Consider the following 141765-nt stretch of genomic DNA (forward strand, 5'->3'; position numbering starts at 1 on the left):
ATTCCAACATGTCTCCAAGAAAACAGAAAAAAAGAGAAAACGTAAAGCCCAGCGCTCCTCTTTGCAATCGAGAAGACGATACTCAACTGCAGAAGATGTGCTTGGAAGAAATGCATGAGGAAAATCTCATGAACAATCACAATACGCGACACCCGCCCCAGCCAGAGTACACCAATTACATCTGGGAAAGTTTTTTTAAACAACGAACGGAGATTATCTTACTGAGAGAGCACTGTGAGAGAAGGACCGATGAAGTAGATAGACTGTTCAGACAGCTTCTTGATAAGGAAGACATTCAAAAGGAGAAAGAAATGGAACTCCTAGACATGCGGGGAAGGATCTTTGAGCTCCAAGCAGAGCTTAATAAAGTACAAGAAAAGCCAACAGAAGAAATCCTCCAACAGAAGAAAAACGAGAAAGAGAGGGAAAAAAAAGATTCAGGAGCTGCAAGTAAAGCTGGATCAAGCTCTGCAAAAAAATCAAGAACTCCTCCAAGAGAAGAAACAACTGGTCATAAAACTCCAAGGCGCTGAGATAAATCAAAAAGTGCTGAAAGGAAGTGTTGAGTTTCTTCGAAAGAAAGCGCAACAGACCATGAAAAAGGAAGATACGGATTGCAAGCTTCAGGACAGCGAGAAACACAAGGAAGCCTTGCAAATAAAGCTTGATGAAGCTCTGCAAAAAAATCAAGAACTCCTCCAAGAAAAAGAACAAATGGACATAAAGCAGCGCAAACTGCAAGGCATGGAGGAAAAGTACAAAGGGCTTCAGGCAAAGCTTGATAAAACACTGAACAAAAATAAAGAGTTGCTTCAAGAAAAAAAGCAACTAGAAATTAAACAGAAAGAAATGGACTCCAAGCTTGAAGGCGTGGAGGAAAAGTACACCGCGCTGAAAATAAAGCTTGATAAAACAGTGCAAAGAAATAAGGATTTCCTACAAGACAAAGAACAGCATGACACGAAACAGAAAGATCTGGATTGTGAGCTTCAGAACATCAAGAAACACAACCAAGGTTTGCAAGTAATGCTTGATGAAGCTCTACAAAAAAATAAAGAAATCCTTGAAGAGAAAGAAAAACTGGACATAAACCAGAGAGGCATGCAGGAAAAATACAGAGCGCAGCAGGTAAAGCTTGATGAAACGCTGCACAAATATCAAGAGCTGCTTCAAGACAAAGAACAACGGAAAATAAAGCAGAAAGAAGAAAAACAAATTCTCCAGGACTTTGAGAGGAAAAACCAACAGCTGCAAGACCGTTATAACAAACTGAACTCCAAAACAACTGAGCTGGAGGGGGAAAAGAAAAAAGTGCAAAGACAATGCTCAGAGATGCAGAGTAAGCTCAGTGACATGCTGAGAAAAAACACAGAACTGGAGAAACTTTCCAACAACTTGAAGTGCAAAAACACTGAGGTGCAGATGTTAAAGCAGCAACTAGAGAAAACTAACACAGACCTGCAGTGTACACTTCAAGAACTCGAGAGAAGTCAGCAGCTACAAGACACACACAACAAATTACAACAGAGTTATACAGAGATGCACGAGGCAAAGCTTATGCAGGAGGCCAAATGTAAAGAACTGAAAGAAAGGCTGGAAGAAAAACAAGCCAAATTAGAAGAAGTGGAGACAACATGCAGGAAACTTGAGAAGGAAAATACACAAACAATTGATGAGTTAAGAACCCTCGTCCTAGAGAAGAAAGTGCTGGTGGAAAAGATCATGGAAAAGAAGAAAAAACGCTTCCGCTTCTTCTGGAGGAAGAGCACTCCTGCTTTTTCTACTTTTTCCACTTTTTCTTCTACTGATGTCACCCCGTCTTCCTCCTCCACCGTTGCATCGTAATTTTCACCTCTCCTGACACCTCTCCCTCCCCTATTTCCCTGTAACTCCCCCCCCCTCTCTTTCACCCTCACCCCCCAACCAGTCCCGACAGTTGACTGCCCCCTCTAGAGCCTGGTTCTGTCATAGGTTTCTTCCTTTAAAGGGAGTTTTTCCTATCCACTGTCGCATCCAGTGCTTGCTCAGAGGGCATTGTTGGGGTTCTCTCACCTCTATCTCTTTCCTCCTTTCTATCCCTTTCCTTTACCCTCTTCTTTACCCCCCACCCCTCCCCTCCTTTTCTATTCCCCCACCTTTTCTATTTCCTTAATAATTGAATAATAAACACAATTGGCTACATTTTAAATGTGTCTGATCCACGTCTTCATTCAAGAATGAATTGTCTTTCTCACGGAGTCATGTGTATTTTGTGTTTTCCTCGGGCTGGTGATCCTCGCGGTCGTTCAGCCCCGGAGTCCAGAGTTTTAGTGTTTTAATCACATTTAGTGTTACGTTTTAGATCACCACAATAGGATATCCATAATTTAGGGTTCAGGCATTTGTTTTAGTTCAATATCGTATCATTCTATGATTGAGTAGTTTACAGAACCTTCAGTCAGCAGCAATAACTTCAATTCATTGACATTTGCAAGCATTCCTTTATACACAGCATTTCAGTCAGGTTGAGGTCTGGACTTCCATGCTGTAGATTTGCTGCTGTGCTTGGGGTCATTATCCTGTTGCATGGCCTAATTTAGGAGAAGCTTTAGCTGTCGGTCAGGTGGCTTCACATTTGACTCTAGAAAACTCTGGCATACAGAGGATTTCATCAACTGCAAGGTGCCTATCTCTTGTAGCTGCAGAACAAGCTTAAATCAAAAAATTATTCACTGCTACGAATCCTGGGATAGGGTGGGCCATGAAGGACACACCCGAACCATCCTTCAAATCCAGGTAAAAGGAGGAGGCATTTGTGGGTCACATTTGGAGCAGCCTTTGTCGCCTGGCTGTGATGTAATCGGCCATTAAAGGCAGCCTCTGAATCACAAAACAACCACAATGGACCAAAGTGCTGTACAGTACTGAAAATTTAAAAAAAATAAAAATATATCTACAAAAACATGATACTGAAATTAAAAAAAAAAAAAAAATCTACAATGTGCTGTACAGAAGATTAAATACATAAAAACAAATAGAAAGAAAAGCCACAGAAAAGGAAAAAAAAAAACTTTGTACAAATAAATAAACAATAAAATCAAATCAGCTGTCACCAGGGTGTACCCTGGACTGGCGCAGGGCTAACACACAGACAACCAGTTGCACAATTTAGAGTTTCCACGCAATCACAGGAGAACATGCAAACTCCACACAGAAAGACCCACAATTTCATACCATAAGGTCACCATTTGCCCAACAACTTCACAAAAGCTGGAGAATTTATTGCTGGACCATGTACTCTCATGTGCCAGTTAGGAGTAGAGAATTGGTTTTAGTTACAATGAAACCATTTCTCTTTTAACACATAAACAGTGTGGATGCTGAAGAGCTTCATCTGTCATGGAGGTGACCAATAACCCAATGGTCACTCTGACAAAGCTCCAGCATTGCTGTGTGGAGTATGGAGAACCTTTAAGAAGGACAATGACTAATGCAGCTCTCTGCCAATTAGGCCTGTATGGTAGTGTGGTGGCGCGAATGAGGGATAACCGGGGACGGCAACTAAGATGTTGACAACGTCACCTGGGGGAGGAAGTTACACCCCAGGAAAGATTCCTCTATCCAATGTAAGTGTTACACTGGCTACCAAAGCCCACAGACTCGTTATTAACAGTAGAGAGGAGACAGATGAATTTTACAAATCAAAATTTATTAAGAAGAACTACTAAAAGCATAGAATTGTAAAATCAGAAAGGTACCTAAGGTAGCAGGGTTGAGACGGCAGGATAGTTAATTAAAAACACTTTATTAACAACTGATGATTAAAATGACCAGACTCCCTCCCACGATGCTCTAAAACAATCACAGATTGAATAAAAAACAAACAAACAAAACAATACTAAACAAAATAGTGGAGACCGGCCACTTGAGGAGGCAACCTACAGGGAGGAGTGCCCAAGGATGCTACCAGTTACTCACCCGTGTAACTCCACTGCAGACCTCACTGTCACTCACACTGAAGTCTAAATGGTGCAATCTACCTATGCCCACCTCACGTGCCTAGCCCCTCAACAAGCGGCCGCACCTCCACTAAAGCAATAAAACAAAGCATAAAACGTTAAACAAATTAGTAAAAGAGTACGGTGGCCCCTAGAGACAAAGCACGTACAAACTCCAAAACACATGCAAATTCCAAAACACATGCAAACTCCAAAACACTTGCAAACTAAAGAACACACGCAAACTCCAAAACACGTACAAACTCCAAAACACTTGCAAAATCCAAAACACTTGCAAAACCCAAAACACGTACAAACTCCAAAACACTTGCAAAACCCAAAACACTTGCAAACTAAAAAACACATGCAAATTCCAAAACACGTACAAATTCCAAAACACTTGCAAAATCCAAAACACGTACAAATTCCAAAACACGTACAAATTCCAAAACACTTGCAAACTCAAAACACGTACAAACTCCAAAACACTTGCAAAATCCAAAACACGTACAAATTCCAAAACACGTACAAATTCCAAAACACGTACAAATTCCAAAACACTTGCAAAATCCAAAACACGTACAAATTCCAAAACACGTACAAATTCCAAAACACGTACAAACTCCAAAACACTTGCAAAACCCAAAACACGTACAAACTCCAAAACACTTGCAAAACCCAAAACACTTGCAAACTAAAAAACACATGCAAATTCCAAAACACGTACAAATTCCAAAACACTTGCAAAATCCAAAACACGTACAAATTCCAAAACACGTACAAATTCCAAAACACGTACAAATTCCAAAACACTTGCAAAATCCAAAACACGTACAAATTCCAAAACACGTACAAATTCCAAAACACGTACAAATTCCAAAACACTTGCAAACTCAAAACACGTACAAACTCCAAAACACTTGCAAAATCCAAAACACGTACAAATTCCAAAACACGTACAAATTCCAAAACACGTACAAATTCCAAAACACTTGCAAACTCAAAAACACATGCAAATTCCAAAACACGTACAAATTCCAAAACACTTGCAAACTCAAAACACGTACAAACTCCAAAACACTTGCAAAATCCAAAACACGTACAAATTCCAAAACACGTACAAACTCCAAAACACGTACAAATTCCAAAACACGTACAAATTCCAAAACACTTGAAAAATCCAAAACACGTACAAATTCCAAAACACGTACAAATTCCAAAACACTTGCAAACTCAAAAACACATGCAAATTCCAAAACACGTACAAATTCCAAAACACTTGCAAACTCAAAACACGTACAAACTCCAAAACACTTGCAAAATCCAAAACACGTACAAATTCCAAAACACGTACAAACTCCAAAACACGTACAAATTCCAAAACACGTACAAATTCCAAAACACTTGCAAAATCCAAAACACGTACAAATTCCAAAACACGTACAAATTCCAAAACACGTACAAACTCCAAAACACTTGCAAAACCCAAAACACGTACAAACTCCAAAACACTTGCAAAACCCAAAACACTTGCAAACTAAAAAACACATGCAAATTCCAAAACACGTACAAATTCCAAAACACTTGCAAAATCCAAAACACGTACAAATTCCAAAACACGTACAAATTCCAAAACACGTACAAATTCCAAAACACTTGCAAAATCCAAAACACGTACAAATTCCAAAACACGTACAAATTCCAAAACACGTACAAATTACAAAACACTTGCAAACTCAAAACACGTACAAACTCCAAAACACTTGCAAAATCCAAAACACGTACAAATTCCAAAACACGTACAAATTACAAAACACTTGCAAACTCAAAACACGTACAAACTCCAAAACACTTGCAAAATCCAAAACACGTACAAACTCCAAAACACTTGCAAAATCCAAAACACGTACAAATTCCAAAACACGTACAAATTCCAAAACACTTGCAAACTCAAAAACACATGCAAATTCCAAAACACAACGGAAGTGCTCCAGGACGCTAGGGGCAGTGTTGAGCTCGATTTGCAAAATAAACGGCAAGTTTGTCTGTATGGGACGGTCTAGTCTCCGTCGCGCTTCCCAGGTTGCCTAGCAACCGTGATACTAACCGCTGGAAACGTGTCATACAACTTGGTTTGACAGAAATGAGGGAGAACATATTTTGTTCATTTATTTGTTTGTTTGTTTCTACATGAGCTTTGTGTGATTTGATAAGTATCTGAGGCTGAGACCACAGGACAGTAAAACATGATTTTTGGGCTTCATTTCTGTACTGAACAGTCATTTCAAGATTAATTAGTAAATAAGAATTAGCTGATGTTGTTCATGAGACTAAAGTCATATCACTTTGGTAATGTAAATATAATATGGCCAATATTCTAGTTATTATATTAATCATTATTAGCTATTACAGCAGTGAACATGAACTCTGTGTCAAATACTGAGCTTCAGTACACACTCAGAAATTAAAGTACAGAAATGTACCTATAGGGGTACAATGGCTTGTCACTGGGGTGGTACCCTCTAAGGTACCGTTCTGTACCCTAAACTGTGGGTACTGATTTGTACCCTTGTAATTTGTACCTTTTACACGTCAAACCTGTACTTTAAAGGGCAAAGTTGTACCCTTAGTATAAAGTACAAAAAAGAACCCTTAAAAGGAGTACAAAAATGTCTTTCTAAAGGTTCAGTATCTACACACAGATTTCCTATATTTTTCCTCTCAGGATTTGAAAAATTGAAGATACAAAGTCAAAAATACTTGTCACATTTATTACCTTCTTAAATACATTGCTTAACTGTTACATACAAACTGTTATCAACAGAGTATGTGTCATAAGCTGCAACATCAATTTCCTGTCCAGGTTTTAGCAACGTCCATTCACTATCAACTCTAACACTGTATGAATGAAAATGGTTGTCATATAACAGAGGAATGAGAATTTTTCCACAAAAGACCCACATTGTGTCAATATTAAATATGTACTTAATTTGCCAGAACAGAGGAATCTTCTCTGAAAGCAGTACATCAATGACAAACACATCTCTTACACAGTATTTGACACTGTTCACAATTACTTCTGACACACGCTGGAAAGCTTTCTTAGCACTATCAACTTCAGAAAAGCCACAATGGACTGTCAGTGCTTGTTGCAGTTCCAGTGGTAATGACAAAAATGGTGTAGTCACACTTTTTCCAAAAACATTTTCAAATTCACCAAGTAAACTTTTGTTAGAAAACTCCCAGCACTGTCTGAACTGATGTCTGTTGCTCAAAGTTGTAGCAATGTTCATAAAATTTCTACAATTGCGGGACAACGTTTTGAAATACTGGTGCTTACTTTCAAATCTCATACACCATAACAAACGTAGAGGGCCGAACATTTCAATCAGTCTTGCATAGTGGATTAAATAATGACACTTTGGTGTAATTACATCCCCAAATACACTTTTCAGTTTTGTGAGAAACTCATGGACAAGCAACTTCAACAATAAAATATTCTCTTTTCGCACTTTTTTAGCCATTACAATCTCTGTTATTTCACGACATAGAAGAAAAACATGCCAATATTTACAATTAGGTGGCACACGGTCTGCCATCAGAAATGGCAGCAATCTGAACAGGCACCACTTTTGAGATGCTGATCCAACAATACCAACACTCTGAAGTCTCTCTGATAACTGTACTGGTTTGTTTGTTTTGTCATTCTGACCGATGGGCATTTTTTGCAATTCTTCATTGATCTCTCTAATTGTAATATGCTTCTCAGTGTGGGCTTTACAAATCACTAGTTTCATAACTAGAGGAACTACACCTTCCAACAGATCATGCATTACATCAGGTGGTAAAGCTTGCGTAACACTGAAATAACTCAGTCTGTCAAAAGGACATGAACTATTTACACCATATATTGTTTTATCATCCGGAAATTCTTGGATTCGTGCAAGATGATACTGGTGAACCTCTGATGTTCTTAAAACAAAGCTTTCTTCCTCAAAGGATTGTTTCATATCTTCATAAGAAGCCATGCAATACCGACAAATTCTACCAGTGTTAAATGACATAGAAAAACCACCAATCATGTGAGCTGATAAATTATCACAAGATAAAGTTGCAAGAGCAGCATGAATAGTGTGTTCAGTTTTATCAATGGTAAAAGTAAAGCCATCAGTGGAAAGTTTTTCCAAATCATCAAGCAAAGGTTTAAGGATAACATGCCAACCACACCGCTTAACGAAAGAATAGCGTACCAATAACGCTAGATGAATGTGCCTCTGCTGAGAAGTGTACCTTTTGTCCAAATTGCCTACAGTGTAATAAAATGCACTAAGTTTGTGTTTGGATCGTTTAGATCCTAGAGGATTAAGTACTTCAAATTCATCCTCATAAAAATGGAGTCGCAGTGCATTTGGGTTATCCTTGAAGAATTGATGATGTCTGAAGATTTCTCCATCAGAGTAATCTGTTAGAAATTCATCAGTTTCCAAATTGCCACTTGAAAAAATGTGATCTTGTATGTCTTCATGAGAAAGATAATTTTTTAGCACCTTATCAACAGGCACATATGAATACGAGCCAACTGTATGACCCACAGAGTCTCTTAATTTGCAATGAACAGGCTCTGTCATGTTGAGCTTTGATTTGCAATGTTCTTTGACCAAATAAGGAGATCGAATAGCTGTTGAAGCCTTCTCAAAAAATTCATTTGAATGCAGGACATTTTTAAGCTCTGGACACAAAGACACATCAAGACCCATTTTCTCTAAATGATATGCTATAAAAGCATCGTAGTTCTCCTTGAAAAAACACATCAGAAAATTTACATCTTCCACAATTTCTTCCTGAACAGAGACTGGTAAAGAATTTTTCTCTCTGCACTTAAGAATGAACTTGAAAAGATTGTCTCTGAAATTTATCAAAAATTCATCCCAGGATGGAGGGGTTTCAATATTTTCAGTCATGTCATTTGCAAATTCATTTGGGTGTGGACTGACTACCTCCTGCTCATTTTCATCTAAGTCTTTATGGGGACACAACACCTGTTCTCTGTGTTTCCTATACACATGTCGTCTGAAAGATTCATATTTTTTGAAGGAAGAACAGCAGTCACTGAGTCCACAGGTTATATCAAAATTGGCATCATGGGAATGAATAAGTCCTATGTGCTGAATAAGCTTTGTCAAACTAAAGGTTCTTCTGCCACATTTGGAGCACTGATATGGCTGAGGCATGGTGGTCAATACAGAAGATTTATTTGTCTGGTGACTGTGATTGGCAGAGGCCGGTCCTCACCCTCATCTATTTTCACAATGTACTTTTGGAGAAAAATCAGGGTGTTCTTCAGATGTTTTGGATAAGCAAGGTTGAAGACAAAATACAAGCAGAAAGAAGAGATGATTCCTTCAAAAATACACGAGCTTCTGCACACTTCACTGCCATCCAACTTCACAATGTTTGGAGCGCTTCTGGAGAACACTGGTTTCCAGTCTTCATGAAGTAGCTGCACAGTTGGATAGGGGGTTTTCGGATGAACCTTTGAAGTCAAAAGAGAAGGTAGAGGAAAGCAATATCTTAGTCTCTTAACAAAAGATACATTTGTTTTCCTTTTATATAGACTAAATATTTTAATACACACACCTCTCCAAGTATGACAAAGAGATCCAGTTTCTCCTTGAAGACGTATGGCAGGAATAAAAGTGCAGCCCTTGTGTCAAGATCTGCCAAAAAAAACCAAAAACAACACAAGATCACCCATGCATTTTATCTGGCATTTCCAGTTACCTATAAAAATTATATAAAATGGAAGCCTTGAAAGCAAATACCTGGTAGGTCATCAGTGAGAGCCTCCTCTCTTGCATCAAGGTAGAGCTGGTAGAGTGGGGTTTTCCCTCGTGTAACGTCAATCACCTTTGCTGCAACACATGAGAGCCCTTCACGAAATCGCTGGCTTACATTACCCGTTGTTGGTTGGATCCACCCGAGTTCGTTGCACAGCTACAAGTAAAAAATTAATTTTCAGTACAAAATAACAGTGTATGAAAATGAAATAATCTAAAGTTGATATTAATTATGTATGGTGCTGCATAATTATTTTTTTATAGAATTTAACAACAATACTGTAAGAAGTTACATGAACATACAAAAAAAGGAAAGAGGGACAGATGAAGAAAGCAAGGTCAAGGGCAAATAAAATTTACTACTATAAACATGTTAAATGTGACAGCTATTTCCAAGTTCAGTTCAGCTTTCTGACTTACACCAGTAGGCATCCCTAAGAAGGGGTACTTCTTCAACACATCCTCCACAGGCATACCATCTGCAATTTCTTTTTGCCGCCAAGCAAACGTTTGCTGCATACGGTTATGAACCACCATGGTATCTGGTTGCATCTTCTGATATTGGCACTGTAAGACCTTTAAGTGGGCGTCGATGGATAATAAATCCTCTCCTTGGACGCATGGTCCCTTGAAAGAAAGCAAGAGTGAGAAGAGAAAGTCAAAACAGATTAGAAACCCAACATAAGACTAAATATACAATTAGAGCTGACACGATCTGTGCATCACAAAGAACTCGTATCGTTTAAAGTTAACCGATACCATGAACCAATATTTAAAATATGGAAACTCTGAAATAATTTCACATAAAATCTTAATTGTTAACTTGAAATTTTAGTTTTGGAGTCATATTTAAAATGTTGGTTTTTTTAAAATCTAGTTCACCCTCTTTTAGCGCCTTCTAATTAATAATATTTTGTGAGGTAGAAGTATTAGCACTGGTACTTTGTATTAGCAAGTGCTCTAATCCAAGTATTGGTATAGTTTTGGTTTGAAAAAAGGGGTACAGTTGCATCCCTAATCCTTAGTTTTAGATGTAATAACAGAGGCAAGAACATTTTATAGCTCAAGATGTCCCTCACACCAACCTGACAAACATTTCTCTGACTTGTTCGTTGACATTTATTAGGCTGCCCTCTCCTCGTAGAACCAAACTTCTCCTTACAACGCCTCACTGCCTCACTGTCGACTAGTGGTGCCCGCTCTGATTTGAATTTACGTCTCAAAGACATATGCCATGTGTGCTTGTTGAACAGAAACATAAGTTACTGTAAAAACAATCTACACAAAATACACCCAACAAAGAATCAGTAAACATACTTCATACAAACCTACTGAGAGGCTACAGATTGTCTTACTAACAAAACAAGATTGAAAAAAGCTTCACTTTTACTTTGTAATCTTGAAGGAACCTTATGCAAATTTTAAATTTAACTTACATAACCATTTCCCTCACGATCCTTGAGGAAAGGATACTTCATTACCAGCGTCTTCACAGCTTGCACATATTCAGAATTTGTAGGATACCTGTAATATCAGAAGAAACATAAGTGTTAGAGCAACTGCTGACAAACAAACTTTATCAAGTGTCAGTTATTGTTTCTTAGTAATGTAGCGTTTATTTTCAATATGACAGATTCAGCTTTTTCTAAAGCAACAAGCTAACATTACCCTGATTAACTTACATAGTATACTGTGCCACAGCTTCATATAGAACTCTGATTATTGTGTGTCTGTCCCTTGGATTTTTATGGCACGGTTCTTTGTTGTCCAGTTTTAGTTGCAGATTTTTGGGAAATCTTGGAATTTCAAAAGAGGCTGGCAGTCTCAAAGTATTTTCATTGCTGTGAAAACAGTTAAATGTTTGTTTTTATTGCATGAATTGAAGTATAAAACACTACAGTAACAATACATATGGTAGGAAAAATGATCATATTAACTAAATCCTAAAAGTGCATAATGGCCAACATGTATGTTTCAGACATACTAACTTCATTATAAATAAGAAAATACCTTATTGAAGTTGACGAAGTAGATGGTTGCCAGTCTTCTGGAGAGACAGTCTGTAGAGTCAGCGTCACTGAAGATTCCTTCATCCTTGACACAAATTGGTTGAATTTAACCTGCTTTTTGAAGGATCCTTGGAAAAGGTATGCAACCATAGTCTCAGTAAGACCGCAGTCAACTGTGTCACCATCAACCTCATTGTCTGCAAGATAAATGGTAGTACAAACTCTAAATTCCATGTAAGAATATTTAACACCACATTTTTACATGGGTAAAAACCGTATATCACACACATTAAAACCTTTTGTACAACTTCTTTCAGTTCAAAGAAATATTCATTAAAAAAATCAGTAAATTAAATAAAATAAACCAAATTTTTAGAGTGAATCCTCTTGATATGCAAAGTTTTCATTTTTAAATTTAGATGTTTGTTTGGGACTACTGGACACAGGAGAGCAGAGTCTGAGCATGCTTTTGTGCCCTTTCAAGTTTGGAAGAAAAAAAAAAAAGACTAGAATGCTGTAATTTGTTAATATTCACTACTAAGGTGACTCCTTTCTCCAGATTTCCGACAGTTTCTGCCGTCTGTTCTTTCAGACCGATTACTTATAGCGATAACACCCGGAGGACCGTATTACAAGCTCAGATTACATGCTGAAAAAGTTCCCACATTGCTGAAAACGGGACTATCAAACCCCAGCTGCGACACCCTTGTTATATTTTAAACAAGTGCGGCGTCAAGATATTTCCTTTAAACGCCGCCCATGTGTGTTAATGGCCTTGGAGTGGATGTAAAAACGTGATTTTATTAAACCATTAATACACTAACGGTAAACTGCATTCAGCTACCAGGGAATCAAATTTCGCGCCGTTCCGCTGCGCAGGGGTTACCGAACCCATAGACTGTGGCCGAACCACATATATAAGTTCAAACTTATACAAATACTATGTGTACACATTTTTCATTTTTCAGAACTGTGACCTCAACTTTACACATGAAACGTTTGTAAAAACGTTTGTAAAAAGACATAATTTGAGCTAAGAGAGTGCCGAAACTAGCTAAATTGCTAATATACGTTAAGCTAGGCTAAACCAATAATTAGTAATTACGCTACATTTTTCTTTAAATAAAACTTACCTCTGAAACGCTGAGCTTCAGCTTCGGTGACATCTAAGCTCCACTCTTGTATTTTTGTTAAGAGTTCCTCGGTTGAAAGTGAACAGAGCACACCAGGACTTGCAAGTTCGTAATCCATCTCCGTCCGTTGATAAAACAAAATGGCACCTGCTGCATTTAAAGAAAGTTCTAGAATCCACCAGCTATTCGTTGAGTTTCTTCTTCTACTTTTTGTTTGATGTTGTGAGGATGGGCTCAACTCGCACTCCGAGGGTGCTTTTTTGCAATTCATCCAAATACTTATACTTAAAAAAAAAAACGCTCTCTTAAAAAAATGTTTAAATGCATTTTTACTTTTTTTTCTTTCAAATAAATTCGTTGTTCTTAAAGCAGCTTAAAAATAAGGGGGGTTCAGGGAATACAAAAACAACAACAGCAATGAAAATAATAAAAAATAAAATAAAAACACTAAAATATATGCTTAAATCAATACAGTTGCAAATAAATTACTGTCAAAACGAATTAAAAAAAAACCTCTAATCAAAAAGAGCTTAATCAACCTGTACTTTATCTTTTGAAAGAATGGGTACAAATAAGTACTTTTCACAATTAAGGAACATGTATGTACCTTTCAGACGCTAAAAAAGGTACAGATAGTTCCCCCGAGGTCCAATATTTGTCCTTAGACTGTATTAATGTCATTTTTGTACCTTGGGGCACAGTAATGTACTCCTTCCGTACCCCTATTTCTGACTGTGTACAGATTCAAGTTGCAGTTATTTATATGTCTTATCACCTTAAATCTTCACTCAAAGGCAAGTATCTTTGACAGTGCATATATAGGTGTATCATATATAAGAGACAAATGTTGTTCCTTCATGCTGGCATTACTAAATTTGGCTCATTGCTTACATATATTTATAAAAAGAAAATGTACAAGCTGTGATAACTGTTTCTGATAAAATGAAGAGTAGACTGATATATGAAATATTCCTTTATTGGGTGAGAAAATCAGACCATGTCATAACTGCTTTAAGTCATACAGAATAGATATCAGAGCCTTAAACAGGCTGGCTTCTGCTAAATGGGTCAAACTGGGCAGAAAGTAAACAAACACATAACATCCTTACAGAATATGATGTAACACTATAGATCAACTTAGCTCAGAATATATAAAGCATATAAACAATTACAGCAATATGATGCAACAAACACAGCAGTGCTACTGATCCAAAATACTCAAAGCTTCATAGAACTGAAACAAACATTTGTTTTTAGCTCCATTCTGCTGCTGATACATACTTTAGGTTTCTGAATATTACACTTGTTGCTGCCTTTCATAGTGTGTAACTTGAAGGCCCTGAGTACTTTCTCCCACACTGAAAACACTGGAATGATAAAATTATTTGAACATTACCTAATAAGACTGATTCAGGACAGACAATTAGTTATTTTAAACTTTTCTAGCAGTCCTTCACAAACAGGGAACAGTCTGTCTATTCTCTCCATCTGTCAGCTGCTGCTGGCTCTTCCTCCTCCTCTTCCTCACACACTGTTGAGTTTGTCCTGGTGGATCATCAGGGGTGCAAAGCCTCACAGATGATGTGCAGCAGTGGGTCCCTCAGTCTGTCCTCACTCTGGACACTTGCAGTCGTCACACATGGAAATCAAATGTGTGATAAGCTGCAGGATTCAAACACAAGTGTGACTTATAAACACATGTTCATATTTTTATTACACAATCAGAGAGAAAGAAACAGAGAGAGTGCAGGACAGACAGACAGGTGGCAGTCTCAGGTGTATACACTGCTACAAAACAGCACAAAAGAAGGAGGATTTAGTGTTTGTGTTATTACGAAACAAGAGGAGTTCCCAGATGGTACAGTGGACACACATGTGTGACTCCTGTGATTAAAGCATCTTTCTTTCAGCTTAACGAGTGAACCGTCAGCTCGTTCAAACACACGTTAAAGTCCGTTTGGCTCGACACCACCGAACTGAGGCAGCAATATAACACAGCTAACATTAACAGTGCAGTGAATCCTGCTTGTGCTGTGATATTCAGGACTGCAAACCGAGCAGCATCACTGACTTTCAGCTTGTTGTGTTTGTGGATATATGACTGACTTTAATTATCCACAAAATCATCACAATCTCTGTAAGATTAAGGTCGACTACATATATTTTTTTAAAGTAAAGGCTTTAAAACCAAGTTAATTCTGAAAGTACAGACATGACTAATGTCACATAACTTTCCCGACATGTGGCCAACAATAATGGTTTAATGTTCTTCATTAAAAAAATATTTGCGCATAAATAAGTGACATAATATTCAGTACTTACTTCTGAAAGTTTACACTTCCTCCGCTCCGCTTCCACCGTTTTTTTTCGGCAAAATTATCCACACCACCACCGCACTATGAAGTCTGGGATATGTTGGGCCATGAAGGCTACACCGACCCATCCTTAAAATTCAGGGAAATTATGGACGCATTTGAGGGCCGCATTTCGAGCAGCCTTTGAATTGGGAAAGCCTTCTCTTGTCGCTGTGACGTAATCGGCCTTAAAATGCGGCCTTTAAGGCTGCAAACCCCAAATCCGGTCATTGGTACTTCCTGGCTTGTGTAGTTACTAGGTAACAAAAGCTCAACACTGCCCCTAGCGTCCTGGAGCACTTCCGTTGTGTTTTGGAATTTGCATGTGTTTTTGAGTTTGCAAGTGTTTTGGAATTTGTACGTGTTTTGGATTTTCCAAGTGTTTTGGAATTTGTACGTGTTTTGGAATTTGTACATGTTTTGGATTTTGCAAGTGTTTTGGAATTTGTACGTGTTTTGGATTTTGCAAGTGTTTTGGAATTTGCATGTGTTTTGGAGTTTGTACGTGCTTTGTCTCTAGGGGCCACCGTAAAAGAGATCTACATAAAACAACTACACCCCAAGTTACTGTTCTTTATAAAAAGCATCACATAACAAACAAACAAACAGCATAAGACAAGACAGCAGCAGCATGGCGCAATCCACTCTCTAAAGGGCAATACTAGAATGAGTAGCTTTCCTGAGGAGATCTGCAGTGCTTCGCTGCCTAATGCTCTCAGCCCCCTTAGATGGTAAAAGACTACCAAATGCCTCCGTGTGGTAGTGAAGCGCAGCTGTTTCTTATAAGGCCGCTAATTATCAGCTGGGAAGGTGTGGGTGGTAGTGCTGCATTCGTGGACATCACGTAAAATCCTACCCCAGAATCTACTTCACTACAGTAGAGTGTCCAGATGGAAGCCACTCTTCATTAAAAGGCACATAACAGTTAACTTGGAGTTTCACTGTCACAGAAGGCACCTGAAAGACTTTCACACCATAAGAAACAAAATTCTCTGGCTCTTCTGTGAGCTATGGCGGAGCTTCCATAGAGAACAGGTGGGTGAGGGAAAGGGGAGGCAGGAGGAGGAGAGACCCGAGACGGCCGCCGAGTGTCAGGTGAACTGATCTTCAGGTAAGAAGTTATGACCTGCAGTCTATCTTTTCTTTTCTTTTCTTTTCTTTTCTTTTCTTTTCTTTTCTTTTCTTTTCTTTTCTTTTCTTTTCTTTTCTTTTGACAACGTGATTAAAATCATGTTCATGTTGTAATGACATTCATATTATAATAGTATAAAATAAAAATAGATACAATTAAAACTATGCATTTTCAAACAATAAAAAGTCACTCCAGAAAAGAATTAAAAGTCAACTTAAAAAGAAAAGAAAACTAAATTAAATACACACAGCGCTGTGCAAACGTTTGGAGCCTCCACTCATTTCCTTGAATGTCAATATTTGAAAAATATTGAGAGGGTGCTGAGGACTTTTGGACAGCACTACATTATTTATTTATTTACTGTACAGCACTTTGGTCCTGTGCTGGCTATTTTAAAGTGCTTTATAAATAAAGTTGGATTGAATTGGATTATAATTAATATTAAAATAAGTTTGTCTTATAACTATAATTCATAAATATAATTTACATTGTAGAAATATGCACAAAATTTATATTTTTTTCCACATCTGTCAGTAATATCTTACTGACAATATAACATTATTATTATTTACACTCTTTGCCGCTAGGTGGTGATAAGAAGCAAATTTTTGCCGTTCGTGGGAAAAGAGGAAGAAACCACCTTTCGCTGGTTTGGCTTCTTCTTCGCCTACCTCGGAAACGACAGGTAAACAAGCCACAAAACGTTTGTCCTTATTTGGTTTTATAGAAAATCAACCAGACAATATTATCTTAGAGTAAACGAGAACACAGGAGTTGTTATGTTAGACGTTTATTTTATCAGGAAGTCGCACTTCCTATTTAATTCCTTTCCAGCTCTCCGGTTCATTGAAAGTTTTTGACTGTTTTTAGTCCAATGGTGGAAAAAATTGGGAGCTACTGGTTAGTAAATAAAGAATAACTTCATTAGCAGTAACAAATCAGGAGCTTTTATGTGAGTAAATTGACGCTGAGCGGTCACGTTTTTAAATGTGTCTGTTCTCCTTTTCAACCTCGCTGACAAATCTGCATTGAACAAACTGTTGACGCCTTAAAGAAGTTGTCCTCCCGTTTTTGGTTATGCCACTGCACCCAATGCTGTCATGATCCCACGGGCCCTGTTGAAATTGTCATTATATCCCCCTGAATCAGAATACTTTATTGAATTAGAGGATGACTGCAGTATACTTACAGCTCACCTGGACCTGCATTTATGCAAACATTAGGGCTGCTTAGTTTAATTAGTTAAATCAGTTATTTTGGTCAATTATTGTGTGTCTATTTTAAAAAATCATGCATTTTAAAGGTAGTTACTGCCATGATAGTAACAAATTTCTAATATATTTAGAAATCTTTTTTTAATAATTTGATGTTGTGCTTCCATTAACCTTATCCATGGTCAGATTTATTTGCCTGCTCTAATCTCTTATATGTGGGTGCACTTGATGTGTGTCTTTGTATAACAGGAGTGGACTTATTAACCTGCACAGAGTTGATCACCTCACTTGATTTGATGCCTTCATGGGCCTTAAGGTTTAAAGCTTCAGCTGAAACAGCTCACATTTTCTTCTTCTTTTGGCTGTTCCCTTTATGGGTCACCACAGATGATTATCTCACCCTATCTCCAACACGCTCTTCTATCACACCAACCCTCTGCATGTCCTCCTTCACTCTATTACTCTTCTCCATGGTCTTTCTTTTTTCCTTACTTCAAGGCAGATCCATCTTCAGCATCCTTTGTCCAACATGTCCAAAAGATCTCAGCCTTGCCTCTCTGATTTTGTCTTCAAAGTGCTCAACCTGAACTGTCCCTCTGATAGACTCATTTCTAATCCTGCTCATTCCTATCACTTCCAGCAACCATCTTAACATCTTAAACCATCCCACTCCAAGTCTTCTCAAAGAACACAACTTGGATCAAGTAACTGATGCTTCCAGTGAAGAGCCGCAGTGGGAAATGATGGATCCTGAGGTGTCTGTGCTGCTGCACTGTGCACACTGGCATGGGCTGCTCGAGTCTCAAGTACAAGTGGAGCTTTCAGAAAGGTGCAAACATACAGTGCAGTACATCCTTTAAATACTTTTCATCACACGTCATGTAAAATCAATTCCTCCTCTCTCAGGTTTAACAGGCAGACAGATCTGGCTCTGGAGCGTCACATAGATGAGGTGTGGACGAAGCGGGTGTCCAAGGAGCCGTGGCTTTTCAACGGGGCAAAATTCAGGCTACATTCTTTCTGCTTAGCAGATCCACAAAATCCACCTTCCACTCCGTTGTCCCATGGCACCATTTTCCACCACACAGAGGACCAAAACAATCAAGGACAGAGGGATTTGGGTGAAATACATAACAGGTGTATAAGTCAGACAGAAAATGCTGAGGGTGCCTCTAATCATGACTACAGAGAGTTTAATGGCATTGCAGACAAACTTCCTCCACACCCTGCACCCCTCCTCACTCTGAGGTTAGGCCTCACGTGCTACAAGGACTACCTGGGGACAAACTGGTCGTGTGGGGTGGCCAAGCTGCGACAGCATGGTGAGGCAGAGTTCGGAGATCCTCTGATGCTGCTGGCTCAGCCTCTAGGTGTCGGTGCCATACTGTGCACCAGCAATGGTCAGGTGGTCATGATCAGGAGGAGCCAAAAGGTGGCAGAGGCGGGAGGGCTCCTGGATATCCCCGGAGGCCACCCAGAGCCAAAGGTGATATGAATAAAGAGGATTCAGTCTCACCAAAATGCTTGATGTGTTGCTCATATCAACCCTGTTGTCCTCAGGCTGTGTGTGAGCGTCTAGGACAGAGGGTGTGTGAGGAGCAGATCGGCATAGCCATGATGGAGAGGAAGCCAGAGGCCATCGTCTCAGAGCTTTTCTCCTCTGTGTGCGCCGAGATCAGAGATGAGGTGAAAAGTCATTCGTTTTCTGTTTGTATTCTTTTTATTCAGAATTGTAATGTCGTGTTTCACGTTTATGCACGTATACTTACCGCCAGAAGCCTGCTAGCAACTCTTTTTAAAGAGTCTAAATGGTGTCAGCAGATTTCCTTCAGTGAAATACCTCAAAATCAGAATTCTTGTTCAATCATGCATGTCATAGGCCCCACAAAGTGAAACCAGCTTCCAGAAACTTGGCACCACAGTTTGACTCAGCCCTAATATTTGATCCACACATCAGAAAATTTACCAAGTTTTTTTATGAAGTGGAAAATTGTTAGGTCAGATCCTACACATGGGACCTCACGACATCACAGTGTAAAACAAGGATTTTATGCCTAAAGCAGTATTCACACAGTCACTTTTCTTTAATAAAACTTTGCACCAGCTGTTTTGTCGAAGTAATGAAAGGGCTAAAATATTAATATTATTAATTTTACTGTTCTGTCCCAGGTGAATATTCCTCTGAGCTCCCTAGGACCGCCCGTCCTGATGGGCGTCGCTCTGAATCACACCAGCGCTGGAAGACCGAGTGCCGAGTTTTACGTCAGGTAGTCGTCGCTTCAGTTTTAATCCATACTGTGAAACCTGCAGCACAGATTTCTTGAAGTAGGTGTGTCAGTGAAAGTTGCTCAGAAAATGAAAGTATGGCAAAAAATTTTATAAAGATAAAATCATCACGATGACCACATCTCCACTACTAAAGACTGCGTAGTTTTCCATGTGGACTATTGAAGTAGCTTTGTATGAGTCACAGTTCAAAATAATCCCCTGCAACCTTTTTCTGATTGACTGCCTCTGGTAAACAGAACATGAGTGGGTGAGGCTTCTGGTCACAGCCAGAGTGAGATGACTATATTAGGGCTACCCTCTCTCTTTGACATCATACAGACCTAGGAGTAGAAAAAAACTGCAATTTCCTGAGCTGACTGAATTAAAAGCACATTCAGGAGCACTGACTGCAAATAACTGCAATGAGGCTTAAACAAATATATATTTAGGCTGTAAGACTACATGATGTGTTATATGTATGTTTAGGGAATCTAAACCTTCTTTAAACTTTTCTTTTTATTCTTGAAATCCATTTGTAACTGGAATCTCACTCCTATTACAAATAATTCTCTTGGAGTTAAACAAGTTCAGTATTAAGAAGAAAAAACAGTTTTACTGCCCCATATAAAAGTTAGATATTTGGGCTTGAGATGAGTAAAGTTAATAGAGAGTTAAAATAGAAACAATAAAAATGCACACCAGTGAAAGACTAAAAGTAAAGGAACAGAAGTAATAATGAAGACAACTGAGAGACCATAAAAGATGACATCACATGATGGCAAGCCTATAAAAAGGTGTCATACAAAATGAAGTCCAAAGTTAAAGTTACTATTAGATTAGGTCTCAATTATCTAACCAGATTTGCCCAGCTGAGGTTAGGAAGGGCAGCATAAAGCTGCACACAATCCTAAATCAAGCATCGTGAAATAATAAATGTGGTTTGAATGGCTCTATAAAGATATAAATTTTAATCTGTGTGCTTTCAGTTGCTCCTTAAATTCTGATGAAGTGAGAAAGTTGTACTGGAAAGGAGGAGTGGAGGCCAGCGAGTCCACAGAGGTCATCTTTGTCAGCAGAACGGTGAGATGTTACAGACATACAAATACCTGCAGACCAACACCAAAACGAGATTCTTGTACTTGCGTCTGCAGTAGGGAACAAAGTACAATCATCACTTTATGGAGAGATTACAAGCATATAAGGCAATTCTGCCTTTTTATATACAGTAGTGTGAAAAAGTGTTTGCTGATTTCCTATTTTTTTGTATGTTTGTCACACTTAAATGTTTCAGATCATCAAACAAATTTAAATGTTAGACAAAGACGGCACAAGTAAATGCAGTTTCTAAATAAAGATGTTTCTCGTTAAGGTGATTACATCAGAACCGGGTGTGGCTAGACAAATTGAACTCAGCTTTCCAAAGTTGTGATATACCAGTTAATTTATGATAGAACAGATATGGGGGCAATCACTATTTTCACACAGAGCCATGTAGGTTTACTTACCTTTTTGTCTAATATTTAAATTTATTTGATTATCTGGAGCATTTAAATGCAACAAAACTCCAAAACAAAACAGGAAATTAGGAAGGGGGCAAACACTTTCTCACACAGTTGTATTTTGCACACTGTAGGAAGTTTTGCAGCTGGACAGAAGCAGCCCTCTGTGGTCAGAGCTTTGTCCGTCAGCTAAAGGAGCCATGCTGCTTTATCAGACTGTTAAACCTGACGTAGTTCCAGACCAACGCGGACGAGGCGATGCCAAGTTGACACCACCACATGTGCACAAAGAAACAGACTGATTAAAGTTTGGGGTTTTATTTACAAGTTACTGATAATTCAGTACTGTGTAATTCATTTATACACTGTACAGCAAGAACAAGTAAAAATGTATTAAAATATTTTGAATAAAAACCTAAAGTGTCCATGTCTTTTCATAAAAGATAAAATATGACACTGATTATGTTTGAGCAGGGAGTGTGCAGTTCCATATAATAAAACCTCAGCAGTGTTGGTGTTATGTAATCACTGGTAATGCAGCAGCATTATTCGAGTCCTCTTGCTCCAGGTTCGCTCATGAGTAGTTCTGGTACGCGCTGTAGTAATACCCCTGATCCTGATAAGGCACGCTCCACTGAAATGTGAATGACACAAAATTAATTTAACATCTAGCAAATGCAGCTGTGCTTTTAGAGAGAAATGAGCCAGGTTGGCACTCACGTATCTTGGCGGCTGACTCCATGTCCTGTGAGAGGATGGAGGACCGTGAGGGTGGGGTCTTTTCCTGTAAAGTCGCCGTGTCTTCTCATGTTTGGGGACGGGGGGTAGCAGTCTGCGGGCCTCATCTTTATACTCCTGCAGGAGCTTTAGCGCCTTTTCCTGCGGCAGCTCGACATACTGCAACTCCTCCAGGAGGTCATCCTGCTGCTCTGGAAGACTGCAGCTCACTGGACAGAGAGAGGAAAGTATTACAGGAATGACTGCTGTTTATTTTAACTGTCAGCAGCACCAGCTGTAAAGATCTTTTATAAACTCTGTGGCTCCCAGCACATCTGAGACCTTAAATGATATCAATAAACCGAGTAATGAGAGGAAGAACCTTTCTTTCTGAAGGATTCACGGATTTAACCAAGAAGAATCTGAACCCATTCCTCAGTGTAAATTTACAGGGATTACTGTAGAGACCAAATGGAACATATGAAACAAATTCATGTTTTGTTTTTGATCCCCTAATATAGACCTGTAATGGAACATAATATTACAAATGTAGGTAAACCTTGTAATTTGAGCAGGGCGGTCTCTGGGATGTGTTCACCGTCTCTCATCTGGTGCTGCGACAGTCGCCTTTTCCACTCGTCGCCTGAGGGAAACACCACCACCACCCGACGCCTGAAGCCTGTGAACAGCCGCAGCTTGTGACGGAGTGCAGAGAAGAGGATGTTGCACTGGAAACAGAAAGATGAAGTGAAATAACTACTAAGACTACAGCATAGTGAAATGTTTTGTCGAAGCTCTTTGCTCATAACTGTGGTGGTTACAGTTTAGATTTTATTCCACATATAACTGCTTTAAAGTAAATATTTAATTATTAATAGGACCAAGAAATAATCCCAAACTCCAGACTGCCGAGGCCCGATTTGAAACCAGAAAATCTTCTGCTGCTCATCCAAACCTCTATCACATGAGCCTAAATGAACCAGTTCACTTTGGTCTCCTGACACTTTGCTTGCAGAGGCTGATTCGCCAATAACGGCTTTTGTTCTACCACCTGATAGCAACTACTATCCTTCAGTGAGTTTCACAAGGGGACATCTCATAAGTCTTTTTTTTTTTTGACCGTGAAGCATTACCTGGTCTAGGATGTAGTTTCCAGGAGTTTGGGCAGCCATCTTGATTATTTCAGTAAGACCGTGAGAGGCCTGCTGGAGCCTGCTGTCCCTCTGCCCACCACTCTATACACACACATACACACGGGTCAAACATTTTACATCAGGTGCGAACCATAACCTCTGAATGTGAATCACAGGAGTGAAGAGCGGAGATCTGACTGACAATCATACAAGCGAGCAGCTCCTCCGTTCCCAGCAGTCTGTGCTGTTTCTCTGGATGCTGCTTCATGTAATTCCTCGCCCAGACGCTCTTCCCAGAGGCAGGAAGACCCACCATCAGCACCACCTGGTGGAGCAGAGAGGAAGATAAGACATAACAAAATTGACATGTCAACTGTCAGAAAATTAAATTTTGCACAAACATTCATGGCTCCCATAGGATGATCCTAATGACTCAGGTGATCACTGCTGTAACACTAAACGTTGTCGTTCTGCCATTTTCCCCCCTGCTTACATCCTCCACTCCCAACAATTTTCCACCTTAGGAGCATTTTCTATGGCTAAAATGCTCCATGTGCAAGATCATCTGAACTTTGTTTAGTTCAAACTTTCAGAGGAAATTCTTAGAAAACATTACAATTCATCTTCACACTACAATTTCAACTTTAGGAGGAGCCTTTAGTAGTAGAAAGATTGGGAATACAAATCTAAATTTGACTCTCACTTCGCACTGTGCTCTGGAGGTTGGAGCTGATGTGGAGCACACCCTTTGCCCAGGAGGAAGAGTGGCCAACGGTGTGAACCCCGGAGGGCCGGGGTACCAGGGTTGAGCTGCAGGGTCCAGGAGCAATTTGAACGAACAGCTCTTACAGAGGACATGAGGGAACAGAGCACGACCCCGTAGCACCGAGGTGTCCGTGGAAAAGGCCACTCCTACAAAACGACCGTTTTTATGGAAAGAGAGCTCGACAGCGCCATCTGAGGAGAAAGACTGGGTGTGTGCAGGTGTGAACATGACACACAAACACAAAAAAATGGTTTAAATGAGAGAAAAGTCACTCGAGCGCTAGTAAAGCTGACTGAAAACATAACTCACAGCATAACAGCCGATGATATCCCCCTCCGAAAAAGGCTCTCCAAAGTTCTCTTCCTTTCTATCTGACACTTTTTTACCACGTCCATCATAACAAAAAGAGAGTTCATCCTCACCTGACGTGAAACCAAGAAGGATTCAGAAGCTTTTTAACAAGTAAATCACATCTACAGACAATAAATATAAAAAAACGTCATTCTTACCCAGCAGCAGAGAGGAGACGGCCACTGACCAGCCAACTCTCAGTCCATATGGCTCCCTGACTTCATGGTCATCTGGCTGTGCAGTCAACAGTTTCCTCTCCAGCCTCACCTCAAAGCCCACCCTGCCCTGCTGCACCCCATGGGTGAGCCTGCAGCCTGACCACAGCAGGGGGAATTGAGCCCAGAACCGCGGCTGGCCAGAGGATCCATCAGGACTCACCTCGAAGTGCAGGTGAGAGCCATCTGAGTAATCGACAAGGAGACTCAGGGAGTCAAATCAAATACACCCTTGGGGGTTAGTCCAGACAAAATTAAAACAAGTAACTCATAAGAAAACTCAAGCGCTGATTAAAATTTGTGTGGGTGTGTTTTCACACATTTATCTAGTCTGACTTTATCTTCATCTTGTTCCTCTGCCTCACTCCTCTCCGCAGGGGGCTGTGGTGATTTGGCTCTGGTTGAAAAAAAAGAGACATGTCACATTTAATGATTTAAGAACTTCATTAAATCTAAATCTAAATAAAACACAAAGATAAAGATTCCTTTTATGCCGCTGTGCTATGCATTCTGCAGTGAAACTGGATCAGAGCTTATGTTTTAGCAGACGAGCATACATACATTCTTACATGCGTTCACTCATCGTTCATTGCACAGAATAAAATAACAATAATAAAATAGGAAATATTAAAGTATAAATACACATAAATACAGTAAAAATAAAATGCTAATCTGGCCTTAAGAAAAAAAACCTGCTCCATCCACACATGTATACACATAAAAAAAATCATTCAAAGTAAGAATTTAAAACATATTCCTAAACAGTGGTGCAGTAACCAGGACCACAATATTGGAAGAGCTTTAAATCCTTCTTCTCTCTTAAACTGAGAAAACCTATTTTAACATGACCTGATTAGCTCACTGAGAGCAACAGATTCCTTCACGCTCCTGTCTGAGGGAACGTTACAGGTCCTTCCTTCCTGCTGCTTTCAAACTCTTTAATTCATCCAATTGGGTCAGGCCCACACATGCAGAACAGGATTAATCACACCTCACTGCACTCTGGCACTTTTGTACGCAATGACATATATTGCACACATATTTGTGTACTTTTATGTCTATATGCATATTTATGTTTATATTTATACCTGTATCTCTATATTTATTTTAATAGTTATCAATTAATATCTCTGTTTCTACTCTTCATTTTATATGAGTGCTTGACGTTTGCTGTATGTGTGCCGCTATGAGAACTCAAGTTCCCTGTGGGATTAATAAAGTCTCTGTGATTCTGGACTTGGCCCACGCTTCGTTTGACTGGGATTTTCCATCAGTGGATGTGGTACTAAAGAAGTGTCTTGGGTGAGAGTTTAAAAATCTTTACAAACTTTATCAAGTTCTCAAGACCAAGAGAACCTACACATATGAAACTCCACAACGAGAGCTCCACACGGTAATTACAGTATGCTGTGGACAGATGTGAGGGATTTTCACTGCCCTCTGTGGGGCGGGTTTCTTCACCATACTCTACCTCTTGTATCGTATCTCCTCTTTGAACTCGTAGAACGACCTTCCTCTGCCCATGTCCTCCTCTACTGGACCCTCCGCATGCCCCTGTTCTCCTCCCTCCGCAGGGCAGGCAGTGACACCCGCAGCAGCAGCAGCCTCCGAGTCGGGCTGTGGTGCAGCTGGACTGGGCTCAGCCACAGTCTGTGTGGCCATGTCTGTGTAGCCGCGGTCTACTTCATGTCGCGCAGTAGCACCAATCTCTGAGGATGGAGGGCGGACGTCTGCTGGCTCTGTCTGTACTAAAAGTATAGGTGAGCTGTCATGTAGCTTCAGCGTTTCTTCTTCACCGTCTCCCCCGCTCGGCTCCCCCTCTGCTGCGGACCACAGCCGCTCCACCAGCTCAGCCTTCAGCCCTCTACTGTCCAGCCCCAGCTCTTTAAGTCTGGACCGCAGCTCGGCCACTTTTAACTTTTTAATGTCCGCCAGCTTCATTGTTCCCGCGCGAGTATTACGTTTATTTGTCTTTTAATTGTAAATGCGAATTATTTAAGTTTTAAAAAAGCCAAATACAAAGTAAAAACTGTAAAAGAAGAACAGGCTGGAGTCAAAACAACTGTTCAATATGGTGCCTTGGAATTTGATTGGCTCGTTACTTCTTCCTCTTTCTCATTTAAGACAGATACGTTTTGTTTACTGCCATCTAGCGAAAGAAAATGTTACTACATCAACATAACTACCGTACCAGGATTTTTGAAAAGTATTATTTTTAGTCGTATAGTTGTTTTCGGGTCAATTTAGCTTCAATTAGTTCATTTAAAAATATTTTAAATAGTTTTTTTTATTTTCAGTGGTAGTTTGTTGTGAATTGTGTTGTGTGAACACAATTCACACAACAAAACTAACTAAAGGAAACGTCTTGATGCATTCTCAGTCATCCAGGCAAGTAAATCTTGTTGAATCAAGTTGACTCTGTTCATCCGGATGAACAGAATTAACCTTTGGAGATAACTAAAGGAAATATCCTTAGTTTGTTAGTTTGGTAAAAAAGCAAAAAACAAACAAACAAACAAACAAACCGGTGCATGATGCATTGATCACCTCTAACATATGCCCTCCATACAAAAATAACTAAAGACCTAAACTAATAAAAACGATGCTAGAATTGAATATTTGTAAACACTAAAAAATAAACTGAAACAAGAAAATCCTCTCTGAAAAAACTAAATAAAAATAAAGTCTAATTGCAAAATACAAAAAATATAACTCTGGCTATTTGTCACAAGCAGATGTTCAGTGTAATTTTAACTCTATTAATAGTGGTTACTACATTATATAAACTTGAGCAGTAACACAAATAAGTATAAGGTAATATATTCAGAAGTGAATGTATTACCTTTGTGTTCCTATTGACACCCTAAAGCAAACTATGTGTTGCAGCATGAGCCCTGTTTTTATCCTGTATTTGTTTTTAATATGGAAAAAAGGTATACCAAAGGACTTAGGCATTGTTCTTGTTGTCCATGAGAAATACAACTGTGGTGGGAATGATTTTCTCAGATATCTGCAGGTCAGGAAAACATGCAAGGACAATATTTTTTTTTTCCCCACACATTTATTGGTATGTCTAAAGACAACAAGAAAAACATTCTTTCATGAATATTTCATAGACATTCTCTGTAACTTATAGAGATGGTTGTGTGACCGTCACATCATTCAACCACACTATGTTCAAAGTCACTTAAATCAAATTTCTTTCCCATTGTGATGCTCAGTTTAAACTTCAGCAGGCAATCGTGATCATATGATTAGCTGACTGGATATCTGTGTTAAAGAGCAGTTGAATCGGTGTACGTAATAAAGTGTCTGGCAGTGACTGATTGTTGTACTGCTAGACTGCATTCTCTCTTATTGTGCATGGGATGTAAGCTGTGGTCACTGCAGCCCAACACACTTACAGTTAAATAAACGATGTAGGAAATATTTAATAGATATCCAATCTGGCACTCAACACTGTAATTAACATTGTAACCACAATAATATCAAAGTGACTAAAGCAAACAGAAGACGTGTGATCAGGGTGATGGTGCTTTTGTAAATAACAAAAATGAGCAAGGTTCTCTTATAATGACTCTTTTTTATTTGTAAACAACAACAATGCAAAAACGCAAGTGTGAATGAGCACAAACGGTTTTCAGAGGTAAAAAGCAGGACAATGTTCAGCATACAAAAACATTTAATACATCACAAAGCCGCCTCTTTACCTCAGATTTCCACCTCTGCTGTCTGCGTGTCATTACAGCTGCTCGGGTTGACAGAAGTGCAACGACGACTTCATATCAACCCCACTGGGCTCCACATAAATCTGTCTCAAAAAGTCACAAATCAGAGTTTTCCTGCTAATTAAACTCTACGTGGATCGTCTGAGAGGATTTGACTGCTTCACTGACGGTCCGAGAGCAGCCGCCTCCACGCAAACAGCATCATGACAGAAATCGTCACAAGATGAGAGGCCGGCAGAGATTTTCCCAATACACAACAGAACATTCAGGTCATGCTCACACAGTGAGCCTGTTACACGAACACGGTGGCTCAGTCACGCTCTCGCCACATGCTTCACGATGAAAGCATCCGAATATTACACTCAGGACAATACAACGAATTCTCCCTGATGAGGACACGACTGTGCAAAATGTCGAGCTCCTGCAGAAACGCAAACAACCATGCATTGTAAATGTACTTGGAACAAACACCAGGCTGGCTGCTTGTGGTGTCATCAATGATGTGAATGAACAGTGACTCACGAAAATGCGGTGAAAAGACAAAAATAAGCAACAACACTGGTTATTGTTATAATGTGCTTCAGCTGTGAAATCCCTTTTTGTTTGAAGGCAGATAAGTTTAGTCCCACTACAGACCAACTCTGTGGACCTACAGACTGCATGTTCCTATCTTATCACTTATTAAGGAAATGTTTTTGCCCATAAATGTCTTCAATGTTGGATTTGACACAACAACTGTATTCTTCAGTAACTGGTATATTTTGAATCTATAAAATCCTTCAGTACAAACGTCCCTGACATCATTGCAAACACATTTCATCTCCAATCAAAACCTTTGATCACAAGACATTCAGCGTGCAGATCCCTTTTACTGAAATTATATTAATGCTCATAAATGAATCGGTGAATCAATAAAGTTCACGTGTTTTCAAAACTTTCAATTCCTAAAAAAAGAATTTTCCGTGTTATTTTAGGGTTTGTAAGCCATGATTGGGCAGCAAGTCCCTCACATTACAGCCACAGTTTGAGCAGATCCATAGAGTTGTACTCAATCCCATCACCTCAGGATTGTACTATGAAGTGAGACTAAGGTCAGAAAGCTTATGTCGAGCTTACAGTCAGAATTTATAGTGTCTCAAAAGCAGCTCTCCTTTAAACCTGGCAAAATCACAAGCTCAAAACAGCCTGTTTAGCCAAAATTAAAATGCATTACTGTCAGTTACATCCATCTGTGCATTTCTTTTTATCTTGCAAGGCAACAAGATGGAGTATAAATACCTCAAAATAACTATGACTTGTATTCTATATGTCTGCACTAAAGTGAATCCAGACAAAAAACACATTGTGTGCAGTTCCTGTTAAAATTTATGAATCACTTGTATTATTTTTAATACTGAATTTAATTTGGACTTATCTGCCAACGTTGACACTGCAGTGGGTGTTTCAACAGGTCTGAGGACCCTTTTCAAATATGTGAAAGATTTTGTATTTATTGAATTATTATAGGATTTCTTATTTCCTCTTTTTCCTGTGAATTTGTTTGTCGTATAATAAAAAAAAATAATCCAAGTGGTTAAAAGAGGTTTTAAAGATTGTGGAAAAACCTTTAAAATGCAGTAGGCATGATTTCACCGATATTAGTGATGATACTAAGCTGTTAAATAACATTAAGCCATTAAATAAGATAAATTACTTGATAATTAATATTTAAGGACAACACAGATCAGCCAATGTTTTTAAAAAGGTAACATGCATTACAGACATATCTAATTTAAGCCTGAACTCTTTCTATGGTATCTTTGGAATTTCTGTACTGCGTTCTTTTGTTGGTTGATTAATATTACACCTGATGGATTCCTTGGTCAGGCTCATGTACCGCGGAGTTGACATCATCGATCGAGACATGAACAAACTGAGTTTTAAATGTGAATACTGGAGGCTTCTTCTGTCAGTACCTCACACACTCTGGGTTAGACTAAGAGGATGGGTGTCACAGGAGGAGGCGAGGGAGAGCCGCTGTCTGATGGACTGTTTCCCAGCAGCATCTCCTTCTCCCGGTGCAGACAGGGCCCGCTGATGTGCTGGCTGTGAGAGTGGTAGAGCCGCAGGAAAGCCAGGATGGAGTGAACCAGCCACAGAGCCGTCACAAGCCACAGCGACGCCTGAGAATGAAGAGAGATGCTTACAGTCACGTATCGAAAAAACACTGAACAGACACATGGTGAAGGATAACGATGCAGAAAGCACCCAAGAAGTTTGTGAAATTCCTGTGTTTTATTATTCTGTTACTGAGTAATAATTAGCAGATATCTGTGTCTGTGCTTTGCATCTTTACAGGTTATAAATGCAGCTGCTTCAGTTGCTGAATCCATCTTTTTTATCCTTATAATGGAACGTGTGGCTCCAAAAGAACTACCATGGCAAAGGTCAAAACACCAGCATGGAAGGTTCAAAAACATGGGCCCAAAAGGCAGCAGATGACTTTTATATTTATGTGTGATCCACAAATGGTCACTTCTGCCTCCGAATGACCAACATGGCTGAGCTAAAGCAGCGCACACAGGGGAAGCAATTCATTCAACCTTTGTAGTGAGTGGATGCTTCAGACTCTGGTTGCCTAGGTAACCCTCTAATGTATATAGCACACACTCACATGTCCATCTTCCACTCTCATTTTATGCCATTTTTAACAATACATCAGTGAAACAACAGTTATCATCTCAGTATAACGACTGTCAGCAAATTCTTGGAGGTAGATTGGTGAAACTATGGGACCGGAGCTGAGAGAAATGTACAAACAAGTAGAAAAACTGAGTTAAGACCCAGCCTATTGTTTCGATCATTTAAAACTCCGGGACAAAGATTCACAGGAGAAATCTAAAAATCAACAATGTGGCTCCAGAAATGTGGAAGTCCAAAAATCAATTTGTAAAAACATACAGTCTGTGTCTTTAACAAACACCACTTCCTGTGAGACTTTTGATTTCAGGGACGAGTCGATAGTTCACTGTGACGACAGCAGGAGAGATGAGGGGACGCCGTTTTTAGACGGGACAGATTAGAACTGGAAAAACTGAAAAATGACCGTAGCCGAGAGCGTCACCGTGTCTCATCAATATGAGTCGGTTTGTTGCGGGAGTGAACCTCGCACACTCGTTTCATTGTTTCCAAAAGACAGATTAGATCAATCCTGCCCAGGACACTGAATGGAGCTGCAGAAGCTGCTAGAACGGAGGCTGACATCAGCTCTTGTGTCGATCAATGATGTTTTGTAACAAAAACACAAAGCACTGACAACATCAAAGAAACTCCTAAATGCATGCTTTTAATTCCTGGATAAATCTGCAAAACAGACAAGCTTCAGACGAACATGATGCCGAACAAAAGTGGTTTCTTCTGACAGAGGAAACCTGCTTTCCTGTTTCACGCGTCTGCTTTCCTAAAATATCAAATCTGTGACAAAAGATCTGTTGCCATTAGAAACAGCTCACACAACATCACTGCAGCTGACACCGAATCAAACAAAAGGGTGGAAAAAACCCCTGAAATGAGTGACTACAGTGATGTGATCAGGAACAATGTTTACATACAAAACATCCTGTATTTAAGCACAAAACGGGGATAAATCTGTAAATACTACTGCAGCTGCTACACTGATGGGAGCTCATGCTGTTATTTTTAAAGGTTCATCTATTAATCAATTACTGTGTTATAGCATTAATGGCCACAGGGGAGGTCTTCATCAGTTGGAAAGTTTTTTAACCTTATGAAAATACAGTTAATTTGGCCATTGGGGTCAGATTAGACTCTTTGTCGGGCTGATTCAGTCCCCTTGGCCTTATGTTTGACACCCCTGTTCTATAATTTCAGATGTCTAATTAGCTTGTTGTGATCATTTTAATATTACTTAAGTTATCTGTCTGAACTGTTAAATAATTATTTTCTTTTTTCTTCATCGTGCTCTACCTCCTTCAGCCTTTCAGAAAAGCAGACAGCCGAACTGTGAAGCTCTTGTTTCAGAGGCCTGGGAGGAAGTCGGTGTCCCTTTTGCGTTCTGGTGTGCGCAACATTTTGGGTTTGCTTGTATTTGAGCATTCCTACCTGCGCCAGACTGAGCTCTGTGAAGAAAGATGAAGTGTCCACGTCCAGGTAAAGCGGCACAGACTGGGACTCTGCACAGCTGAATTCAAAACAAACAAGAATAGATGAGAAAAGGACCTGAAGATATGCTCAAACAAGATGACAGCTACACACACGCTTTAAAAACACACATTTTAACGTCAACCCTGAATCATTTTCTTTTTAAAATCACACATGGAGCAACAAAAGAAAAGTCTGGAAATGTGCAGGCCTCTCGATGTCAAACTGAGCAGGCATCCATCCACAACACCAAAGGGGCGTCTGCGTTAGATGTACCTGAATGGCTGTGTGTCGTTTTCTGTCACAACGTCGCACCAGGAGCTGAGTCCTAGTGACAAGATGACACTGGCTCCTCCAGACAGGAAGAACACGCACACGCTCAGCAGGACCGTGAGGAAGGACGAAAACAGAGTGCTGGGCAGAAACAGAGAGAGAGAGATGGCCATCAGACACACAGAGAGCTGAGGCTTAAGGCCAACGTTGGAGCAAATGCACGATTAATTTATAATATCAACTGCAGCTACATCCCCTCTTTCTGCTGCTTCAGTTATCACAGTAATGTTTTTATTTCTACAGATTTCCTCAACAGATACAGACGAACAGTATATACAGTACTGCACAAAAGTCTTGAAACACCCCTCATCGCTTTACATTGTACAAGTAAATTGGGAAATGGATAAAGCTATTTATGGAAACATCGGTAAACATACATGGAAATACAGTATATAAGCCAAAAACCATACAATCTGAACAAGCTTGTAAGTCAACCAGGACAACCTTAACTCTCTTTCAGTAGTCTTAAAATTACATCTGCTGTAAAAGTAACACAGCATTTCAGAAAAGGAACATCATACCAACAGTAAAATACGGTGGTATTGTGGTGGTTTGCAGCTGTTTTGCAACAGAACAATGTTAGCAAAACTCTCTGAACTTAAATCGTAAGAAATAAATGTGTAGTTCTGTTAGCTCCTTGTCCATTTTCCTTTACTGTGGATCCACTGTAAAATTTAATCTAATAAAATTGAATTGTTTATTACTTATTCACACTGGTCTAGTAACCCAGGGGCTAGGCCTTTATCATTGGGAAAAGCTATAAAACGTATGAAAACAAAGCTAAATGTCCAAAATTTATGCCAAACTTCACATTATGCAAAGCTGTCCAGAGGGCCATACTGGAGTCTCTGCCTGGCCAAATACCACCCACGGGCCTTATGTTTGACACCCCTGCTATGACTACTGTGATAACTGCAGTTTGTTTTTGTAGGTCATGTGACCCACAGGTTTGGTTTAGAAAGGCCCAGCAGCTGGTTGACATCAGGGGCCTGAGCATGACTCAGAGGTGTGTCAAACCCGCACCTCCGGGGTCAGAACCGGCCGGCAGAAGGTCCACTTTGGCCCACCTGATGAAAAGTGTGAAAGTTGCAGCTGAGACCTTGTTTATTTTTTTCCTTTGACTTAATGTAGGTGATGCTCCCGGTGTGGAGAGGCAGTACCAGCATTTCTATAATGAAACGTTGAGAATTTTTTTCACATGTAGGCAAGCTGATTCATAAAGACCTAAAATACTGTTGTTGTTGTTGTTGTTTAAGTAAACTCGTTATTCTTAAGAGCTCTCAATGTGTTTCTTTCTTCTCCTGTTTCTTTACACTACACTTCTTTTTTTTTGGGGGGGGGGGGGGGGGGGGGGTCAAAAACATCACTAGAATAAAGGATGCAGATATATTCAGAACATCTTCTCCTCTCCTTAACATGGCCGACAGCCTTCTGTGCTGGTGGATACGCTGACTGATCATCCACACCACATGACTGCGTCCGTTTCTGCATGCCTTCATCTATTTTAATGCGTTTGCAGGATCTCCAAGTACCACCGGACTACTGTGGCACCATGCAGCATTATCTTTCTGCAGAACATAACCAAATGTAGGTCAGTAGTGTTGTACCCGCCCTTCTCTGTGTTTTGAGACGTATGGAGGGGTGGGTGTGTGCTGCAGGGAGACTCACTCGTCATGTTGTCCATGCAGATAGAAGAGGCACCTCCAGCCCTGCGCAGCTCCGTACAGCACCGTGAAAATGCCCACAAAAGTGGCGAACTGGCAGGCTGCCGGCGGCCCCCACTGTTGCACCACCAGGTGATCCACGACTCCCGTCGTGCCCGTCGGCTCCACCTGCTCATCCGTCCTCCAGTATCCACTGGAAAAGAGGGCGCAGCGGCCTTTGAAAGCGGAACCGTTCAGAGCCATCGGGACCACCACCAGCAAGCCCGCCGCTACCGAGAGGGCGTGAGCCGTGCAGTGCGCCAGCAGTAGTCGCCGGTCCAGCTCCATGACGCAGCACGAACACCAGATACACGGTTAGAGTACCCACGCTGAAAGAAGCAGATATCAGCACATCCCACTGTCTGTCTGCTGTACTGACCCCGTTACGGGTATTTAAAGGAGCAGGGCGGGGACCGAGCCGTCGCTCCCACCGTTACACAACCCGCACGTACTGCCAGAGAGGAGGGGGACACACAGAGGGCTCACTCCGCCAAAAAAATCCAGGAACCAAGCAAGAGAAAACGCATCGCTGTAATCATGCCTGCATTTCAGCACAAACACTGAATGCAAAGCTGCTGCTGTTCTTTCTTATCTTAAAAAAAAATACTTTTTTTTTCTTTATTCTTTCTGCCTGTCAATTCCGCTTCGCCATTTTACACACGCACTTGTTCATATAGAAACCTAAATAGCTATAGAGATAGATAGATATAGAGCTCGTCCTGGACAAGCAAAGATGTTTGGCATTTAACTCCTGATTCGGATTCTCGCAAGATCTACTAGACATGACGGGTATTTAAACAATTACACAAAATAAAATTATCAGAAATAAGGAGGCACACATTATTATCATTTCCACCTCCACGTTTCTATTCTTGGACTCTGCTTTGCATGACTCACTGTTTGACATAGCTCCTATCCTTGATTTAAGGTCACCCTCCCTTTAAACCAACTTTTTTAATGATTGACTGTCTGCCTCTAACACAATCATATCCATATCATATTATATAGCCAAAAGTAGAAAAAATTGTCACAAACTGTGTTTAGACCTGAGCTTTTGGCTCACATGAACTAACCCAGAGAAATTTGAATAATTAGTTTGAATGCTTGTATTGAGACGCTATTTTTATTCAGTTCATTTTTTGCGGGTTATCTCCTTCAACTTAGAAAAACATTCAAGCACCATTAGAGTTCTCATCTTTTAGACATGTGTGCTTCTATTTTTGTTATTTATAACTTCTTCTTCTTCTTTTTTTTAAATTGTCAACTTTATTCAGGGGAAATTTATAAAATATTTCAATGGGGAGACTCTTCAAATTCTCATTCAACGTACTCCTCTTTCAACTCTAACTACTTCCACATAAGTGAACCAACAGACACCATTCAAACTTTAAAACTTCATTGGGAAGAATGTCAGGCATTGGTGGAGTTTCAGAAGGGGGTTTAAAGATCTAGAAAATGTGGGGTTTTTTGCTACATCGGCAATTGTAGTGAGCATCACTGGTGTAAAGTTTGCAATGTTAGTGAGCAGAATTTCAGGTGAATATTTCTCTCTGATCTCCCGGCTTTCCATTGCTGTGATAGTTTTGGAGACTCGATCCAAAGTGGCCTTTGTGACACTGGTGAAGAGTATGCTCATACAGTATGCTTAGGCCATGTTTAAGAAGAGGCGAGGAGGAAGCTCCCAGAAGCCCTGCAGGATGTGGGGAACTGCCTCTATCACCACATCCTGTGCGGTGAGCAGTTTGAAGCTATGCTCTACCTGCTGGGTGTTCTATGAATAAAGTTATGAGAATGATCTTTTAAACATATATATTGAAAGACTATAGCTGAACTGTCAACAATTGTATGTCAGATGTGACTCACTGAAATTTAGGAGGTTTGGCAGTTTAAGGAGCATCTGGGCTTGAAACTCTATGTCCCTCCTTTTATTAATGACATTCACTGCCCACACCTGAAACAGAAAAGTCATTTACGTTGCAGATTTTTTAAGATGTTACATGAACATAATGAAAAAAGAAATCTCCAAATTACTACAAGCCTTGTGAGTTTTCTAGTCTTACCAGTGTCAAAAGAGGATTGGCTTCTTTTAAAAATCCTTCAATTCAAACTCCCAAAGCCTTCAAAAGAAAACCAAACAGAGGATTTCTCTCAGCACTTAGACTTCATCACAAACAGACTTAAAGGTGTGAGGTGGACGGTCCGTAGGTGTCACAGTAACTCACTGCTCTGTGAGCGTCTGTCTGCACTTTGACTTATAGGTGAATGATTCGGTGTATTTCAGTTAAATATTTCAGCAATTACAGGATTTCAGCTAAAAGAAATGATCACATATCAGCGTTCACACTGCATTTTATTCAGGAAATGCATTGTTTTAAGTTGTCATTCACTGGAGTAATTGATTTGTAGTTAACCTCGTGTAACATGGTGATCTCATCCAATATGATCCTGATATCTAAATCTTAAGAGAGATGATTCACCCATTATTAGTATGCTTGTGCACAATGCATTTAGTTTTTTTTGTTTGTGTCTTTGTTTGTTTTTTTTACATTATGCATAGTTTAAAAAGAAAGGAGAAATCAATGGCTCCTTGCTCTCTCTATATTTAATGGCATCTAAAAGCCTGAATCCACAAAAAAATAGACTGACAAAGTTGATCATTTTGGCTGCAGATTACTATAATGAGATAAAAGTACAATTGTGTGACCAATATATGAACCAATATGAACCAGAATTTGAAAACAAACAAATAAACAACAACAACAACAATTTTAAAATAGGTGGGGGATTTCTTTAATAGCAGTATGATTAAACAAAACCTATTACAAATGGGGTAAATAAATAGAATGTACATGACTTTAATTAAATGAAACAAGTAAAAATAAAAGAATAAAAAGAATAAAAGAAAAACAAGCACAATTTAAATACATCTTTTTATTATATCATAAAAAGACTTTAACTTGGCTTTCTTTATGTATTCAAACGGCACAACAGATATCTAATAACATTAAAGTGTCTCAGTAATAACATAGTGCGGTAAACTGGATTAGTGATTTTCTCAGATTACTGGCAGCCTCGATCTAATTATTATAACACAAAGGTTCAAAAAGCAGCAGCCACAGTCGATATGACAACAGGAGTGAGACATCTAACGGATAAACGATCTGCAAATTTGTGGCTCAGTGACGAAAGAGGGCGACGTCATCCGTTTGATCCCTTTAAATCAGATGGCGAATAAGAGGCTGTAACGATCACCCTGCAGAGGGAATGATCTTTCTGGTTTATCTGTCAGATGTGTGATCGATGAGCTCATCGGCGGATATTTCGGGCTCTGCGCAGAAATCCTCATTAAATAACACCACATGTGTGACGATGTAAGTCGTCTTTGAACTTTACTTTAGACTTGTAAATTTGGAGTTTTTATTTTTGCTTTCTGTAGCTCCTGCTGAGTGATTATGTAAGACTAATTAGCTCAAGGGAGATGAACATTTTTCAGTGTTGGAAGTAAGTCATGCCGATTTCATTGCAAACACCACAGGAATGCAATTTACTGCGCATAAAGAAGCTGGTGAGATAAGACAGCAGCGGTGTTGTGGGTTTAAAGAGGGATTCACTGTATCTTACACGTCTTTTAAATGCCCCCACAGGGGTCCAAACTGGATGCTTCAGTCTGGCAGAGGGGAATGTGGGGTGGGGCCGGTGACATTCCTCTCCTCTGTACAAGCCCCGCTGCCTCAGATTGCTGATAAACCAAAGCATATTTTCCTAAAATTAGCTCAAGTTATGTCGAGAAGGCTTCAGTTTCACACCAACTAAGAGCAGAAGATTAAAGAAGAACCAAAAACAACTGAGAGAATCTACAAAGAAAAGGCAGGGGTAACACATTAGATTTTGTTGTTGTCAATTTAATGACTACAAGAGCACCTAAAAAAATAAGGAAGACAAAAACTTAATTCTTGCACTCTTCCAACTTTTACTGCACATCAGCCCATAATTGAAACTGTAAACCACAAATGCACTAGTATATTGCCTAATATAACAAATTATAATATAATATGATATGATATAATATAATATAATATAATATAATATAATATAATATAATATAATATAATATAACAAATAAACCATCAAAGGAATATCAGAATCAGAATCAGAATACTTTATTAATCCTGAAGGAAATTACGGTTACAGCAGGCAGCACGCTAATGGCGCATGCACACTTACAAAGGAACCTTCTGACCAACTTTACACAAACATCACATTGGGGAGACATGTCAGAAAGGTAGGCTGATAGGAAAAAAACAACGAAAATACATAACATGAGGTAAGAGGGGGAGAAAAAAAAACTCCACTCAGACTGAGCTCCTAGTGGGAGAACAGTTTGATAACAGAAAAAACACCTCAGCACAAAAGCACATGACTATCAATACACCATAGAAACACAAGACAAGCAACAGGGGCGGGTAAAGGGTAAGAGAGAGCCGGTGTAGACAGCGCATCCGGTCCTGCAGCATGTCTGCGCTGGTCCAGTCAACTGCCATCTTCCCCGGTAGGGCACAAGCATCAAAGGCTTTGGAAAGGGAGGGGGGATCAGTGTGTGCATATCAGTGTATGTGTGTGTGTGTGTCCAGAGTTCAGCTGAGAAAGTGTCCTTCGCCCAGTCACCCAGTAAACAGTCTTCCAGCCAACGCAGGTGGCCTTGCATGGAATGGGGGGAACAGTCTAAACACAGTCGTTATCAGGGTGTTTTGTTCAGCTCCAGCCTTGAGGCCGCAGCTGGCGCCGAAAGGGTCTCCGCATGAAGTGATGACGGTTTTTACTTTAGTGCGAACAACTCATATGAATTTCAGAGCTGTTCTAACAGTCCAACACTGGTCTCTGAATCTCCCGTTGGAGAGCCGTGAGCTTTCTATGATGTTATCCAAACTTACGTTCCGTGATGTTGTCGTTCTTTTTGCTCAAAGAGCAGGTTCTGAGAACTCACGACCGCAGTGCACTTCCCCAAGATGTGATCAAATTTGCGCTCAAAGGTGTTATTCGAGCTAGCCCCTCCAGATGTAATCCAGTTTTTCACTCAGAGGTCTTGTTCTGAGTATTCACGGCAGCCGTGCGTTCTCCAAGATCTTCTCCGTGCTGCACTCAATGAGCCCATTTTGAGAAACTCACGCCTCGTCCCACCATTTCAATCCCAGCGGGCAGCCTTGTGGGGGTTTTAAACAGCCGGTTCCGCTTCCTTAATTCTTCGATAAGTCAGGGCCAAGCCAGCTCCGATCAGCAAGAACCCTGTTATCATGGTTCCGAATAGGTAGATATCTTCAGCAGTCAGGCTCACCCGAGCCCAGACTTCTCATTGAGAAGGGGTGTCAATTGCATTCAGAGACCAGTTGATCAAATCCATAATTCCTCTTTTAGGTTTTAGAGAACAGACTGTGAGAGAGTGTTCCAGGGAAAAGTAAGTAAAAACACAAGACAAGACAAGGACATAAGATATATATATATCAGTGGTGTTTACTATCATGTCATTTTAAACAATGGTGGTATCAGGCTGCAATTTACCAGTCAGTGCATTCCTGCTGTAAGCACTGGTTTCAGTGCCCTTTATGTTTGCTTCTATAGACCAACATGCTGGATGTGACTTCTTTCCAGCCTACATGTTCTGTGCCTGATGCTTTGCTGCTGATATAGCTCAGTTGGGAGAGCAGCAAACCTTGCTTCACCCAATCATGTGTCTCCTATCATGTGTCTCATTGAGATCACCTCATCCAAGATGCCAGTGGGGGTCCATGCGCCTAGGAAAGGATTTCAAAACTGCATTGTAGGTGCAGACAGTTGTAAGCCACCCGAAACATCTGCTCATAATGACCCACGCCTTCTTTTCACACCTTGGCTCGTGTGGTGAGGCACATGATCAATAGTGGATCAGCGACTCTCTTAAGGACATCTTATTATTAGCACTTGGGGTTCAATAGGGGCTCTTGTGGGGTGATTGTGGCTCAAGAGTTGGCAGGTTGTCTTGTAATTGGAAGGTTGCCGGTTCGAGCCCCGCCTTGGGCAGTCTTAGTTGTTGTGTCCTTGGACAAGCCACTTCACCCGTTGCCTACTGGTGGTGGTCAGAGGGCCTGATGGTGTCAGTGTCTGGCAGCCTTGCCTCTGTCAGTGTGCCCCAGGGCAGCTGTGGCTATAATGTAGCTTGCTATCTCCTGTGTGTGAATGGGTGGATGACTGAATGTAGTGTAAAGTGCTATACAAATACAGGCCATTTACCTGGGGGTTAAATGTCCACCTCTTGGTTTTACAACTGAAGAAGCTTCTTGGATGAGAGGTTTCATTTCATCTCTCATCCAAGTGACTTCTTCAGTCTCAGCTCCCTGCAAGTTTCCCCACCCTTATAAACTGTACATTTGCATAATGACTGAAGCTTACACCACTGGCGAACATCATTAATACATGCATCAGGCTGCATCATTAATATCTAAATTGCCATGACCATGATCCACAACCACTGATAAAAGACCATTTATTAATGACCATTGTTTCAATTGCCATGAGTACCATTTTCAAACCTCCGCTCAAACCAGCAGTCCTCCTTGTCCAGGTTTGGGGTTAGGGTTAGTGTGTACATCCTCATCATTGAAAGAGTGGCCACTGGCCCATAGGTGTCCTGGCCTGAAGAGTTAGCTCTTCTGTGTTGTGCCAGACGCGTAACCAGAGGTTGTTTGGTTTCTCTGATGTATAAATAAAAGAAATCCTCCTGGCACTTAACACTATATTAATCTGTTTGTGCTGAGGGACCTGATCGTTGAGGTGGACCAATTTTTGGCACAACATGGGGTTTGGGGTTTGAAAGCCACACAGAGATGCAGTGTTTAGAGAAAATGCATCTTGCCTTTTCCGATTCTCCTGACACATAAAGGATCACTAAAGGTTTTCGCTCAGGCTGCAATTGTCTTTCTTCTGTCCTGGATCCCTTGGAGCATTTTCTAGGTGCCTTCCCAGCTTTGACAAACGTCCAGCTGGGATAACCACATTTGCTCAGGGCCTTCTTGATGTGATGTTCTTCTGCTTCTCTGGCCGCTGTGTCTGTGGGGATGGTGTTCGCTCTATATTTTAGCGTCCTGATGATACCCAGTTTGTGCTCCAGTGGATGTTGAGAGTCAAACCTTAAATAATGAACAGTATGCATTGGTTTAAGGTACAGATCAGCTTTTAAATGTCCCCCATTACTGATGGAAATCTCACTGTCACTTGCACTACTTATATCAGTGTAAAGCCGAAATAGCTCAGTAGGGAGAGCGTCAGACTGAAGATCTGAAGGTCCCTGGTTCAATCCCGGGTTTCGGCAATGCTTTCTTTTATGTTGACCCTAAATTACTGCTTGGCATATAACACCACACAGGTGTGGCAGAAATCCTTAGGCAGCTGAATTCATAGAAAAGAACAAACAAACTTCTAGCTGTTGAAAAGTGAGGACACTGGAAAAGCCTTATACTGGGATTGCATATAAAGCATCGTCTGATGGTCGGGTTTCTCTCTGATATTGTAGGTCTTTACCTTATTAAAGTACCTTGAGGTCACGGTTATTGCAAATCCACTAAGGTACTATTAGGTGACACGAGCATAATAGTAGTACCCTGCCCAAATAGCTAAGTTGGGAGACTTGGTGTAGGTCTAGTGTAGTATTTTTTTTCTAACTACTTCAGACAATCTATAACCCTCTTCCTGTAACCGCTTTCTGGGCTCATAAATATTTTCGTCACTGAGCAGTGATATCATTTTCTCATGATAGTCTTTCTGGTTTAGCAAAACCATGCACCTACCTTCAACTGCCAGAAGAATGATAATATGGTTGTCATTACCAAGCGATGTGAGTGCCTTCCTCTGCTCCATACTAATGTTGGATGTTGGCGCCTTTGCATTACTGAGAAAGGCAGAAACTTCCATCCACAATGTTTCCAACACACAACAAGTGGGTCAAAGTACATTTGTTGCCTGGTCTTAGTCTTTTCATGCTGTGCTAGACGAGCCTTCTTATGTGCTGTTTGCTCATACTCACGTACCAGCTTGATAAAGTGGGTTAAAGGGAATCTCACATTGCTAAGGAGTATTTGAGGGTTCACGTAAACATTAACAATTGCCGAAACCCGGGATTGAACCAGGGACCTTCAGATCTTCAGTCTGACGCTCTCCCAACTGAGCTATTTCGGCCACAATCTGTGCCCATAGTGCCACACACTCCAATCAGAGATAAGATTGCAATCAACCAAGCCAATCAGTCATGCTGGTGTGGGACGATAAAATACACTTTACTTTATTTATATAGCACATTTAATAACAACAAAATGTTGGCCAAAGTGCTGTACAAAGATAAAATATTGTTCTATTACTGGGCTTCACATATAAAATTCATGACATACCGGCTAGCTGACAGTGTTAATCCCCCTACATGGTTGCAACTGGAGCAGGAAGCTTGTCAGCCTTATTGCATAGGAGTTATACCGGTGTCTCTCTTGCCCACGGATAAGTCTATGTATGACGGCAATGTGGTGATACACAGCACCATATGTATTGTTGAGCAGATTAAACTACACTTTAATTTGAAGTCTTTATCCTCTATCATGCCCATTTCAGGCAATCCATCTTTTAAACCATCTATTTTAGACACTACATTTTGACTTTGGAAACAGGTAGGACTTTGTACAATCAGTAATCTATACTGGGAGGGTGTCTTTGCCATTATCAAGTAGTTACAAGAGATATACAAACTACCAGGGAGAGACTTTCAGACACCAGCAGATAAGAGACTATGTCAGTAAATACGTACAGAGCTTTGAGAGTCTTAACAATTCCTTTCTTGATAAATGTCTCCAACTTTCACCTTTTAGTGAGAAATGTATTTTTTGCATCTATCAGAGTCTAATGTCAATGAGCCCTGTGAACTTGTTCTTTATCAAGTCTAAATGGGAAGAGGAGTTAGGTATTACAATCACTAATATTCAATGGGAAGAAGGTTTGGAGAATCCATAAATGCAAGACAGTGCTTAACTTAATTCAAATCTCTATATCGTCTACACTTCTCAAGAGAAAAGTTAAATAAATTATACCCTGAGGTCTCTCCTATCTGTTTGAAATGCTCCCTAGCTAAAGATAAGTTAAGCCATAGTTTTGTTTTTTGTGACAAGGTTAAAAAATATTGGGCTGACATCTTTGATTCAGTGTCTCAAATTTCTTGATTCAGGTGAGGACATCCCAAAAAGTTGATTCTGTTCCTCTGTAGTGTTTTCAGTGGGAGAAATGTTTCGTCACTCATCCAAGTGACTTTTTCAGTCTCGTTTGACTTCAGTCATATTAGCCCACAAAAAAACTTTTAAAAATCACCAGCACAAGCATGACCTTGAACATTTGAAGTTAAATAGCCTGTGTGGGGGAAAGCATTGTCATGTTGGAGGACAGAGTTTGGTGTCAGATGGTTGCAGAATTTCATCTAAAATCTGGATGACAATCATCAAAGCAAAAAAATTGCCGAAACCCAGGATTGAACCAGGGACCTTCAGAGATTCAGTCTGACGCTCTCCCAACTGAGCTATTTCGGCTATGCTGTGCAATGAAAGGTGGTGCCACTGATGCTAAATATTATTAGCTGGTACTCAAACAGCAGTCAGACCAGCATGTCTGGCATCAAGAACATGCCACTTTCAATCACCTTTCTTCTTTATCTTCAGTTTAAACGCCTCTATGGGGCCAAGCATCTTGGAGGATATAAGTTTGGTGTCAGACTGTGTGGGTTCTTGGTCATCGAGGTGATGGTAGTCTAAGGAGGTTATAAATAAAGCAATTGGACTTGTTGAAGTTTCTTGAAGACATTTCACCTCTCATCCAAGAAGCTTCTTCAGTTGTAAAACCAAAAAGGTGTAGAGTCCCAGGTATTTAACCCCTAGTGGTAGTTGTCCATTCAAAAATGGCGTAGGTCATTATGAGCAGGCATCTTACATGAGGTGATATCAATGAGTCACATGACAGGGTGAAGCAAGTCACATGCAGCATGTGGTTCTATAGAAGCAAACATAATGGACACTGAAACCAGTGTTTACCAGTTTGTCAGACAGGAATGCACTGACTGATAAACTGCAGCCTGATACCAACGTTGTTTAAAATGACATGATAGTAAACACCACTGATATTATTTTGATGATTTATTTGTTTGGGGTTTTTTTCCCTCTTTGTGCCAGGAAAATAAAGACATCAATATATTAGTTATATTAGGCAATATATTCATGTATTAGTACTTTGCAGTTTTATTTATGTGCCGATGTGCAGTAAAGGTGGGGAGAGTGCAAAGATGGAAAGAACTGACTGTTAGTTTTAGTACTTTTGTGGTGGTTTTATGGCTTATTTTGTGAGTTGTTTTGTCTTTCTTGATATATTTTAAATGTAGTCATTGAAGTTATTTAATAGATCTCCAATTATGGTACATTTATCGTGTCCTCAGAGAGCTAAAGGAAGATGAAAACAGCCAACACAAACCTATTAAACACCAACAGAACAAGCATGGCAGAGCAGTTCAATACTCTCAGAACAATCCAAACGTGAGCAGCGTCTGTGGGTGAAAGCATTGTCATTTTGGAGGATAGAGTTTGGCATCAGAACTTAAATTTATCAATGACAGTGATGCCACTTAAAACAACTAAAACCCAGGGTTAAACTACAGACCTTCAGATCTATAGTTTGACGCTCTCCCAGCTGAGCTATTTCGGCTATGAGACACCAGTGATAATAGTGTCTCCGACTACAAACAGTCAGTGGGCTAACTCCTTACTTGCATCACTTGCAGTAACTTGGTGGATTTGCAATAACTGTGACCTTAATTCACTTTTATACGGTAAAGACCATGATCACATTTTGAATGGTTCCTTTTAAATTGCAAAAAGAAAAAGTCTGACTTGCACAGGCACATCTGCTTCAAAAGTTGTTTACCTCTACTTGTGCAAATGTAAGAAAAATGTGATCTGTTTTTAAATACTCTACCCTAAAAACTCTGTGGTCACCTCCCAGAAAACCCACTGTAGTTAAATAAGAAGACAAGCTTTCTTTAATTACATACGTAAACAACTTATGCCTCTATAAAGGTTTCTGCAAGTTTCAACAACATTTCCCAAAACCTCTAAATGTGTAAATGCTCCGTTTCAGTTTTTTTGTAGTTGCCTTTGTATGATATCAGTGAGAGAGGATTTCCTTAATATGGTCATGTCCTTGAAACTTTAAATATATCCAGAAGTTGTGGAAATGAAAAACAGCACAGTTCTAATTAACGTTCATGTGATGTGGACCAGTTCATCAGTTGTGTTTTTTTCTTGGGAGAGCATTAGATTAAAGAGCCAATAAAATCTGTTAAACCTTAAATTGAACTGGCTGCTCCACTTTCTAAAATAACAATGTCATTTTTACTACTGTAATTCTCAGTTTGTTTGCTTATTTTATTATTTATTTTAAAAGCAAACAAACCATAAAGGTGAAATTAGAAACCAATCTGTTTTCTGTACCAGGCATGTTATAAAGCTGAAATTTCGAGATGCTAACCTGAAATTTTGACTTAAAGACATCAGCAAAAACAAAAAACAAGCAAACAAAAAAGGAATTTATTTATTTTAAGTCCTACATTGTGCAACACCCAAGAGATTTGTATGTACATAAGAATGCAAATAAATAATAATAATAATAATCTTTTTTCTAAGTTTTCTTTGACCTCATAACCAATGTTCCCTCTAATTTTTCATGTGTCTGAGCAAACACACAAACTTCCCTGAGCGGTCCCTTGGACCACTGTGCGCAACAGCAAACATGTGCACTCTGGTCACAGCAGCATCGAATTCATCTGAGTTACATGGTTTATTAAAATAATCGAATTACAGTATTTACATTTCTTTTAGAATCCTTTTAATTAAGTGCTTTATCCCACTTACAATGAAAACTGTAAAAAATCTTGTTCGTGACCTGTGTAGTATGTTAACACTATTGGAAGTAAAAATAACTTGAACTGTACCAATTTGCTACAGTCTGCATCAAATAAGATGCCACACAAATTATTTACACACACAAAACACACTAATTACACAATGCAACACACTAACCTTCGACTTCAAACAGGCTTAACGTCACAAATCTCTCACATCTCCCTCCGCAGTCACTCCTACAACGTCCCCTTCTTCCTAAACATCCAAATGCCATGTTGCCATATCATTTGTTGATTTGTCAACATGGTACATTTTTCCACCAATAGGAAAGGGTGGAGGTTTTTTGGTTTTTGTCTTGGCTCACAAGCGGAGAGTGCTTTCAAGCGCTTTCCTTAGAAAACACAGTTTTTACAGTTTCTTCCTGCAGTAAATATAAACAATGATAGTTCAGGAATAAACATGGCATATTTTTTTTTAATCATAACTCTGGTTTTACATGGCCAATCAACACAATTTAAAAACTGGTATATAGTTTGAAGTCCACACTTTCAGACAAAAATGGAATAGTTGTCTTCGGTTGACATAACATCTTTTTGCAATGTCATCTTAATTTGGTCATGACTACTTTATTCTTCCTCAGCTAATCAGCAGCACATGTGCTATTGTCTCCTCCTCCTAGCTCCAAGCTGAAGACAGGTTCTGTGCGTTGAAACATAGTAACGAGTCCACACCACATTTTCTTGTTAGTAACAAGGTCAAAGTCAAATTTATTTATATAGCACATTTCAAACAGCCATGCTTAACAATATAAATATAAAGTGCTTAACAATATAAAAATGGCATTAAAAAGCAACAATGTAATACAATAATAACAATATAAAACAGCGTTGTAATGATTGAAATGGTAATTATTTAGATTACTAGTTACTGAAAAAAGTAATGGCCGTTATTCCCATCTCTGATAATGACACAATTATTTGTATTTCTACTACTCATAAAGTAGTGACAGTATTTATTGATCAGTATCCACAAATTAAAATTGTAAATAAATGACACTAGCTGTGCAAAAATCTGACTGAGACCCTAAACTTTACTTTAAATTTTTCGACTTCCCTACTCACATTTCCAGTGGTTGGACGAGTTGTCATTAGTGTGTCTTCCGCTTTGATACTCTAATCTATACTATAATCACTAGTGCACATATATTTATATTTATAGATACATATATATTTAGTCATCTTTTCTCTTTTACCACGTCTCTCTAATATTTTGCTCCTTACTATTTTTCTATTTTTTTATTTTATTTTATTCTACTGTATCATGCTGCTGAGTGACTGCTGCTCCTCAAACATATTTCATTGCAATGTTGACCCTGTGCTAACTTGCATATGACAAATAAAACTGAAAACTGATATACAAATGTGAATCTTGTCATTGGCTGGAGCCGCCAGTCACCGGTCACTCACTGACTCACACTGCAAAACAGCACAGAATGACTTGTTATGTGTATATTTTAATTTGAATTCAGGTTGGAATTCTTTGTGCGTAGACCGTGTCACGCAGCTTAGAGGGAACAGTGCTCATAATGCTTTCCATGGTCAGGAAGAGGCGCAGACCCTGTCGTGGCTCTTGATTGGGACGTTGCTGGATGACGTAATTGTTCTTGCCACACTGAGCGCGGAGGCTGCTGGGTAGAAAGGTCAAGAATCGATGGCCGCGCCGGACGCGGTGGGCTGTGTTCAGGGAACTGTTGGCTTTATGGGGCCGATGGAAACTCACGAAAGGACCACAGGGCGGCTTTAACGGAGAGCCGCGCTGGGCGTTGCTTATATTCCGGGGAAACGCTGAGCTCGTCGTGCTTTGATTTCCTGACTCTCTGGCTGCCTAACAGACTCATTGTTGTTGTTTTGGCTTCATCCGTCGGACACACACACGCTGCTCCCCGAGATCCTCCCCCGTCTGAGACCGGAGTCCAGACTGCCAGAGTGATGGTCTGCTGTCCGTCCCTGGAAGATGGATGAGAAATCCAGCAGCAGCAGCCACCATAGGCTTCTGATCGTCCTGCTCATGGTTATGCTCTTTGGCGTAATTATGGTCCAGTATGTGTGCCCGAGCAGGTCTGAGTGCCAGGCGCTGCACCGGCTGGGATCCTGGTTTAACAGCGGCAAAGCGACTGGGACCCGGGTAGGGGACAGCGAACTCCCGGACGGGTTTCAGAAGGATCCGTACATTGCGGAAGACGGCGCTATGGCCCGGTTTGTCCCTCGTTTTAACTTCACCAAAGAAGACTTAAATCGCGTCGTAGACTTCAATATCAAAGGGGACGATGTCATAGTGTTTCTGCACATTCAGAAGACAGGGGGGACGACCTTTGGGCGACATCTGGTGAGAAATATCCAGCTAGAGAGACCCTGCGAGTGTCACGCAGGTCAGAAGAAGTGTACCTGTTTCCGTCCAGGTAAAAAGGAAACCTGGCTCTTCTCCCGTTTCTCCACCGGATGGAGCTGCGGCCTCCACGCAGACTGGACTGAGCTGACTAGCTGTGTCCCATCACGCATGGACTCCCGAGAGGCTCCGAGGAGTCTGCCCAGGTTGGTAAAAAAAGGGGGGCTCAGTGGGTCTGGTGCCTTTCATCAGAGGTTTCCCCCCAGTCTTAATGGGGTAATCACTTCGTAATTAAGCTTGTCTGTTGCTTTATTTAAGATAATTGCGCATTTTCCTGTCAGCTTTGTAAACAAAAGATTGTTTTATGCTTGAGTAAATTAAACAACACTTAAAAATAGTTGGAAAAACTTTTTAACACTTTTTAAATCAGAGCTCGTGATTGTATGCAGGAAAAAAACGTATTCATTCACTATAGTCCAGTTTTTCCACCAATTGCACAGTCTAGTTGTTTATTCACTATAATAGTGAGATTACTATACAAGTAATCCTAAATGGTCAATATCCAAGAGGAAAAAAAACTCCTAATGCAAGGTTTTCTGATTCAAAATGGGTTTATGGGTTTTGGGGGGAGATTTTCCAACATATGGTGAAGGCTAGTGCTGTGGCACAGTGCAAAGCTTCTTATCGATATGGTACCAAGTAAATACAGAGCTGATATTTTTTACACTGTCCCAAAAGGTTGATTCTTTTCATCTGGACGTAGCGTTTTCATTGGGAGAAATGTTTTGTCACATATCCAAGTGGCTCCTTCAGTCTCACTTTACTGCAGGTTTCCCCAACCTTATAAACAATACATTTACACAATAACTGAACCTAGTCCACTGAATAAACAATGGGCTGAGAGGTCAGTTCCTTGATTATTAATATGCAAATATTCATGACCATATTAATGATGAGGAAGACCTCGTTAGTAAGGGGCTGGATTTTCCTATGATTCGTTGGTAAAATGATTGCTGTAGAGGGAAAATTGTGGGTTTACTGGCAAGTTGAAAAGGATGTTTTTAGATAAAAATTTCTTCTTCCACTCTATCATTTAGTCTCTCCACTTTAGCTTTGAACAGACCATCCAATGACATTAATTAGTATTATCTTTCCTTTTTGGCGAAAAACAAATAAGTCAAAACGATAACATATTTGTCAAAATGTATATAAGTACAATTGCACAATAAAGCTGGTCATTTTGGCATTTAACAGTATTTCTGTGGCAAGTGGTGTGGGAGTTGCTTGGTCCAAAAGTTCTGGGAAAGTGTTTATCGCACAAAAACATAGTTTGCTTTACAACAATCCCAACAAAAGTGTATTTAAAGTTTGAGTAAATTAAACACCACTTAAAAAAATTAATTATGTATGCAGGAAAACCTTTGTAATGCCACAGCAATTTGTTGTAATTGTTCTATGTTTAGCCATGATTGCTTGTACATTCCTGCAGTACATGGTGCTGCAGTACATGGAAATGTAAAAAACAGAAAGACGGGTCAGTATGTTTGCTGAGCATGATGCATTTCAACTTCAAGGTGACTGAGAAGCGATGCATGAGTTGTTTTTAAAGGAACTAATTCACTGGTGTGGCAGGGATAATGGAAAGTTGCCAGGGGTCAATTATGTGCTTTGATTTTATTTTAGTTTTCCACTTCTAATCCCTGTGTTGTAATGTTTTGCAGCGAAACAAGACTAATAGATTTAGATTCAGAAATATCCTGAAGTACAAACAGAACAGACGGGCACGCCATGGACAAACTTCCTGCTTTCTAGGGAAAAGTGGCTAATGTTTGCATTTCTACTCAAATCTTATATGTATTGTGAATATATCCCTTGTACTGACCTGTGTGAATGAACATTTAGCAGCTTTAGAGGCAGGTGGAGTTTGAGGTAACTCATCCCCTATAAACCAGCCAAGTATGGCAAAAAGATCTGGTGAGACTGTGATGCCAAAACTCAAAGAAAGTTTAAAAACCACAACTAAATTACAGTAGAACATTTTAAAATATCTCTCATTGATAAAGGAAACAGCACCGGTATGATAGAAGCGCATAGAGACAATACAGAAGTATCCTGTGTAAAATATAACGGGGTCATAAATGGTCGCTTTAGGTTTAAAGATGGTTTCTTGCATTTATCAGCATCTTCTTTACTGCTCACCACTCTCACCTTCTCCAAACATTATGAAGCAGTTTTTTTGTTTTGTTTTGATAAAGTTTTTTGGCACCAACCAAACGGGTTTAGACCTTCCACTGAAGGAAAACTCTGATACTGTCAGTGTTCAACTTTAGATCATAATAGCCATAAAACAGCAGGAAAATGCACAGACTTCCGTTCAGTAAAGGTAACACACACCCATTGATTAAACTGTATACAAACCCACTGTGAGCCAGGAAAAACTGTATGAACGAAAGTAAAATCAAATACTTCAGCTCTAAATGAAATAAAAAATCAGAACATTGTTAGTTACAACTTTATTACTGATCTAATTGTGTCTGTTTCTCTCCAGCAGGAACTATTATTATATCACCATCTTAAGAGACCCTGTATCACGCTACTTGAGTGAGTGGCGTCACGTACAGCGCGGCGCCACGTGGAAGGCCTCATTACACGTGTGTGATGGACGTTCACCAACGCTGTCAGAGCTGCCAAGCTGCTATTCAGGAGATGACTGGTCAGGCTGCTCCCTGCAGGAGTTCATGGACTGTCCCTACAACCTAGCCAACAACCGGCAGACCCGCATGCTGGCTGACCTCAGCCTGGTTGGCTGCTACAACGTTTCCACCATGAGCGAGGAGGAGCGCTGGGCAGTGCTTTTGGAGAGCGCCAAACGCAACCTGCGGGGCATGGCCTTCTTTGGACTGACCGAGTACCAGCGTAAGACCCAGTACCTGTTCGAGCGCACCTTCAACTTGGAGTTCATCGCGCCCTTCACGCAGCTCAACGGCACACGCGCCTCCAGCGTGGAGGTACCTCCAGAGACGCAGCGCAGAATCCGCCAGCTGAACCGATGGGACGTAGAGCTATACGAGTACGCCCGCGACCTTTTCCTGCAGCGTTTCCAGTTGGCGAGGCAGCAGGAGCGCAGGCAGGCCAGGGAGAGGCGACAACAGGAGAGGAGGCGGCTCCGTGGTGGGCTCAGAACAAACCAAGGGAGGCAGCTGAAGCCCACAGAAACGCCGCGTCCCACCAACAGCCGCTCTGTTGTAACCGAGGAGCGGCGGAGAGAAAAGCCTGCTGAGGACAGCGTGGCGTCTGAAGTGCCACTCCCAGACTGGTGGGATCTGGATGAGAATAGCACTTTAGAGGACTATTTAGACAATGTGGAACAGTGGTAGCGATGGGTACGAGCAGTGGGGTGTCTTAATGCTAAGTGTGCCAACTTCTGCCTTGTCTGTTTTCATATATCCAAGTTATTTTTAGCATATACCTTCCACAGATGTCCTATTGAACAGTCTTAAACGACACATTATTTATATTGATTATATTTCTTTCCCACATGGACTCACAGAAAGGCAAGCTATATCGGTCTAAGTGATGGTACTTAACCTTCAACACTACATATTGAACCTACCTGAACTCCTAATATAATGTAGCTAAAACAACAAATTGTTGTTTTATTCCTCTTTGTTGCAAAGGTACACTTTAATATGTTTTTCTATTTAAGAAAACAAACACTGTTTCTTGTGATTAATAATCTATATGTTTGCCAAATCATTGTCTGGTCTGCGGTGTGTACATTTCGAAATGTACCTGTGATCTCAAGTGTCTTTTTAGTAACAGAAAATGAGAATGGAGTTTTTTTTAGATACCTCAATGTATAACATTAGCTGCTAAAGTTGTACAATTACTGAATGTGTCTGTTTTGCTTTTTGTTTTTAATATAAAACAAATGCTGTTGCATCTGCTGAATTGCTCTTCTGTTCTTCCCAAATGGAGATGTCTCCTTTTTCCTCGCTGATATCCTTTTGTCTGCAAATGCAACACAAAAGAGTGCACGCTTTTGTGTTGCACGTGCAGACCTTTGAAAAACCAGCAGGGAGCGCTGAAGCAACCTTAATGAAACAGCAACTTCCTGATACTCACGGAGGTAATAGCTTTTTCTTGAATTCGGTTGGGTAGTATTAAGATCATCATTAAAAGCACCTCAGAAAATTTGATGTGTATAAAATATTAAATAAATGTTTAGCACAGCAAATGGAAAATTATTATTTGGAGTTTACCAGATTGTGAAAAGTTATTGGCTACTCTTTGATTTAATACTAGTAACTTTTAGAAATGTTTAAGGTTGTTGACAGGAATCTAAAATCCTGATAAGCAGGCGTATATTACTCCAGTGTACCTTGTTTGAATGCTAGTTTAACTCAAAATGAGCACACTTGCAGATAATTAGGCTAAACAACAAATCATTTTAGGTATTTTTAAGGAACTAACATTTTAACACACTTTTTTAAAAGTGTATTAAAAACATGGTATCACTTCACTATTGCTATGGTAGCCTCTGTACTATACCACAGTCGTTTTTATAAACAGCCCCCCATTTTCAGAGGCTTCTGATAAGTAGTTTCATGGTCAGGCAAGGCATGTAACTCGATTCAAAGTGTTAAATTTATACTTTAAAGCTTTATATTTTTGAAAAGGAGGCCCAAAGAGAGAGAGGTCATCATCAAAATAAATCTATCAGAGAGATGGCATAAACTTTAGGAGTCACTGAATAAACAATCTGGTGAATTGTTAAAAACAATGAATGTACTGACCAGATCGGCGACACCAAAAAGCCTGAAAAGACCACAGAAGAAAACTAAAGTTATTTCTATAGTTAAGAAAAACAACTCTAACATCTAAAAAGTCAAGAACACTCTCGAGGAGGCATATCATTGTGAAGGTCAACAATCAAGAATGTAAATACAGATTATTTACAGCAAGGTGAAAACTACCAGTAACAATCAAATCCAGGAAGGTCAGATTAGACTTTGCCACAAGAAGAAAAAACATGTAAAAGATCCTTCACACTTCAGAAAAAAGATTTTTATATATATATATATATACACACGGAAAAGGGGAGAAACAGCTTGCGATCTGAAGCGTGGCATATCACATGTCAAACATGGTGGAGGTGATATTATGGTATGGGAACGTATGGCTGCTAGTCAAAGCCTGTCAATGATATTTACTGATGATGTGACTGCTGATAGAAGCAGCTTTAAGTTGTGAAGTGTACTCCAGGGCTCAGCTAAATGCTGCAAAAATGATCACAGTGCAAATGGATAATGACCCAAAGCAAAAGCAACCCAAGAGGCAAACAAATGGGATATTCTTCAAAGGCCAAGTCAGTCACCTGATCTCAACCCAACAGAGCAGCTTTTCAGTTATTTAGTACAAAACTGAATGCAGAAAAACAACTGAAGGTGACTGCAGTCAAGGCCTGGCAGAACACAGCATCTGGTGATGTCCATGGGTTCTAGACTTCAGACAGACTTTGACTGTAAAGGTTTTTCATCCAAATATTAAAAACAAAACCTATATTTATAATTATAGTAGTTTGTCCACTTAATTTTTAGATGGTATTTGACAGTCATGTCCTTAAGAAATCCAGCAAAGGCTAAAGTACACAAGAACTAGAATGAAAATCAAAGGATAGAAACACACAAAAGAACAATGTAAATTATGGATAGCTCCACTCAGAGCCCGAACCTCAGCATTATTAAAGCAGTGTAAGATCATTTTGACAGAGAACAGAAGACAAGACAGCCAACACCCCAAGAATAAGCCTTCAAAACGCCTGGAGAACTATTTGTAGAGACTGCTTAAAGAAATTAGGAGAAAGCTTGCCTAAGAGAGTTCAGGATGTGTTAAAGAATAAAGGTGGTCACACCAGATATTGACTCCTAAACTCCTCAGAATTGGGAAAAATAGTTTTTGGCCGTAAACACAGTATTTCCCATCTTCTAGCAAAAATTTTTTTTTAAGTGGCTCAAGACTTTTGCACAGTAGTGTAGCACAAGCATTAGACACTAAAATTATATTATATTATATTATATTATATTATATTATATTATATTATATTATATTATATTATATTGGGGAATCGTTCAGGTAAGCCTTTCGTTGAACCTGAATGTATATGATGTCACCTACATGCACGTATAGAGCTTGCTTTATCTACCTGCTACATGTTATGGCGGTCCACCTTCATACCTGCCTCCCTTCAGTCGTGACTCTGATTTCCCTTAATGATGTTATCAAGTAAGCGACACACGCACGCACACACACACACACACACACACACACACACACACACACACACACACACACACGCTCGTCCAACTCCTCCCTCTCCACATTGCCCTCCCTCAGAATTTTTTTTTTTTTACAAATCTGTTCTCTGTGTTGTGTTCACTTGCATTTGAGCTGCCCTGTAGACAGAGCCCGCTTCTTCTTCTTCTTCTTCCTTTCACTCCCCTGCGGCAACACGCTTTTTTAATTTTCTACTCGCTTCAGATTTATTTTATTTCACCCAGCAAGCGTCCCCCTCCTTTTTTCTCCTTCTCCCTCCCCTAATTCTCTCTCCTCGCTTTAAGGCAATGCTGAGTGCGTTACACCCCGTCTGTGCAGAAAAACAGAAAACAACGATCAAACAAACATTTCAGCCGACGTTACGTTTTTAGGAGGAGACGTCTGAGCCCGGCGGATCACTTGGACAGGTAAGAGAGCGCAGAGCACGCAGAGACTGGCGCAGCCTGACGCATTTGTAATAACTGTGAGTTTCGTATTTAACCCGTGCTGCAGCCATTTAATGTGCCCTGTTTGACTGCAGCCTGTTGCGTGGACACTGAAAGCTGCCTCGGTTATTGCTAAACGCGTGCGTAAATCGCCGCGTTTTACACCTATGCATTGTAGTAATAACGTTTATAGGTATTTGCACGCTTAAGAGCATGTCTGGTAGAGGAGTGCAATGCGCTGTGTGGAGACAAGTGGTGCAGAGAAAAGCGTTTTAGCTTGTATGGAGAATTATAATTTATTGGACATTTAAAGTCCAATTTTTATTTATTTATTTTTGTGTTCTCCCCAGAGTGAACTGCACCAAATATTTTAAAAATAATCGGTGTTAAATTACTCCCCGAGTCAGCCTCTCTACAGTAATATCGACTGTAAAGCTATTAAACCCTGCAGGTTTCTATCTATGCTGTCATGCGGCCAGCCTTGTCCTTGTTTGTCCTGTATGAGGTCAGACACTCAAGCCACCATGCGACGCTGTGTTGTCACTACTTCCCTGCCTAAACTGTATGCAGTGCTTGTGTGTGTGCGTGTGCGTGCGTGAGTGTATGTATTGCCATCATATCAGACTCATCTAACAGTGCAGCCTGTCAGGACAAGTTCACACTCCCTCCAGGCTGTGGACTCTGTACCAGTCTAGCTAGTTTTTCTTTACTTAATATAAATACAGATAAACTGACACACACACAGGAGTGCACACAGCTGCATTTCCCACATAACCTGTTTTCATTTTCCCCTCTCTCACAGACACACATTAACAGCCCTCCATCTTTTATGGCACAAATAAAACCATTCACCGACACTGTAGCAGCGATTGCAGAGTCAGGGATGCACAATATTTTTACTGTCTCGGCTGTAAAATAGATAACTTTTATTATCTCGCTGCAAAGATGTGAAACTTCCAATCGAAAGCAGCCACACAAGGAAGTGAACTAAGAGTTTTTCTCTCATTCAAAACTGGTGAAGGGCGTGAAATGGACGAGCTGAGCTGCATGCTTCTGACTAATATGATCGGTGTTGTCCTAAGTGATGAAATAGGTTTGTTGTAAGTTTGCTTGAATGGAAGCTGTGGCGCTTTAATGAGCTGAAGGGATTACTGATACTTAACCTAATTACTCTGCTCCGTCTCTCTCTCTCCTGGCTGCTGGCTTTTGCTCTCATTCTGATTTATGGATTGTTCACTTTTTTTAATCAATCACCTGCTCATTGATGTTGTCCTGGTGTGCACTCCTATAAAAAAAAGCTGTCTGTTTGCTGGGTTGTAACCTGCAGATAAGTGATGTGCTTTCACAGCTTTGGTATTTTGTTTCATAACTACCTGTGTCCTCTAGAAGTAGAAATCACCAGGCTTTGGGGGAATGAGGAAACTCCAGATTAAACAAAAAAACTCCCACAGGAAACTCAGAGATTCTCGTGTGAAACCAAAACATTTTTTCCAGGGTACAGTTTTAAAAATCCCACACGGTCTTCCCCCGGTTGGTTAAAGGCCATTTTTGCTCAATCTAACATTAATATATGATCAGATGTAGGAAGTTCACCCACTCTGCTTTTATTATTCTATTGTTGTTTCTGTCAACACGCAGCATTAACCAGTAACACTCAGCTTTTAACGACTGAAAATAAACACAAACAGCAGAGAAAGGTCAGTTTTAAGCCACTCAAATTGGACCGCTGGGGAAAACACTAAAATGCTCCATTATGCAAAAGAAACACTGGATTGTTTTTTCTGTATCTCCTACATTTTTATTGGTATTAGGCTACCTGCTAGTGTGCCTGTCGAGGTGACAGCCGGCCCACGGGCCAGACATAATGCAGACGTCAGAGCTCCGGTGAAGGTTACGCTGTCGGTGCACCCTGTTTGATGACGGACGCAGTGCGCTGGTGTCAACAGCAGCCAGCGTCAGTCCTCCCCCATCCGTAAGCCACCTACGTGTTGACCCCCACCTGCTGACTCCTTGAGCCCCTCTGCTCGCTGCAGAAACCTGGAGGACAGGCAGCGGTTTAATCACTGTTATAACTAGGGCAGTCTGTATTTATTCACCGTGCTGCATCCCTGTAATCACCTGTTTGTGCTACATCAGCTGAGATTATTTATGTAAAAAAAAAAGTACACTCGTTTGTACAGCTCGACTTTAACTAAGCAGGAATGCAGATCATCAGTTTTCTAATCAGAAAGTAATCGTGGCTCGTCTCTGTAGCCCTGGTTGCGCAGGTGACCCCACACACTGACGACTGTAGTCCTCATTGTAGTGGGCTCATCCTCTAGCCCATATCTTATGTAAAAGTCTAAAATGCGCATCCGAAAACATAAATAAAAGTAATTTGTTGCCAGAAAACTAATCAGCAGCTTTTTTTTTTGTATTGATCAATATTTTTTAAGCAAAAGTGCAAAATGATGTCAATGTTGGTTCCCACTACAGATGATATAGTATTAGATTTCCCCCTTAAGAGTTATCTTAAAAAAGACCTTAATCATCATGTTGTTTGACTCTTTGTGACCTTGCAGTGGTGTCCACAAACTCACGCAGTCTTATTTGCCACTTATTCTGACGGGCCTTAGCAGACCTGCAGAAGCTTAAACGTGCCTGCTGCTTTTGCAGATTCCCAGCAGAGCTGCTTAGAAGACTTTAGTTTCTCTTTTCACAAGTCTAAAAATGTTGAAGTTGTTTTCCTTTGTTCACCTGCACGCAGTTTCTTTGCTTGCTAACAAGCAAAATAAGTGAATCCAACATTCCCACAATGGTGAAAAAGCCAATGTTGATTATGAATTGACCTATAAAGAATTGCTTGATCCAAATGAACTTTAGTCACAACATGAGTGAAAAGATGAAGACAAAAAGTATCTGGAAATCATTAATTAATCAGAGGATCAAGGAAGTGTATTTTAAGAAAGTTAGTTTCATTAGTTAAAATCAGTTTATCTGTCAACCAGAATTAAGGTAGATTACCTCCAGCTCTTGGTGTGTCAGCATGGCCATAACCTACTTTTTATAAGCATGATATTCATGCTTTAGTCTTTAAACAGCAAGTCATTGTATGTCAACATTGCAAATGGGATTATTTGTCAATGTAATTGTGCATATATACACTTCATTAAGACATTATTATTTTAATATACACATTATAAACCCTTTCCTGGATATATTATGTTTAATCACTGAACAGCACTTTGTTATCTGTGGTGTTTGAGCAGATAATTAACATTAATAAAACTAAAGTATGCAGTATCACACCCACGTTTCCTGATCAGCATTTAGTGTAAGAACCAAATTCTTTCTCTTTCATTTTTTCTTAGTCAACCCTTTCACTCTGTCTGCTTCTTCATTCCGTGCTCACTGGCTTTTTGTTCAACTCGTGTGCCTTGTGGTCTCCTCCTGTCAGATCTATTGTGGTAGGTCGGGTTTTGCAACAAAGCAGCTTAGCAGTAGATGTCAATTCTAAACTGTGTTTAAAAACATATTGAGACTGTTGATATGTCAATGTCTTATTAGCCTGAACTATTTTTAACAGAGATTACAGTTTTTCAGCTGCAGTAGTATGTTAATGAGTCCTGGTTGACCAGTTTACACCGTTTCAAGTGTTTTCATGGTGTTTTAGAGCTATATATGAAGAGGAAAGGTGTGGGTCTGACAAAGAAACCACTTACAGTGCATGCTCATTCCAGTGATCGTGGTGCGTCCTGGATTATCCTCCTCTCCGACTCTAATAATCTGACTATAATACACAAAGTCTCTGTCTGTCTGACTGTGTGTTTGTTTCCTTGTCTGCAAAGTCTTTCTACGCTATCAGGAGTTGGGCAACGAAACTTAGAAAACAGATAAATCTTAGGCCCCTGAAAGCTCTTAGCCAAGGATGGGCAATTGATTTTCCTTAAGGGAACCACATATGAAACTGGCACTGTTGTAGAGGGCCGCATCAATAAGCTTATAAAGAACTAAAATTAACACTGAGCGGAATTAAATTCAAATTATAGGTGTGGCCCTCCACGAGAATCTCAGCTTTGTCATGTGGCCTCTTGGGAAGATGTATTGCCAGCCCCTGTTCTTGGCTATGTCCTATATTATGTCATCATCATGTTGCTTAACAACCTCCTAGCAACAGGCTAAAATGACCTGATATTTGGCATTTACGCGTCAGTAAAACCTCATAGAAATACCCCATCCATTTTATTTCACAATAACGTTTACTATACAAAAGATAAATTGTGCTTAATACCTTATGATGCCATCACATTGCCTAGCAACCACCTTGCAGTGGGATAACGCTTGACCCATTTTTAGCATATACATAACATCTACCAGTCTTATTTATTTATTTATTTTACTTTTTTTTTACATAAAGGACATCAGTTTACCAACAGCAACAGGCCAACGGATGCTGAGGTGTGTTGTTGTGATTATAATTTACAGTTCAGCTCATAAATTCAGTGTTTTTCAATTCGATTTTATTTATATAGCAACAATAATCGCCTCAATGCACTTTATATTAAAAGGTAAAGACCCTACAAAATACAGAGAAAACCCCAACAATCAGTTGACCTCCTATGAGTGACGATAGTTGAAAGGAAAAACTCCCTTTTAACAGGAAGAAACATCTGGAAGAACCAAGCTCAGGGAGAGGCGGCCCTCGGCCATGACCGGTTGGGGTGAGGTCAGGAAGACAGGACAAAAGACATGCTGTGGAAGAGAGCCAAAGATTAATAATAACTAATTATTAAATGACAAGAGCTCTATTAACACATAGTCAGTGAAAAAGAAACAGTGCATTATGGGAAACCCCCAGCAGCCTAGACCTATTGCAGTGTAACTAAGGGAGAATTCAAGGTCACCTGATCGGGGTCAGCTGAGGGACTATGTGCTTTATCACAAAGGAAAGTTTTAAGCCTAATCTTAAAAGTAGAGAGGATGTCTCCCAAATCCAAACTGGGAGCTGGTTCCACAAAAGAGGGATCTGAAAGCTGAAGGCTCTGCCTCCCGATCTACTTTTAAGTACTCTAGGAACAAGTAAGCCTGGAGTCTGAGAATGAAAAGCTCTACTGGGGTGATATGGTACTATGAGGTCTTTGAGGTAAAACGGGACCTTGCATGTGATGAGATGGATTTTAAATTCAAAATTTTATTCAATAAAGTCAATAGGAAAGTGTTTACTGAGGACATAGATCAAGTTGGCCAAGCACTTTTTTTCTCATAGGCTTCTACACAACCAGAAGTCTTTTTATAACCAGAGAGGTTGTCCCCTATGGACCATTAAAAATAATGCAGGTTTCGGGCACTTCTTACATTAGCTTCACTTTTCAGACTTGATCCACCTTTTGTCCTCTCTCTAGTATCCATCCATTCATCCAGCTTTCTTATCTAATTCAAGGCTGTGAAGTGGTTGGAGCTTATTACAAGAAAGCTACCCATCACAGGGCAACAAAGAAGTAGCTTAACACTTATTGGAATGAATGCCATGAAATTTCTGCAAAGAAATGTGTGGTTTCTGATGAAGATGAGATTTCCAACAGTATTAATGAGCAGGTACATGTTTGCTTACTATAGTCCCCTACCATATGTTTTGCCAGGATACTGGGCAGTGGTGCCTAGTAAGTTAACACTAACCTACAGTGTTAAAGTATGTACTAGTTTGTTAGGGTTATATGGGAATTTTGCAGTATTTTGCATGTAGCTCACAGTATTAGCGTGCAAGAAGAGCATCACACATATCCACTAGGAAAGGAAAGGATTGTCAGTTCATTCAGAGTACTTCTGAATAATTTGATACTCTTAGGTTGCAGTAAAAGTCATCTGTTCTTTTCCATTTAGCTACATTTACATGCTCGGTGATGTAGGAGCAGCTCCCACTTATAAGTAACTAATTATTACTTTATCACTTGCAAAATGTCAGGTCTGCTAACTCAGGCGCTCACTGGTCTGTTTATGACCATGCTGTAAAAAAACAAACAAACCAACACCCCCAAGTGGCCATGTCACATTTAACCCACTTACACATTATTCCATGGCTTTAATTCTCTGTTTTTACCTGTTTCCTTTGTCTTGCTGTATCCATAAAGGCCTCAATAGAGGCAAGAGGCAAACTGAGGAAAGCAGAGTCCCAGCAGCTTGTATGAGGAAGTAAAAAATTGTTCCTGTGTATATTCAAAGTTGCCCAGTGCAGTGTAAACTAGGCTGGCATTGGAGGAGAGCCAGTTTTTCAATGCAGCTTTCCAAGAATGGTTGTAATGGCAACTGTGCGCCATTTGGTGTCTGGTGTGGCGAGCGCGAGGAGTGTTGCTGAGGAGCATTTTGATGATGTGTGTTGCATATTGCTGAGCTGCATCGTCAGGATGTGCGTAAGCAGAGGCGTTTGACACTGATGTGGACCTGAATGAAGGACAGGCAGAGCTGCAGGAGGAGGAGGTGCTTGCCTTGTGCCCCTGAGAAAAGTTTCTATCGATCTATAGGTAGGCTGAGAGGAGAGAAGAGGCACAGACAAGCAGAGTGGTTAAAGCAAGCAAAGCAATTGCTGTACCTGCTCATCTCTCATTCCTCTTTTTTTGGCTGGGATGTGTCTTTGTTCTTGTGTTTGAAGGTGGGTGTATCAATTCAGTTCCCACCTCCCCCTTATCCCTCCGTCTCCCACTCTGCTGCAGTGTTCTCCTTCTGGGCTGTGTATCTGCATGCTCACACACACACACACACACACACACACACTCGTTCCCTCACATTCTAGCCCCCCCCCGTCGCTTCCTCCGTCTGTGTCTGCCACCGTCAGACGCAGGGACTGATAATATCTGCTCCAACGCCCTGTCCTCCTTCCCCTGTTTTGTTTTTTTATTTTTCACTCCTTCTTTCCTGCATCTCTTCTGTTCTTAATTAATTGGACATGCACTCAGGTTTTAAACAGCATAGTCTTCTTTCTCTTCAATTTACAATTTAAAAAGTCCCCCCCAAAATGCAGTCTGGACCTCCTCTTCCCTTGAGAAGCTGCTAGTTTCTTCTGTGTGCATGTGTCACCTCTCTGATCAGTATCTGTATTCACTTAGTGTCTGGACACGTCACTCTGCTCCTTCAGAGTGAGCAGCACAACAGGCTGCATGCATCATCCTTGCATCATGCTGCAGCAGAGTGCACAGTTTGGATAACTCCTCCACATCTGTGAGAAGACTGAGCTGTCTGGTTTCAGCTCAGGGCTCTTGTACAGCGTGGATATTAGCATGTGGCTCAGCCATGACTGCCATGACTGTGCTTGTACCAGTGAGGAGGGGTGGGGGAATCAGAGAGGAACAAGGACAGGCTGTGTGAAGGGAGGAGCTGAGCTTTAAACTGCTCTGTCATTGGTTAGTCACGTGCCCTGCCTGTCTGTAAGAGTCTGCCTGATTGGCCGCTGCTCTGCATTGAGCACAGCAGCTGCAGTTGTGATGAACTACCCCTTCTCTCTCTGCCCTGGCTCTGCTTTTCCTGTCTCTACCCCTCGCATTAATAACTGTCTGGCACTCATCTGTGTGGACCAGCGTGCCAACCTGTGCCACTTCAAGGACACCTCTATTCGCTGTGTGTTTCTGCGTGAATCATGTCAAGTTAGTCAATTACTTTCTGCTCCATGGAGCTCACCGGAGTTAAAGTGACGTCTCCACTGCCTGCAATCTCCCTCCCTCCATCCTCTCCCTCTCTCTCCCTCTCTTATATCACTTAATCAAGACATACTGTAGCTTGCCCTTTCCTGTTCACCGCTGCCTCCCTCCCTGCTACCCTATTTGTTTGCCCTCGTCTTCTCCTCTTTGGCTGTTTCGCGTCCACCCTCCCTGCCTCGTGATCCTCGTCGCCCTCCGTTTAAGCAAACTCCACACCAGGTTGTAGCTCTACAGTCACGTTCTCTCCTCAACAGGCTGGTGTTTTGTTAACGCTCCTCTGTTTTTGCAATCCACAGCAAGGCAGCAAGCAAGGACATGCAGCAGAGAGGTCAGTGAGGAGGAGGAGGAGGATGACAGCAGAAGAATAGGAAACGGACAAGGAGGGATGAGAAAGAGACTGAAGTAAGAGGAGGAAGTGGAACTCCAAAGTGCCTACTGCGAGGGTACGTCTGCCGAGTCTGCTGGATTACAGCGGGACGGTGTGTGTCTGGCCTTGAATGGAGGCTGTATTTTATCCTGACAGCCACAGAGTCATCCATCCCACATTGCTGAGCTGCAGTCCCAGCATACCCTGAGCTGAGCAGCCACTTCGTCTCATCATTACAAGGACATCTCCGTGTAAGACTGTCTGTCTTTTTTTTTGTTTTATTTTTGTTTTGTTCTTGTTTTTTGTTTTGCTCTAAAGAAATCTTTAGTTTCCTTGTCAGGCTGCCCAAATATAACTAAAGTAGAACTACAGTGAATGTCCCAGCCTGGCCATGTTGACGTGAATGTAGTGGTGATTTACAGCGGGCTGATACAGGTGAATGCACACACTCGGCAACTCTGCGATCCAAGCGACATGCCAGAGTGATGCCCTCAGATTAGTTTCCTTTTTTTCTTCCTTTTTTTTGAGACAGAGCTGGCCTCTGCTCACAGTCAAGCCCCTCTATATATCTCACTGCAGTGAGACTTCAGCTGCCACTTTTCCCAGGAAGAACTAATAAACATCCCCCAAAATACACCAACCAAAAGGACTTGCTGCCTATTTGCACTGAGGAGAAACCGAAAATATTTTTGCTTCTGTTTCCTCTGTGTTGTGCTGGGGGATTTTTTGTCTTGAATCACCATTAGTCACCCTTGCTCTCATCAGACAGTTTTCCGTCAGTTTGCCCACTGCCGCTGCACAGCGTCTGCGAGCGTCTCTGATGGCTGTCAGCATGACCATGGGACGAGACACCAAATGGCTGACCTTGGAAGTGTGTCGTGAGTTTCAGAGAGGCACCTGCTCGCGGTCTGACGCTGAGTGTAAGTTTGCACATCCCTCACGGAGCTGCCATGTGGAGAACGGCCGAGTCATCGCCTGCTTTGATTCGCTCAAGGTAACTGTGCTACAGACACGCTGCTCTAATACAGCTTGTTTGTTTCCACACATTCATTGTGCTTCATGTCAAGCTAGTCAATGGCTTTTGGCTCTGTGAAGTATTATATAGCTGAATGACATATAAACACATCCTGACGTACACACAAACCAGGATTTTGTGCAGTGTTTCAAATGAGTTTGCTCGTCTTTAGCAGGAAAAACACATCACGTAGCGATACGTTAGGATTTGCGTGGTCCACCCCTTAAACCTATTAAACTATGTCAGTTGGTCATAACTTTACTTAACAATATATTCTAATTTTATCTTTATAGTGTAAATCTCTGTGATTCTGGGCCTGGAAAGTATAGGGATGTGTGTTATTTCAAGTCTTAGTAACATTTTTCTGTAGTTTTTAAAAAAAATTGTATAATGAAGGAAAAGTGTGTTCTTTTCACGTCCCACAATGGCCTTTTTAATTCATGAGAAAAACAGCTGTAAATGACATATTTTATTTTGTCACCATTTAGCTAAGATAAGAACACGTCATTAGGGGTTTACTGCCTGTAAAGAGCGTCTGGCCTCCCCCTAAGGGGAAAATCACCAAGACTGTAATAAAATTCTTTTGAGCTATTTAAGTTGGGAGTTATTTACTTACCAGTAACTGTAAAGTACGTTTTCGTCTATCGAATTGCCGGAAATAACAGCATAGTGCATAAACTTAATGTAAGTGAGGTAACAAAGACTCTTTCCTTTCACTGTTTGTGACAAGTTGTGGCCAAAGGCCTATTTTGAGGTACAAAAAAACCCTGTTCAGGTATATATATATATATATATATAAGAAAGAAAATTCAGGCTCACCAAAAGGATTTTGGCCTTTCCCCCAAAAAGGAAAACCACCGAGACTGCGATACAGAATATTTTTAACCAGTTATTCTGAGTGGCAGTTTCATTTACTCAAGACTATAATATATTTTTATTTCACAAATGCCAAAAATATTCTGTTAAGTGAAGTAACACTGGCTCAGTTTCTTATCTATTTGTACTTAACATTAGTTAGTCTCCAAAAGGCCTGGGAAGCCGGGAAAAACCTGTGATAGTGAAACACCCTGTAGTTTAGATAGTCTACTGTATGATAAAGAGGCACTGCTGACAATCATTTCCATACCTGTAATAGATTAGAGCCCAGCTGATACATTCTGCATATCTGTCTGTCTGTCAGCTTCTTGGCTAATGTTGAGCGATTACAGATGTATTAGAGACACCATATTTACCTTTTCCTACATGCTCCATTTTATATGATAACTTTATGATAATTTTTTCCCAAAGAACATAATAGAGAAAATATGCTTGGAGTAATTTAGAAATAGTCTTATTAGTGTTTTCAGCACATGCAGCAGAGTAGCATGAACAGACAGTAGTGCAGTCAGGCGGTGTCTTCACATTGAATTGCTTGTGAAAGATGTGGTAGTTTGTGAAGGATAGATGGTTTTTTAATAAAAACCCCAGCATTTACACTTTTTATCATAGCTGTGCAATTTTATACCTGTGTATTTATAAAATATCATTCAGTATTAATATCAGAATTGTTTTAATTAATAGAAATTGTCATCAGCTGCAAAACTATAATCTTGCACTAGTGATTTCCTCTGTGGCTCAGATGTCAGGGTTAATATATCTTAATATAGTTGTAATTCTTGCTTTAATATCAAAAAACAAAAAACAGTTTGTGTGTTATTGGATTTTTGGTTTTTTTACTTGGATACTTTTTTGGCTTTTCTTGAACTAATATCAAAGTTTAAAGTAGCAAGAGCTGAATTTTTTCGTATAATGTGGCGTTATACCTCTTTCATTCAATTTTAGGTGTAGCCTGTGATTTTCACAATAAAAGCTCTGTTATGTCTGGTGACATTTGATAGTAGCTTTATATTTTAAACTGAAAATCACAAAGTAAAGGTTTTTTAAAATTATTATTTCTGATTATGAATTACTATGTATCATTTGGCTGCCTCAAATATCACCCCCCCAAATAGGCACATTAGCTAATTAGCCGTTTTACTGTCTCCATGTAAAATACTGTCTTTTTTAAAAAAAAAAAATTATAGTTTAATGTTACCATATTGATTTAGAGGTGAAAAAACATGTGTCTGGTTACTGTCTGGGTCATAAACCTTTCAGCCAGATTTTTTTTGGCCATGGTATAACTGGTATAACCAGGCATGAGTCTTAATAACTAAATACAGATTCTGTCTTTATTTGTAGCTAGATAAACCAGGGAATGACATCTGGTTTTCCAGATATTTATTGTTTCCGCTCGGACGAGGCATAATTTCTCGTAAAGCGGCTCAGCTGATGCTCTCTGTTCCTCCACCACCTCTGATGTGGGCTAGTCGGTTGTACTGCTCCAGCATCTCTGTCGCTGCTTTCCTCACCCCCTCTCGCTCCTCTACCACAGAATCACAACACTAGCGCTGCTCGCACGCTGTGTAAAAACAGTCTGAAACGTGGTGCATTTTAGAGGAGTTACATCTCTCAATGGCCAATTATGCTAAAATCCAGAATACACTGTTGCTCCACTCGTGCGCGTGCATTCGTGTTGATCTATGCATGTTTGTCCACCAGCTTTGCCTCAGTGAAAAAGTGAGACTCGGACAAGGGGCTTTCTGTCTGAGAGCAGCTGCTGTCTCCTCGTTTATTGAGTTAGAATTTATTATTCAGCCATTTTTCTGTGTTATGTCCTCCAGAGAAGGGGGGAGTTGGAGAGGAGAGAGAGCGAAAGAGAGAGGGGGCCTAGCAACAGCACAGGAGTGCATACCCATTGGATAGTTTGATCTTCCTGAGTGGCACGGCTGTTTTTAGCACCGAGCAACAGCCTGGCCCTGTACTGGTCTCACTGACAGGAAGAAGAGGCTGTTTGAAGCTCCAGGGTCACGTTGATAGTCTGAGAGAGAGCTGAAGCTGGTGACGAAGGTCAGATCAGATGGTTTTAACATGCAGTGCCGCCACAGAGTGTGAAACCATCTTTTCTATGCCAGTGTTTCTGTCTTCGTTGTTGTTCGGGATTGTGCTCAGCTGACAGTTGTTGCTTTCAGTCGACTGACTAGAAAAAACAAGGAAGCGTCACGCACTGTCCCAGGCAGAGCCACTCTACAGCATCGCTCCTTCCTCCTGCTCCCCGCCCACCCCTCCCTCCTTTGTTAATTTCATTTCTAATGGCTTCCCTCCTCATCATCCCTCCCATATCTGGCATCTCCATGCCAGCCCAAGCCGACCGCTGTCATTCTCTGTTGCTCCTCCATTAGCTCTGTCTGGTTGGTCTGAACCCACCGCCTAGTTCTTTTTACCTTGTTAACTGAAGTGCTGCTGTCATCTCAAATGATTAATGTAGGCACTGCATCTACCCACCATGCTACTTTTCAACCTAAAGATGATTCAATAGCAGTGTCACCTTTGAATGACATCATCGAAGGACTGCAGCTAACAACATTTTATGCGATTTAGATTTAGGAACTAATCTTTGTGGTCAACTAACCTAATGTGAAGCGCATGAAAATCTCCAAGTTTAAAAGCCAAATTCTTCTTTGAAATCGATTTTTTTTGTCCAAAAAAACCAACAATACCCCAAAATATTTGGGTGCTGCTAACACCCTTTTTATGTGTCTGAGCCAAGGTTCATGGTTCAATCAGACCCAATATAAAAGATGGACATTACCTCCTGATCTGAAAAGCAAAGCCAGTAAGGAAATTTCTTAAACTGACATTAAACTTTTTGACGGCCACCAGGTGGCCATATATATGGTTGAACAGTTCTGGGAAAATGGCCTTATTTCCCGAGGATTTCATGGGCTCAGCCACTCATTTCAGGCCACACTGAATAAAATATTAATTTCATTTTGTAAATTTTGGTCATTCTAAATTTCACAAAGGAGGATTATCCAGGTATCCTAATCAGTTAATAAGTTGTCAATCACGAGTGTGGTTTCACTTCACTGTTATGAATTTGGATTGTAGGACTGGTGAGGACTGAGGCAGGATAACAGGAGGCAGACCAAAAGCCATTTGTTTAAGCTGATATACCAAAATCGAAATCAATGGTGAATACGCAGGAAAATTAAGAGTCACCAGGACATAGACTAAGGAGAAGGACCGGACTATTTATATACATGTTACAGGAAAAATGATTCTATGTTTCTTTACCTTCTTTTAAATGTACAAAGATGCCTTTTGTCTGCCCTTTGCCTATGGTTAGATTAGTTTAGAATAATCTTTTTAGACTTTCCCAGCAAAGACATACTGTTTTGGGACATATTGTTTTAGATTGTTTTATCTCTCACAGCCTTCTCCCAGCTCTCTGCTGACGAGACTAGCGCCACATATGGAGTTGTTTATTTTATTTGTTTTGTATTTTCTTATCCTGTTCTCACTGTCTTTCCTATAAAAATTACCAAGCCACTGTGCATGGTGTGAGTTGTTCTTAGCAGCTCACCCGTGTACACGTTTGATAAAGAAAGTAACTTTGTCTCATTGTGTCTTTATTTCTCCTGGGTCTTTTACAGAGTTTTCCCCCAACAATACATGAGATAATAAGGGAAGTACACAACTCATAAACAAAGTAGCAAAGTCAAAAAGTCATGCAGGAGTACACAATGGTGACTGCAAAGGAAGATCAACAGACAGCAAGACAAAGACTAAAGTAAAGGATTGGACTATTCATACACTTGAGGTAACAAGAGAGCTGAATGAAAGAGGGTAACAACACAAGAGTGATCACACAGGTGAAGACAATCAACGACAATGGGTCAGGAGGGGAAGTTAAACTAAAAGTTTAACACAGGAAAGAGATGATCACCAAAGTAAAACAGAAAATGAATAACAGCGAAACAGGGAAATGCCAACACTGAAACACCGAGGGGACTAATAAAATATCATAAATACAAACTACAAAACTAGAATTAAAATATCACCAGAAGTGTTTCCTTACAATCCGAAGGAATGACTGAAAATTAAAGTTTAGCAATAAACAAAATAAAGAATGAAAAAACCCTGGAATGATCAAACTGAGAGTACCTCCAAAAACAAACAAGGATCCTAAACTTAAAAATTACTCAAAACCCTGAGACCAGCTGAAAAGACCGGCCCGGGGGGTAACGACATTCGTGGTAGATATGTCCAGCTGTTTCTATTCTTTCATTTGCATGATGTTAGTGAGAACTTACACAACAAAGTAAGTAAAAACGTAAGACCAGGCCCTCATCGCATCAATGTTACCAAATACCACTGTGAATGCTACACTGATATTCTAAACAGTTGGATTTGCCAACATAATCTAATAACGATGTCATAGTTATATCAGTAAAATGCATAGTATTTATGTTTGATATTAATGCAGAAAAGTCTCCATGTACTCTGGTTATTCTGCAGTTACAGAGCAGTATTATTGCAGTCTTACCAGACTTAGCAAGAAACGCAATGTTGGCATTACATATGTGTTTGTATCACTGCGATATCCCTAATATTGTTATGTTGGGCCACATGAGGGACAGCTCCTCCTATCTGGTGTTCTAACCTGCTTTATGAAGAGCAGCCATCCATCAGAAGATGGATTATGTTGAACTGGCAACCAATGCAAAGGCCACTCTAGCTGAGTCCAAGAATAAAAAAAGTGGTGGAAATGAGCGTAACAGGTCGTCTTTAACTGAAAGAAAGCACCAGTTGTGTTTCATGTTAATATTGTTTACAGTGCAGTTCTGTCATTGTGTGCCACAGAGTAGAGCTGCGCTGTGATCTTTTTTTTATCGACGTACTAGCTCTCTCTTCTCTCTGCGCATCAGCAGCACACTACTGTACAAACAGGGACTTTCTCTGTGTTGTGTAGTGTGTTGCCATGGCTACCAAAAGGAGATTCCTGACCTAGTACTCTCCTCAGCACCGCTATTCATTGGCCTCTTTCTCTAACCCAGATGTCACAGCTTTCATAAAGGTTTTGTATCAAAGTTTTCTTTATTTCTTTGTGTTTCTGTCTGGATCGTGCAATGCATAACGTCAATGCACCATTAGATTCATTAATAGATACTTTTCTTTCCCTCTCAGTTGGAGCAGGCATGCTGTGCTCATGGGACTCTCTCTTCATTACAGTCTCATCCCTAAACACACAGCTCGCTGACGCAAAGCTTGCTCCGGTGTAGGCGAGAGTGTTTTTATATGCCTGTGTACCATCATGACCGGTTTTCAGGCGGCTGCGTTGCTGTGTGCTCTCGTGCTTTTTTGTCTGCTGTGTGAGGTTGTGTGAGTGGATGCTGGTGAAGAGACACTGCGGCTTCCCCCTATTTTTATAGCGTTATCCTGCTGCTAACACCCTTTTTATGTGCCCTCATCTCAGCATGTTATCCATCACAATCAGAGCCTCTGCACCATGACGTCAGCTTGTCTTCAGATTGTATTATTGTCCTCTGCTTTAGTGCTCTTGGTTTGCTCGTGATCACCTAATGCGAGGGACTTTCTGTGGGTGTGGTTTGATGACAGAGCATGTTGCCGAGGCTCAGCGGAGGTAGTTTAGCGGGTTAACGACTCATCTGCAGGAGCAGACAGATGCTGTCAGCCCAGGGGTTTAATGAAGACTGCAGTTTCTCCTCTGAGTGTGCGTTGACCTGCAGTGTTCCTGCAGCACCATCTTCACCTTCCCCACAGTCTGCCAGGGAGCAAGGACACTGCTTTAACGGCATTCTGGGCCAAATTGATTGCTTTTAGATAAATGGATCCAAATCTGATTTAGAGTTTGTCAAAAAGCCAGAAATGACAAGTAAAAAGGAGCATGAAGAATGACTTCTGATCAAAACGGGTTTTGGCCACAGCTGCTGATGCAGGATAAGATTCGCTGGTAATTTATGACTTTAATTTTTCCCAGTTTTCTGAGATGATAAATTCAAAATATCCACGTATTGTGCAGTAATGAGATTATCCTCAGTTGCATCTATAAATCCATGGCATTGATTACAGAGTGTAGCTAGAACCAGCTGAGTTGTAGTCTCATTAGATGATCAGATTTAAAAAAAAAAGAACTGGAGCTGGCATTTCGGTGTCCTGCGATGTTTATCCAATTTAATAATCTTTTAATTTCTATTCCATGATAATGCAGAGCTGTGTGATATTTGGAAATGTTTGTTTTAATATAAAGCCCCTGAAATTTTCATTTCTGTTGATTAGAAATGGCACATTAAAGAAGAAAAGTTGTGAAAATATCCAATCACACTCTGAAAATTATGGATAAAAAGCCAGTTGTGACATCATTGTAGTATTGTAAAGAAATGAATTGAGTTTCATTCATTTATGTTTCCTTAATGACTGACTTCAAAGATTCTTTCTAGAGGCATCACAAGCAATACCACATTGCGCATCTAAATTTGGACAATTAGCATAAAAGATTATAATGTGTGAAGCACATTTACAGATATATAATGTTTAACATAAAGGTCAAGAGTGGATTAGTGGTAAATCAGAGCTGTAGTCATTTTAAATAACTATATTATAATTTTATAATTATTAATACTTTTGGAAATTATATTAATTCTTTGTTTTTCTACACTATATTTTACACTATGTATTTATAGTTTATTGTGGTTTTATATATGTTGATTTATGTTATGAATGTTGTAAAATGTGAATGTAAAAGCCCAACAAGGGACAAGGGTCGTGAATTAGCAACAGTTATAAACCCATCGTGCAGCACATTGGTTTCATGTGCCGTAGTGGAACTACGTTAAACTGCATTTTAATTAAATAAATAGAATTAGAATTAACCCAATATAAAGCCTTTTTAAGTTTACTTAAAGCTAAATCAACTTAGATGAAGAAGATCAATCAAAGTGCTTGTCAGATTTTAGATCATTCAGATCAGCTTATCAATTGTAAATGCTTGTTTTAAAGCAATGCATTATTTGACTTATTTACTCCTTATACAAAGCAATCTGTTAAAGTACCACTGCAGCAGTTTCAGTGAAAACCAGTGCAAAGAGTACTGGATGGTGATTCTGCACAGGAAAACAGGCTGCTTTTTCTTTATGTGCTGGCTGATCTTTGCTTTTGTAACCTACACTGCTTCTGGTGATGGCACAGGCTTGGCAAAAGCAACCCTCCCGGTAACAGTTTCTGTCCCTGGTAGGTTTGTGCCTTTTCAGGTGCTGTGGTCAGGTGTACTTGGTTTAAATCTATACACAGTGTTCTTTTTGACTGGCAGTTCGTGGTTGATTTACAATAACATGGTTCACAACATCGCTGGAAACATTGTTACCTTGAAAGAATTTTTTCATTTCTCTCACTTTAAAAATGGTATTTTCACTTCCCTTTGTTCTTATTACTAAAAGACTGATATAAAACAACTCTCTCTTCTCTACAGACCTACATTGCTAGAAACCCCAACAGCAAATTTTGCAGCTATTTTCTTAACCAAGGCTAGAATTCAAGAATAGGAAATCAGTTACAAATAAAGATGCTTATTACATAAGCTCACGTACTGATGGATGTATCTCTGTGTTCAGTAGATTATCGTATCTATGATTTTTCTTTTTTTAAACATTTTTTTAATATATTATTAGAAAGAAAAGAAAAATCACAAACAGAAATTAATAATTAGTAAGGACTGGTTCCCAACTTTACTTTATAAATCTAGTCTGCATATATGAATTATAGGCCTATGTACAGTTAACTCATAGTTGAAATGCTTCTTGAAGATATCATGATTCTTTGCAGACCAGCTTTTTTTTGGCTGATGCTGTTCTGTATCAATTCATCTGTTATATCAAAGCCACTTTCGGCTGCTTCCTTGTCACAAGAGCTCACCACAGCAGGTAGCTCCACATGTTTGATTTGGCAGATTTTTACGCCGGATACCCTTCCTGGCACAACCCCCGGGGGACTCATATCTCTTTCCCTCTGTTATGTCAAAATGTACAAATTTGGCTTGTGAGTTTATTTTTTCCAGTAATGACTGCTTTTGCTTTTTCACTCATGCACTGCAATGTTTTTCCCTTATTTCAGAAAATAGGTTATTTTATTTTATTTTTGAGCTGATATCTTCCCGATGGAGATACTGACTCTATCATAGAGGACGGTGAGAGTTAAGCATGTGTTATCAGCCTCCAGCTTTATCGCTTGTCACTTTAGTTTATTTTTCTGCTGTGGAAAAATCCAAAGCTGGCTCAAATACAACACCTGTCGTTTCACATTGCCTCAAAAAATGACTTAATGACAAAATGAAATGATTATATCCTGAGAAATTAAAAAAAAAACCACCTTTGAATATTCGTCAGAACTCTTTTACAAAGCAGTTGCATTTTTCTCATGAATTATGCAGCAGAAGCTCTTCTGGGGCTTCATTAGTACTTTATTCACCAAAATTTATAAGGCATAGTCATTAGGACTCCTCTGAAAGCACACTAGATCCTTGATGTTTAGTGTAACAAATTACACTTGATTATATGGATGACTCCTCTGCTAAACTTGAATCGGTTGCTCTGATAAGAGGTGATTTTTATTTATTTAATTATTTTTTGAGTGAGAGTGAGTTTTTGTTGCCTGCTTAAAGCTTCTATGCTCATCCTTCCTGTCTCCGCTCTCCTCTTCAGGGGCGTTGCACACGCGAGAACTGCAAATACCTGCACCCACCTCCGCACCTGAAAACCCAGCTGGAAATCAATGGGAGGAACAACCTGATCCAGCAGAAGGCCGCGGCAGCCATGTTGGCTCAGCAGATGCAGTTCATGCTGCCTGGAACACAACTGCAGCCCATAGTGAGCAGCCCATCCTAAACTATGACTCTACAGTAATGCAGTCAACAAAACACCGTGCCGTGTGCAAGATGTGCGCTAAACAGACAACAAGGAGTAGAATAATATTTCACTCTATCAATGCTGGTTATTTCTGTCCTCTTACATACATGAAAGAGGGAATAAAAAGAGCCTTTTTGTTTTTAAAAAGTGTTTGAAAGCCAAAGTTTCTTACTGTACAAGGAAAAATTTGCAGAATCTCAAGTGACATTGAAAGTCTTTTATGTATTCTGCCTGCTCAGCTTTTTTTTCATGCTTGTAGAAGTTGTTTAGGCAGCTGCATTGTTCTTATTCCTGTAAAAAGCAGTGCTGGCAGTCAAGCACTTCAAGCCTCCTATTGAAAGCTCTGCCATAAATTGTCTCTTTCTTGTTCTCTTTCTTTCAGACAACATTCCCAGTGACACCCTCTCTGGCAACGAGTCCCAGCATGGCATTCAGTCCATATCTGAGCCACATGGGCCCAGCGATGGGTTTGATGCCTGAGCTGCTGCCCAGCACTCCCCTGCTCGTCCCCGGGAGTCCTACCGGTCTGGCAGCCATGGGAAATGGCACCTCCGCACAAAAACATGTGCGCACAGACAAGCTGGAGGTATGCAGCCAGCGTGCAGTTGTTGTGTTTCTATGTTTTGTGGAAAAACGCTGAAAGGTGATTGTTGATCGGTGCTCCCACCTGCCCCGCCAGGTTTGCAGAGAATTCCAGCGCGGGAACTGCACGCGAGGTGAGAACGACTGCCGCTACGCTCACCCCCTGGAGGCGGGCATGGTGGACTGCAACGAGAACTCGGTCATTGTCTGCATGGACTATATTAAAGGCCGCTGCAGCCGAGACAAGTGCAAGTACTTCCACCCTCCAGCTCACCTGCAGGCCAGAATCAAGGCTGCACAGCACCAAGCCGGTCAAAACACCCCGTCCTCAGGCTTGGTGAGTCGTCCTCGACACTGTGTCTCTGTACTTTTTAACAAAAATAAGCATTAAAATATTCTCATGTTTTTCAGAAGAAAAACATGCGTGTAAGCCAACTGTAAAGCAAGCCAACCTCTGCCATACAGCTAAATCCATAATTTGTTGGACAGTTTTTGTTTTGTTGCTCTGTTTAATTAATAGCACTGCTGGGTTGAATCAAGATGTAATTGAAGTTTGGACTTTCAGCTTTCATTTCTAGGGGTTTTACAAAAAAATTGCATCAGCTCTTTGAGAATTACAGTTTTCAGCTTTGCCACCTCCATGCTGGCCTCCTGTCTTTTTGTCAGTGCCATCGTCTCCAAACCAAAGATCATATCCGGTCTCACTATCATCTCGTAAACCTCCCTTTTCACTGTTGCTGCCACAAATCACCCTGACACTCATCTCCACCCACTCCACTCTGCCTGCACTCTCTTCTTCACATCTTTTGTTTGCTGCTTGGGATGGTTGACCCCAGGTATTTAAACTCATCCACATTCACTACCTCTGCTCCTGGCAGCTTTATCTATTCCCCCCACAAAATAAAACTTCTAGAACTTTGCAGACTTTTTTGGGCCTTTTTGTTCTTTAGTGTAACCAGTGGTTTGCATTCTCTCAAGTTCATGACTTTGTTAAATGTTGGGAAGCTATTTTTCTTAATCGTGGAAATCGTTCTGTTATCATTTGGTGTTGCTGAGCTGGCCACTGTATTCCTTCTTTTTAAGAATGGATCAGGTTGTTGATTTTTCCAGTTTTTTTCTACGTCTCTTTGGGTCTTATATTTAAAATTAAAGTGAAGTTTTTTATGAAGTAACAAGGAAACAGGCCTCACCTGCTGATGACTGGGCTGGATTGGTACCAATCTGTTGTGGTCGAGAGAACTGAGCATAAAAACGTAGCTGTGGATTTACCGGTCTGTCTATGTTCCTGCACTCACCTGTGGTCACCTATGGTCACGAGCTCTGGGTAGGGACTAGACGAATGAGGTCAGAGATACAAGTGTCGGAAATGAGTTTCCTTTTGAAGGATGACTGGGCTCTCCTTTAGAGATAAGATAAAGAGCTGAGTCATTCAAGATGATCTCAGAGTAGAAGTGTTGCTCCTCCACCTCGAAAGGAGTCAGTTGAGGAGGTTTGGGTATCTGACTAGGATGCCTCCTTTTGAATGATTTAATGTCCTACCAGAAGGAGGAGACCGAGGACCCGCTGGAGATATTACATATCTCGGCTGGCTTGGGAAAGACTTAGTGTCCCCCTGGATGAGCTGGAAGTGTTGCCTAGGGTAATGGAAGTCCAGGTTTGTCTGTTTAGACTCCTACCCCCGTGACGTGAACCCAGATAAGCAGTATAAAATGGATGGATGGTATCTGATCTTCAATCACATCTCGATTGTTTGATTTAAAATCGACTGTAGTTGTTTATACAAAACTACAAATTATAGACCCAACTGTATCTGCTGTTTAACAGCATTTCACAAAATAGTTTGTTATTCTATGTTATTCTCTTGATTTGTGTTCCTGAAGCTACAATTTTCAGTTTATCAGGTTCTTGAAGATTATTTGAGTACAACAGTTGCTGCTTCTTCTAAAGCTTCCCTGCCAAAGATTCTTGACAGCATATGTGCTCCACACACAAAACACTTATCACTGAAATTAGTGTCCAAGTTGCAGTAAAAAACAGGACAATTCATGTCACGTCAAGTCCAGGCTGTATTACCAGCAGCAGATTTTCCTTTCCGGTGCTATATTGTTCAATGATACAATGTAAGATCATAATATCCTGCTTCAGATAGGATGATCTGGTCTAAACGGTTTGTTTTTTAGCACATTAACTGCTTCTATCGTATCGTTCACTATTTTGAGTGAAGCTGCCTGTAATGACTAACGCCATCGATGTGAGTAATCTATAGTTACTGAAAGAAGATACAAATCATTAAAGTGAAAGAACTTAGAAAGATCATTTCTAGGTAATTTGGTTTTGGTTTTAGCTTGTAACATTGTTTTAACTTCAGTAAAGAAGGGGATTGCTGCTGTGTTACTTCTGTAGATCAGGTGGGGTCATTCAAACATACTCCTGCTTCAGCCACATCCCACATTAATGGCCTGTGTGTTAAGGTTTTATACCTATATATCCTGGTTATCTTCCATAGCATTTTGATGGTTCAGCACCGGCCCCATTAGAAGATGAAATGATAGAAGCCCCATTTTGCTCTTGGCCTGACCTCTGGGCTGTCCTTACATCACTTCAGTTAATCTTAGATACTGCAGTGCCCTCTTGTGGTGGTAAAAAGCATCCATGTAATCTTAATGGTAAAGTTTATATTCACCCTGAGATGACACCAGATTAATCTACTTTTGTTTTTTTTGTCCCAGGGAGAGTGTTTTCTGTACACCCATCACTACCTGTGTTGAAAGATAACCACTGCTTTCATTCATATCCTTCTCTTCATGGCCAGGGTCTGCCCCCGGGGGCCATGCAGCCGCTACCAAAGAGGCCTGTCTTAGAGAAGAGCAACGGAGCTGCTGCCACCGTCTTCAATCCCAGCATGTTCCACTACCAGCAAGCCCTGGCTAACATGCAGCTCCAGCAACCAGCCTTTATCCCCACTGGTGAGTCTCTGGAAACCTTAGCAACACCAGTAGGAGGTCCCTTGAATTCATACACCCTCAAACCTTGAATCCAAGAAGTGGCCTGTGCACACAAACACAAAGGTGGAGAACTGTAGGACGAAGAAGTTGCTGTGTCTGTTCAGGGCTTCTGTGCTGTGTGACGCTTCTCTTCTGTTCCACTGTCTGTTGTGTTGCTTGATTCGGATTCACTCTTGCTTGGCTTGTGATGAGGCCATAGAGTCAGAGGACACAGCTTAAAGAGACAAACACATTAAAGGCCTAAACCACAAAGCCGGATTAGGTTTTTAGCAAGGTTCAGGTTTAACTTAGAGTTTTGAGTCACAAAGGTGGTTCATTAGTCACTATGGCAGCTAAAGCTGCAAACCTAACCTGCACGTAGGAAACAACCGCCTAGTCACTAACCAATTCTCAGGAAAATGCCATCATCAGTCCTGGAAAAACAGGTGGACCTTAATATCCAGGTAGGAGAAGGTCGTGCTTTAGAGAAATATAGATCCTTAAGAGCAACGTTAATGCTCATTTTTATCTAGCAAGCAGTTTTAAAGCCATTTTATTTATTTTCATTTGTTCTGCAAGGCTTAAAATCATGTCTGATCCTAAAACTGAACACTTAATACTCGTTATTACTGACTGTTCATAAAATCTGCACACCTACTGGTTTCAATTCAGTTTTTTAATTGTTCTGTCCTTGCTCTCAGACGGTTTTACACAGCCGGGGCTGCAGCTCAAAGAATAAGGTTACAAGTGTCTTGTGCAGATTTCTGAATATGTCAGATCCTATTGAGCCTTAATGATTGAGCTTTGATAATGACAAGTCAGCTAACCTAAACATTTTCTATTGTAGCATTTTTTCCAGTCTTTTGTAGCTTTGTCTTCCTTTGTAAAATCAGCTGTTCTGCTGCCATGTTTGTGATTGGTCAGATGCTGCCAACACCACCTCTTTCATGTGAACCGGCTCCAAGATAGATTGAGGACACCCCGGGTTTACTGGTGGAGTTGATAATCACCTTCAGCTTGACTGCTGATTGTTACGTTCTCCAGGAAGTCTGGAGGGAATGCGGGGAAGTAAAAATAAAAGTGTCTGCACCAAGTTAGCAAATTTGGCACTAAAATAAAGGTTTTTAATTACAATTAAACTGAGACGACAAAGCTACTATCACCAACTAAACAGGGAAGCATAGCAAAACCTAGACGTTTGACCAATAGGATAGTACATGTGCACATACACACTTGGCATGCAGTTTTTATTCCTCGATACTTGAATGCCATTTTCTTCACTACAGCATTTAGAGATTTGAGGTGTTTGCACTTTTACTTTACCAGCAGCTTGCATCAGTGTGTTTTTGTGCGCCGGTACACATTGTGCACTAACTCCATGCTGCTTGCTTGTGCTACCTGCTCTAACCTGAACCTGTGGGCACACCTTTGTCTGCTCTCTCGTCTTAACTTTCGCTGTCATCTGTTTCTTGTTTTATGTACGTGTTTGTACAAAATGTGACCAGCCGTAGGATTGGTGTGTTAATCAGAGGCCTGCACGACCATACAGGTGACCATGTTTCGCCCAGTTAACTATAAATTGTGTAGTTCGTACATGTGCAGTAGAATTGATTAGCAGGGATTCAAGTTCATGCTTCTTGTGTTTTATGTGAAACGGTTTTCCTTTAGGGGAATGAAATTTCAAAAGCAGACAGACCTAAACCTGGAAGTGTTACATGGACGATGACTTTCTATTTGCAGCATAGTTCATGGACTATGCGTTATTTAATCAAAACCAAACTACTGGATGACCTGACAATGAGAACCGACTATTCTCCGTTGCTGAAGTCGAACACTGATTTTCTCCATCCAGTTTAACAAACAAGTCTTAAGTGCAAGTGTTTAATCATTTAAGCATTTGGATTTACATGAACTGTGCCAGCTCCGGTAGCTCAGACTGCTGGGAAAGCAGGGAGTGGAAAAAAACCTCATCAGCTTCCTGTCAGTGTCTGTACTCACAGATTAAGGGACCTCCTTTTTTTGCTCACCACACAAGGACCCCACCTGCACCACCCTCCTTAGAGCTTCCAGAAGCTCACTTCAGGGCTGAAGTGAAGTGCCAGCTGGTTTAGAGGAAGGTTTTACAGATTTTCTTTTAAATGCACGAAACAAATGTTCACTAAACTGATGTCAGAAATATCAGAATATTGTAGTTTAACCATGGAGGATTAGACTATGTCTGAGGTCAATGCTGTTCAGGATTACATAACCGTGGAACAGCGGCAGACTGATGCAGGGTTTCTATTCAGATAGTTTAGGGATACCAACAGTGATGAGAAGCACAGATACACGATTCACTCGGTCAGTCCATCTGAACTAAAAATCTGGTAGATTAGAATCACAAAAAGTTGCAGAAGATGTTTAGTCATGCATACGTCTGCGTGTGTGTGTTTCCTAACTTCAGTTCCACCTTTATTACATTTCCCAGTGCTACATACTGATATTAGGACGTAAATTTAATACATTTGGAGAATAATTTTGACATAAAAGAAAAAAAGAAGCAAAATATTTTCATGTGTCTTTGCTGTTATAAATTGCAGTAAAATACTTTTTCAGGATGGTCCGAGTCCCTCTCTGGTTTTGTTTTTGGGGATTTCTTTTGCTGAATTTTGTCCACTTTAGTTTCCAGCCTAAAGCAGACTGCATTTCTATAACGGTGGGAAACTTTGTTTGTGCTTTTGCTTACCTCACTTGAAAATATAAAAAAAAAAAATTAAGCAGAAGAGGTAGTCTCACTTTAGTGCAATATATGGGTCAATACATGGGTATGGTTGCATGAAAAATTAATCAGAGCCTTCCACACGATCCCCTCAGAATGAGCTGGGGGGTTTTTCTTTACATGCAGTAAAGATATCGAGATTTTGGTTTGGATATCAGATCGATTTGATGCCCTTTTTAACAATCCTTAAATGTCCTAAAAATGTTGTAGTGCCAAGCTCAGGGAAGCATGGGGAAATGGAATGAATTAAAAAGGGTCATATTTCAACCTGCACAGCATAGATCTTTAATGGCTTTAAAAAACAAGAATTTGTTGCACAAGTTTGAATTTATTGGGGATTTGCTCTAATCCACACAGGTAAACAGACACTCTCAGTTATATACACATAACAAACCCGCTGATATTTTGGTTAAATATTCCTTAACAGAGTCCACCTCAACCAAATGCTTTTAGCAGTCATCAACAAGCAGGTGTAGCTCTGTGTTGGGCAATCCAGTGAGTGAGCAAAGAGAAGCTACCAGCCCAAAATGACCACAATGATGAGTGTATGAAAACTTCTGACTACTACATTTCTCACAATGCAACCAAAAAAACATAATTTCATTATATCCTTCCTACTTGCTAAATGTACAAATAGAACATAAAAGCAATAACAGTGTTTGGTGTCCCTACTCTTCATGTATGACGACATTAATCCCAGTGTATACATCCTCACAGTCCTCAGTCGAGCTATAATTAAGAAGCTGGGGTGAAAACACCAGTTTGAGTGTCACAGTGCCGATCTATTGTATAATGAATCCACAAGTGGATGTTGTCACTGTCCTGCATCCTGCCATAGATTACAGAAGTGCACATCCTGTCCAGGTCAAGGAAAACACAACAATCAAGTAACTGATCATGCCGGAGACAATACAAAGTCAATATAAAAAAACCCTTTTAAAGTTACATTGATAAAAGTGCAATTAAAAGCAACATATATTAAATGTGACAAATTCAGTTCTTGTTTATGCTGAAAAGCTTCAGCTCAAGGTATGAATCAACTATATGTTTCTGTGGAGCAGTGAGACGATGACCTTATCGCCTCTGGGTGTGAGAGATGCTTTCTAATGTTGCTGCAGAGCCACAGCTGTGCTGTGTATGATGATGGACAATAGCACAGTGCATGTTTTGTGTACATATTTCAGGCTTATGTTCATATATGTGAGTTTGGTTGGTCTGACACACACCAATTGAGAATCTTAATAGTATTATACATCTTAGACAAGATGTGTGCTGTTTTCAGACTTGTTGGTCTTTGCAAGTAGTCAACTAAACTTTGATTTGTTCCAGTGCCTTTTGTTTAGTTAGTAATAATAATAATAATAATAAAAAGCGACTCAAATGAGGATAAAAATGGACCAGTACTTTCAGTCTTTAGCACCTTCAGCTCAGGACTTCAGAGCAACGATAAAATATGATTGCCATTAAATCACTAAATTCTCAGGATTTCTCTTCCATTGTAATCGAAAGGAATAAAAGTATTTCTTATGGATCATTTGCTCTTTCCATACACATGCTCCGTCCATTCAATACAATTATCAGATACTCCAGTCTGATTAGATTGTATGACTGTGTATTGCTTTGTTTGTTTAACTGCCATTTTGTTGGTGAGCAATTAATTTTTTTTTATTTTGTATCCTGTCAGCTATTTAAATATGTATTTTTTTCTCCTTTTATCTCTGATTTTGTTTGCATGTGTCCTGGTACTTGTTCAAATTCATCCTGGCAATATCACTTGACTTGTGCCATGACTTTTGATCCTACACATTTTGCCATGGTAACCATATCATTCCTGTTCCCCCTCCCTTCCCCTCCCCTCCCCTTCCCTCCTCCCCGCCCATATCCTCGTCCTCTGTCTTTCGTCTGACTCGCCCGAATAAAAGTTCCCATGATGCACGGTGCCACCACCTCCACTGTTTCGTCGGCCTCGACCCCAGTCACCAATGTTCCTTTCGCTGAATCTGCCGCCTCGAATCAGGTTTGCTCTTTCATTTCAGTCCTCTTTTGATTTTAGCTCTGTAGGATCTCAGTCCTTTTCACTGTCTGCCCGTAGTGTCACGTGTTATCTTCACATTTCATCTCTCCTCACGTTTCTGTTTCTTATGATGCGAGCAAATGAAAACAACTCGTTTTGAGAGGAATCTTGAAATTGACAACTGTTTTCATCTGAGTGTCTTTGTTTGGTGTTGAATCACATCATGTCTGTCTCAGTCGTTACTGTGTGCAGTATGTGGCCTGGCATTAAAGCATGCCAGCTCTCATCTCTGTTAAAAAATATATATCATATAAAAATAAATGTTTGCAGCCAAACAGTTACTTAATTTGCTTGGATACAACCTACCAGTCAAATGATTTAGGGCACCCTCATTATTTAAATTTCTAATAAACTTGAATGGTACGAAGGTCAGCAGGTCACCAGCAAAGGAAAAAGGAAAAGAAAAATGTGTAAATTTATTAAAAAATAAGTCTAAGTTTAAGAAAACTGGTTGAACTACAGCTTTCCTGCAGCTCTGGAAGTTAATAAATTCACCCGTAAGTGTCCCAACTTTTCTCAAATACTAGAAACCCTTGGTCTGTACAGGAACAATCTACACCCTCTGATGCACCGTTGGGCCTGAAAATCCTGAACTGTGAAAAATGGCCAGAAATGTTTTATTCTTTTTGAAACTGGAGCGTTTATTGAACCTTCTGACAAATTAAAAAAGAAAATAAATATCAATTTGCTATATGTGGTATGTTTTATTGCTTAAAACATTTTGTTTTTGAGAGAGAATAAAACAACACTGACGATGCAGACATTTCAAAAACTCACAAAAACTTGTGTATCAAATATAATACAGAGTTGAAGCAATCTGGGTCTGCAGTTTATCCCACAGCAGCACAAAGACCTGAAATTTCTGAAGAAACAAACTGGACAGAGAGTTTAACTTCGATTAACCAGACAGGTCAACCCGCAAGTGCATTGATGTGTGCGCCACTGTGGAAAGACCGGTACAACACAGACGTTACAAGAGATATGTGACAAAAAAAAATCCACAACACAAAAAGATGAAAAATGCTTGTTAAACCTTAATTTTGGCACAAAATTTTAAGCAGTTTTTTTTATCAAATTTGCCTCTTCATTCTTTATGTGTGTTTTCTTTTATGTCCCAGTGATCACTGAAATTAAAGCCCAGAGCCCACCTAACAAGTGAAGGAGTCCCGGTTTGATCCCAGGAGGAGATCCAGATCCCTTTGGGGCTGCATCAGGAAGGGGATCCAGAGTAGAAAATCTGCCAAATTAAAGCTACCTGCTGTGGTGACCTCTCGTGAATAAGGAAACAACTGAAAGTGGCCACAGTGCTTCACAAATTTGTTAGACCACCTGACAAAACACCAAAAAAAAGCACAAATATTTTAGAAATCTGTCAAAAACTTGCTTAAAACTAAAAATTATGTTTTTATTTATTTGGCAAACAACAAACTGAATTCACGTTTTTATTCCCGAATTTGAGCCAGCACACTTAATCAAGCGTTAGATACCATTCAACCACCAAAACTAGTAAATAGCTGTAATTTACCATCTCGATCAAAAAACAATAATGTGCTTTACTAATTCTTTCTGTTTTTTTGTAAAGCAGTAAATTTGATATTTTAGCAATAAAAACATCACTTTGATTTAAGAGCTTGCACAAACTGAAGGATTAACCATTACCATTATTTACTCAGAGTGCACTGAGATATTACACAATGTAATTTCCCTTAATATGTATAAAAATGAGAGCGCTCTAAAATCCTTTGACTGGTGGTGTTTGCTGCTTTTTGTTGTTTACTTACAGCTAAAACAGAAGTCCGTTTGCTTTGATTTTTACGAAACATGATGGGGATTTTTAATTTCAAAACCAGCAGGAAAAAATGTTTCACATTTAAGATGAAATCACATGTGGCTCGACTCTACTATGCAGCTTTAATGGAATTTACCTGAAATGAACTAAATTTGCATTCTTTCGGTTTACCAGCATCATACCAGTCCATGATTTTGAACTAACCTGCTGCTACTATGGATGAGTGCATAACTAGTCGACTAGGTATCACAGATTTTGTAAACTTTCCTTCCTGAGATGTTACACCCAACCCTCTCTCTTTTTGACGTGAAGATTCAAACAAGCAAAGGTGTAAAGTGAGGTGATAACACACATTCAGCATTAACATCTATAAAACCAACCTCAGTGCTAACTTGACTATTTGCTTTGCCCATAATTTTAAAAGATCATTATAATTAAGCACAGATATCAGTATAAAATAATCTGCTACAGAGGTTTGCCTGCATATGTTTGTGTCTGTAAGAACTCACAGCTCCTCCTCCTCCTCTTCCCCCCCTCTCTCTCTTCCAGTAGACCCCTCGGAGCTTCTGACTTCAGATCCGGTGGAGCTCCAGTGCATTCCCATGGAAACCCATTTCTGCCCCGTCCCCAAACTGCTGGTGGCAGCTCCTGTGGCACTAAACTCAGTAAGCCTTTCCCGAAACCCCAGTTAAAGTCCCATAAACCCCGAGCACTGCAGCAAACATGTGCCTCGCCCACAGTGCACACCGACTGATATCATGTTGTGAACGTAAGAGAGCTGCGATGGTTCATGCAATACAGACCTGGACGTATTACCGTTGCTTTAAAGCAGCCACCCTGATGCATACTGACTTGATCGGGGCGAGCAATAGAGCTCCCTCGTCCTTACAGCCATACATGCCCACACCTTAAAAGTGCAGCACATGTGCACACACATAAAAACACACACACACACACACACACATATATATTCAAGACTAAATGCCCTTTATGGGTCGGAGCCATCACATGAGGCCACCCAACACATTTGACTGTTCCAAAGTAAGAAACTCTGAGAAGTTCATTGTAGAAAATTCAGACGGACCAGCTGCCGGTCTCCAACCATGACGGGCTGTCAAAGTGAAAGAGTGTTTCATATCATGTCACGTTTACGTTTCAAGATGAGTGCAAATGTGACGTTTGTGTTGTACGACGTGTACCGCTCAGTCTGTCATCATGGTCTCATTTTGCCCGGTGATACGTCAGTAAGGGGTTGTTGTTCATTTGTTTGTGCCTTTGATTTTTTCTGCTCAGCTGCAGAGGAGACTTAGTGTCCCAAAAATAATTCAAAGAAGAATTAGTTACGTAAATAGAGTGTATTAGCCTGTAGCTGCTATTGGGATAAAGTCTACTGGTTACAGCAAATGCCTCTTAAAATGTATATTAGAGTTTCTTAAATGCAATGAATGATTCGCCCCCCCTGTTTTATTGAAAAATGTAGACTGGGTGAAAGTAACTTAGTATGTAATTACTTCTTATAAAGAAGATGGGATGAGGGATATCTTTAGGATGTGTTAAATAAACTGCCTTAAAGCAGCTGAGGTTATGTTCTCTATGTAAGGGCCCCTCTCTGTATAGTACTCTCCAGTAATAGACCAGACAGCTCCAATCATCAAAACTGATAAACCTGAGCTGTGAAGTTTCTTGAATCGTGATTTCCGATCAGTGATTGTGTTTCTTTTGTGATGGGTAACTGTGTAACGACTAAAAAAGGAAAGGTTCATCCTGTTTCCTCTGTGATTTGAAACCTGAACACTCTTTGAAACCGATTCTGTGTGTGTTCAGCTCGCCTGTAAATGCCACTTAAACTTTTACACCTGATGTCAGTTATTGCACAAGATGGAAGCGAGATCGGTTTCCTTTTGTTGTGCCTAAAGTCTGCGGTATATGCAAGGAACTGCCCGTTTAATGCAATATCTGGATAAATCCTCCAAATAAATGTTTCCCTCTCTAATGCAGAGATGTATTTCAAAAGGCTGTTTGTTTAATGTGGCTTTTGGACTAAATAAGTGGCACAAGATTTTTATGTTTTATGGTTCTGCAGGGAGAAAGCTTCGAACTTGAAAATGTCCTGTCTGACTTTAAAATGTCATGTCTTTCTACTGCTGTCCTGTTTGTCAAAAATGACGAGACTCTAAATATTCTTATAACCAGAATCAAGTTGTAGAAAAGGATGAACAATTCTCATGCTTGATGTCTGATGGTGAAAAAAAAATTGGGGGGGACTTTCAAGTGTGTAAGGAATTGCTTTGTAGGTGTATACAAAAAAATGAACTTAACAGCTTTGGAAACTGGGCTGAAATCACTTATATCCAAATTCAAATGTGCCTCTTTCAAGTCTCCTCAAACAAAACTGTCAGTACACTGTAAGACCAGACCAGTGCTCAAAGACAGATGTGTTATTTGGTACATTATTATAATATGAAATCACATTTGTATCAGTTTCTTCTCTGAGACAGCTGTGCTGTCTTACTGTCAATGTGAGGAAATAAATCAGAGAGTTGTGTGCATACATACGTGTGTCAGAAAAGACGATGGATCACATATTTGGTTAGATGTAAATGCTGCAGATATTACACATCTCCCATTGAACATTATTCATTTTAAATAATGTTAATGTGTCGTGAATGTATCTAATGCAAAAACTTTACACATGCCCTTCTAAAAGACAGGCATGCTGAAATGTAATGGTTCACTCTATATAGACTATTTCAGAGGTCACATACTGTAGGTACCATGATGAAACTGTGTTAAGACATATTAAAGTATGTGTATTGTTATATAGATTTATATTTAATGTTAATGGGTGGTGTGACTACTTTTAGAAATATCTTTCACTGTCAGAAAAGGTAGAGCAGACTGCTGTACTCTTTGAAGTACAAATGTACACAATTCAGGTACATTTCAGTACCATTTATTGCTAGTCAGTTTTTCTACCCCTACCCTCTGTAGTATCCAAAGCACTATAAACAAAGCATATTCTCATTAGGCAGAAAGTCAGCATGCTACCTTTTTTCTCACATGTATTTCCCTTGTCCCAGTACTGCAGCCCTGATTCTGTTAACTTTTGGTGTAGAAAGGCTTTGTGGAGACATAACTGTGCAGAAAACCCACCCAGCCAGAGCTGCAAGTTCAGCACCAGGTATAATCCTGGGATTAACCCTCATTTTGGGCGTGTAAAAGCTTTTCCCTCCTGACCACCTAAATGCCCCAAATGGCGTATTTGTGGCAGTTTAAGAAAAAGTACACATATCTGCTTACTTTTTTTTAAAGACAGAAGATCTGAGCTGCTCTTATGTTTCTGTGCTAATACTAAGCTGGAAAGAGCTGCTAGTTAACACAGAGAAAAGGCCAGCACACCTTAATAAACAGTTGTGCAAAAACAACCGCATTACACATCGTGACTGCTTGTGAACAGTGAGGTTGCCAGGCAACCAGCAATATAACCCAGATGGATTGTAAACTGTCCATGAAGAAATAATTACAGGAGGAAAACATCTATAAAACTACAGAGTGCCCTCTTTATATCCATTTTAAAGATTAAATGTGCAGTCTTGCATGGAAGGTGTTTACACCTTTTAGATAACTAAAAGTTAGCTTTTGGACAAACTGTGTAATGTTTGTAATAACTTAAGCCAACTTAAACAAGAATAGAGTGCCCTCTATAAGTGCGTTAACAGATATTATTGGATAATTTGTGCATCTGAAGTTGCTATTAAAGCACAAAAATGAGATAAAACAGTAGGTGGCTTTAGCTCTTATATAGTATATAAGTAAAGTTTATTTATAAAAGCACTTGTCACAGAAATGAAGTTATAAAGTGCTTGGCAAAAAATAGTGTAAAATAAATAAAAACTGTGAAAAATCACAATAAAATATAATAGAAAATGATAGACGTATAAGTAAATGTCATCTGCATAGAAACGATAAGAAACTTCTGAAAAACCCTGAATGATGCCAGCTGGCTCAGGATTGAGCCTCGCATTTATCTGAGCCTTGCAGATAAATAAGAAGAAGGTTAGTCAAATGGAAACCATAGGTCTACTAAGGAAAGTATCATGGTCGACAGTATCAGAGGCTGTGCTGAGGTCAAACAGACCGAGCAGAGAACAAATCCACAGATCCTCTACATCAGAAGCCATATGAAAGCATGTTGACTGAACAGCGAAAAGGTAGCCTAAAGTAAACGCTACTGAACTGGTCTACAAATATCAAGATGCATAACTATCTATTTCTGTGCTGTTTGTGTATTAAATAGCACATAATAAAAGCTAAAGCCAGTCTGTATTTTATCTCATGCAATGCTTTCATCCTAAAATGCTAAAACTGAGGTTTAAAATATCTATTTCAGTTTACATACTTTTAGAGGACACCTTATTTGTAATAACCTAATACCTGTTAATTTATCTGTGTAGCTCCACTTTGTATGGAAACAGGCTAGTGCCCCATACAGCTGATTTAAGCTTCATATTTACTATACAGACATAAGAGTGATATAAAATCTTGTGAATAAGTGTATCTCCCAAAATAGTTGAATAAAGTATTTTTTAAAGTATAGCTGACTTTTTATCTGCATGGTGGATCAAACAGTATGTAGGCTCATAGCTGTCTCTATGAACCTGATGATCAGAATGTCCAGACAGGTCCCTTTTTCTAAAGACTAGCTTCGTCCAGCCAATCCCCTCCTTAAGTGACCCTACCCCTATCATCAGTATGCCTTCACTGTCCAGCTGGAAAAACAGAATACTTGATTAATAAACTGTGCCTCTCGAGGGCATTTGAGGTTTTTAAATACATTTAAATGTATCTATTAAGGCTCAAGAGTGTATTAATTTGAGGATTGTGGAGCACCATGAGAAAAAAAAAATACAAACAATGTTTTTACCTCTTAATTTTGTTCCCTCATTCATTCTCTTGTACTTGATTACCTTTGGGCCTGGTTGTAATTTTTTTTCCCCACACGGTCCTGAATCATAACTGTTCAACGTGTGCAGAGCTCTGATCTTCGCTGTCCTGTGATCAGATCCTTCAGCATGTGGACACAGTTAACTCAGTCCTGAGAATACAAACAAAGGGCCTTAATCCTCGATCATATGTCACAGCTGTGTATGAAAATGTAATAAATGTAAGATTTTTTTTTCTGAAAAAAAAAAAAAAAAAAACGCGGCATGAAAATAATAATAACAATAATGACAACAAAAAAATCATTTATATGTAGTTAATAGTTTGTGTAGACCAATATGAAAAACATTATGATATGAAAATCGTTTGTACACAATGATGGAGTCATTGTTAATGGTAATAGTTGCTGTTGCTATGGCAACAAAATGACAACATGGCTACCTTTTTATTATCCTAATAGTGATTTTTTTTCCACAATAATTGAGATGACATACAGCACTAACCTATCCGAAAAGGGAATGTCTAATTATTAGTTTGTCTTGTTGCAACGTGATTGAAAAAACTTTAATCCTTGTAATATCCAAAGGTCCTTAGGGGAGGTCAGCCATTTATTTTGTTTTGTTTATTTGACGTTCATTTTATATTTAGGTTTTTTCTTCTTGTACATGGTGTTTTTGAGAAATAGGAATGAACTCTGGCTTATAGAGCAAACATCTGTCAGGGAGGTAAAGAGACCCTTGGACTAACTGGAAGATCTTTTTTTCTGTGGAGGCGAGCGGTTTTTGCCGTTTGCCTCCTACAGACCGAGAGATCTGGCTCAGGTTTTGGCCAAGAAGGTGGTCTCGAGGTCTCTTACTGCCCAGCTGTGCTGGGTGATGTCGATCCTCACTGAGGTGTATACGAATGTGTGATGTTCACCTTGTTTGCACTTATGTACATAACTATGTCAGAATACTCAAAATTTATTTTGAATAAATACAGATAAAAGAGTCAATTAAAAAAAATCTAATCAATATATTGTTAACGATATGTCTATTGTTTTCTTACATCTGCCCTTTTGTTTGTTGCTAGAGCCCTGTTCTTTGCTAAGCATGGCACTGCCTAGCTGTAAACTACAAATGATTTGCTTTATAAAGCTATTTTTTTTCAGTTCACTTCAGTTGATTGATCCTCTGTGGTTTAATAATATGCGACCCTGACATCAAACAGGAGAGGTGGATCATATGTAAGAACCTAATCTGAGCAGATGACATGCAGACACATTCCTCTCTCCAGTAAAGCACCGAAATAAAGCACAGAGTAGCTCCATCTGCAGGCTGGAAAAAAACAAAATAGGAGCCGATATTAAATCTGACCACAGAGGAACAGAGATTTAAATTCTCCTTCATCTCTGTCATTTTGTAATTTTTTTAAACTCTCCTGTTTCTTGTCATTAACCAAAACAACAATAAATCTGAATTCTCCTCAGGATTTTAGACTAAATTGCAAACAAACGGCTTTTCCAATATTTTCCTCTCCCAGCAGCAGCAGCATCCTCACATGACTCTGGTTCTGCTGATTTGAACATGTGATCCTCTTTATTTGCCCCCAAAGCCAGCGATTTTGTTGCCATGGCACTTCTCCTAGTGTTGAACTGACTGAGTCATCCTGGAGAATCGGTTCACAGCCCTCTGACTGTTGAATATTGACTTCAAAGAGTTTGTGAGCAGGGACGGGTCTCTGAACGACGTGTACCCACAACTCACCAAAGCGTCTCTACTGACTCACCAGCTCCCCTCATCATTGCTGTCCCAGTTTAAGTACATGCTGTGGGTTTTAAATCACTGTATTGTTACGATTCATTTTAGTTGTGATTGTGCCTTTAATGTGCAAACTGGACTTTTAGGTTCTACATCTCAATGACTAAAACCGCCACGTGAACTGAGCGTGTGCCAATCATATCAATTTAATTACATCCTCTGTTGAGTCCACAACTTATTTTTTAAATTGGGTACAATCGCCGACTGAACGACACCCCCGTGGAAGATGATGAGGGCCAAAGACTGTTCAGGACTAAGCCATAAAAAACTCTGACACTCTTGGGCAGACTTGAACGTGACTGCTGTTTCTTTGTTTCACTCTGTTTTCTGCTTGTGGTGCTTGTATGTGCTGCTGTGCTACATGCCAATATATTTTGCAGTGTATAGCTAATTATGAGTAAGTTACTGTGCCTATGATGAGTTCTGCAATTTCTGTTTGACCTTAAATAAAACACTTCATTGTGATCCTCTTGTGTGTTTTTTCTTTTTGTCTCTTTCATTGCAGACATACAAATACAGCAAAAGAAGTATACAAACCACAACGTACACCCTGAACATCTGGTAATGCCCCTAAATGTGCATATATGGCCTTAAAGGACCCCTTTATGCAACAACTGTTAATAACTAAGACTACAATAACACACATGCATCTCAGGGGCTTATCTGTATATAAAGTGTTTTGGCACCCAGGAAAGACCTTTTAACCTTTCACAAAAGAGAAATCAGGTCATTGGGATCAAGATGAAAATATTATGGGGTTAAATTTATTCAAGCATAGGGTATAGACACACTGGACAATTTGTTAGGTACACCTTGCCAGTACTGGGAACTGGAAACATTCCTCAGAAATGTTGTAGCCTCAAATCGTGGCCTCAGTTTCCTGTTCTTAGCTGACAATACTGGCACCTGATGTGGACTTCTGCTGCTGCAGCTCATCTGGGTTCACAGATGCTCTTCCTCCTTGGTTGTAACGAATTACTGTTGACCCTTATCAGCTTGACATAGTCTCACCATTCTCCTCTGACCTCAGGTATCAACAAGGCATTTTCCCTCAGAAAACCATGCTCTGTAAACCCGGTGATTTTGTGGGAAAATCCCACTAGATCCACAGTTTCTGAAATACTCAGACCATCCCATTCATGCCATTTTCAAAGTTCCTTAAATCACAATTCTTCCCTATTTTGATGCTCAATTTGAACTCAACATGTCAATACACTGAGTTGCTGCCATGTTATTGGCTGATTAAATATTTGTGTTGATTGAGGAGTTTAAAGGCATACCTAATGATCTGCCCAACAACATATAGTTTAAATGAATAAAATAGTCTATAGCTCAATAAAATTAAATAAAACAGGATCAAACAATTATCTTAATTATCTAAAAAATAAATTAACTCAAATATAATGAGGTAATATGACTATGCATTACAATAAAAAATGCAAAATGGCTTACTAAAGACAGTATGGCAAAAACCAGATGAAATTAAAGTTTCTTAGATAACAGAGTGCAAAGTGTGATGAATGATGCAGTTTTGAAATTAACTGCACTGTAGAGAGTCACTGTCTTCAGTATGCAGAATTAATCTGAATTAGCAGACCACTAACTTAATCTATTGCAGTTAAAAGCACTATAGTAAAGCTATTCAGAGAACTTCACCCAAATATACATATAAAAACAGGAATCGAAACTGCTCTCAGAGGAAGTGAGGTTGACCAGCTTCCTTATGCTGCTGATGTAAGACTGCAACCTCTGAGTGTGACATCCTCAGTAACACGGAGAAATGGTCAAGATGGACCTGTAGCTGATTCATTTTGTGGCTGTTTCTTTAAACAAATTCTTCCTTCATATAACGGCAACATTGTGATTGCACATTAAACCAGTCTTTGCTCACAACGTCCAGTCTTGGTGTTTTTCACATTGTGAACTAACCCACACTTATGCATCAGTGAAGCTAATCCCCTGGAGGATAGTGTGTAACTGCGGGAAAATAAATGAAACCACTTCATGTGACAACAATCTGCTCATTTAGATAACTTGTGTGAATAAGATAGGTCTGCATGATAAATCGCTAAATATGTAGGTTAGCAATTATCATTATTATTATTATTGTGTATTCAACTAAACTGTAATAAAACTGAAATGTAACAAACTGTCTATTGTGTGTGGACATAAAACTAGCTCATCACTTGTTTGAATGACTCAAACGTCAGTGTAAAACATTTTTTTAAAATTGTCATCTGAAAATGGTCAGGTACAAGGACTGGACTGAAAATGAGTGAAAAGGAAAAAAGATTTTCTTCAAAAAGCCTGGAGAGGGCGCATTTAAAAAAAACTAATTTAAAGGAATAAGGGGTGTCTCAAGGCATTTGCACAGTACTGTATTTAAATAAATAAATAAATATCAAGGAAAGAACATGATCAAGTCCCCGCGACCCAGAATTGGCTAAGTGGAAAACCTGGATGGATGTTAGAAACGAAAAATCGTAATTTTCTGTAACGTTTTGTGTGCTTTTATTACGAAAACCGTCGCAGCGGAAGTCTGATTCTCGTTAGCGGAAACAGGTTGTTAGCTCCAGGAAATCAGATGGTTGAAAAAAAAAGCCTTTCTTTCTGAAGCAGAACCCACCCTGTACACAGTCACATATATACCGGATCAGTAATAAACTGTAGCCAATGGACGGTGGGATTATAACACTGAGTCTGCGTCGATAACGGGCCCGGTTGCTAGGGCGCCGGGCTGGGCCGGAACCAGAACCAGGCCCGGACTAAGGGAAGGACGCAGTCAACGCTGCGGCGATACCGGCGGGCTGCTGTGGGGACTGTCATGCGGTTTGGGGTGAGGGTCTAATGTGTACCACCGTGACCTGCCGTCAGTAGACAACAAGTTCACTGACCAACGCCGGCGCTTGTGGTGAATCACATCGATCTAACGACTGAAAGCGCGAGGATGGCACAGCGGGAATTCAGCCAGGCGCGAGCTAGCTTTAACGCTAGCTAACGCCGGAGTTGCCGGACATCAACTTTTACTGTCTCACTAGCTGGAAAACGTAGAAAAACCCAAGTATGAGCGGTTGAACTGTTTATGTGAATGAGGGGGGTTATTGTATATCGTCTAACTTTTGTGGCTTCTCTCGTTAGCTCTCGTAAAGGCCTGATAAATGTTTGTGGAGCGAGTATAGCAGTCGTTAGCTGCTGAGTTAGCCCGCCTTGACCGCTCCAATGAAAGAATACAAAGTTGTCGTGCTGGGCAGCGGCGGCGTCGGGAAATCCGCGCTCACCGTGCAGTTTGTCACCGGCACTTTTATCGAGAAATATGACCCGACCATCGAGGACTTCTACCGGAAGGAGATCGAGGTGGACTCGTCGCCCTCCGTGCTGGAGATCCTGGACACGGCGGGGACGGAGCAGTTCGCGTCCATGAGAGACCTGTACATCAAGAACGGACAGGGCTTCATCCTGGTCTACAGCCTGGTCAACCAGCAGTCTTTCCAGGTACCCCAGATGCACCACACACACCTGAAATCTGCAACCGTATGTGGTTAATCAGGCTGTGATTCATACTTCTCATGCAGGGAATGCTACAAGCCACATTATCGAGATTAAAATGTGAAGGCTAGGGCTCATTTGGACCCCCAATATCTCCATATAGCACTCATTTGTTGAAGGATGGCACCACACAGAAAACAAACAGTGCATAAGAAAGCTTAGATAACTATGAACCAGGTCTACTAAAGAAAATAGTCATCCCACGTCCTGATATTTTAGAGCCTTCAATATTAGCACTCGGTATTTAATGGATAATTACTTTTGAAGTACCAATAAATAAAAGTGCTTTAACTAGATGTGAAAAGAAGTTTTGGCCTTCCCAAAAGGAAATGTTTAGCAACCGTAAAATATATATTTGCATATTTCCAAAACTTTCATGAAAATTCACGAATGTCTGCTGGGTAAAACAAAGCTTTACCTCAACAATGTGACCAGTTTTGAGCCAGAAAAATCGTAATTAAATGTTTGCATCATGAAGAAATTGTGCCTATTGAGAAATAACCAAAGTTCGCATCTGCTTGATGATTAATTTTTTGTTTTGTTTAAATTTCAATATCTCACACTTCTTATTTTTCTCAATTTTTAAGGACATCAGACCAATGCGAGACCAAATAGTGCGAGTGAAGCGCTTTGAGAAGGTGCCGCTGATTCTGGTTGGTAACAAAGTCGACCTGGAGTCTGAGCGTGAGGTGGCCGGATCAGATGGACGGGCTTTGGCTCAAGAGTGGGGCTGCCCTTTTATCGAAACCTCTGCCAAGAGCAAGACGATGGTGGATGAGCTGTTTGCAGAGATTGTCCGGCAGATGAATTACTCCTCGCTGCCAGAGAAGCAGGAACAGTGCTGCACAGCCTGCGTGGTACAGTGAGGAAAAGGTAGGGACATCATCTAGCAGGGCTGTACCCATGCTCTGGACACACAGCACAGTTGGCCCCTTACTATTTTTACGAAATGTGATAAAATGTCCCTGTAGAGACGGTTCACAAGACTGTGTGGTGTTTTGAGTGCAGTGTGAGGGAGAGAGAGATTCGGCTGGAAGTGAGAAAGAAGAGTGGGTGGTGCTGCTCTGGGCAAACTGTTTGGTTTATCTTGTTATCATAAGATCGCAGAAAGTATGCAGCATGAAGAATGCAACTGTCTGAATGCTCAGGGCCGGGAGGAAGAGCAGGGGGCAATGAAGCAGATGGTCCTATGAGGCGAGTCGCAGAAAGAGGAAAATGTGACATCCTGAAAAATAATTTATGTTCCAAAACAGGAAGTTCAGTTTAGATTCTGTGAGAGATGCAACCGCGGTTTAAAACCCACCAGCCTTTTAAATCTTATGCAGCTGTAGGATTCTCGCCTGTCATTTAGTCTCAAATTAAAACAAGAAAATAAAGATGGCTGCTTTAAAAATTCTGAGTGCTAAACCTTTAATCATTACTCTGTTAATTCATTGTCATCTTATGGTGATATATGAGGTTGATTCTCCATCAGTACCTTTAATTTGGACTTTTAAGTTGTTTTTAACTAATGATGACATCTGTGAAGTTCAGGATCCAAAATGTGTCAGATAATCAATAATAAGTAATCCTTAAACCCTTTGGATTTTCTTTGAGTCCATCAACACGGTAGATTACGTTTTTTTGAAGTACTTCACATTTTCACGCTAGAAGTAAACACAGAACAAAACATACAGCTGAGTTTAATAGATGCTTCTGTAGACAGCAGGCACAGATGTGCATTCCAAATTTTTGAGTTAAGACTGGAACGATATCTGATCCAGTTATTAGATCAGTGGATCCCCAGCTCAGTGTTTTAAAAAAAAAATCCCAGTGAGCCAACAGATCAGACATTTTAATTTATTACGTATTTATAATTTAAAATGTCTGATCTGTTGGCTCACTGGGATTTTTTTTATATATTATATACTGCTAGCTAAATGCACAACAGTATCATAAATGCGTTTTGGGGCATAAATAAATGTAGTAAAATAAATGATGCGCCTCTCTTGAGAATGCTGCAGATATTGTTACTACTGTAGAAAGAGTGCCTGCTGTTGTCATTCTGCAGCAAAGTTAAGAAATTGCCAGATCAAACAAAATTTAATATTAGATAACCCAAGTAAAAACAAAATGGAGTTTTTTATTATGGGAAAAGATCTATCCAAAATCCCGAATTAACTGTGATTAATTCACAGGGGGTAAGTTCAGTTTCACTAGTACACCCTACCAGACATGTTGAATCAGGAAATCACTTAACGAGAACATGTCTAACAAAGTGAAGTAGGCTAAATTAACTCAAAAAGCAACATGTCGTGCTGTGAGTTAAAGAAACTCAAACTGATTAGAAACATTGACATCTCTTAGTATGGAAAGAGTTAAAAAGCAATTTCTAAGGCTTTGGAACTCCACTGAATCACATAAATATAGAGAACTGCAGTGCACATTACCAGCAGTGGGTGACCTACCAAAATTACTCCCAAGAGTGCATCAACAACTCATCCAAGAGGTCACAAAAGCACTCAGAACATCTAAAGAACTTTAGGCCTCACTTCCTGCAATAGATGTCAGAGTTCATGATTCAGAAATAAGAAAGAGACAAAAGCCACCGATGAACAAAACAAACCCAAAGGCTTGATTTGTGTGTGGCTAAAAACAAATGTGAGCTTAAAATATTTCTGTTACATTAGGTGGAGAACTAACACAGCATTTCATAAAAAGAACATTGTATCAACAGCCAAACATGGTGGTGGTAATGTGATGCTTTGGGGCTGCTTTGCTGCTTCAGGACTTGGATGACTTGATGTAATTGATGGAACTATGAACTCTGCTCGCTACAAAAACAGAAACAAAAAAACCTGAAGAATATCCTGTCATGAGATCATGCTTTGAAGCTCAAAATCATTTGGGTTTTAAATTGGGATGGGAATTGAGAACCTTTTCCCAGTATTTCAGTTTCTTGCCTGCCAATTAAGCCCAGCTTATTGTCCATTCATTAGGATAGGGATTTGTGCTGATGCGTGGGACTGTAGCCTGAGGTTTATGTTGTTAAATGGTAATTATGAGATGGTATGTTTCAGGTCATTTTACTGAGAAACGCGAAAGTAATGTGTCAAATTACTTCCTCAAAGTGTTCTGCATAATATATGTATAATATATGTGTGTGAATGGGTGGATGACTGGATATGTAAAGCGCTTTGGGGTCCTTAGGGACTAGTAAAGCGCTATATAAATACAGGCCATTTACCATTTACCATAATACATTATTTGTTTTTAATGTCCACCAACACATCAAAGACAGGAAAAGCCTCCAACATGCACAAACATTTAACCACACAGCACTATCAGTAAGAATTGAATCGATAAGGAATCAATCAGTAAATGATATGGATAGAGCTGGGCGATAGAACGATAACGATATGTATCGCGATATAACTTTTACTCGATAGAGAAATTAAGCTATCGCGATAGACCTCGCCGCTCTCGTCCTCTTAAAAAAAAAAAAAAAAAAAAAAAAAAAAAGGTCAGCCAATCTAAATTAAGTAGCGCAGAGCCGAACCAATCACAGCCGCAGCGTCACCTCGCGTGACTTGTTAGGTACAGCACAAGTGCCAAGCCGCACGTGTGTTTGTTTGGGAAGCAGCCAGCGGGTAATGGAGGAAATGAGTGTGCCGACTAGAAAAATCAACCGAGCGTGACCGAAGAGAAAACAGATGATGGTTCCAATGCCGGAGAGATTGTCGAACGGAAGAGCCATAGAAGTTCCGTAGTGTGAAGGTATTTCGGCTATTTCAAGTCTGACAAAAAACAGAGTAGCATGCACTGTAAATTGTGCCGAAAGCAAGTCTGGAAATACAATAAACTGGTGCATGCGTCACACTGTGCGCCACGTTATTGTTTCGGTGAAATGAATTTCTACAATACTGTTTCTGTTAATTGTACTCTCTGCAGTGTTTAAATGCTTACATATATACACACAGTTACTGTCCCTCCACACATACGACTCGGTTCTGCTTCTATGCCCCAGCTTTGTTTACTTTTTCCCACCGAGGCTTCTAGACTTCTGATTGGCCAACATTTCTGCACGGTTAGGAATCTAGCGCCACCTGCTGCTTTGGCATGTTCATAACAGCGTTTTCCTTCATTTCTGCCTTTATGTGTGGACGGGATTATTTTTTAAAACGAAAACGGAAAATCTCCGTTTTCAAAAATACCCGTGTACGTGTGGACGTAGCCTCAGTCTCTGACTGGAAGCGCTAATTCGTCATTCGGCTTTTGTCAGACTAAAGTAACTGTTAAAACTGTTTGAAAAGCTCAGCTATACAACAAGGAGAGATTGAGAATTTCCTTTTAGTTCTCAGTTTATTTGATATTGACAAAAGTTAGTCAGTTTTGTCTGTTCTTCTGTAAAACAAACTAAGATTTATTTTTAGAATTAATATTTTGTTTCTAAGTGGAATTGACAATTTAGTCTGTTTCGTTTGTTCTGTTTTGAAACTTAAACGCTTTAGCGGCTGCCTTTTGTGTAGTTTGCAATATTTGCCTTTATTTATCTGAAAAAGTCTCATGTTCCTTAAGTACATCTACCCTGTTGAACTTATTATGGGAAATAAATATTTAAATAAAAACAAGCTGCTGATTATTTCACATTTTACTTGTGAGCAACAGCACATTTAAATCTTACAAATATAGTTATTTGGCTTCTATCGTGATAGATATCGTTATCGCCTGAAATGAAAAAAACATATCGTGATATGAAAAAATCTCATATCGCCCAGCTCTAGATATGGATAATGGAATCTGAATCACTAAATTCTTATCAATTCCCATCCCTGGTTATGCAGCAGCACAATGAGATAAGTCCACCTCTCAAATTGAGATGCTTTGGTATGACCTTAGACTATTTATACTTGAAACCCTCAAAAAGTATTAGTGAATTAAAATAGTTCTGTAAAGAAGAGTGGGCCAGAATTCCTCCAAAGGGATATGAAAGACTCAATGCCAGTTATGGCAAACACTTGATTGCAGTTCTTGCTGTGACTAGCTCTTATAATTAGAGGACAATTACGTTTTCACATGGGGTCAGGTAGTTTGGGTTAGTTTTCCATAATATATGAAATCATTAAAAGCTGCTATTTGTATTTTACTTGGGTTATCTTTTTCCAATATTAACATTTGTTTGATGATCTGAAACCTGTAAATGTGGAAAAAGGAAACAAAAGAGAGAGCAGGGGCAAATACTTTTTCTCAGTACTGTAACTTCACTGTAACCTTTAAGCATCAGTTGCAAGCTTTACGAATTTCCTTTCCTTAAACCGCAAAACTCAGTAATTTAAAAATAAAACATCGAGCATTACCGTGTACACAGTAAACGCAACTCAAAATACCGCCATGTGAGTATCAGTTTTTATCCACAACTTGATTTTATCACACAAACCGTAGCGTTCCTTAAACATCGTTCTGTTTGGGCATTGACCTGCAGGAGGATGTAACCCTGCGTGTATTACAAATAAAGAAGAAATATACCTAAGAACAGTCAATACTGTTGCACTCCAGGATTCAAATTAGTTTAAGAAAGTAGGTTAATAAGCTACATGAGCAAATTTTATTATGTTTAAACAAAAATAATCCAGTATGAGGGCAGCCATTTTGGGTCCAGCAGGCTGCAGTACACTGGAAGAAATTCACTGGACAGTAATCCAAACAGTTTTTTGTTTTCTTGTTTTTGTGTTTTTTTTATTGTGCACAGAGTTTTTAAGTTTGAGAGAAAACCATTTTCTTTATGCACCTCGGACATGGAATACTTTATGCCATATCCTTAGTGGATTTAAAGCATCATAAGGATTGTTAGTAAGGAGACGTTTGCCGTCAATGACTTTTATTTGTACATTTTGTCTGAGCAGCAGTCCAGAAACCAGGGAAGCTTTAGTTTACCGTTACATATGGCAGAGAAAAGCATAAAAAACTGTTAAATAATCCAAACATGACTCTGACTTGTATTTGAAAATAACTTTGACATGCTTTGATCTTAAAAATCATTGCGTTTAACTTCACAAACCCTGAGCTAATGGCCTCCTGTCTTTCTGTTTCACAGACTCATCATTTGTCTGGATCCACCTCAAGCTTTTTGATGATCCGTTAACGCGGGCACAACCTGACTTCAACCCTGCTGATTAAAAACTTACCGCAGCTGGCAAAGTTTCTGCTTGAGGTGGTTTCTGACTTCCTGTCTCAGAGCATCTGACAGGAAAGACGTCGGTCCTATTTTTGATATCATAACTGTTAGAAGATGTTTCTGCTGCAACCTCAACGGCCTTCGCGATGACCCGGGATCAAGTTGTACTGACTGACTTTTACGAACGGCCACCTGTGAATTCGTCTTTTCGGGCTTTTTTGGTTTTTGTTTTTTATGTGTGTGTGGGGTTTTGTTTTTTTTTCTGAAATATCCCTGAAAGCAGGAGTGTTGTGAGGTTGCAGCATCTTTTTAAAGCTGCTTAAATCATTACTATATACTTTAATATTCCTTGTATTATGTCTCAAGTTTGGAATTTGAAAAAATTATTTCATATTATTGGAGCATTTTCACTTTTAAGCATGCTTACTTCAGCCAGTTTCCCATCCTGGTGTACTGTGCTGATCTTATTTTGAAAATCTTATTCCGTAAAACTGACACAAATTAAAGTAACGTGAGGTTTTTTTGTTTTTGTTTTTTTAGCTCAGCAGGGTGAATAACTGTATTAAACCAGTGATGCTTATTTTTAATTTTTCAGTAGTGTGAGGCAGTGAAACTCATCTGAAAGCACGCACGCTCAAAAGTGAAAATGTTTTTTACCGCTAATTCAACTTGAAGTGATGTGGATGAGCCATTTTGCTGTTTTCAGTCTCTACAAGGTGTGACTTGCGTGGACGCCGGTCTTCCATTTTCAGCTTTCTTGAGGGCAGTTTTTTATTTTGTTATTTTATTCTATTGGAGGGAGGGGGGAACGACTGCAGGAAGTTCAGCGTGCATATTTGTGTTTGACTCCATGACGCGTGTCACTTTAAATATTCAGAGACGCCGATTCCTTATCATTTAGAAAAAAATAACTTCCTCTGAAATGTGGATTAATAAGAAGTTCTGACACAGTTAATCAGATTTCACTTTGTATTCTTCTTTTTCTTATAGTAACCTATTTATTAAGAGCTAATGACACGGGCTAGCCAGTTTTAAACTTATACTAGTTATTTGCTTTCTGTGCATTTTTGGGATACATGCTATGTTGTATCTTTGTTTTGAAGCTAAGAATTTAACAGAGCCTTAAGATATCTGTTGCACCCCGTTTGGCCTCATATTTCTTTTGTTTGTTTGTTTTTTTTTCCCCCTGGAAGATAACAATTGTCATCATTTGGTAATAAACATGCTGGAATCTGCTTTTGTGATGTGACACAAATTTTGTCTTTTACTTGACTAAATAACCCTGATTTGATCATTTATACACTAGGGTAAACAAGTCATTGCTGAATTATTAAATTCACCAGCAGTCCATAATGTAATTGGTGGGTTTATTTTAATAATTTAATTAAATTCTCAACAAAACTATTAGATTTACAAAAAATGTACATTTTAGTTAGTGATGTAAGTATTTGATCACCTTGTAAGACGTGATTTGGTGCTTTGTCAGATGTGTCATGCAAATTTGGTATAAAATATGGACATAGCGTGCGTGAACCACTGCATAATTTTGAGCCAGAGGTTACCATTAACTGGGTATTTATTATTTAATTAGTGCTAATTTCACTCATCAAAACTGGAGAATAATTTCTTGCGTGATCTGTACCTCCCAGGAAGCTGTAATGTTAGTCAGATAATCCAGAAATGATCCAAAAGGCACCAACAGCACACAAACAGTAAAGAGGTCCAGTTTAATGGCTCAAAATAGTAGCTGAGGCCTAGCAGACCACAATCTGATCCAACTGCCTGTGTCAGGACATGCAGCTGTGATGAATGGGAGAATTATCCACAGAGGCCAGGCTGTAAAATTAGGCATATTAACATGGGAGTCTCTTTTGGAGTCGCCCTCAAGTGGCCAGTAGAGGAACTGCAGTTTCTCTTCCTCATTCCAGCTGTCAAGCATGGTGGTGGAGGGGTGATGATCTGGACTTATTTTCCAGCCACAGGCCCTGGGCATCTTTTAGTCACTGAGTCAGCTCAATGACTCAGTGACTAAAAGTCTGAAATAAATAAATGAAAATGAAATGAACTCTACATAAAAGTATGCTCAAATGTGAGGACATCTGACAGATAAAGCTTGGCCGAAGTTGAGTCATGCAATAGGTCAGTGATCCCAATCACACTAGCAAATCTACATTAGAATGGCTGAAATGGAAAGCAAGCACTGCACAGAGACACCTTTATTTTTTCACATGACTGCTTATATACACAGAAAGATGGAGTTTTATTTTCTCGACTTATGAAAGTAACAAGAAATATTAAGGATGCTTTATGTTTCCCTAAAAGAGAACTAAGAGCTTAAGATCTCCTCAGTTCTGCTGTGAGGACAGTTCATACTATGTGAAAGGTGCACGGTACCTGAAATCAGCTCTACCGAGGTTTCCCAGCAATATCTGGGGTTTGTAGTCAACGTGAAAAAAATGGGCCTTGGGTCCTCTTTACTGCACCTTGATACATAAATGAGTGCATGCAGGTTTTAACACCATACCTGACATGTGCACCAATAAGGCCCACACAACAACTTTTGTGATGTTTCTGGTAAACGAGCAAGAAGAGTTCCAACTTTTAATCGTCTAAAAATAAACACTGCCAGTAATAGGCCACACTTTCCATTTCCTTGTTAATGTGTTTGTTTTTTCGTGCACCAGCCTGGCAGTTTGTTATCTGTGTGTGCGCGTGCGCACCATTTGCAGAGTTTTTTTTTTTCTTGCAGATTTCACACATGATGGTGCTGCAACTTCCCACACAGCAGAAAACTGGCTCATCTTCATTGCTACTGCTATTTGGCTGTCAGGTGGAGCTGTTGGGTGCACACTGAATCTGCATCCTGCACTGAGCTGGCAGATGCTTCTGCTGCTGTGTGGGGTCGCTGATGTCTCACAATCAGCAGGCTTATCTCAGCTCTTCAAGGAAACTAAAGTCCCGTTTTCCTGCTGAGTTTATCTCAATCTGCACTGTGAGTACAGCAAAAAACACCACATCAGCCTACAGGGAACAGGAGTGTGTCATCATAAATGAAAACATGATTACCACAAACAAAGTGAGTCTTTTAAATTCACTGAATGAGAAACAAGTTCAACTGCGACCATCTAAATCAGAATTTTCGTCTTTCCACCCACATCAGATGTGCATCATGGAAGAAAAGAGTCCGAAGTTTAGGTGCTGCGACCTGAAAAGTGTTATTGCTTCTGGATTTAAAAGAAGCATGAATTGGTTAAAAAGGTCCTGAGGAGATGTGAGAGGATTTTGTGGTTGTTTAGCTTCACAGAAAACTTTAGCAAAAACCGTAAACTTTTAGGTCACTAAATACAGCACGATTTATGCAGTACACATGAGATCTCAAAGTGTGGACTCCTGGATGTCTCTTGACCTTCAGCTCCTTGATGCTGCTGCTCGTCGCTTTATGCTGGTGCCCTGATGCCTCTGCAGAGCTTTGTCACCACATTTGCTGCTCTACACCTGCATGCCCCAGGTACAGGAAGTCTTTACACCACAGGCCGCCCACACTTTGATGCTTTACATTGCAGGAGAGTCTACTTGGCATAAATTGTTTTTAATGTCAGTGATGTTTCGGTTTATGTCAGCCTACTTGTTAAGTCTAATTGTTGGATGTTTGTCATTATGCTTCTTAAATTTGTAAGGTCTTAGTTCAATCTATAGGATCAAGACATGCCTTTGTCCCTGTTTGTCCCTGACCCCCTGGGTTTACGAGGGGAGGTACTACTGTTTATTGTGAACGTTTTCAATAAAAGGCAGCGAGAGGAGCCCGTCGCCGGGGTCATTCGTAATGAGATTCGAAGTGCGTTTCTTGCAAGTAAATCGATCGATCGCTGACTGTCTTGTTTTCTTCATGATGAATAAGTCTCTAAACCAGCGGAGCCTGTGGAAACACAGACCCAACACTACTCATAACTTGGTGAATGTTTGTGAGCAAATTATTCAAAGCATGAATGCCCTTCCCATGTCATTATACTTCTCTTTCTGCTTTTCTGAGACTTTGTGCCCCCCCCCGCCCACCTTTTTTGTCAATTAAAATGTCCATGTAACTACAATCCACCAACCAAGGCAGAGATGACCAAAGCCATCAAGTCCTTGAACAATGGAAAGGCACCGGGGCCTGACGGCATCCTTCCAGAAGCTCTCAAGGCAGACGTGGCAGCAGCAGTGGAGATGCTACATCCTCTCTTAGTGAAGATATGGGAACAGGAGCAAGTGCCTTCTGACTGGAAGCTTGGGTACCTGGTGAAGCTCCCAAAGAAAGACGATCTATCCCAGTTTGGCAACTGGCGAGGAATTATGCTGCTGTCTATCCCCAGCAAGGTGTTGACCAGAATCATCCTGGAGAGACTGCAGGAGGCATTGGACAAGAGACTGAGATCAGAGCAGGCAGGATTTAGACAAGACAGATCATGTACAGACCACATCGCCACTCTGCGCATCATCATCGAGCAGTCTATCGAATGGCAGTCTCCCTTGTACACAATCTTCGTCGACTTTGAAAAAGCCTTCGACAGTGTCGACAGGGAGACCATTTGGAAACTGATGCAACACTACGGAATCCCACAGAAGCGCATCAACATCATCCAAGAGCTATACGAAGACACATCCTGCCAGATCATCCACAACTGAAAACTGGCCAACCACTTCGCAGTGAAAAACGAAGTGAGGCAAGGCTGCATGCAGTCACCGACGAGCTTCCCGATCGTCATGGACTGGACATGAGAAGAACCACAGAGGGCAGCAATACCGGTATCCAGTGGACCTTCACCAAACAGCTGAAGGACCTGGATTTTGCAGACGACGTCAGCCTTCTGTCCCATAAGCAGCAACATGCACAGTCCAAGCTTACCCGGCTCAGTGAAGAGGCAGAAAAGCCCGTCCTGAAGATTAATGTCAGAAAAACAGAGGTGATGCGGCTGAACAACCGACAAAAACATCCACAGCAGCTACAGGGAGAAGACTTAATGGGAACTGACCGCGTTGTCTACCTAGGAAGCGTAGTCAACAGTGATGGCAGTGCAGATGAAGATGTTAGGAGCTGGATCAACAAAGCAAGGCTTGCATTCAACATCCTGCGACCCATCTGGAACTCCAAAGCCTTATCTCAGCGCAGCAAGATCCGCATCTTCAACACCAATGTGAAAGCAGTCCTCCTGTATGGGTCCGAGACATGGCGGGTGACCAACACCATTACCAGTAAGATACAGATCTTCATCAACAAGTGCTTGCGACACATCCTCAACATCAGATGGCCTGAGAAGATCTCGAACACAGACCTGTGGAAGAGAACCAGACAGAACCCAGTTGGTCAAGACATCAAGAAGAGAAAATGGGGCCGGATTGGCCACAAAATTCGAAAAACCTTTCGACAACGTCACAAGGGTTAGGGGAACCCACAAAGAAAAAGGAAAGTGGGGGGACCCAAACAGACGTGGAGAAGATCTGTCGAGAGTTAAGTAAAGGCCGCTGGAATGGCCCCTTCAAGTGACCAAGTGGAGTTGTTTATGAACAAAGCCTGTATATTCATACGTCTTTGTGTTATTTTTAACCAATAAACATTATTCCTGTCACGTAATTTTGACTATTTGTCCTACAATGTCCCATAAAAAGTACAACATATTTACAGGAATTGGCCCACTGAAGTGGAAATATACAGTACTGTATGAGAATTTGATGGTTGTCGTTGCAGCATGGACAGCTTTGAGCCCAGCCGTGTTGTTGGTGCCATGTCTGTGAAAGAGACCTGGCAGGGCTCACTGTAAAGCCACAGTGAAGTAAATGGACAGCAGCTTTTCATCATTAGTAGTCCAGGTGTGCCTGCAGCTACCAGTCCTGCATTCATTATGATGCTACACAATGAGTGTGTGCTGAGCTTTCAGGAGCTTGTTCAGGTGTGGCCAGCTGGTGCTTAATCCGTTTGCACTGATGTTTAATCAGATTTCACAACAACCCCTTTGACCTGTCACAGGAAAAACACAGCTGAAACAAAAACAAATGACTCAGCCTTCCAGCCAGAGTTCACCTGGTAACAACCCAGCACGTTATCATTTAAACCAGAACTACAAACCAGCTCTTACTGGACTGTCGTGAAGATATTAAAGGCAGGATGATAATTAACTTCCTCCAGTTAAACAGTGACAAAACTGAGGCTATCATCTTTGGTCCTACCAAATCTAGGAGTGCTTTTGACAGCAATTTAGGTAATCTCATCCCATATTTAAAGTCTCATGGAAAAGACCTGGGTATTATTTTTCATCCGGGGCTTCGCTTTGACAAACAAATTTGTTCCGTTGTCAAAAAATAGCTGCTACCAGTTAAAAACCATTAGCAAACTCAAATCTTTCCTTCTTTAAATGATCTGGAAACAGTCGTCCATGCCTTTATTACTTCACATTTGAATTAATGTATTCATCCATCCATCTTCATCCGCTTTATCCGAGGCCGGGTCGCGGGGACAGCAGCCTAAGCAGAGAGGCCCAGACCTCCCTCTCCCCAGCCACCTCCTCCAGCTTATCCGGGGGAACACCAAGGCGTTCCCAGGCCAGCCGAGAGATATAATCTCTCCAGCATGTCCTGGGTCTGCCCCGGGGCCTCCTCCTGGTGGGACATACCCGGAACACCTCACCCAGCTCACCCAGGAGGTGCCCAGGAGGCATCCTTGTCAGATGCCCGAACCACCTCAGCTGGCTCCTTTCGATGTGGAGCAGCAGCGGCTCTACTCTGAGCCCCTCCCAGATGGCCGAACTTCTCACCCTATCTCTAAGGGAGAGGCCAGCCACCCTTCGGAGGAAGCTCATGTCTGAATTAATGTAACTCTTTAAAATTCGAGCACATCACTCCAGTCTTGGCCTCGCTACACTGGCTGTCTGTCTATTTAAAAATTCACTTTAATATCACACTGATTGTTTTTAGGGCTCTTAATAAACAAGCCCGGCTTATATTACCTTCTTTTTCATTTTCATTCAGCTCCCAGGTCTGTCAGATCCACAAGCCAAGATCTCATGAATATGTTCCAAGGTGAAACAAAGAGCTGACAGTCTGCTTTTAAGTCTGGGCTAAAACCCCACATTTTCACTCATTTGTTGTAATATCTGTAACTCTACATGCCACCTTACTGTCCTCTGGTTATTGTTGACTCTATGTGTCTCTTTTGTTCTGTATTCTGTGCCAATTTTTACTTTTTTATAATGAAATCACATTCCTCTGTGTGTATAGGTGTCCTTGGGTCAGTTAAAGCACATGTATTTATGTGCTTTACAAATACATTGTTCTTACTCCCTTTTATATTGTTGTCTTTGTCACCATTATCTGCTCTCTGGATTCCTTATGACATAATTTTTTATTATGATAACCTGAAAAATGTTGAAATGTAGTCTGATTATACTATTGTCCTCATCATAATCAATATTATTAGTATTAATAATAAACATGGGACATTATGTTTGTGTTTCATGGTGAAAAATATGTTGAAAAACCAAACGATTCCTGGAATTATTAATATTTTTTCATTCATGTTACCCTGCTCTTGCTTAACATTCCTGTCACTGAATCGACACCTTCCTGCATAAGCAGTAAACTGGTATTTTTCCATGCTGCAGCTCACACATACACATAGTACCCCTCGCAGAAACACCTCCGGTCCTATAGGTGGCGCCATGACGCGTTGTACGTCATAGCTGTGACGCCATCGGCTCTGAAGCGGAAGTAGCTGTCAGGTCTGCGGGTGCACGACGAAGATGTGGATGAGATGAAAACTGAAGTGCGTAAATTTAGAAAACCCGGGCAATTTCGCTGAGCAGACATGAAGACGGTGTTTGTAACTGTCGGCACCACGAGCTTCGACGAGCTGATTGAGAGCATCACTTCCTCTGAGGCCACTCAGGTGAGGAAAGTTACCTGAGGAGTTATTGAAGATGTGAATAGTGTGCAATAAACCACTGAAATCAGCAGGGCATAGGCCGTAGAGCTTTTAAAATCTATGAGCTCCCTATTATTTTTATGCAGGAATACTTTTATCTGTGACCAATATAAGTGGGCTAAATGTGCTCTGTTATTTTGCGGACAACCTCCCAGTTTTATGTTTAAAAACCAAGTGGAAGTTATCTCTGGCCATCGGTACATGTATTCACCGGTCAATTTATTAGGTATACCTTGCAATGACTGGTTTGGACTCCCTTTTGTCTGCAAAACTGTCTTAAATCTTTATAACATTCACTTATAACATATAACAAGGTGCTGAAAACATTCCTCACATAGTTTTGTTCATATTAACATCAGACCAGGCAACATTTTCCGGTCATCTGTTTTCCACCGTTGGGGAGCTCATGTGAATTTTAGTCACAGCTGCCTGTTCTTAGCTGATGGGAGTGGCACCCGGTGTGCTCTTCTGCTGCCCAGCTGTTATGTGTTCAAAGATGCTCATCTGCATACCTTGATTGTAACAAGTGGTTATTTAAGTTACTGATGCCTTCTTATGATCTTAAAGCAGCCTGGCTATTTTCCTCTAACCTCTGGCATCTACAAGGCATTTTTACCCAGATGTTCACCTAATATTTTCTGGGGTTTTTTGTTTGTTTGTTTTTTAACCATTATCTCATGGTTTTGTAAGAATATCACAGTAGATCAGACGAGTTGCTCAAATACTGAGACTAACAACAAGGCCACTTTCAAGTCAGTTAAGTTCTTTTTCTGATGCTCAATTTGAACTTCAGCAGGTTGTCTTGACCATGTATTCAGGCACGGAAACATCGTCAACACCAGTTGCTACCATGTGATTGGTAGATTGGATATTTATCTAATGAGCAATTGAAAAGGTGCACCTAGCAACATTTAAAATAACAGTATTAATAAGAGTAGAATTTCATTCATGTGTGCAAAATAAAATACTGAACAATAAATATTTCTCTTCACCAAAATGGTCTCAGTATGTGCTACAGTAACTTAAATGTCTGTTAGAGCCCTAAATTTGCATTTTGTTTGATTTCTTTTTTTAAAAATCTCCCTTCAGCACCACAGTAATCATTGTGTCTTACTAATTTTCTAACAATATTGAAGAAATATAACTATAACGTGACAAAATATGGAACAAGTGAAGCGCTGTTCTCGAGCTTGATGGAAAATTAGCTGCCATTAAACAGGATGAGCAAATATTTATCAATTAATCCTAAACTACAACATGTACCATTATGTAGATAAATTAATTATAGGAAAATCTGTATAATAATAATAATAATAACAAATCCAGTATTCACAGCTTTTAAGTTGTGTTAGAGGTTAAAACACTGCACTGTGGTGATATAATGACATACGGGACTGTCTGTGTGCAGACAAAAGGAAATATGAAACCAAACCTGTGACGCTCGCAGGTATCAAGTTATGAATAAGGTTCTCAGGAAACTAATTCAAAAAGGTGCCGCAGGTGGCTCACACCTGCACAATGTGTATATCATATGACTGAAAGATATTCCCTCTAAAATCTTTCTGAAGTCTAAAAATGTCAATAATGTGTAAATTATTGATGTGAATTTGTGCTGCTTTCATACTAAGCAATTATTTTCTCCCTCAGGCTTTAAAGGCTCGTGGATATGAGCGTTTGGTGCTTCAGGTTGGAAGAGGTTCAGTTCTTCCAGCTGCTGACAGCTGTCCACACATCAGACTGGAGGCTTTTCGATTCAAAAACTCAATAGCAGAGGACATCAGTCAGGCCGATCTCGTCATCAGCCACGCAGGTAGGGCGATCAGGTGTCCTACACAGCTAATGCACTCCCGTCCCACACATGGTGACAGTTTATTTCATTTTTATTATCTCTAGTTGAAAATAAGAGTAAACAATTAGCTGGAAAAGAGATTTTTATATCTATGGATACATCTCTACAGAAACCCAAAGCGTCTGAAATTGGTTTAAATGGCTGTTGGAATTAAAAAGGTGAGATTCTTGCATAAAAGGAACCTCAGCTTCCATTTAAATTTATAAGAAACACATTCAAAAAACTTGCAGAGCCTCACTGTTGGTTGGTTGAGAGCTGCATGTAAATATCAATGCCCCCCGTGTCACAGCAGGAGTAAATGGAGGAAAGAAGATCTGCAAATCTTGAGCCTCACTCAAGCATTTCTTGAATGACTCACAGGATGAGCCAGTGTTGTGTCGACACATAACTATTGTTGCTAGCGGCCTGTCACAAAAACAGATAATTTGTTCTCATTTCTTTAGTTCTAATTGAAAACTTGACATACCTCGACATGGTGTGCACTGTGTCCTTAAAAAAGTTTGAGTAAATGGCAAAGACCTGAGAGATGCACCTGGTCCATCTACTGTTCACTGAAGCCTCATTAGAAACGGTGTGGACGGGTGGCTGTTAGCAAGACATTTATAAGGAGGGGAAATGGAGAGAAAAGGCTGAGGTGGAACAAATTACTCAAGAACTGGACTGAAAATCAGTGGCAACAGCTTTTATGGAGTGATGAATCTAATTATGTATGCATATTTCATAAAAAATCCCTCCATAAGCTTCAACTGGTTCAGAACTCTGCTGCTCGCATTATCACCAGAACCCCCTCCTACCAGCACATCACCCCTGTTCTTCAGGAACTTCACTGGCTCCCTGTGAAATTCTGGATAATTTTCAAACTTCTTCTGCTCACCTTCAAGGCCATTCATAACCTCGCTCCTCCTTACCTTTCTGACCTGTTAACCACCACCTGTTCTGCCCGTTCACTACGTTCTTCTTCTTTTATCCAGCTTACTGCACCTTCCTTCCGCCTCACCACCATGGGAAGCAGAGCTTTCAGCTGCTCTGCTCCCAGGCTGTGGAACTCTCTGCTCCCAGAAATAAGAAACATTGGTTCTCTCCCACAGTTTAAATCCCAACTCAAAACTCATCTGTTCAAATCTGCATATTCACTGTGAATCCACTGTTTGTTAATTTTATCTTGTGCTTTTATTTTATTGTTCTTATTCTGCCATTGTTTTACTAAGTGTTTTATCCTATTGTAAAGTGTCCTTGGGTGACTTGAAAGGCGCTCACAAATAAAATTTATTATTATTATTATTATTATTATTATTATTATTATTAAATTGCTTCATATTTAATGGTTTTAAAAAAGAAGACAGTTTTTTGTTTGTTTTTTTTAAATAAAAATATCACACCAACATATAAGTATGCAGCCAGGATCCTGCATGACTCCACTCCTGCCAAATGAAGGTTAATCCACCAACCATTGCAGCTCTGATATGGATGTGGGCCCCGTGTGTTTAATGAACACAAGGAAAGCATGCGATAATTTTTAAGTGTTAAAAGACCTTCCCGGAAAACATAAGTCAAAGCAAAAGAAATGTTTCATCAGTGTACAAACACAAGACTGATGATTAATGGTGCAGCCGTACGAGGGCCTCCGAGTGGAGTTGGAGTTACAAACAGGAGGATATTCATAACAAAGCAGTTTTCAGACAGAGCTAAACGCTTTTAAAATATGACTGAAGACCAGGCCTTTTGCCTCTAGAGGCACTTGAAGCTGCAAATGACTGTTTCCTTTACAAGTTACTACTGTGTATCTGTTGTGTAAATAGATCGGTCTGTAAAGTGTCAGAATGGCTGTAAAAGGCTGGTAGGGATGGGGATTGATAAGAAATTAGCGATTCAGATTCCATTGTCAATATCAGTTATTCATTAGATTCCTTATTGATTCTCATTGGCTCAGTTTTGAGAGTCACCACCATTGCTAAGCAGCAATAAAGAAATTACTTTCATGCAAAGTCGTTACTCATAAAGTAATTATTACACATATTACACTTACTAACATTTCCAAGGAATTAGACGACTTGGAACTGGTTTTCTACAAGAACCAGTTCCCATCCCATCCCCACAGATGGGACACTTTTTTTTTTTCTCATTTCCACATTTTTACTCCTGACCCAGTGTCTAAAACTGACAAACATCCCGAGCTTACTGTCACACAAAACAAGAGCAGAAAACTGCAGCTGGAGCCATCAGTGTTGACAAATGGTTGTCTGGTTTAAATATAGTAAATTCTTCTTTTAATCGGCTGAGTTTGCTCTTAGTCTTGAGCCACTGCTGTGTCTTTTTACTTGGTCCTGTTTTCCTCTCCCAGTAGACCCATTTACACAGAAGACATTTGACATGTCAGAGAAGGAAAAGCACAGGTGCAATTAATAACTCTCATGATGGCTGTTTTCCGTCTGGATGAGTCAGGTCTGTGGTTTGTTAATGTACTGTTGGCTCTCTAGAGAGGCCTCCTGGGATATTTAATGGGCCATTATTAATGTTATTTGTATTAATTATAAACAGGTGGTTAATTTAGAGAACTAAGAAGAAAATGTCAAATAAACTGTAGAGAAGACCGAAGTAAGGATTTAAAAATATGGTAATAATAAAAGTGCAGCTACAGTACAGTGTAAGAGTGACAAACAAAAACATTAAAGTGAACCTATTATGTTCATTTCCAGCTCCCTATTTTTCTACTTGGGCTCTATTAAAGTATATTTGTATGAGTCACAGTTAAAAATGACTCTCGTTTATCTTACTGTGCAACTCCTGAGTTTGTCCTCTGCCTGAAACGAGCTTTTTTCTTTTTTCTTTTTAACCCTTTAAGCCATCTGTCTTCTGACTGGCTGCCTGTCATAACCAGAAAGTTTAAACAGCGTGTAGGCGGGGCTTCAGTGCACGAGGTGGTCAAATTAGAGACATCTATTTTCAGTGATGTCTCAAAGCAAAAACAGGAGAAAAAACTGCCTGAAGCGGTTTGTTACAGCTCACAGAGATATCTTGTACATTTCCTAACCTCATTATGGGGTGGATCAGGAGGTAGAGTAGGTCAGCCACTAATCGGAAGGTTGGTGGTTCGATTCCTTTTTGCTCCGATTGCGTTTTTAGACTCATAACATCAAAATAAACACATTGGAAAGATGTCTGAGGTCCTGTTGAGACATAATTTGTCTAGAAACTCTTAATATTCTTAGATTTTTGTCATTTACATAATAGCCACCTTCATTAATTCAGCCAACAATAAACAGGCCACAGCATGCTCGTGTGATGGATTACCAGTTGCAAGATTACAATGAAGTTGCTATAAAACTTTCCAACAAAATGTTGTTGTTTTTTCTTTAACTTGGGTTCTAGTTACAAATAATCCTGGGAATACAAACAGTGCAGCTGCCCAATAAAGACAACTGCAGATCCACCAAATGTGCTGCAGCGGGTTTCATAAGCAGAATCGTCTTTCTGCTCTGTGTTGTTGAAGAAATGGCTCAAAGGCATGTTTTCCATAGCTGTGATGGTATTTTAGTATACAGTGGGTTTACCAACCAGGAGAGTGGGTTGGTAAAGTGAGCTACTGACAAGCATACTGTTTATATAGAAGCACAAGAGGATGGGAGAGGGCAACAATCAGTGGGGTGTATAGTTTGTATATAGTTGTAAAACATCAAGGGTCAGGTAGACAATGAGGGAGTGTTGTGACAGGATCATGACTAAGACATAAACGGGTAAAACAGAGGGGTGATCAGGAAGTCACACTCCAGGGAATAGAAAACTTCCTACATGGACAGTTTGCTACTGTTTACTACTCCATAGTAGCATCGACACAGTGAGACTGTCTTGACAATCTTCAACAGCATTGACCTGCACAGAGCTGATGAGAAGCGCAGGAAGTGAGATACAGGAATGCAGCAGAGAATCCAGTTAGGTTTCAGACCCTCTGCAGAGTAAAATCTCAGCGGAGAATGAAGCGGATACTTATCAGCGGTGTGACGTCACACAGATACACACCCGGTGTATTCCCTGGGTAAGAATCTCAGTGTTGTTATTCCTCCTCAGGGGCAGGAAGCTGTCTGGAGGCTCTCGGTGCAGGCAAATCTCTGCTGGTCGTAGTCAATGACAAACTGATGGACAACCACCAGCTGGAGTTGGCCAGACAGCTGCACATGGACTCCCACCTGTTGTACTGCACGTGCAGGTATGTGCTCCTACACAGAACCCACATGCAGCTGATTCATGTGAGAATTATCAGTCAGATTGAAGTAACAGCTGTTTGTCTCTGGATGAAATGTTTCAGCACCCTGACAGAAACTCTAAGGACCATGGACCTCTCAGTCCTGCAGCCCTTCCCGCCTGGACAGCCAAAGAAATTTGCAGACTTTATGGACAAAGCTCTTGGCATTAAGTGAAAAGTCTATATCTGCATGATGTCGTGTTATGTACCTGTACGATACACAGATGACACTATGATGTGTTATATTTTTGTATGCAATAATGATACACATCTAAAAACAACTCAATACAACCCTGCTGTATATTTTTAATTATTTTGTATGTTCTAGATTTGTCTTCTAAAGACGTTTTATATGAATGCATCGAATTTTAAGGTGCTCATTTCAAGTGTTTGGTGTCAAGGAAAAATTGAGGAAAGAGAAAAGAGTGAAGCTCTCTGACCTAGTTGCATTTCTTTATTGTGTTGACATGTCCTATTTAGATGTCTCTGTGGAGCATCCAGGTGGATGCTGCGGCGGTGGATGTGTTAAAACTGCAAGCTGTGATGGAGGGTAATGACATATCAGAGGGAGAAATGGGGGAATCTGCAGCTTTAATAGACTGCCAGATTGTAGTGTGTGTGTGTGTGTGTGTGTGTGTGTGTGTGTGTGTGTGTGAGAGAGATGCAATCCAGCTTGGGGTGCCTGCCTGAACTAGCTCACAGGCTATGCTTCATTTGTAGCTATTTTTAGAACTGCTGTTAAATTTCTTGGGGGAAAAAGACTCACGTGCACTGGATATGATGAATGATTTCAAGTTAAGTGAGCGTCTTTCTCTGGAAAGAATAACAGACATACTGAGAAACAATTAAAATACATTTAAAAGGTGCTGGAAGCCTGTTTGAACTTTAGAAATGATTTGGACGTTACAGAAAGCCGAACGGGGTGAGGGTTGTAAATCATGTAGTGTTTGGTTCATTGCATCGTGTAGATTTTTCTGTAAATTTAAACATCTCTTAGACTGAGTGAAAATAATGTTTACAAGATTGCTTATTTATGAAGTAAACACGATCTGCAGTTTATCTGTTTTATTATGGTGTTTGTTAGTATTTATTGCCATGTTTGATTTATTTAAAGTCCACTGTGACTTTTTGAACGCATGTGTCATAGTCTTGAGAGACTGCTTGACTGAGGCCTAACTCTGGCTGCAGGCCTGTGATTGTGCATTTTTCCACCTCATTTATTTCTGTGTCCGCTGCCCTCCCACGACTCTGACTCGGAACAAGCTTTAGGACTTTGAAAGTCCACAAACTCCAGAACAACCTGAATAACTGTGCATGGATTTCTCAATGTAAATGATTTCTACTTCAAACAAAAGGCTGCTCTGGTTGTTCTCATGTTTGCCACAAGGGTGAGATGATGTTTAAATTTGTAGCCATGTGGGGGAATTGCTGCAGGGAGTTTTTGCAAAACAGTAGAGGAGAAGTGGTATTTTAAAATAGCTTAGCTTGGATAAGAGCCACCACCATCTGCTTCAGTGATCAGTCCAAGAGGTGCTTTAATAAATCATAGCATCAGAGAAGAGGTATACACTATATGTATCTTCGATGCTTTGAAATGAGAGGCTTTTGTTTTAATACATATTATATGTTTTCTGTTTTTGAGCCAGTGTAACACTTTAAATGCACTTTTATAGAGTCTGTGCATCAGAGGTGGAGTCAGTGGAGGACCACAAGCCTACCAAACATAGAACTGAAGCTATATCCAGTCTTTCTTTTTTCTTTCTTTCTCTTTTTTTTTTATTACATCCAGTTTCTGGTGCTTCTGCCAGTCCTGATTGCAGTCTGAGCTGGCCACCACCTCCAGCTCTTCCAGAGGGAACTGAGGCATTCCCAAGCCAGCAAAGAAATGCCATCTCTCCAGCTGTACCCTGCGGTCTCCTCCAGGAAGACATTTTTTGGGGTTTTGTTTTTATTTGTTTTACAGAACCATTTCTCTATGCCCCGAAATATCTGATTTAACAAAAAAAAAGGGAAAAAAAAGCGCTGGTTCATCTTTGAAAAAAACCTAACCTCAAGGTAAGTGGGGAGTGGGGTGATGCTAATTTAACTGTGCAGATCTTAAAGGGAGATTAGTCATATAAACCAGTTTTATAGCAAATAATCTGTAAAAACGGTCACTGTCGATGATCTTTTTAAAAAAGTACAGTTTACATTATGTGTTAAGAGATAGTGATCCCCTTCCTGCTCTCTACACACTGCGAATCATGTACAGATTATTACCACACTCTCAGTATGTGAGCAGAAAATACAGATCACTTGGTAGGTAGGTAAACTCTGAAAACTAGCATAAAGTTAAATGCATTGCTTAACATAAAGTAGGACCCATTTATAGTGTAATTAGCCTATGAGCTGGTTAACAATTTTAAAAAAATAAATAAACAAAAAAGCAAACTTAAATATGTGAGTCTTCATGGTGTGGTTCTACATGGCAGCCAAGTCTGCAGAAGCAAATATGAGTGAAAATATCACAATTTAGACGATTTGGCCTTCAGTGAATTGCTACACGGGGAAGAAAGGTTACATCAGTTTCTGTGCTGCGTCACTGCAAGTAATGACCATCCCTACAAGGGTGATCTGGCTCCTGTATTTCACGCAATATCTTTGAAATAGAGGAAAAGTGTGAATACTGGTCATGCACTGCTGAGTCTTCATTTCTTCATCGAGACAATGGTTTGCTAAACAGGAAATGATTGGTGAGAGGCAGCACGTCGCAGATTTGGCTCTTCAGCCTCTTGACAGTGTTTAAAGTCACAACAGGAAGTATTTCAGTCCACTGTGACCACAGACGCTGGAGAGCAACAACTGATAAGCTGCTAATGTTTCACCAAGTCGCATATTAAACCTGTTCATGTCCGAATGATTGTCATTTATTGTTAACTTCCCATATTTCCACAAGTATAGATGGCTTTTAAATCAGTTTCAGTTTCAGATTTTCGTATAGGAGGAGTGAACCCGAACACGGCAGATTTTCTTCTCAGGAAAGTCCCTGGTCGTTGTTTCTAGACGAATTTCAGTGGAAGCGCAGGACTTGCTCTGAAAGGAACTCTGGTTATAGTTTAGCTTTTTTTTTTTTTTCACCAATCAAGTGTGTCACAGCTGCTTCTGAGGAAGGTGCTAAAGGAAGTATATTCATAGAATCGAATTCTATAAACCAGGTGGCTCTTATATCCTCATCAGCTTAATTAAATAAATAATTGCTTTGATATGACAAATGAAAAGAAATATAAATGATGGGATGACACCACATAATGACACAGCGAACTTCATATAGGCAAGTACTCAAAACACATTAGTGACAGGCTATATTTGGTGTTACAACCCGAAATCAGATCTAACTGAATAGAAGCCACAAGGCACAACATGCAATCTGAGTTATTACTTGAATTTAAAGCTGCTTTCCATACATAGATACACTTATGCCAAATTCATTAGGTACACCTTAAACCTCTTATTAATGCAGATTTCTAATGATCCAATCACAGGGAATCTTCTTGGTCCATTTAGTCATCAAGACAACTTGCTGAAGTTCAAACTATCAGAATGAGAAAGAAAGGTGATATAGTGGACTTTGAATGTGGCATGAGCGTAAGGGTGTTCTGAGTATTTCACAGACTGCTGCTCTGCTAGGATTATTTCTCACACAGCCATCTGTAGGTTTTACCAAGAATGGTCTGAAAAGAGAAATATCCAGTGGATGGCAGTTCTCTGGGTGAAAATGCCTTGCTGATGTCAGAGAAGAGTGGCCACATTGCTTCAAGATCATAAGAATGCACATGCACAAGAAAGCTCTGAATGTATTTCAAACCTTGAAGCAGATGGACCACAGCAGCAGAAGACCACACTGGGTACTGGCCAGTAGAAGATCCTGCTGTGGTTTTTAGATGATGGGGTCAAAATTTGTTGTAAATGACACAAAAAAATGGATTCCTCCTTCCTCATATTAGCAACTCAGGCTAGTGGTGATGTTATAATGGCGTCGGAGATATTTTTTGGCACTATTTGGGCTCTGAGTACCGACTGAGCATCGTCTAAATCCCACAGCCTTCTTGAATATCATTTCTTTATGATCACAGTGTGCCCATCTTCTGATGGCTGCTTCCTGGAGGATAACGCACCATATCAGAAAGCTCAAATTTTCTCAAACGGGCTTCTTGAAAGTGACAATTCAAGAATGTGACAATTTCACTCAAATGGCCTTCACAGTCCCATCACGGATGTACAGCTGAAATGACTTTGTGATGCTATTGTGTCAATATGGACCAACATCTCTCAGGAATGTCTCCAGCTCCTTGTTGAATCTGTGCAATGAAGAATTAAGCCAGTTCTAAATGCAAAAGGATGTCCAACCCAGTTCTAGGAAGATGTACCTAATAGAGTGGCCAGTATGTACACTTGGGCTCTTCTGTATTTTAATTTCCCCGTCAAATGTTATTTAAATCTATTACTATTCTTAACCTTCAAGTCACTGATACCACACACATATATTTAGAAGTACCTGGCTAACAGTTTTTGATTGAATCATGAGTAACAGGCTCACAGCACCAAAAGGTACTCCTGCCAGTGCCTCAAGGCAGATACTTTATGGCCCAAGTGATGATGAAAACAGCTCAGGTTAACTTCTTTTCTTTCTTTTTTTTAAGCAATTGAAACCTACAATTAATTATACTGGAGCATTTTAGAATATCTGTCATAGATACAATAAACAGTGTAGGCATGATAAACACAAATAGAGCCATATAATGTGGGTCATTATGAACCCACTGGGTCATTTCACTCATTGAATAGCTTCATTATGTGAGGGTTAATGTCTGACTGAAAAACCTCCTCAGTCTAAATGACCTCTCAGGCGTTTTACTTTTTTTTTATTTCTTTCTTTAATTCAGCTCCAGTTTGGACTGCTTCTGTCTGGCACACAATTAGATTCACATGATGTTTGTGCAAACTGCGGGTTAATCTAATAGAGATGAACTGACTAAAGTTAGTAAAGCTGTTGTGTGGTAATGTTTGATGAGTCATGGCTGTGGCAACAATGCCTTCATGTTGCTTAATGGCCCTGTATACTCCCCCACACTCTCTTAAAACTGGCGTGCCAGGAATTCCAGTTTTCAGATTTAAAGAAAATCTAGTTATTCAGCAAATTTGTTTTACAAACACATCAACTCATAGCAAGGAAATATGTGGTTATAAGCAATCTTTTGCATATTTATATGGTTTCTTTTCTTGTGTTTTGTGCACTCTTTTATATGTTTACAAGTTGGAAATTGGGAAATATTACTTTAATGTTACTAAATTCTTAATAGAAATGAAGTGCTTGTAATGTTAGTGAAAGTTATGACTCCTGCACGCAGAAAGCAACTGGATTTGAAGTATAGCAGTAAGCTCTCTGATACACAAATGGCTCATTCTGAGTGGACTGAATACATCCATACAAAAAGTAACAGCTGGGTCAACGCTGAGGGTCAGTCAAACAGCTCTGAATGCAGTGGTTAGTTGTGGATATCACATGGCAAGAGGAACTTGAATCAGTGCTGGTTGTGTGCTACATCAGATCATTCCTTTTAACTGATTCACTGTGTGACAGCGAGATGATTGAGATTTTACCGTCTCCTCTGCAAAGTTTTGCGTGACTTACAGACTTGTTGGAGATAAGCCACATTTTATGAAGCTCAGCTGTTTAATCGGATGTGTGGTTTTATTTCAACTTCCCCTTGTGGCTTTGAAAAGTCAGTAATTGATCCATCCGTCTTAGTTGCACTGTCTCTGTTGCTTCAGCTTTAGTGGAATTATCCAGTTTGGTAATGTTGCCATACCAGTTGGTTAATGGCTAGACACAGTACACTGTGGAATATTACGTGTCTGTGTAGCTGCTAAACATCTTGTGCCAGTATTCCTACCACATCCTTCCATGAAGATTTTACACAAGATTTTTAAATTATGTAAAATGAGTGCGTTAGCTGTAATGGTGTTGCTACGATCAAATTTTGAAATTTGATTGTTTCATTTAATTGTGTTGCTGTGCCAATGCAGCCATAGGGGGAAATTACAGGGGTAAAAGGGAGATTCCCTTTTTCTGGAAAAAGGTCCCCCTCAGTGGAACTCTGTGAATACAACTATTTATCAAAAACAATCAAGTTAAAGTTTTCGAAACTGGTAGTTCAGTCCACTGCCATCATTTGTGTGAGACACTGTTCTTTATTACCATTCGAAATAATAAAGCATTTTTAGAGATGGAGAAGCATAAAGGACGGATGAGGCCACTGTGACAGCACCCATCGGTCCTGGTAGAGGGCCGATATGGTTGTGTGTTGGTTCGATGATGGGCTTTGCAAACTGTTGTCTCCCCTGCTGTAGCTGTTTACTCCCTCCAGGGTTCAGGGCCAAAAATGTGTGATCCGTGGGCTTCTCTTTGTTTGTGTTTGTGTTTTTGTTGTTGTTGGTCATTTTGCTTAGCTGCTGCCCTGGAGAAGTGAAACTAAGTGTTAGAAATAATGAAACCTGCCCCCTGGGCCACACTGCCTGTGCTTTTCATTCTGCCCAACGCACAGCATTACCACTGTCAGGCTATGCACAGCAGTTTTTTGGGACTACACGCAAGGACATCTGCATAGGTTGCATGCCCGAAATCTTTCAGTATGTATGGCTAGAGACATGAAATCCTCTTTATGAAGGCTCAAGCTGAGCAATTATGCTGTCGGCATTGTGGAGATTTGAGACCAGATGTGACGAAGCAGGGGTGGATTTGACTGTAACTGACAAATCTTTAGTCTGTGAGCATGTTCTGAATAATCCTCCTTTTTAATAATGATCATAATTTACAACGTTAAATTCACAATTTATTCAGTGTGACGTGAAGCAACAGAGCCCATAAAGATGTGGGGCAGTTAAAACAGACAAACAGCCAAAAATCTTTTTGGATCCACAGAAGTCGCCCTTGCAGATGTCAGGCATTTCACCCTGAAACCCTGAAGCTACGTCCATCTTTTATATTGCCTTTGTCTAACCAGAATGCATTAAGTCACAGTTAAATCTTCTGCTTTATTGTAGCAGCTTATTGTTACAAGACAGCAATGTCTCCTCATGCAGCATCTCCTGAGGTCTATCCAGGATTACTCAATGAATTATCAGATGATTTAGTAGGGTATTTTTTCCCCTGATATAATCTCCTGATTTCATATACACCCCCACATACACTGATTCTTTCTCCCCCTATTTAAATCCTGTAAATCCCCGTGGTTAGCTTGAGGTTGAGGTTGGAGCTCTGCACAAGCTAGTCAGCCTCTTTCCCTAAACCAAAACTAGGAGCCTCATTTCTTTATGGAAGTATAAATCACATGTGGTCTAAAATAACATTGTATATTGTGCCATTAACTGAGAAGACTGATTATCAGACATGATGATCAGTCCTTGTGATTAGTCACAAGGAAAATTACTGGTGTCTCTAAAGGAGGAATGGTGAGAAAACCAGAAAACCTGTGTTGAAAACTTGGATGGAGTGTTTTTTTTCGCAGTCTTTTAGCAGCCTTTGCAGTCTTAATGAAAATGCCTGTTAATGTCAGTAAACAGGAAATCAAGAGCAAGGCATGAACAGCCCCTGCTTGAAAAACAAAACAAAACATGAGGCCAGGGTGTCTTTATATCTCTGCATATACAATGCAAGCCTAAAATCAACTCACCTCCTAATCTCTAACCTGAAAGCAGACTAACTGAATAACTTTCACATGCAAAAGCTGGAAATGCTCCTTTTTTAAACTCCAGGTATCAGATTAATATCATATCAGATTTATATCAAAACTACCAAGACAAGGGTGTATAAACAATAAATATATAAGAGAAGAACTGATGATAAATCAGATGACAGAGGACTTTTCCCAAACATAGGAACCTGTGGTAGACTACTACACGGACAACAACTACATCACTTAACCTGACCTAAACATACCTACTACACAGACTTGGGTTTATTTTGTATGTTTGTTAACTTCTGCTTTAAAATCAGTGTAGTTTCAGTTTCCTGGATGACATTGCTCATTTATTTTCACTTTTGTTGTTAAAAAAATGTTTTATTTCACCTTAGTTCATTTCAAAGGTTCACACTATAGATTCGATAGTTCCCCCCCAAACTACCGTCTACTGTTAATTTGATTTGAATTTACTAAAATGTGTTTTTTTGCTTGTTTTCTCACAGTTGCTTGAGTTTTTAGTTTAAATTTAGTTAACCATCATAACCTCAGCCAGTGTGGGCAGGGGCTGTCTACACCAAGCAAAATGTCAAAAGTGGGAACCTGCCTACCCACAGTCATTTTCAGTGATATACCAAGAAGTGCTGTTACAGTACAAAATACTGTTTTAAAGGTGAAGATTTATTAATAAGACTGTAAATGTGTCTTTTGTGGGCTGGAAAATAAAAGTATTTCTCATCTGTTTTTCTACCATAAACACACTATTTTGAACAGGTATAGCTACCTTTATAAACAATGCCAAGATAAAAAAAATATATTTTACTTTACCCAAAATAAGTTGAAAAGAACCTATCCTGACCTTCTTGCTGTACTAACCTTCACAGCAGGAAGGTCCTGGGTTTAAAACCACTGGGCAGGTATGGACTTTTTCCCTGTGACTGGGTTCCCTCTGGATACTCCAGCTTCCTCCCAGTCCTAAGACATGCATGGGGTTAGGTTAATTGGTGATGCTGAAGTGGCTGTAGGTGTGAATGGTAGTGTGTTAGCCCTGTGATGGGCTGGTGTACCCTGCCTCACACACCATGACAGCTGTGGTATGTTCAAACCCCACCATGACCCTAAAATGGATAAACAGCTAAGAAAGAAAAGTAATGACTTTTGTAAAATTCCACAATCAGGAACCACGTACAGGCTTTGTTGGTGGTCTAAACAATATAGCACCTCCTAATATAATGTAAAAATAAGACATAAAGCCATTCTCCTTATTGAATCTTTTTCTTCTTCTTGCGACAGCTCTACTTCTGTCACAAATCATGCCTGACACTCTTCTCTACCCTCTCTGCACTCTCAACTTCACCTCTCTTGTGCCCCATCTGTTGCTTTGGATGGTTGACTCCAGGTATTTAAACTCGTCCGCCTTCACTACCTCTGCTCTTTTTAGCTTCAGTGTTAAACCTGTCTCCCTCTCATACACACGTGTCATTTCTTGCTTCTACTGAGTTTCATTCCTCTTCTATCCAGAGCATACCTCTTCCACCTCTTCTCTACTCTCACTACAGATCACGAAGTCATCTGCAGACATCAGAGTCCACAGAGACTCCATTCTGGCCTCATTTGTCCACCATCACTGCAAACAATTAGGGCCTCAATGGTGATCCATGATGTAATCCCACCCTCACCTTGAAGCCATCTGTCACTCCAGCTGCACACCTCACCACTGTCTTGCTGTCGTTATACATACCCTGCACCACCCTCACGTGCTTCTCTGCCCCTCCACTCTTGGTATTGATCATACCCTTTCTCTAGACCCACAAAGACACAGTCCAGCTCCTGAGCTCCTCTACACTTCTCCATCAAAAATCTCAAAACAAACATCACATCTTTATGTGCCCTCTTGGCATTGCTAATCCCAGTGTCTCTTTTCTAAACCTAACTTTAACACCTTTCCCCACAGCTTCATGGCTTAAGTGTTGCTACAACTCTGCACATCACCCTTGTTCTTTAAAAATTGGCACCAGCACACTTCTCCTTTCCTCATTCTTCAAGATTGCGTTAACAAATCTGGTTAAAAAGTCCCTCTCCCCTAGACATCTCCACACTTCTACAGGCATTCAGTTGCATTTCTACTCTTCATCATCTTCATAGCTACCTTCACTTCCTCCTCACTAATCCTCTGAAATGGATAAGCAGTTAAGACAAAGAATTAGGATGCATCTAATTTCCACCCTGGCATTATTACATATAATCGTGTTTAGTATAGTGCTTTGTTTGTTCTCTTGTTTGCTTTTTCTTCTCCTTGTTTGTCTCTTTTTCTTTCATCTGTGGACTTTTTTGCAGTTCTGTTTATGATGTTGATGAAAATAAAGTTGGGGGAGGGGAACCTGTGCGTTCTTGAAGTCTTTAGTGGCAGCTAAAATAACACGGAATGCTCCTTCCTAGTAACTTTCCCGTCCCAGGGTAAGTTAGTAGTCCAGCCCCGCGGTCTGCCCGGCCTGTTTTCGCCTCTCTCTGCTCGGTTGTTTGCAGATGTTCATTAGCATTTGGAGCTCCGCCCCCCTGCGCTCTGATTGGACGCACTGTTACTGGAGCTGTCAGCTCAGCTGCAGGAAGGTTTTCGTCTCAGTCCGGTCTGCAGCTACAGACTGACAGAAGCCAGCAGAGGCTCTCTGCCTTTGTTAGCTAGCTGGTAAAGCACCAAGAAAGGACGTAGCCGCATCCATGAAATAGCACACTTTTTTGGAAAATGATCTTCTGTACGAATAAAATGGAGTACCCCCTGAGAACCCAGTGCCAGCGAGTCCAGAAACAGGTAGGTTATAAGGTTAGCTGAATTTCGACAGAGAAGGGGGAGGGGGGTAAGTTAGTTTTAGGACAATTGAAGCTAATAGCGGCTAACTCAGTAGCGTTCATTCATTTGCCTAAGGGATCATTTATATCAAAGAAAACATCTCCTTTTTTTGGCAGCTCTTGAATTCACTCTCAATGCCTTTTAAAGCTTAAAACGAGGTGATAGACGACGGCTAGCTTGCATTTAACTGTTTTTCAAAGTTTTTAACGAACGGTTGGCTAACATTAGCGACCAAAAAAAAAGGAAAGGGAAAAAAACAGTCGCAGCAAACTTACGTTGTAGCTCGCTAACGCTTAACAGTTCACAAAGAAAACTAGTTTGACTTAGATGACATTTTGACGGCGGAGAAGTGGGGTTTTAGTGGTTGAATATGGGGGTTAGGACCGCACTGAGCTCGGTTTCCATCTCCAGCCGTTAAAGCGTCACGTAAAGCTTGCAGCGCTTTCTCGCTGTTTTAACGCTTAATTTTGACCGATTAAAGCTACAAATTTACCTGTTTCTCTTTTTGGGTTTTTTTCTGTAAATAAAACCAGGCCCGAACACATTACCCTAACCGCACAAACTGCGAGATGACGGCTCTGCCTTTGTTCTGCCACAGGAGGGAGAAGATTTAAACGCTTCCTTTTAATATTTGTGTTAAATTTGGCGTCGCTTTTGCGGATTATTAATGTGTCCGTGCACTAAGAGCCCGATAAGACGGTGCAGTGTGAGGAGAAAGCTGCAGGTGACGATGACATCATCTGAAGGTTTGGGGAGAGAAGTGGCTGTGAAGTAATGCAGCACCATATATTTACTCCTAAATAACACACAAGCACGGGTTTTGCAGGACACATTCAGCGTGTAGACATACCTAATCCTCAAGGATTGACGGGCATTGTGCGGGTTTTGTCGCTTGCGGTGCCTCTAAATGTTGGCAACTTTTTTTTTTTTTTATTGTGCTGTTTTTTGCTGGCTTCAACTGGACTGCCAATCAAAGTTGTTTTTCTCCTCTGCCGGTGTTTTTCCACTTCACAACAAAAGGGGGGCGCTGTCCCAAGTTGTAGCCAGAAAGAGACGTATTTGCTGCAGATTAGAGGTCCAGAAATGGAACAAAACAAGCAGGAATGTGAGCAGCTACTTTGTGTTTAAAGACTAATATGCGTTGCTTTTTTTTGTTTGTTTTTTTTTTGCTTTTTTTTTTTTTACTGCTGCTATACTTTTACATAAATTTGCTGCAACTGGAGACAAACGATAAGCAATATATACTGGCCGTGCATTTGCCTTTTGATTTGATAACCTTAAACCTTTTGCTTGTTTGTGAGACCTAATTATCAGGGAAAGTCTTTTCTACCCCTACAGTGTCCTTGCTCTACCTGCATGCCATGTTTTCTGACAGGTCCCATCATTCATGTGCAGTATGTATGCTCGCCTTTGTTCCCCCCCCCCAAATCATCCTGCAGCAGTGTTTTGTTTATCTTGGTTGTGTTGTATGTGAAGCTCCAGCTTCTTTCCCTTCCTTCTCCTTTTCCAATCTTGGCTGCAGCTGGTTTGTTTTGCACTACTCCCCAAGTTCAGGTTGCAAGAGCAACACCTCCCCACCCCCCCAAGCTGCTTCTTCTGGTGATAAAGGTGGGCGCATGATGAGGTTGAACCCCTCCCAGACTCAGTAAGGAATGCAGATTGAATGTCCTTCTCCTATATCTGCAGCAGCCCCCTCCTGCAGCCCACCACGCACCAACACACTGAAGCGGCTGCTGGTGTAATTTTCCTCTCTTTGTGTGTCATCTTAGTCCAGCGCTCTCCTTCCTAGCCTTGCTTGTTTGTCAGCCAGCTATCAAAGCCTGTCTTTGTCTCCCTTTACCTTTCCTCCTCTCGGTGACGTCATCCCTGTTTTTCATTTCATCCGTAGTCCTCTCTGATCAATACACAAATTATCTGTCCTCTCCCGTGTTGAGGAAAAAGGAGATTTCTTTTGAATGTCAAATGATCTGCACCTGTGAATCTTTTTCTTTCACAACAGGCCCTACTGTGGGTTGTTTATGTTAATATTTTGCAGGCAAGCCACAAGTTTGACTGCATCTTGTGATTTGAATACAGCAACGCTCTAATGTCACCCCCTCAGGCCTGTTTTTGACTACAAAAAATTGCTTTGTTTCTGCGTGTACTGTAAGCTGAATTGATAGGCTTCCGAGTGTACATGTGAAACCACAATATGCTTTGTAATAGCATACACAGTTGCAGACATGATGCTGCTTTATATGACCACCCACCCTTACTTACCCTTTTTTCTCTCTTCTTTCAGTGCAATTTTTTTTTTTTTTTGTGTTCGTGTTCATGTGGGTGGCCAGTAAGGAGTATATCGCCTTGTCAAAGCTATGTGCAGCTTCTCTGGGTTGTTATCAGGCAATAACAATAAAGCTGGGTATTGGGACAATAATACATCTGCCTAAAGCTTTTCCCACAGCGCATATAAATCAGAAAATGTTGATTAGTTTGGATAAAGATAGATCACTTTCAAGACAGAGCTAGGACATGAAAAAATAGCAAAATTTAGGATTTTTTGAAATGAAATGTATTGATGAGCATACTGTAAACTCTTTGTTTTCTATTTGATTTCTGCTTCTGTGTCCTCAACAGACACCATAAACCTGTAGGATGTGTCATTTCCTGCTTTCTGAATGCCTTCACATCCACTGTAGTTCCTGTTTCAGTTTGACTTATTACCTTGTATTTGTCCAGACATGTTTGAAAATTTGCAAAATACCAATTTCCTCTTTGATTATGTGATGGCAAATCCCATCTCCTCAGTCTCTAAAAGAGTAGGTTTGTTGCTTATTTTACTTCAGATTTGAAAATTAACAGAATATGACAATTAGAGGGTTGCTTTTTCTGATTTCTGTGTGTTTCTATGAGTGTTGTCAGTATTTATCTGTGTGATGACGAATGCAGGGTGTTTGCTAAAATTTGACAATACTGCTTAGCACTGTGGGTTTTTAGTTCTTTGCACAAGTCCTTAATTTTGGCTTTGACTTCTCTAACGGTAACCTTTTTAGCTGAAGTAATCACACCGAGAAAAGATGCATCAGCAGGGTGAGTGTCAGTGCCATTTTCAGGGTTAGTTTCCTATTTTGCCGAGGGTTTGTCATAATGTTGATGGGATTGTAGACTGGTGTTTAACTGTTAACCATATCCATCTCTGATTTGAAATACTTTCCCTTTTATATATGTTTACAGTTGCTTATTTTTCTCATGGGAGTATTTAAAATATAAAATCACACCCTAGCATAGACAGGTGGAGATACACAAACATGGAGATGGCTTCAGGCTCTAAAACGAGAAGCCAGTGCATTCTTTCTCACAGCTGACAGTGTTGTAAAAAGATTAACGGTCCTATAGAAATGGATTGGAAAACAGCCCTTGGACCCTCTAAATCATTAGAGCTGTTTTATAAATTTTGGTCATTTTAAGTGTTAAAAGGATAATCCAGGATATGTTCATTGGTTGACAAGTTGTGATTGAGAAATTGTGAGGTTTGCTGCCACAGTCAGTCTCCTGCTCATATAACCTGGTTTTAAAACACCAAACAATCGGCTGCCTTACATTCCTATTTTATACTGTCTGTGGTGTGGCTGAGCTTGCTGAGCCTCGTGCACAGTCTGAGGGGTCAGAACAAGATTTTGTTTTTGGGGTTTTTTGTAATATACTGAAAAACTTCCAAATAGCAGCAGCCACAGCTCCTTTCTTCATCCTGAGCCCTTTCCAGCTTGTTCCTGATGAAATGGTGTCTCACTTTCTTATATCTGATTTATGTAATATGAACTGTGAGGGAGAAGGGTATACACTTGAGGCAGGATTCCTCTTTCATCGCAGGTACTAGTGCATAATAATATAAAACAGTAATTTTAGCAACTTGAGTGTCCCCAGTGGGTACTTTATCTGTTCACTGAGTTGGCAATATTTCAAAAAGTCACAACAGTACATCTTTTATATTGTCCAGCAAAATTACTTGGAAAATAATTAGTCCTATAAAGAAGTTTTCTGTGCTTGCACAGCTTGGTCATTGTTTTTTGTATTTGCCTAAAAGTATGATCGATCTATGTTGGAGTCCATTTCATGCCGGAATGAAAAGACTAGGGAAAAAAAACAGGCGCAGATCTCCTTACATGTTAATTATTTGACTGGTGTGTTTTCTTCACGGTGCAGGCCCCATCGAGCCAGTTAGTGCTTTGATGGAGCTGTAACCTAGATTCTGCAGCTCAGCATACTAATCAGACCTACTCTTGTGAATGTGCTCTTGTCAGGTTTTGATTGGCAGGCACCTGTGCACTCTACATTCCCATTCAAACCATTTCTCATGTATGATGACAGATAAATGAGGGTCAGGGTTTGCATCTAAGCTTGCGTTATTCACTGCCAGCTCATTTTATTCCCTTGCATTCTCCTTAGAGTTAAAATAACTCGTAGTTTATACAAATAAGTCAGTCTCAGTGTGACGTTTGTTAAATCTGTGCTGTCTTGACATGTTTTTTAAGATCTGAGCATGGAGTCTATAATAGGTCAAGAGGTGGAGCCTCCTTCAGGATCAGGAGGAAACCCTGGTCGACTGCAGGGAGAAGTGAAATACCACATGGAGCTGAATACCAAAGATCTGTACAAGGCTAAAATTAAGCAGCGAGTCCTTCTAGTCGCCATTTGCTACGACTATCTGTGACATAAGCTGAGGCGTCTGTGATTTGACAGGACAATAGTAATCCTTGACAGACGTTCAGCTGTTAAAGGGAGAAGTCTTTGCCAAACTGGAGTGAAACATTTGGCTTTGATGAGTGCCGTCCACACTCGGGTTTCACATACAGTGGAGCTGATTCCTGCTCATGGCTGAGTTCCCAAACACCTTTTCCTAGAACCGATTGTAAGATGGTGACAGAGGCTGTGCCCATGAGGGCGATCCAGCTCCCCTCTCCGCATGGGTCTGTTTCTCTTGGCCTCTGGCTCCTGAGCCCAGTCGCTCCCTTGTTTGTCTGTTAGGGCTTATGAATTTCTTTGCTGCTGCTGCTGCTCATGAGCTTCCCTCTTCAAGGCCTCTTAAGCTCAACTTTCACATTAGTTGCTTCGTCTGTGCTTCCTCCCAGCATGTAAATCCCCTTTTCTAAGGAAAACATGGGTGTTTTTTTTCCCCCTGTAGTTTTAGCAGGCTGCTGTCCATTTTCATTTCACAGAAGTAGAAGTACCTTTGGAAGAAAAAAAAAAATCCACAGTGCTGCTTCTGTGTTTGATAATAATGAAGTGGTGTTGAACTAGGAAGCATCTGGCCCTGCTGCAGCCAACCTGCCATGGTGTCTGTTTGTCTGACGAGCTCTCAGCTGAGCTACTGTTGTTTGCTTGTTTTATTTGGAGAAGGAATAATGCAAGGAATGCGCTCACTTGCCAGTGGCGCCTGTATCACTGCTGTTTTCCCAAGGCTGTTTTTCTTTCAGCTGATTTATGGGGGGGTAAAACAAGTTCGGTCCATGTCACGGACACAGAAGTCTAGCCTGTTTTTTTCCTACAGATCTAACGATTACTCCAAAAGAAAGTCATCCTCGGGTTACTGAATTATTTTTATTTTTTGTCCCATATATTTATTTATTGCCAGTTTTAAATAATAAAATGTGTTCCCATTGTGGATTAACTGATTGCTTTGTCTGTAAAATGTCAAAGTCGCTCTTTAGTGACGTCCAAACTCCACCAAAGAGCCAAAGATTTTGGATTTACAGTGGTGTAGTTCAGAGCAGCTTCATCCAGCATAATTTTAAGATTTTTCACAGCCATTAATGTTCTCATTTTTTTTTTTCTTCTGTCAGCACTTTGTTTCAGCCATTATAGCTATTTCCCACAAAATGGGAGAACTATATCTTATGGTACAATATGGTTTTAAGGTCCCTCTTCCAGAAACCAACAGTCTTTCTCGTCCTTGTCACTGTTTCTGCAGATGATGGTGAATGGTGAGAAGGAGCGAGTGTCACTGCTGGTCAGCAGGGGGAGTGTAGATGCCGTGTCCCAGCAGATGGCGTCTCACCCTCAGTACCTGGAGAGCTTCCTGCGCACACAGCATTACATCCTGCACATGGATGGCCCCCTGCCGCTGCCATACCGCCATTACATCGCCATCATGGTTAGTGACCTGGCTTTTCTCTCTAGGATACATCCAAACCCCTCACCAGCTGTCATCATGCAGCCAAACATACACAAAGCTTTTTTTTTTTTTTTTTTTTTTGAGTTTTCATCTTTGTTCCTGTGACTAACAGGCTGCAGCACGTCATCACTGCAACTACCTGGTGTACCTGCACTCAGCGCATTTTCTGAGGGTGGGCGGGGATCCCAAGTGGTTGCAGGGTTTGGAGGTGGCACCCCTTCGCCTTCGGCTCCTTGACAACATTAACAAAGTGCTGGCCCACCAACCCTGGCTCACCGCCTGCTCGCATATCCAGGTACAGCAAAGACAGACCACGGATAAAATGTAACATTTACATAAGTATTTAAAAAAAAAAAATACTTTGATTTGCTTTATTTCATTTCCTCGTTCTAAATGTGTGTTTGTTTTTGCCTCTGCTCTCCAGACGCTGCTGAAGGCGGGCGAGCAGTGCTGGTCACTGGCTGAGCTGGTGCAGGCCGTGGTGATCCTGGCCCACTGCCACTCCCTCTGCAGCTTTGTGTTTGGATGCGACACAGACGCAGACTTTGTCCCTCTCTCTTCCAAATCTCCCAACGGTACTCCGCCGACCTTCTGCCCCTGTGACGCTGCCAACGGCAACACCAATGTGCCTCAGTCCCTCGCCACTCCCTCCGAACACATAACACGACGACGGGTAAAAATATACTTATATACATATCTGAAGCTATAAACTGAAATTAGTTCATAAATAGTTAGAATAGCTTTAAAAAAGGGACCAATATGTGCAATACTGGTATCACTCAACCCACTGGTGCTTGTGGAAAGGAATAAGAAGAAAAAGGCCAAGATAGCCAAAGTAAATATCACCAGTTTTACCAGATGAAAATGTATTTTAGGAGTGTATTTTTTTATTTCACTGGCCTTACATCATATAATAAGGATTGGAAAAAATGTTTAATAGTGTAAAATGACCGATTAATTTGTTCAGTATTTTTCCTTTGATAAATATCATCAAATTCAGTTGGATATTTTCTGATGTTGCATACACAATTAGATTATTTCTGTACCCTTAGCAGTTGCTTTAATATATCAAACTTGATGAGATACTTTTTTTTTTTTATCGACAGTCTCTGGACTCAAGTGGTGATGTGACGTGTCTGAAGGAGAGGATCCAGAAGTCCCAGGAAGAGCGTGAAAAGCAAACACTCCAGCAGACAGGTAACACCACCGAGACATTCCCACTCACTCTTCGAGCATTAGTGAAGTCGCACAGTGTGAAACCTGAGCGTTTACCACTCCTTACTTAGCCTCATCATCTCCTTTGCTTTCATCATTTCTTTTAAAGACACGGAGGAGGAGGAGGAGATGATATGCCTCGCAGATCCTTCGCGTTTTATCACAGACCCTGACTTTTGCTATCAGGAGTTTGCGCGCAAGGAGGAGGACCACTTCCAAGTGTTCAGAGTTCAGGTGAGTGTCTTTATAGCAGTGAACGTGTCAGTGTGATTATGTGTAGGGTTTTGTTTTTTGTTCTGAGTTTCCAATTGTCTGGCTGGTGTCTATTAAAGACATTAGCACAGTTTTATTACTCTCCACTGCTGAAGTGCATCTGTGCCACAGTCTGAAGCACTTTGAGATGCTGGTAGCCAAATTAACATGTAAATTTGGTATCAGGCAGCCCGAGGCAGAGTGAGTTAATCAGTACTTTCTTTGACATTTTAACACACTGCTTTGGCTCACAGACCAACAGGAGAGGAATAACTAACAAGATGTGAGCTGAAGTTTTTTCCCCTTCATATTTTAATTAGATGCGTTTTCTTAATCATGGTCCAGTTCATAAGGCACAATATAAAATGAAAATAGATATAAGAGCTTTTAGAAATGTAAGTTTTGTGTAAATTACCAGAAAATCTGTATTTGTTAACAGGAGAAGAAACAGTACAACAGAGAGCTAGGAGTCTCTTTTCTCCAAGTCCTCTACTTTTTTTCCTACTTTCACTATAAAAGCTAAATCCCACAGCTCAAGCTGCCCCCAAATGGCATCATTTAACTTGTCCTCCATTTGTGCTTGTTAGTGGCATCATGTCCTCTCTGTAGGGGCGGCTGAAAGATGTTGAGGACCACCACAATAGAGACCTGGCTTGTGAGGCAGCTGCTCAGGAAGCATATGGCAGGAAGAGCCTGAAGCTTGTAGTTTAGCAGTTACTAAACACTGAAAACAAAGCGAAGGTGATGTCCGCTAATAAATGTATCGCAGAAGGCATAATTCTCTGATGGGAAGCAGCACGGTGACACAGTTGACTGTTGCCTCAGAGCAAGAAGGGCCTGGGTTTCTATCATCTGGCCAGGATCTTTCTGTGTGGAGATAGGACTTAGTACATATCTGGGAGAAATCTTGAAGAATCATAACAAAATCATATTCTGCAACGCTTTTGGATCATTTTACAAATGAATGCCTCTAAAAACCACAAAATGAAGAACAGCATGGTACATAGATTGGTGGGGCTAGCCTTAGGGGATCATCATAAAACAAAAGTAGAGCAAATAAAAGCATTACTAATGCTGAAAAGTAGTTTCAAATATTTACTACTTAAGCTCTATAGATTAAAGGTTTGGCATCAATCACGAGGAAAAAATGTTATGTTCTTCTATTTGACTGCAATTTTCAGAACTGCTCACAATGAGGAAAACTCATGTGACCACTTTTTTTCCCCTCTAGGACTATTCCTGGGAAGATCACGGCTTCTCCTTAGTCAACAGATTGTATTCTGACATTGGGCACCTCCTGGATGACCGGTTCAGGAGCGTAGCCACCCTCTCCTCATTGCACAGTGACGACCTGAAGAGGGCGATCTGGAATTACATCCACTGTGTGTTAGGAATACGGTGAGGCTGCCACTTCGTGCCGAAACAATAAAAATAAAAAATACAAGAGACGTACAGAAACCTGCTTTTTTGTGTGTGTGTTCAATAGTTAAAGTTGTGTTTGCTTTTGGTCGCAGCTACGATGATTACGATTACGGTGAAGTGAACCAGTTGCTGGAGCGAGATTTGAAGCTGTACGTCAAGGCTGTGGCCTGTTTTCCGGACTCCACCAAAACTCCAGTGTGTCCGCTGAGATGGACTCCACTTAAGACTTCAGAACGGGTAAGACTATTTTTTCGTGTTACGAAGAAAGTTGTCATGTCTGCAAACAACGTATGACGCTAGAAGTGAGAGCCGCAATATTTAATTTGGCACAAATGCAGCAAAACAAGGATCTGGCAGGATCAGCAGAGCTTTCGCTTTTGAACTGAGGTCATTATCAACTAAAACTAAACCAAGAAACGCTAAAATCAGGTGGGAAAAGAACTGCATTGACTCGAGCCACATTGATAAAGGTTTATACTTGGTCTAAGGAGCTTAAAAAGAAAGCGACTTAAGTTTCTTGAAGATGTTTCACCTCTCATCCGAGAAGCTTCCAGTTCAGGTATTTTATGCTCGTACTGGTGTGCCTGCATTGCTCTGGGATTTCTCTCTCCAAGCTGGTCAGTTCAGCACTTTTTCTGCCAGCTTTTTTCTGAACCAACTGAAGAGCTGGAAACAAGAGTACTGAACAGGCCATTAAAGTTGCAGGATGTTGCAGGTGGATGTCAGGGTGTAGGGTTATGGTGTATCTGCAGTGTAGATTTTTAAATATATTTTGTGATTTTTAGCTTTTAGATGGGAAAGCAGGGACAAAGTGCAGAAGGATGAAATGCATTGTGGCTCATGGTTTACATGTTCAAACCAGGGAGTAATACTGGCGCCCCCTACAGCACAGATTTGAACTAGAAGCATAACTCCAACAAATGTGCGCATTCCCCGTCACATCAACCTGTCCACTCAACACATTCCCAGAAACTGTTAGTTATCACTAGCATCAGCCCTCGGTGTTAATGTTTAGTTTTTTCTCTCCTCAGATACACATAAACTTACTAATCATGGAGGCCCGGCTGCAGGCGGAGCTGCTGTACGCGCTGAGAGCCATCACTCAGTACATGATTGCCTAAGAGGATGTAGAGGCACATCATTAAAACTCTTCGCCGGTACAGAGAGACCCGGAAACAAGAGGATGAAGACATCTGAAGAGCAGCCAGTGACGTGGGATGAGAGCGGCACTTTTAAGGACACAGAGCTGCACTGTTTGCAGCTGTGCCTCTTTGAATGTGCTTTTTCTCCTCAGATCCAGTATATTTAAACCATAGCGTGCCACACCCCTCCTGCAACTCATCTTATTGTGAAGTCCTCTTATCAGACATCTTGGCTCTCGAAGGTTATGTGCAATTATTGCTAGTTATTTTAATTTTTACCTGTCGTCTTGTGTTCCAGTCGGTCGCAGCAGCAGTGTGTTACCAGTGGCCAATACTCTCCTCTTTAGTTTGAGAAGGCTCCTTTTGTATTAAATATGCTTTTCCAAAAACGTATATCTTTGTGTACACGTTGAATGAATGTTAATGGGAGACCAGTTCTTTGGGTTTTTTTTTTTTTTTTTGTGGACAATCCTTGTCAGTGTTGGAGGAGGACTGTGAAGGACGACCGTTTTGCTCTCCCTGACATTTCGTATTAATGCTGGTCAAGAACAAAAATGAGAATGACACTGCTGGAAGTTATCACATCACTATAGTTTCTTTTAATAAGCACTTTTTTAAACTTTATATATTTATAATGCAAGGTAGCTAATGAGTAGACATACTGAGTTTGTGGGTCTCGTCTTTATGACGTGTTTTAAAAAAAAAAAAAAAAAAAAAGAGAAAAAGATTTGACTGTTTGTCCTCAAACTTTCAGACTCTGCTTTTGTTTCCCAGCCCCGATTTCTGAGTGAAGGTACGCGTTTCAGGATATTTCAGTGAAATATTGCTCTAATATTTTCAGTTTAGCTCTGGCACAGGGACTCTGAAACTAATCTGAAGAAGTCAGTAAGCTGTTTCTTACAGCGACGAGTAAGCTGAGCCACGTTTTTTTTTTTTTTTTTTTTTTTTTCTCTCCCCACTGACACGCTTCAGAGACGATCAAATCAGAGACTAAATGTTAGACCACGGGTCCTTTAAGACCTCAACCTTTCACAAAAGTACAAAAAATCAATTGGAGCAATTTTAAAAATAAATAACACTTAAGGTTGATCTGTGAGTTCAGATTTTTGTTCGGGGATTTGTGTTAAAGCTTTTCTTTCTTTGTGTGAACTGTATCGAAGTAGATCATCACAGCAGAGAACCCGTGGTACACTTAGCAGAGCGATGTGCAGAGTAGCTGTTAATAACACCTGTATCTCCTTTCTGTCTTTTCTTTTTACAGTTTTTTTTTTTTTTTTTTTTTTGTAGTAAACTTTTGGAGTACTTTTTGTTTTGTTTGTTTCTGGGTGACAGTAGGACCTACTTGTCATGCTGCGGCCTGGGTAGTTGTAGAAGTGTGACAGACTGTAGATTTAGAATTGGTAACTGCAGGATATAGAACAGAAACTGAAGTCCATATCGACTAAAGCAAAAAGCACTGTTAACACAGGTGCCTTCAGGCTAAAACTGGAGTGCTGCTGAAGTGGAAGGATGTGACGACTGGAGGCTGAACGTGGGCCGGAAACGAGCCCGGCTGACAGGCGGGAAAGCTTTTCCTGCCCGAGTGGGAACAGTTCTTGTTTTTCTTTCTTGGTGTAGGTCGGAGCCGGTTCTGATGAACGTTGCAGCTGTGAACGCCCATGTTTTCTAACAGACACCTTCTACAAGCCCCAGCAACTCAGCAAGAGCCTTTGACACAGATGGATGTTAAAAATGTTCAACTTTAGTAGACTTACAAAAAAAAAAAAAAAAAAGGACCTTACCTTAAAATAAATAACCTAAAAAAGAGAATAAGTGCAAAGACAAAAAAATGGTTTTTTTTTTGGTTTTTTTTTGGAAAATGTGAAGAAATGTTTTTCTATAAAGATGCTCTATGAAAAATAAATCTGCCTACTGTTGTCTGTTCCTCCAAAGAGAAAAGCCTGAGGCTACTTAGTTTAAAAGCTCTGTGGTCCACCCAGACATTTAATTTCTTATAAATCCTTTTGCCAGCTGATACCTTTGGCTCAGTTTTAACTCTCTGATTCACAAGTCGTATTTCAAAAGGTGCGATTTAAATCTTATTGGTTTCTTTTATTTGATTTTTTTTCCTGTTTATACTTACAGTAATTGAAAACATAATTGTATAAAAACATCTATTTTACATAGGCCACTTGCAGCTTCTTGAATGCCCACTGGGGGGCAGTGCTATATCAGTGCTGCTGCTATCAGTTCAGAAACAAGCGCTCATAGCCTGTTTTTCTGTTTTCAGCTGTTTGATTTGATGTCTTATCACTTCCCACGACATCAAATATGTTTGAATTACCTATTTTTAGGTAAATGGGGCATCACATATCATCAGCACAATCTGAGGTCACTGCAAAGAGACTGCTTGCTTCTAGTGATAGATTTCATCAGTGATAGTGCTGAGTGCCAGAGAACTGGCCAGTGTACTCGTGATAATATATGATGATATTTCGATCTCTCATTTCTTTATATTTTCTATTTGGGAAATAGGCAACGGAATGTATTGAAAAGTACAAACATGCATGGAAATACAATATGCAAGGCAAAAACAGTGTTTGTACGAGTCAATATTTAGTATGACCTTTATTCTTCAACACAGCCTGAACTGGTCATTTCTTTAAGTCGTCTTCAGGAATAGTTCTCCGGACTTCTTCGGATGTTTGCCGTGTTTTTTTCTGTTCTCTGTCAAGATTTTTCAATAATTCTGAGGTTCTGGGAATGCCAGTCCAAGACTGAGTTCAATTGTGAGTTTTTCTATCCAGGTATCCTTTTATTGTATTGGCATTGTTTGGGATCACTGTCACGCTGAAGAATTAGGCTGTTGCCTATCAGATGCTTTCCAAATGGTATTACATGGTGGATCCCAAGACCAATTTACAAAGTCCTTGGAGGCTCAAGATATTTGCATAGCATATCCTCCTAGGAAAAAATATTACTAGGTCCTGGAAAGAGTTATAATTGTAGGCTTACAATAAGTCTTTGAGGTTGTTTTTTGTTTTTGTTTTTTTGAATGACGATGTTTAAGTTTTAATTTGTGCATACTCAGGAAGGCTGTGACGTGGTTTTAAGATGAATAACTACCAGCACAAAGTGCATACCTGTACGTAAGTGACGGGATCCTTGGATCACAGCGGCCTCTAGTGGAAGACATGCACAAGTGCACCATGTCTGAAGCGTCACAAGTCATCAATGAGCAGGAAAAGTGGGTTAAACAGTTTATTGAATCGATTTTTGCTGTTCAGAACTGTTTGTCATCTCTGGCTGACTTTAACAATGTGTAAAGAAAGAAAACTAATAAAGAGGGGCGCAGGGGATGAAAAAAAACTATCAACATGATTTAAAAAAAAATCATTAACATAATTGGCTTATGCACAACTCCCACCCTCCCCAATGGAAAAAACAATTTCACCCTTGCCAAATGCTACAATACTGTATCAAATAGGGGCGATTTAAAATGTAAAAACATGAAGGGACTAACTGCTACTTAAAAAAGCTGAAGGATGAAGAATATTCACAAAGTTACATAAGGGGAGACACAAGAGAAGTAATAACATCACACCTGACTGCTTCAAGGAGGCAACAGTAAACTAGAGACATCAAAGTAGATTCTCACCAACCAGCCGCCGCTCCTTTAGTCAGATGTTACTAAAATTTCCCCAACTGTGGAACTCGGTTAAGGAAAAAAAAACAGAAAAAAGGGTGCAAAACATAATAACAAAAGTAATCGTGTTATGATTCAAAATAAGTGCAGTTACCCTGCTTTTAGATTTAAAAGACCAGGTTGGGTCGGGTTTATAAAAATAACAAGGACGAGGAAAGTATGGAGTCTTTTTTTTTTTTCAAATCTTGTCTGCAAAATATAAATTACTAGTGCACACAAGGTAAATAACTCCTGCAGGAGATAAATAACTCTTGCACGAATTAAAATAACTCCTGCGGACATAATTAACTTGTGTGCACATGATAATATCCTCACACGGCACAGTAGGGGTTCTGTATTAATTCCTACTGATTGCGTGTGAACTTCTACCATAACACCAAGTCGTTATCCTTGTGCCGTATACAAAAAAATTCCCCCGATATGCACCCCTTGCATTGTGGCATATTCCAGGATAACATCACAACTGATATGACATCTAGCACCATTACAAAACCAAACAAATGAGAATTTTAAAAAAAGGAAATATTTGTGGGTGACAAAAACAAAACAGAAAGAAGAAGAGTGCTTTAAACATATCAGAGGCTAACATATTCACACAGCTACAGCGAAATGATGAATAATAAACTCCAGGGATTTTTTAAATTAAATTAAAAAAACGAAACAAAAACACAAAAAGTTAGTTAAGAAAGGGGAGAGATGACAAAATAAAGCGTCGCTACAGAGTAAAGTCGTGCTATAGTGTTTTAAATATTGGCAGAAAAACAAAACAAAACAACCGAGGGGACAAGCTAGCTGTGATTTACACGGCTGAGAAGCTAAAATTAAAGGTGAAGTCAAATTTGGGATGCGAGGGGGGGAGCTGTGAGTTGGTTTCCAGTCTGCATACAAGACAAATTGTGCAAAATAAAGTTCATTTATTCATTTTTGTTTATTTTTTTGCCGGCATCTGATTAGGTCTGTGCACAAGTGTTGTTTTTCCTGAGAGATAACGGTTGCATGAGCCTCGTTTTGAGATGAAAGTTTTTTTCCTATTTGATGCATTTTTTAAAAATCGTTTTTTTTTACTTGGACTCAAAGAAAGAAAAAAGAAAACAGGAAGCACGAGGCAGGCGGCTGGAAATCTGCTTTAAAACTGTCAAGTATTTGCCTCTTTCAACTTTTAAAGTCACCTTACAGGTATCTCTCGCTTATATATATATATATATGTATGTATGTATGTATGTATGTATATTTGCTGTTTTGCAAAGCTTATGTACACTGAGTATACTCAGGCCCAAGCGCTCCCTACATGCCATGCCAATGCAAATATTAGTGTTCCTTTGGTTATGTAAAAAAAAAAGAAAGAAATCTACATGCATCTTATTCTTTACAAAAATAAAAGTATAGAAAATTACAGTTAAAAATGATCTGAGAATGCTTCTTCCAATGTGTAAAAAAACATCACTTGTCATTAGTAATATATTCATACGTATTAATATCTGATTTCCATCTAAACTGTATATTAAAACTATCATCAAATATATTCTTTTTTTGTACTTCTCACACAGTGAATTAATTTTTCTTTTCCAACGTTAGTACTGAATAATAAAAGAAAACGTCCAACAATATATCGGGAAAATGTTAAATAGCAAAAACAAACCCTTGAGGGAGGGACTTTTTTTTTCTTTCTCAAATTTCCTTCAAAAGATAGGTCTGCATAGCATCGTGTACCTGCGCAATTTGTACATTTACAGGATCATAAACTCTCTTCTTTTGAGATGGTACAACCTAATATGGATGCATCTTTTAGTGTGGGGTCCCTGTGTTGCAGGAAACCTAAGTGCTTTGAAAATGCACAGGCTCGAGGGAAATAAAGGAAGAAGAAGAAGAAGAAGGAGTCAGGTTGGACAGTGGAGGCATGTCAGCTGTCTAGGACAATGTAATACTTGGCCAACCAATCACTCGTTAGCGTATGGATTTACCCTTGAATGCCCCGTGTGTAAATTCACAAATCCCATTTCTTCATTTTGTTAGTTCAACTGCACATCAGAGATTAAAAAAACAAAACAAAACACCCTCTATCTGACATCTACCTTAACACAATGGATTGAAGTAAAAAAAAAAAAGCCAAACTGCAAGTACATACCCTCTCAACTCTTTTCTCTAAAATCATGAATTTAAAATCGTACATTTAATCAGGGCAAGATGTGCAACCACATGTTTCATGCCTCCGGCCGTCCCATCTTTAT

The 141765-nt window shown here is 40.2% G+C and overlaps 10 protein-coding genes and 2 non-coding genes across 24 annotated transcripts in view; 7 read left to right on the forward strand and 5 right to left on the reverse strand.

Moving 5' to 3' along the window:
• Positions 1 to 6734: 6734 nt before the first annotated feature.
• LOC146582458 (sterile alpha motif domain-containing protein 3-like) lies at positions 6735 to 13660 on the reverse strand. Of its 2 annotated transcripts, XM_085297360.1 has the most exons (9): positions 12957 to 13660; positions 11825 to 12020; positions 11497 to 11655; positions 11251 to 11338; positions 10900 to 11055; positions 10235 to 10441; positions 9800 to 9971; positions 9615 to 9694; positions 6735 to 9510 (listed from the first exon to the last, which is right to left on the reverse strand). In XM_085297360.1, exons 1-9 carry the CDS (start codon positions 13225 to 13227, stop codon positions 9214 to 9216), a joined length of 1626 nt encoding a protein of 541 aa, XP_085153486.1. In that variant the 5' UTR covers positions 13228 to 13660; the 3' UTR covers positions 6735 to 9213. The 2 variants fall into 2 exon arrangements, with proteins under 2 accessions (XP_085153486.1, XP_085153493.1); XM_085297367.1 differs by lacking the exon at positions 10900 to 11055 and having other exon boundaries at positions 12957 to 13657.
• A 3389-nt stretch (positions 13661 to 17049) lies between these two features.
• nudt22 (nudix (nucleoside diphosphate linked moiety X)-type motif 22) lies at positions 17050 to 21725 on the forward strand. 3 transcript variants are annotated; one of them, XM_085297397.1, is made up of 7 exons: positions 17050 to 17127; positions 18297 to 18485; positions 18563 to 19142; positions 19217 to 19342; positions 19826 to 19923; positions 20911 to 21004; positions 21558 to 21725. In XM_085297397.1, the coding sequence occupies exons 2-7, from the start codon at positions 18397 to 18399 to the stop codon at positions 21723 to 21725; spliced, it is 1155 nt and encodes a 384-aa protein (XP_085153523.1). In that variant the 5' UTR covers positions 17050 to 17127; positions 18297 to 18396. The 3 variants fall into 3 exon arrangements, with proteins under 3 accessions (XP_085153523.1, XP_085153516.1, XP_085153532.1); XM_085297390.1 differs by lacking the exon at positions 17050 to 17127 and adding an exon at positions 17153 to 17342; XM_085297406.1 differs by lacking the exon at positions 17050 to 17127 and adding an exon at positions 17373 to 17394.
• Positions 21726 to 21826: 101 nt separating this feature from the next.
• On the reverse strand, positions 21827 to 26835 carry LOC146582460 (heterogeneous nuclear ribonucleoprotein U-like protein 2). The gene is made up of 10 exons (XM_085297380.1): positions 26077 to 26835; positions 24926 to 25002; positions 24549 to 24791; positions 24349 to 24461; positions 23977 to 24243; positions 23476 to 23598; positions 23274 to 23375; positions 22700 to 22868; positions 22144 to 22370; positions 21827 to 22057 (listed from the first exon to the last, which is right to left on the reverse strand). The coding sequence occupies exons 1-10, from the start codon at positions 26544 to 26546 to the stop codon at positions 21998 to 22000; spliced, it is 1851 nt and encodes a 616-aa protein (XP_085153506.1). The 5' UTR covers positions 26547 to 26835; the 3' UTR covers positions 21827 to 21997.
• Positions 26836 to 28168: 1333 nt separating this feature from the next.
• LOC146582461 (transmembrane protein 179) lies at positions 28169 to 34926 on the reverse strand. The gene is made up of 4 exons (XM_085297421.1): positions 34475 to 34926; positions 32750 to 32887; positions 32435 to 32513; positions 28169 to 30495 (listed from the first exon to the last, which is right to left on the reverse strand). Exons 1-4 carry the CDS (start codon positions 34795 to 34797, stop codon positions 30304 to 30306), a joined length of 732 nt encoding a protein of 243 aa, XP_085153547.1. The 5' UTR covers positions 34798 to 34926; the 3' UTR covers positions 28169 to 30303.
• A 6852-nt stretch (positions 34927 to 41778) lies between these two features.
• On the forward strand, positions 41779 to 41851 carry trnaf-gaa (transfer RNA phenylalanine (anticodon GAA)). Its single transcript has one exon. It is a non-coding gene; the product is annotated as a tRNA-Phe (tRNA).
• A 790-nt stretch (positions 41852 to 42641) lies between these two features.
• Positions 42642 to 42714, reverse strand: trnaf-gaa (transfer RNA phenylalanine (anticodon GAA)). The gene has a single exon. It is a non-coding gene; the product is annotated as a tRNA-Phe (tRNA).
• A 5381-nt stretch (positions 42715 to 48095) lies between these two features.
• hs6st2 (heparan sulfate 6-O-sulfotransferase 2) lies at positions 48096 to 52782 on the forward strand. Of its 2 annotated transcripts, none has more exons than XM_085297443.1 (2): positions 48096 to 49048; positions 51394 to 52782. In XM_085297443.1, exons 1-2 carry the CDS (start codon positions 48471 to 48473, stop codon positions 52217 to 52219), a joined length of 1404 nt encoding a protein of 467 aa, XP_085153569.1. In that variant the 5' UTR covers positions 48096 to 48470; the 3' UTR covers positions 52220 to 52782. The 2 variants fall into 2 exon arrangements, with proteins under 2 accessions (XP_085153569.1, XP_085153559.1); XM_085297433.1 differs by having other exon boundaries at positions 48097 to 49048; positions 51391 to 52782.
• A 2415-nt stretch (positions 52783 to 55197) lies between these two features.
• mbnl3 (muscleblind-like splicing regulator 3) lies at positions 55198 to 91831 on the forward strand. Of its 7 annotated transcripts, none has more exons than XM_085297465.1 (8): positions 55198 to 55585; positions 63567 to 63888; positions 64403 to 64631; positions 74231 to 74395; positions 74817 to 75020; positions 75114 to 75353; positions 77829 to 77982; positions 85171 to 91831. In XM_085297465.1, the coding sequence occupies exons 3-8, from the start codon at positions 64458 to 64460 to the stop codon at positions 85311 to 85313; spliced, it is 1080 nt and encodes a 359-aa protein (XP_085153591.1). In that variant the 5' UTR covers positions 55198 to 55585; positions 63567 to 63888; positions 64403 to 64457; the 3' UTR covers positions 85314 to 91831. The 7 variants fall into 7 exon arrangements, with proteins under 7 accessions (XP_085153591.1, XP_085153599.1, XP_085153610.1 ...); XM_085297473.1 differs by having other exon boundaries at positions 64407 to 64631; XM_085297508.1 differs by lacking the exon at positions 85171 to 91831 and adding exons at positions 82681 to 82775; positions 83951 to 85164 and having other exon boundaries at positions 55200 to 55585; positions 63567 to 64631.
• A 2076-nt stretch (positions 91832 to 93907) lies between these two features.
• On the forward strand, positions 93908 to 102296 carry rap2c (RAP2C, member of RAS oncogene family). Its single transcript, XM_085297522.1, has 3 exons — positions 93908 to 94853; positions 95495 to 95780; positions 100981 to 102296. The coding sequence occupies exons 1-2, from the start codon at positions 94581 to 94583 to the stop codon at positions 95771 to 95773; spliced, it is 552 nt and encodes a 183-aa protein (XP_085153648.1). The 5' UTR covers positions 93908 to 94580; the 3' UTR covers positions 95774 to 95780; positions 100981 to 102296.
• Positions 102297 to 108792: 6496 nt separating this feature from the next.
• LOC146582467 (UDP-N-acetylglucosamine transferase subunit ALG13) lies at positions 108793 to 116169 on the forward strand. Its single transcript, XM_085297536.1, has 4 exons — positions 108793 to 108979; positions 110663 to 110825; positions 114930 to 115068; positions 115168 to 116169. Exons 1-4 carry the CDS (start codon positions 108899 to 108901, stop codon positions 115277 to 115279), a joined length of 495 nt encoding a protein of 164 aa, XP_085153662.1. The 5' UTR covers positions 108793 to 108898; the 3' UTR covers positions 115280 to 116169.
• A 9256-nt stretch (positions 116170 to 125425) lies between these two features.
• On the forward strand, positions 125426 to 137755 carry sesn4 (sestrin 4). 2 transcript variants are annotated; one of them, XM_085297558.1, is made up of 10 exons: positions 125426 to 125631; positions 131618 to 131800; positions 131934 to 132116; positions 132246 to 132494; positions 132928 to 133018; positions 133146 to 133270; positions 134520 to 134686; positions 134803 to 134947; positions 135742 to 135809; positions 136046 to 137755. In XM_085297558.1, the coding sequence occupies exons 1-10, from the start codon at positions 125566 to 125568 to the stop codon at positions 136113 to 136115; spliced, it is 1347 nt and encodes a 448-aa protein (XP_085153684.1). In that variant the 5' UTR covers positions 125426 to 125565; the 3' UTR covers positions 136116 to 137755. The 2 variants fall into 2 exon arrangements, with proteins under 2 accessions (XP_085153684.1, XP_085153676.1); XM_085297550.1 differs by having other exon boundaries at positions 125427 to 125631; positions 135742 to 137755.
• A 1323-nt stretch (positions 137756 to 139078) lies between these two features.
• The window catches only part of foxo4 (forkhead box O4), a 9080-nt gene continuing 6393 nt past the window's right edge, over positions 139079 to 141765 (reverse strand). For both annotated transcript variants that reach the window (XM_085297571.1, XM_085297565.1), the window contains exon 4: positions 139079 to 141765. This exon is cut by the window's right edge and continues 702 nt beyond it. The gene's annotated coding sequence lies outside the window, so the exon portion shown is untranslated.

Source organism: Mchenga conophoros, linkage group LG2 (genome assembly GCF_057382185.1).
Source record: "Mchenga conophoros isolate Kocher_MC1m ecotype Shallow Benthic linkage group LG2, M_conophoros_male_GT1.1, whole genome shotgun sequence".
Classification (NCBI taxonomy): Eukaryota; Metazoa; Chordata; class Actinopteri; order Cichliformes; family Cichlidae; genus Mchenga; species Mchenga conophoros.

Coding starts and splice junctions, on each gene's coding strand:
- LOC146582461 (XM_085297421.1), bottom strand. CDS start 34,797: ATGGAGCTGGACCGGCGACTACTGCTGGCGCACTGCACGGCTCACGCC. Junction 32,888..34,474: donor CTGCATGGACAACATGACGA/GTGAGTCTCCCT, acceptor GTTTCTGCCCAG/CACTCTGTTTTCGTCCTTCC. Junction 32,514..32,749: donor AACGACACACAGCCATTCAG/GTACATCTAACG, acceptor TTTTGAATTCAG/CTGTGCAGAGTCCCAGTCTG.
- nudt22 (XM_085297390.1), top strand. CDS start 17,317: ATGGTGGAAAAAATTGGGAGCTACTG. Junction 18,486..18,562: donor CAAGTGGAGCTTTCAGAAAG/GTGCAAACATAC, acceptor CTCCTCTCTCAG/GTTTAACAGGCAGACAGATC. Junction 19,924..20,910: donor AGTGCCGAGTTTTACGTCAG/GTAGTCGTCGCT, acceptor GTGTGCTTTCAG/TTGCTCCTTAAATTCTGATG.
- mbnl3 (XM_085297465.1), top strand. CDS start 64,458: ATGGCTGTCAGCATGACCATGGGACGAGACACCAAATGGCTGACCTTG. Junction 74,396..74,816: donor GAACACAACTGCAGCCCATA/GTGAGCAGCCCA, acceptor TCTTTCTTTCAG/ACAACATTCCCAGTGACACC. Junction 75,354..77,828: donor ACACCCCGTCCTCAGGCTTG/GTGAGTCGTCCT, acceptor CTTCATGGCCAG/GGTCTGCCCCCGGGGGCCAT.
- rap2c (XM_085297522.1), top strand. CDS start 94,581: ATGAAAGAATACAAAGTTGTCGTGCTGGGCAGCGGCGGCGTCGGGAAA. Junction 94,854..95,494: donor TCAACCAGCAGTCTTTCCAG/GTACCCCAGATG, acceptor TCAATTTTTAAG/GACATCAGACCAATGCGAGA.
- hs6st2 (XM_085297433.1), top strand. CDS start 48,471: ATGGATGAGAAATCCAGCAGCAGCAGCCACCATAGGCTTCTGATCGTC. Junction 49,049..51,390: donor GCTCCGAGGAGTCTGCCCAG/GTTGGTAAAAAA, acceptor GTTTCTCTCCAG/CAGGAACTATTATTATATCA.
- LOC146582460 (XM_085297380.1), bottom strand. CDS start 26,546: ATGAAGCTGGCGGACATTAAAAAGTTAAAAGTGGCCGAGCTGCGGTCC. Junction 24,792..24,925: donor TAAAGTCAGACTAGATAAAT/GTGTGAAAACAC, acceptor TCGATTACTCAG/ATGGCTCTCACCTGCACTTC. Junction 23,376..23,475: donor AGCTGCTCGCTTGTATGATT/GTCAGTCAGATC, acceptor GTGTGTGTATAG/AGTGGTGGGCAGAGGGACAG.
- sesn4 (XM_085297558.1), top strand. CDS start 125,566: ATGATCTTCTGTACGAATAAAATGGAGTACCCCCTGAGAACCCAGTGC. Junction 131,801..131,933: donor GCCATTACATCGCCATCATG/GTTAGTGACCTG, acceptor TGTGACTAACAG/GCTGCAGCACGTCATCACTG. Junction 132,495..132,927: donor AACACATAACACGACGACGG/GTAAAAATATAC, acceptor TTTTATCGACAG/TCTCTGGACTCAAGTGGTGA.
- LOC146582467 (XM_085297536.1), top strand. CDS start 108,899: ATGAAGACGGTGTTTGTAACTGTCGGCACCACGAGCTTCGACGAGCTG. Junction 108,980..110,662: donor CTTCCTCTGAGGCCACTCAG/GTGAGGAAAGTT, acceptor TTTCTCCCTCAG/GCTTTAAAGGCTCGTGGATA. Junction 115,069..115,167: donor CTGTTGTACTGCACGTGCAG/GTATGTGCTCCT, acceptor GAAATGTTTCAG/CACCCTGACAGAAACTCTAA.
- LOC146582458 (XM_085297360.1), bottom strand. CDS start 13,227: ATGAATTGCAAAAAAGCACCCTCGGAGTGCGAGTTGAGCCCATCCTCA. Junction 10,442..10,899: donor GTCAGAGAAATGTTTGTCAG/GTTGGTGTGAGG, acceptor CTTTCTTTCAAG/GGACCATGCGTCCAAGGAGA. Junction 9,511..9,614: donor TCTTTGTCATACTTGGAGAG/GTGTGTGTATTA, acceptor TTGACTTCAAAG/GTTCATCCGAAAACCCCCTA.